Below are 144,179 nucleotides of genomic sequence, written 5' to 3'. Positions count from 1 at the left end.
CGAATACACTGAGGAGAACATCTCTGTGCCAGGACTGCACAAGTGTCTGTATCCACAAATGGTATTGCACATATCCTTTACCTTTCCTAGCTGGAAGAGGTCGATATCACATATATTCAAGCTATACTATTGTGAGGATTTTCTTCTGAAGTGCTTTGTGCTCTGAGTCAAGAGTCAAAATAACAGGAGAGTCCACACCTGCCAGCCAGTTTGCTGTGAAAAACACAGTCTATCCAAAAGTGTCAGAAATGGCAGCATTTAAAAGGTGTGAATAGAGTCATCATAAAAAGAGAGGTCAGGGCTGCAGGAAGAATACCAGAGAGGTGGGTGTTTAATTGAGATGTTATTCAGGTTGACCAGAATGAATTTACTAAGATCAAGAAGATCTTTAACTAAAGTCAGATCAGGAATTCTGTTTGTGAACAATGTGTGTGAAATTGAATCTTTGTGAAATTCTTATCTCCTATGACATGGTTCAAATAGCTCAACATTGCTGAAATTTAGTTTTTTTTGTTTTGTTGAGAGCTAGCAGTGCTCATTTAAAGAAATAAAGTTTGGAAGCAAAACATATAGAAACAGAAATACATTCTTCCTCTATATTCCCTTTTCAAAAGAAAAGTTGAAACTTTTTATAGCATATGAATAGTAAGAAAAAACAGTATACATCTCTTAGGATTTTTTAATTCTCCTTAATCTGTCTCTCATCCTATCACACTTGCTTTTTTCATTGCTCTTGTGGCAATAAAGAAAAACATTTCAGCCTCCACGCATACCAGCAATTGAAGTTCCTGTTGAATTACTCCCATTTATTCAGTTATATTTTCATATTAATTCAGAATTTCTCTGGTTCACACTTCTCTTCATATGATATCACTGTGGTTTTGTGATACACCTCTGTCTAGCCACGTCTTAATGTTCATTCTTTAAACTCACAGGCTTCATAAATTTTTTTCATTCTTTGACCTCAAATACATATAACCTTCCCAGTTCAAAAATCTGCCTGAAAGTTGGTGTTTCCACACTTACTATTTATGAGAAGTTTTTCCTATCATGATGAAACTATCTAGTGAATGAAAAGGAGCAACCACACACATAAATGCATGGATTTCAATGTGACAGCTGGACATTTTACCTGTCAGCATACAGAGCTTTCACTTATATTTGCATCTCTCCAGAAAAATATTCCTTTTCATCATTAATATTCAGAAAGAAGGAGCTTTTTGTTTATCAATTCTCTCAAGCAAATTTTAATTGGAAGGTCTTTAAAGAATTTGGGATGTCTCAGTATAGGAAACAGTATAACACTGAATAATTACCACTCTAAATCAGTGGGAAGTTATGAGCTTGAATTTATTAAATGTTATGAGATTCTAAGACATTATAATAATAGTCATATATAATATGTCTAAAAAGGTGGACCTAAGGTCAGTTTCTAAAATGTTACATTCCTTTCCAGAACTCATGAGGAGGAAAGAAGGGCAGAATGAGTGTCTCATGATAACAGCTAATATTGTAAACACCATGGGACAAGTCCTAAACAGTAAGTTACAAAATTTTATCCTTTCCATTGAAATTTTCTGGATGCAAAATACAAATTGAAATACTTTTCTGGAACTGAATTTATAGAATCATGGAATCATAGATGATGGAAAAGACCTCCAAGATCAATGAACACCACCCTGTCAACTAAATCATGGCACAAAGTGTCATCCCCCGTCATTTCTTCAACACCTCCAGAGATGGTGGCTCCATTACCTTCCTGGGAAGACAGTTTTGGTATTTAACCACCCTTCCCCAGTTAAAAAAATCTTCCTCATGTCCAACCTGAACGTCTCCTGGTTCAGTTTTTCACTACGTCCTCTCGTCCTATCACTGGTTACCTGGGAGAAAAGGCTGAACCCCATCTGGCTACATCCTCCTTTAGCTGTAAGTAGTTGTAGAGAGTGATAAGGTCTCCCCTGAGCCTCCTTTTCTCCAATCTAAAGAACCCCAGCTCCTTCAGCTGCTCCTCATATTACTTGTTCTCTAGACCCTTCACCAGCTCCATTGTCCATTATCTGAAAGATTAGTCAAAGCCAGCTCCCATCTCAATCTCCCATCTCTCTTGAAGGAGAAATATTAGCCTGAAGTTTCAATACAACTGTTCATCAAAGTAGCCCGTCTCATTTGGACTTTCTAGGATTTGTTTTTCCCCTTCTCAGGGCAATAACCTTCAGTCTTGGTGCAACTCGTGGGTGCAATAGTAAAAATTAATAAAAAAATAGGAAAAACAGTTTTTAGAAAGAGAAAAGATTGGAGAACAGCAAGAAAAGCATCACTTTCTTGAGGGATTAGCTTTATATAATTCTGCTGAGTCAATTGCACAAACCTTTCCAGTTGATAATTTTTATATCCAAGCTACAGATTTCTTTCCTCCAAGCACTCAGTCACCAGGTCCTACACAACAGGAGGTTCTTTACCATGGCAACTCTTTAGTTAATCAGCTGTATATTAGCCACACCCAGAAACCCCACTACATACCAAATGGATGACATGAAAAATACCTACTGGAGAGAGCTAGTCGAATGGCATTGTAAGGAAAAATAGTAAAATAAATAGCTAATAAGCTGCAGTCTGTGTAAGGAACAGATTTCTCTTCCTTGTGGGCCAGCTGCCCCTGTCAAGCCCCTTCTGTTGTATGCTCCTCTCTTCCACTCAGGGTGACAGCGCATAAATAAACCCTGAATCCTCTCAACAAACAAAAACATTGTTTCCTTTATTAGAGATGCCCAAGGTTATTTTCTATTGGCCTTCCATGTCTGCCAATAACAGCAGTTTGGGTTTTACAAGAATTTATGCACTAAATCATTCACTGCTTACTCTGCTGAATGAGAAACTTCATTATAATAATAAAAAAAAAAAATTAAGAAACAACAGTAGCTTCCTGAATGGGTTTCCTGATTGCACTTGAACTAATATTAACCACTTTTGCTTTCTGGTTGATGGATTAGTGCTACATGCCTAAATATTGCAACACATTACTTCTCCAAGTCTGGCCTCAAAGTGCAGCCCAGATTACTGTGTGGGGACCCAGGTGCTTTATGCTGGACACAGGGATAATTAGATATACTGCATGGTCTTGCTGTCTTCTGATCCAGAATTATACCTCAGGATCCATAATTACAGCTGTTCTGAACTGGTGGTGTATGAGTTCCCACACTGGGAAGGCATGGCTTCAACTCAACTAAAAGGAGAAGTGCTGCAAACAAGGGTGTGTCTCGGGACGAAGGTGTTTGGGAATAATCTATCCTTAGGATTCCAAACCCAAAAGCCTTGCCTGGTATTAGGCATGGATCCACAGTAACCTAGATATGATTCATAGATACAAAGTCCAGGATGGTCAAGTTTTATGTAGCAAACAAATTTGAGATTCCGTGATATTTGATAGAAATGTGTGAATTTCAACTATGCCTCCTTCTCTGTTCCCTTATAATTTCTGTGCCACATGACTAAGTAATCTACTTCCCAAGCAACTTTAGAGTCCTCAATAAACTTTCACAGGTTATACAGTTCATTGCAGAATCTGGCCCTTGGTTATATCCATGGAAGAAGTTAATTCCTTCCATTTTTAATGAATTACAGATGAGTAGCAATTTTAGAAGCCTTTCATTAAATAACGGGGAAATATAATTTCCAATAAAAGGGGATAGCCTTTAACTACAGGACTGTTGGGATGGAACATACCAAACAGGAAATTTTGATTACAGAGTCAGTAACTTCTGCTGGCCTTTGCCAAATTGCCAAACAGCCTCCACAGATATGTCACCATTGCTAATGTCCCAGAAGATCAAAGGGGTTTGGTGTCTTACACTGCAGCTTCTGCAATCACATCTGTGCTGTTTACCCATCCAAATTTTCAATTGCTGAAGAGCAGATGTAACTGGCAGTCAGTCTGGAAATGCAGAGAGAGAGGGGGAGGAAAAAGGCTTCCAGGAATGGAACAAAACCAAACTGTGGACAGCATACCCTTCTACAGAGTCCAGTGTCTTTCTTGGAGCCTTAGTTGGGTGCAACCCAAGAGAACCTGGCTACAACACATTCTGTCCTCTAACATGTGACTTTCTGTTGTGATTTAGAATATGTGCAGCACTGTAGATAAAGGTAAATGTCAGTAAACAAAGATTAATTTGGACAAGACATGGTGTGACTTTCCAGTCTGGCCTCAAGCACAAAACTGGCGAGTTTGCCAATTGTTGCCAATCAATATTGTTTGTTTTTTCTGATCTTTGTCTTAGGCATGGGGAATGCAAACCAGGAGACCATTGGTAACCAGAAAAAAAAAATTGGATAATAAAAAATAATATTTTTGCTTGTGCCATGCTGTGTTTGGTTAACCCTGATAGACAGTTAGTTAAGCACCACACAGCTGCTGACTCTTTTTGCCTGCCCTCTACTACCAGTGGAACAAGAGAACAGAAAAGAAAGGGTAAAACTCATGAGTCAAAAAAAAAATAGCTTAATGAACAAAGGAGCAGTGGAAGAGGAAAGGAGAACAGAAAACAAAACAAAAGAACTGATACAAAGGCAATTGTTCACCACCTTCAAAGCAGTAGACTGACACTCTGCCAGGTCCCAAGCAAAAGATGGCTGACCTAGGTAAATCCCCCTCACTTCACTTTTTATTGCTGAGCATGACATTGTGAGGCATGAAGCACCTTTGATTAGCTTGGGTCACTGCCCAGTTCTGTCCCCTCCTAGCCTCGTGTTGGCTCCGTTTATTCACTGGATGGTGGCAGAGTGAGAAACAGAGGACTTTGACGATTGCAGACACTGATCAGCAGTACTTAAAAATTAGAATATGTGGCCAGAAATGCAAAATGTGGCACCATATCACCTGCTATGAGGAAATTTAACTCTGTTTCAGCTGAGATCAGTGCACATGTAAAGGCTGTTTCAATATTGGGAGCAAAAAAGGTCTCCCAAGGGCACTCTGAATCCCATCATTCTGTGAAACAACATCAAATGTCCACAGAAGAACAGCATGCCTAAAAATCCTTGGAGGTTCTGTAGCTGGTGACACCAGGTACCTTAGAGGAAAGATATCTGCATTTCTGAAAGTAAGCACCTGAAGTCATCCTCTCTGTTTAGTGTCACCAACACAGGCTTCATTCAGTGGGTACTTCTATGGAAAAATCGAGTGCTTTTTCACTAACCCTGAAGTACCCAAGATATCTGTATGGAGTGACAGAATATGGCATGGTGTGTAGGAGGCCTGAGCCCATCTTGAGCTTCAGCTGGCACTCAGATGCCATGTGCAACCTCAAATACCTGCATGGGAATTGTACTCTCTCAGAGCAGATGGATTGATTTACAGAGGTCCAAATCCTGCCCAATAAGTGCACCCTGTGCTGCACCCCAAGCAATGGATATTCTTGTATTTTTCTCCTGTGAGTATCTGCCATGTTGCTTATAATCAACCCTGAAGATCCTCCTGCAGAGAGTCAATGTCAAAGGGAGGATCCTTGTAGCCCGAGGAGCTTTATGGGAGCTTCTTTATTCAGCACTGAAGCTCTTAACCATGTGTCTGCTACCAGACACTCTCTGCCTATCTATGTTAAGGCAGATTTTACTTCAGATTTACCTTCCAGGCAATCCTTTGTTCCAGGTGGAGATGTGTAATTCATCCCAGGTGAATTTTCATGCTCAAAAACTCAGATTTTTTCAGGCTTCTCTGTGGCATAAACTGTAAAACAGAGGCATTCAATAAATAAGTAAGTCACTAAGGTGGGATGTCTCTGTTTTATCCAAAGACTCCAACCAGGGAGTGGATAAGTGAGTCTTGTCTTAATGTCATTTTGTAAACTGCTTGTGGTTAGGAGAAGAAAGCACTTTAGCCCAGGACTACTTAGAAAATTACTTTTATTGATATATTTAGCATCATTACCATGTATCAAGAGATCTCTAATATCTTTTATTTCATTTAAAAGCAACTACTGGCATTTCAGCAAATATGTTTTTGCTACAGTATTTAGGCATGAAATATGCCAATTTATACTCTAAGACCTATTGCAGATGGTAATAAAAAAAGGTGAAAATGTCTAACAAAGCAGTTGCTGCATTCTGTCGACAAATATCTTTATCTGTTATATGATCTTGTCTGCTGGTCTTTGAATTGGGATTCCAAGTGTGAACAGTACACCAAGTGGGCCACATTCATTGGGAATTATACATAAAAATAGAAATCCTCTATTCCTACTCCCCAGCAATGGGTAGGGACTAATTTCTGAGGCCATTTTCAAAGTATGTCTCTTCAATTTTGGGTTGGTCTTGTTCTATGAAAGCTGCTACAGATTCTGTGAAATGAGTCTAGAAAATCCTTGTGGTGACAAAAAGGTTGTTTCTATAAATCATAGTATTTTTCCTTTAATATTGTCATAATGTTGGAACAGTGGTGACTTGAGAGGGGGAAATTCTGGTGAGCGTGGTTATATCTGGTTAATGTAAGTATTATACAAAATTTTTTTTTTATTTTGAAGGCTTTAAAAAAAATAGATTTCTTCCAGTGACTACTTCTAGCTCATCCACAAAAAAACAAAATATGTTCTGCTGTCACTGGGATCAAATCAGTGCCTGACTTATATCAAGATAGTTAACAGTCTTCTGACTCTGCTTTTCATCAGATATAACGGTGAGGTATAAATTATTTAGCTCCATAATAAACCTTTCCAGTAAGTCACAATCATTTTTCCAAATCAGGAAAATATCAGTGAAGTGCTATAACTATTACAAAAATTGTTTAAATTTCTTTAGGGTGTAAAACAATTCTTCTTCAAACTCCGCCATTTCAATCATAAGTCTTTTCCTATCATTGAGGGGATACTCTTGATACTTTTTGCATCAATCAGGACCATCAAATGTCATTTGTAATCCATCCATATGGATAGCCCATTTTCAGTTAGGTCAGTAATACTTTTGTCATGATGAGATATTTGAATAATATTATGCTTTATGCTCAGATGCAGCTGCATGAAATAGAGTTAAATAGATGGGCCAAATTCCACTAAATTCATCAGGAGCTGCTTTCAACCTGAACTGGACAGGGGTTCTATGGTCTTTCTGCGTATGGATTGGATCTGTAGCTATCAGAAGTAATCTTCACACAGTAATAATCACTCATATTGAGCTTGCAGCACAAAGAACCCTAACTCACAAGCCAATGCCAAGATTCTCTTTCTTTTCTACCCTCAGGGTTTTTTTGAAAGTGGATTTCCAGACGAAAGAGATGCAGGAGTTACCAGTTAGCAAAGCTTGAAACTGGGAGAAGCTGTTACATAGCTGTGCAATGCTAGATCTATGCTATAGCTACTCAACATCTGGTCTTCATGTTTACACTGTTGCTCTTTGACATCTTCAGGTGTTAAGGAGGCCTTCAAAAACCTGCCAAGACATTTCCATTAAATGATGACACAGAAAAATATTTTTAGCAATTTTTCATATTTTCTTGACTTCCGTATCTTCCCCCTACTATGGCAAAGCTGTGCATTGACAAGTCAAATGTTCCTGAAAATAGAACTTTTCATGATTATTGTAGCTTCTGATGTATATTCAACTATAATGTAATTGAGTACACATATACTTTTACAAACACATGTGTGTGGTGCAGCCATCCTGCAAGCTGAGTGGATACAAATGGTATTATTTCTCTCCATCTGAAATATGTGGAACATATTTTCATTTAATCCTTGGGTGAATCATCAGGCATTCCCTTTAATACCATCTCTTAATTTCTCTCTTTGAAGATCTGGCCTTTCTTCATCCTCATATTTTATTTTCTAACTTGGAGGTTTTTTCTTACTCTGTTTTCTTTATCTGACATGCCTAACTTCCTTGCATATATCCCAGCTTCAGTATTGGGTTTGTTATGGGTTTTTTGCGTGTTGTATGCAGCATTTTCTCATTTGTTCTTTTTCACATCCACATCATTTAGGACTCATAGCAGCTTTTACAATCATGGTGTCTTCTCCTAACTTGACTTCAGATAGAGACTCAGTGACTGTCCCCTTCCTGAAGAGCAGTTTGGTTTTATCTCCAATGTGAAAATATGAGCAAGAGTTAGACATGTGTTTTGATTATAACTTGCATGTTGTTCTCCCTCACAGGAGAAGAGGGACCTTTAAAATGCAATCCAAGTTTCACAATATCAAAGAAAGAATTCAGAATCCCGTGAAAGTAAATCAGAAGGAAATAATGAGAGCTTGGATTGACAAGACAAAAATGATTATTAGCTTCAAGGAGTGACTATAAGACTTGTTAGAAATTTAGATAAATTTATAGAAGTATCTAAAAATGTTTACTAGGCACAAAGAATTTTTTTATCATAAAAAAAGAAAAAATAAATAAAACAATATAAATGCTTAAAATTTTAGCTGTTACCACAGGATTTTGTGAGCTCTTCTTATTAAAATGATTGGGGCCGATCACACTAATTTTTACTCTCCTACAGAAAAGAGGTTTGGATATGATTTACATTCTATTAAAATAGACTTAGACCAAAATAATTTTTAACTTGCTTATCCTCCTTAAATATGTAGAAAACAAAAAATTTTTCTGACTTGCAATAAGATGACCCATACATTAATTATGTATTAAATTGACACCACATGTATTAAAATGACACCTCTCTCATCCAAATTCACAATGGAATTATTGTTAGATTAGAAAAAAAGTCTTGAATAAACCCAAGATATGTCTTCATAAATATTAGAAATATTTTAAAGGGAAGTTCTTTATCTTTTATCAGCATTACAGAATAACTGCAGAGTGAGTAAATTTTGTATCACAGGGACAAGGATCATAACAGTATGAATGACTTGAATTACCTTGGGTATTTTCCTAGCTATAAAGCGATTTATTCCTTATTGCTTGAAGGTAATACTTGTGCTGAAAAATGGGACACAATGCTTAATTGAATTTTTTTTTTTAATGTACATAAAGGCTGCTTACATTTCTTAGAACTGAATGGCATAAGAGTGCTGCAACACTGCAGTACACAGAGTGCTGTCACTTGCTGTTACTATGGGGGAAAGTATTGAAATAATTTTGCACATAATGAATGATCATGGGGATGTTCAAAAAGGCCGAGGGAAACAGAGATTTCACTGAACATTATAGATGCATATCTGTTGTCCCATATAGGGAAAATTACATCCTCATATTACAATTTTCAAAGTAATTTCTAAGACTTTTGATTATGAATCTGTAGATGTTGTGTTCAAAGAATGTGCATCTCGCTGTTCTTTCTCCCTAGAAACAACCCCTTTCTGGAGACAGCCAAGTTAAGCCACTTCTGTGATGGGGGGATTTTGGTAGGAAGCTCAGATTTGGACTCGATGCTCCTTGAACATCCCTTCCAACTCAGAATATTCTGTGATTTTGTGAAATACAGGAAACATACATTTCTAACTTTGGAAATACTGGATGGGATGTGCTCCACACCGTGTTTACCTACACATTTACTCAGTATTTGCCTGATTTATGGTCCTATTTTTTGCTGGGCAGATCTTCCCTCTGGAGGTCTCAGAAACTCCTATCTAGGAAGTCTATAAAGACTAAGCATTTGATATTTAAAATTTAGATTTTCCATGCAGGTATATTTCATGTCATGCTTTGTTACTGAATCCATTATGGATATGCTCTGTGTATCAAGCAGAATTAACAGATCCCCTGTTTGCAGAAGCAAGAATACTTTGGATGCCAAAGAAAACTATTCATTTAATTATCACAGCCACAAAAGAGAAACAGAAGATCTAGTATACTATGATATGCATAATGCTGCTAAAAAGAGAGCAACAGATCTTTTCTCTTTTCATAAAGAAAATGGCAAAATAACTATATATCAACATCTTTCCAAATAATATTTTCATTATGAAGGGTACAAAAGGAATTTTTTATTTATTTTAATGTTTTTTTTTTAATTACTGAACAGAATAACTAAAAACATCAAGAATAAAATCAAAAATATCTGATTGCACAGCTACATCTTCTATCACTAAACAAATTAGGTTGCAAATTAGAATAAAAACAGATAAGTATTACAAATATATTCAGGTGTCAAAAGGGATGGGAATTTATAAGCAGAGGTAAACTCCATTTAGCACTGCATTCTTAGCAAAGTATTTCTAAGCATTAGCCTTTTTCCTACTAATAGAAAAGGAAAATATTAAGTGCATAAACACAAATTTTACATCCACCCCAGAAGTTTTAAGTTTTGCTGCTGAAAAATGCTGGAAAATATGTAGATGGCTATAGCAATAAAATAGTAATAATAGTAAGGCCTAAACACTAATTCAATTCAATATATGCAATAAGATATTCTTAGCACATTGCATTAAAATGTCTAATCAGTAACATTACTGCTTATATATATTTCCAAGGATGCTTGCATACAGACTGGTGAAGCTGAGCAGTCAGTACACAGACAGAGCAAATAGGCAAGAAGAGCTTTGTGAGAATTCAGTCCAGATAAGTGCAACATATGCAGAAAGAATGGTCTTTCAAATGTCATAGTGTTCTTGGAAAATGTAAATAGGGAAAAATTCAAATTCACTCATCAGGCCATGGTTTAAAAATTTTGACCAGTCAGTTATTGGGTTGAATGTGGTGAGAATGGAAAGGATTTTCATTCAGATATACCTATTTAATGTTCAAATTGTAGAACCCAGAAACTAATTGGTAAGCAAATTGGTAAGTTGCTGCTCCTGAGTTTATCTAGACAAAGTTTTTATATTTACAGAAAATTTATTTAACTTTTTCTTCCTATTACAGATTACAATAGTAACTTGAATATTTGAGAGGTGAGCTTGTATATATTAATTTCAAAATGTCTGCAACTACTTTACTGTTAAATTTAAGAGCAATGTTCCTAAACCTAGAATTTGACCAATTTAAATCTAATTAGTACCAATATTTCTACTGGGACTCCACTTTTACTTAAAAAGTCAACAGCAGTTTAGTCATGTGTTACATCAGAGATAATTTAATCTGATCATAGCTTTAATTAAATGGTATTCACTAGTCTTTTAATGTTAATGTTATCATCACTAATTGTGTCAAATTGTGGATTGAAGCAACATTTTGACTGTTGCCAGAGACAGACTAAAAGAGACAAATTCTGTAACTCCAGTCTCAGCAAGGCTGGATTGTGCCATCGGTGTGAGCAAAGGAAATGGCTGTGCTCAGGGCGTAGTAAAAGCAAGGCTTTGGCCTGGAGAAAGTAAGAGAGGAAAAATTATCTCTATAACCATTGTGCCTTGCCTAATTTCTAAACAGATTAGGATAGGATAGGATAGGATAGGATAGGATAGGATAGGATAGGATAGGACAGGATAGGATAGGATAGGATAGGATAGGATAGGATAGGATAGGATAGGATAGGATAGGATAGGATAGGATAGGATAGGATAGGATACAGAGAGTTTTCCTGCAGATGCCCACACACTGTCAGGCACCAGAATCTTGTACTTTCAGAAGCTGTCAGTGCAGGGTGAAGCATGTAAATTGATATGACCCATCCATGTTTATCAAAACATCACCAGAGCCAGGGACCTATCCAACTCTTTTGTTTGATTTCTTCAGTGTAGATAGTATCTAACATGTCTGTCTGCCATATATGCAAGCTACTTTAGGTATTCAGATGACCAGATTTTGGTGTCTCAGTTTAGGATGAATATCTCCCTATGCCCCTTTGACTAGACTGAACAGATGTGGGATTAGCCATCTATAGCAATATTAAGTGGTCTGCAGTATCCAAGACATCCCTACAGGAGATTCATGACATTTTAAAAAGGTTGCAGAAAACAAAATTAGGGAGAAGTAACTGTTGTCTAGCTGCATATAATAACACTACGTATCTATGTTGATAAAGCTGATGCCTGTAGAGATGTCCTCTGGCTAAGAGGAAGCTTAGATACCTTTTATCATAGATCAGTGCCTACATTGTAGTCACCTAAATTTGAGTGAGTTCTAAGACTAGGCAATTGCATCCTGAGAGGTTCATTTGGTTGCCCCATCACCTTCAGAGATGCACTAGAACAACATGATTAGACTCCAGGGTGTCAATGGGTTTCCATTATCATGTCTGAAAGGGTTTGGGTAGACTAGGGAATCTCATATAACAATAGTTCTCTTTCAGCAAGGAAACAAAGAATAAGACATTTCTCTTATTTTTCCGCTCGTAATAAAAGCCTGGCTACACTTACACTGTCTGCACCATTTCCATGAATTTCAAAGATGCTTAAAAATATGAATTAATTTCATAAAAGAGGACCCATCTTCTAAAAGTGTGTATTAAGTGCTGGAAAATATAGAAAGGATTTTCAATTGAATACCCAACTTTCACTAATATCAATGGAAGTTACTAACAAGTTTGAAAATTTTAGTAGCCCTTATATGCATCTTTAGAAATAAATAAAAATTCCCAAAATCTATTAAAAAGATACTTGTGTAGAAAAAAAAATCAGTAGATTGAGCTCCTTCTCAGTTAAAACATAAAGAAAACATATTGTGTTATATATAAAAATATCAATAGCTAAGGTTGGAATCTGATTTAAATTTTTGTAAATGTTACAGTTTTTCATTTTTTTTAAAAATACAGGATATAGGGAAGAATGTTTAGAGTGCAGTAGACAAATTATTAGATGATCTGAATCCTTAAGAAATAGGGACCCTACAGAAAACACTTCTCCTCCTTTCCCCCCATCTATTCATTCTTATGAAGATGTGTTTAGTGCTTAACATTGTGTTATTGTTAAACACAACCCTGTCTGGCTGAAGCCCTGTATCCCAGCCTAAAGCTCAGGAGACATTTTTTATCTCCAAATCGTATATGAATCCATAATAGAAGCCCAAGACTCCATACAGCCCTAAATGTAACATGATGAATGTGATGTCCTTATAAGTCAGCAGTATAACTTTTACAAAAGGCAAACATCACACTCAAATACTGGAACTCAAAAACTAGAACTGTTTGTATTTTCTTGCTTGACTATAATGTTAGATGTATACATTATTTATTAATGGAGGATGGATTTTTCTTTTGATTAAATGCAACAGTTACTTTAACAAACAGATATGAGATCCCCAAGCTCTCAGTGTGCAGGGAATTTTGTCCATGCATGCCCTGCCAATGGATTGTCAGTAATGGAAAGTGACGGAGTGTGGAGGGGAAAATACCCTTCATTGAAATACCCTTACTTTCATGGTAATCTACCAGCTACAAAGGCTTATCTCAAAGGACTGCACCTTGCTGTAATTGCTACATTTTGTCTGAAGCTATAAAACATTGTTCCCCTTCCCAAAGCTGTTGAGAATAAGGCCTAATGTTTTCATGTGAGAAGAAAAAACAATAAATTTAAATTTAGAATTCAGTAATAGAGAAATTCAGCTTCAGTAATAGAGAAATTCAGCTTTGAATAAATAATCTAATAGTGTTGAGTATATTTTCAAATCTTTGATATTCTCCCAATGGATGAGCTAACTGTGGGATATCTACTGTTATAGCCAGATTGCCATAAGATGAGGTATGGGAAAGCAAATAAACAAAGAAAACCCCATGAGAATCCTGTCCACTCTCTTTTGTTTCATTCTATAATGATATTGTAGTAGTGATCTCTATTTTGATGACTGTCTTCCATCTGCAGCTTCACTGGGACATGTTGCAATATCTAAGTCCTGAGTTACCCCAGCCCAGTCTTGGCACTAGAGGGGAGATTCATCTCACTTGATTTCAAACACAAAAATATCAGTGTCTTGAGTTTTCTCTACAGTCTTTGAAGGTAGATAACTCCAGAAAATGAGTAATCTGCTAAATGTTTCTTCTCTATATTAATTAGCTTCTGGAAGTACCTGTCCTTCTGCTTTATACCAGTTAAAGGCTATACGATTAGTTGGCTAAGTTTTACAGAGATTAATTCAATCTCAAAGTCTGTGTGTGAAAGTATCAAGCTCATTTCATTAATGTACTTCAAAGCATAATTCCAAAAGAATCATTGAGACAATAATTGGGTTTTTAAAATAAATATCCTACTTTCCCAATGCTTATTGCTTAATATTTTAGGTGTATTTAATATAAAAAAACTTGATTCAGTTGCAACGTTAAGTCATGGTCTTTCATAAAACATGGAATGTTTTGCAGCCAGGTGACTGGGCAACCAACTGTTTTTCTCCAAAGCAATTAGCTGGCTCCAAAAAGTTATTGTCTTTTTTATATGAGCCCAAAGTGCAACTCTTGGGCAAAATGAAAGAATTCCTATTAAGTGACCAGACTTTAAAATTTCTGTTTATGTCTAATACATACTATGAAGATTCAAAAGTGTGAGAGGCCACAACAAAGAGGATGCATGGCAACATTGTCATTGCTAGAGCAGGAAGGTTCATTATCACCCCAAGTTGTCATCAAGAGAATATAAATAACAGAGTATCAGACATTGGCATTTGTGGTTGAAATTCTGGATATTCCAAAGTAGAATAAATTACATCTTTGGTTATGGTAGGGTCATAGCAGTCTCAAAACAAGACTATTTGCATATAAAAAGTTCCATGGAGACTAGCAGATAAAAGATTCAATGAAAGAGCACATTTGTCATAAGCTGAAAGTTAAAGTTGGACTACAGTAAAAACAGCAGTGATAATTATACAAAATTTGCTGTGGAACCAGGCAAATTAATGGGTGGACTTCTTACAGGTAATCTAGGTCTGACAGTGGAGTTGAAATCAGATAAAGTCAAGCAGAAGAGTTTGAAGTATCAGATCTCAAAGTCATATATTTTTTTAACCTAGAGATTTGCACCAAAATTCTGTAAGTAAATCTATTACATTGATGTTATCTCTTTTCACAATACTAGCAAGAGAGATGGAGGCTTAAAACAACCAGTCAGGTATCAAACATGCTCGAGTTCTTCCAGTAACAATTTAACTAATAAATGCACAACAATAAAGTCTGTGGGAAGCACAAAAAAATGCCCTGGACATCATACATAACCCTCTGTGTTCCATACTGGTTGACCTGATTTTCTGATCTGTTTTTGAAGTCTTCAGCTCTGTATCTTCTAAGGAATGCAAAGACTTGGTTCTGGAAACAGTTTCCTCCATTCCAGATGGCTCCAAAAAAAACCCACTGCAGGATGCAGCTGACCCTGTCAGCCATACTGGTGGTACCTCTGGAAAATGTATTTAAGAAAGGGCAGATTGGTGCATTGCAATTTGGAAAGCATGGAAGTGGGTAAAAATGTGAAAAATAACCATTGAAACACCAAGGTCAGAGAAGGAGGAAGGGGAAGACACATTCCAAGAGCCAGAGCAGACGTTCCCCTGCAGACCATGGTGAAGCAAGCTGCTTCTCTGCAGACTACACAGGACAATGCCAGAGCAGATATACTGCAGCCTGTGGAGGACCCCATGTGGAAACAAGTCCTGAAGGATCTGTGGACAGTAGAGATGAGTCTATACTGAAGCAATTCTGAAAGGACTGAAGCCTGTGTGAACCATACATGCTGAAGCAAAAGAAAAGTGTGAACAGGAAAAAGTGGTAAAAAGGAACAGTTATGGACTTCCTATAACCCCAATTCACCATACTCCTGTGCTGCTTGGGGCAGGGCAGGCACAGGAGGAAGAGAGGGGAGAAATGGATGGAGGAGTTGAGAGGTAGGTATTTTTTAAATGTTGATTTAATTTCTTACAATACAACTCTATTTTAGTTAGCATTTAATTAAATTCATTTTCCCAAGTTGAATCTGCTTTGTAAGTTATGGTAATTGGTGGTGTGCTTTAACCCTAGCCATCAACCAAGCCCCACACAGACATTCTCTCACTCCCCCGCCAGCAGGACTGGGGAATGAATTGGAAGGGTACAAGCTTGAAAACCCATGGGCTGAGATAAAAACAGTTTAACAGGAAAAGCAAAAGCTGTGCACAGAAGCAGAGCAAAATGAAACATTAATTCCTATGTGTCCTTTCCTATGGGCAAGCAAGGGTTCAACCATCTCAGGAGGACGGGGCCCCATCACACATAAGAGTTACTTAGGAAGACAAAGCACCATCACTCCAAACATCCTACCTTAGTCCTCCTTCCTCCCAGCTTTATACACTGAGCATGAAGCCCTGTGCTCTGGAATATCCTCTTGGTCAGTTTGCATCAGCTGTCCCAGCTGGGTCTCCTCCCAGCCTCTCATGCACCCCCTGCTCCCTTGTCAGCACAGCTGTAGGAAATGCAGAAAAGACCTTGTCTCTTTGTAAACCCTGCTCAGTAACTCTAAAAACAAAAACAATTCTAAATGTTCATCCATATGTTCAGCACAAATCTGAAACACAGCCCCATACCAACCACTATGTAAAAATTAACTATACCCCAGCTAAAATCAGCACAATTGAGAAGTGATTTCCCTGTCATGTGATGACCCATGAGCTTCTTCACCTTGTTTGCAAGGCAAAGAGGGACTGGAAGCCAGCTGAAATCAACATACACATACCACTACAGCCCTGAGAAAATAATTAAAATAATTGCTGTTTTATGACCAAGAGTCCAATGAATAAGGACACAGATAAGACACATCTAGATAAGCACACGTGTAGAAACATCATTATAATTCACTGTTTCCTATGATGCCAATATCTGATATTTCTGATCTGATCCATTGACTCTCCGGGCCAGAACCTCCAAATCATCACTTCACAGGAAAGAAGAGCATTTATGTAGCAAGGAAAGAAATAGAAATATAATGCATGTTTTTTTAGAGGAGGCTTTATATTAAAATGACCACAAAATATTAGGACAACTCCTTCTCCCTTGTTGTATATGTCTACATCTGACATAGTTTAAATGTCTGCACTGGCATGGATTGCATGGTCAGCAAAGAAAAATGAGGAATAGTAGGCACCTTTTATTTTGAACTAGTTCTTTTCCATACCTCATTCTCTCTCACAACTCTTTGTGCAGCCGTGTGGTAAACCAGATTACGTGCTTGGCACATTTCCTCCAAAGAAACTGCTGATTTATTTGTTAGTCTATGAAGAGCAAGGAAAATACTGCTCAAGCCAGTTGTGCATATCCATTACCAAGGAAGCACTTTTCTAGTCTGCATCAAAACAGTGTGAAAATTTTTTTACTTCAATGCTTGTATATAAAGTCACACCTCTATGCTAAGTATTAGCTCTCTGGAAGTGATAAGGAACCTTCCTTATATAAATGAGTCCTTATGTAAAGCACCCTTGGAAAATCATCACCAGCATTCCATATGGTTGAAAACTCCAATAAAGTAGTTCCATAGGGTAGTTTCTCTGGCAGCACTGCTACCTTAGAGGATTGCAAAAAGACTTTTGTTATCCTGGGGTGCAAGTCAAAAGTGAGCTGAATCTACTGAACAAACAACCTTGCCCCTGCTGCTTATCTGCCTCTTCTTTCCTCCTTTGCTTGCAGTTGGAAAATCTTGCCCCGAGATCTGTGCTAGCTCCAGTGTTCACTGAGGTCATCTAGAAGAAATAATTTCAATCTTTTTTATTTTCTGAGGGAATATAAGGGCAGGAAAGACAAGGCAAACGGACAATCTTCGGACTTCAAGAGATGGATCAGTTCAATGCGGTGTTCAATAAAACACCAGAACTGACACGGGGGAAATTCCTGGCCATGGGTAGTGAGGAAAGGTGTGTGAAATAGGAATTAAGTGGTCTCAGCTCTATTTTCTAACTGCACTTCAGCTTCTATTTCACTTTTCAGCTCCAGGTATAAAGGTAGCAAGCTTTATGGTTCCCCTAAGGACAACTAGTGGTCTGAGAATGATAGAGTTTGGCTCTGTTTACTTGCAATAAATCTTTAGGAGTTACAGGACTACATGATTTTTATGCCAACAGCATTTGAAGCCAGCTTTCTAAGTCATTAAATCAGTTGTTTTGTTTGAGGAAATAAATGGTTGAAGCCACCTTGAGGCTAGTTTGAGGGAATTCACATCCCTGGTAATCTGTGAAGAGTCTCTTTTATCTGTCATACTGTTTTGGGCTACATATAACTGAATTGTACCTAGTTTTTCAGCATATATGAGAGCTGTCTCACCTAACTTCAGATGTATGCGTCTACCACAGCTGACCTAATTCTACTATGCACTTTCAGTCAGAGAAAAAGTATTTTTTAAGACAGTTTCACACAACTAATCTTAACTATACCAGGAAAGACTTTTCTCTTTTCATTGCCCACAATGGAAACACACTGACAAGTTTAGATACAGCTTTTCTAGACATCTATCTGCCTTTGTTCTGCAGAGAGAGGATAGAGTCTAAAGGAAGTGATGTGGCAAAATTACACAAAAACAAATACTGTGGTGCAAGTTGTGAAGATCTCTGAAGCAAAAAACCCTTGCAACACTATACAGATTTTGTGGGGTTTGCACCACATTGGTCTCAGTCCCGCCCCCTGCACTGTGTAAGGTACTGCTCTCTGGCATGTCCGGCTCCCAGGCTGGGTAGGGTGGTACCCTACCAGCGCAGGGTAGGGTCTCACACCTTTTTGTGAAACCCTACCCTGCCCTGCCTCTTCCATAGGGAGCTCCTGCAGCTCCCAACTCCAGGGAGCCATGCCCAATACCCATGGAGAAATCATTGCCCAGAAGTGACTTCTCTGCATTGTTCAAACTATGTCTTTAGTTTATTTTTTGTGAAAGATTAATCCAGTTTGAGTGCTGAGATAATTTGTTGATGAGAACCTTAAAGTGGTAAGTTGAGCTGACCTGAAAGTCCAGTTCAAAGCAGTCTCTTGATCCAAAGTAAAAGGCCAATGTGGAAATAGTATGTGCTTTTGAATTTATTTACATAACAGAGGCAATTCATTAATGTATATTTTAAAAATATCTATATATAAAACATTAAATGTGATTTGAGGACCCCACTCTGGTTTATTTTGCTAGCATGCACCCATTGTTTTAGCTCATGGACAGGGCAGACAATGAGAGATGGAATCACAAAAAGAGATGGAATCACTGAGGTTTGCATCAGTACCTGATCACTTTTTTTGGAGGATATGTTTTCTTCTTGGGTAATATCATAGTAACTTAGGTGTCCTCTATTTGGTCCTGATGTTGTTGTCCGACATGTGTAAATGTAAAAGAACTGAAAGTGTAATTCCAAGGTCACCTCAAGTATTACTAAAACATACTGGATTGCAGCAAGGCTCCAGGGAAGTGACTCTGTGCAACTAGACTTCTGATCTCTACAACTGTCCCTCAGTATTTGGGAACATATTGACAGTACAGTTGTTTTCCAGTATTTTTAGAATCTTTTCTCCTTAAGCAATTGAAGTTTTGCTGGACTTCTCTGTGGCTGCTTATGATACATTTCCTTATATTCAATAAGGTTCTAACTATAGGCATTCTCCATGTAAATAATTTTATCAGTGACATATAGTACCAAACAACTGACAACAAGAAGAAAACCAAGCTCAAAATACAAGTTGGATGCTTGTCAGAGAAATAAATAACAGTTTGATGTGCCATAAACAGTAGGAGACAGGATTTTAATATGACACTGAGGCAATTTCTTCTATGTATATTTTTATTAATGTCTTCATTACTTACTCAAAGGCTTAACTTTGGATGTTGTTCACCCTCTTTAAAAGGCACAGAATACTGGCTTCTTTTATTATCTTGTACTGATTCTGGTTCACTTTGGAAGGATGAGCAGTGTAGTTTCCTTGAGTTCTTGGTGAGCCTTCAAGTATACATATATGCATCAATCACACAGCATTGATACAAAAATCAGAATTGAAGCATCAGGGGTTCTAGATCAGGCAGGATGGAATTTGGCAGGGAAACCAGTCATCTTCTGCCGTCTGAAAGGCCTCATGATATGATGCCTGCCTTCCAGTACCCACTCAAAGAAATGTCTCCTTCAGGTCTCTATCCTTTCTGTCAACATCATAAAAAAAATACCTTGCAGTCACTAAAATGCCTGTAGAACTGGAGAAACTGGATCTCATGAGCATTATGTTTTCAAGAACAACACCCAATGTCCAGACATGAACCATCAGAATTGGTTTCCAAAGGAGAAATTATTTCAGACAGCAGTCTTCTCTCACTTACTACAGTGTTTTCAAGAAAAGCTCTCAAGAAACAGCAACACAGAACGACCTATAAGAATAAAGCCTGTTTTCACACCAGTAGAAGAGATTGAGGCCAGCCCATCACAGTAACTTGTAGAAGTGACAACCTAACCATGTTCACAGAATATCTCAATAGAAATATTGTTATAACAGTTTGATAATTATAATCACAATAAAGACACTCTCCAATTGCTATCATAGGCACAAAATTCTTGGGGGAAAAAGAATTTAAATTATTTCCAATTTATAGTAGAGCTGAATGATGAGAAACAAAGACAAAATCTAAACCACCTTCCACAAATCCCTAAGAGCGCAAGGGAAATAGGGAATGGGGATTGTGGTCAGTCCATAAAATCTTTTCTCTGCTACCCCTTTCTTCTCACACTTAGCTGCTGCTACTGCATGGACTCTCCACATCTGCAATTTCCTTCCAGCTTCTCCAGGGTGGGGTGCTCCATGGACTGCAGTGTGGATACTTGCTCCACCATGATCACCTCCAAGGGCTGGAAGACCTCTCTGGGGATTCTCTGCTTTTCTACCTGGAACACCTCCTCTTCCTCCTCTCAGCTGTTTCTCACTTTTTTTCCCCTCACTCTTCTCTTGGTCATTTTTTTGCCCTTTTTTAAACTCTTTCTCCCCTGAGGTGCCACCCTCGTGGCTGCAGGGATCAGCCATATCCCCTGCAGTCCCCACTGCCAGTATATGAGCATCTACACCCAGTTCAATGGCAATAACCTTTTTGTCAGTTGTTTTGTCAACTAAACAGCTTAGGTTCTAAGCTGAGTGCTATCATCAAACTCATGATCTTTCTGACACTGAATATTAATTTTTCAATGAGGATTTCATTGGAAGAATTGAAGCTAAGCTCAGGGATTTTGGGGTAGTATCTATTGAAGACAGTAGTCTTGTTTTCTAGTATCACATTTTATGTTATCCATAGTGGAAAGTACATAAATAGATGAGGCATAAATTATACAGCTTCTTCATGTATTCATTCTGAAGTGTATACCCATTACAGGTCTAAATTATATATGAAAAATTGTAAAATTCACTCTGAATAGGCACTTACATGATTGAAAGGGCAAGCTAGTGCACAAACCTACACCCTCTCCAGCTGCATATGTTTGAAGCTGGCAAGGCCAAAGAAAACCTCACTCCATAGCTCAGTGTCTGTTCTCCACCATGGATACACTGCAGAAGGTCCCTCCTCACTGCGAGCACCCAGCAAGCTGCACAGACTGCCACCAGGCACTGCCAGGGAACTCCAGCAGTAGGAGCTGGCTGGATAGTTCATTCTGTTCAAATTACTGCTTTTCCCCATACAAACAGAAATGAACAGCAATGTCTCTTCCTGTCTGTCCCACATAAATGCTGCTCAAGAGATAATGAGTGCATACAGATCATCATTGCCATGTAAGCTAATACCACAAACAATTCCTTGCTATTGCAGTAATGAGAACAAAGTGATCAGCTTTTAACAGATAATGCTGCCTTGAGTGTGGAAAATGATCAGATGTTTCTTAGAAATACTTTAAGTTTTACAGGACCTGTGTTGAGACACTTGAAAACGGAGGTGGTGAGTTTAAGCACAAGATGGATTGGAAAGTAGTGGAGGTTATGCTGCCCGTGGGAAGATCATTTTTAAAGGAACACATGGTAAGGTCGGGGAACATAAAATACCTGTTAGCATGCATATAATATGTTCACTCTGCAGCTACTAGTTTCAATATCTGAACAATAACTGATGTCTCAGTTGAGAGCAGGTAACATTTGCTTGTCCAACTTACAAAAAAATACCTATTCTTCTATGAGAGAAATAGCAGCTGGAGACATCCATTGTTACAAATCTTCAGATCCTGATAGGAACTGATTTGCTAGAAGGTATTTTTTTGAAAACTAGGGAATGTGGAATCAAAATAAACAAGTTGCTTAACTGGTTTTTGCATGGCATGTTGCATAATGTAACGCTTATGAAACTTTGATTCATGAAGCAGCACCAAAAACAAACAGGTACCAGTATGGAGCTAGAAGACTGAACGTTTGAAAAGCATTGATTACAGTTTATTGCACAGCCCCCATTGCTTCCAGCACCTTTCTGGAAGGCTAAATTAATTTGGGTTATTTGTTAGTGGGGTTTCTAGAGCAGCCTTAAGGCTGGTAGTGCTTGCATGAGACAAATGAGCTGATGCCACCTGACCAGGAATCTGGAAAGCTCTGCCAGGGTCGCAGGGCAGGTTCACTTCATTATACACAAAGGCAGAATATGCTGAAACTGTGGCCCAAGCCAGATTTTCAGCTCTGAGATAAAGTGACAGCTCTGTGGAAAGTGACCCCGTTCTTCATGTGAGTCACAACAAGTCTGTTCCTAGGAGAGGCCTAAGAAGGTACTCCACTGGAGTCATTAAAACTGTGATCATTTGCCTGAAATATTTTTCCAAGAATTCATAATTGCCTCAGCTTGTTCTTGCCACCTCATTTTGTCTTTCTCTCATTCTGTTCCTTCTTCTTTTCAAGTCCACTGATGTATTATGGAGCTAATGACCAATCTAGGTGATATAAACAGAAAGTTTAGCAGAAGACAGTACAGAAAAAGAATTCCATGTGATCCAGAGGAAGGAGCAATAGCTGTATGGTAGTCTAAACCCTGCAAAGAGGAAAAATAAGATGTTTTCACTGTGTTCTGTCTCAGGAATAAATATACTTTGATACACTCAAAGATATATTATATATTTGACGTTAACTGGCTTGGTTTTTTGCTACGCAGAGTATATTCCTCTTGAAAATATCCCTTAAAGTGATTTTTAGATGATACATCAGATTGCATGGTGCTATTTGGAGGTGAGCCTCCCATCCTGTGCCCTCCCATCTCTTCTCGCGCAGTGCAGCTCACAAAAGTCTAATAGCAAAAATATGTACTTCTCTTCACAGCATAAGGGGAAGCAGGTCAAAAAGGGGGAGGGGCAAAAGGGTGTAACTCGAATTGCTCTATGGATTTAGGCACTGGTTGCTCTGTGATTGCTTCTCAGTGATTTTATACCACTGCATAAACTCCTTGGGGAGAACTGATATGACATTGTCAGATTTACTTTGCCTTTTATCAAACTCCTCTCCAATTTCAGAAAGTGGAATGGGGAGCATATACAAGATAAGCCACTAAAAGTAGAACAATCTGAATTTCTCACTGTGCCTCCATATCATGGGGATAGGGGGCTCCCTGATGCCAAACATGCATTTCAGTGCTGTAAAACACAGCTAACATTCCTGCCTTTTGAAAACAACACTTGGAAGAGCTATGTTGGATCAGAAGAAATTGCACTTACCTTGTAGCTTTATGGCCATTGGTTTAAGTCCAAGTTGACATTTTCAGCTCACTGGTGGACAGGGGCCCAACCACACAAAAATCACTGTACATAATCTTGTAAACTTGGCAGTCAGTGAATTAGAGGGGACTAAAACCCATACTGACACAGAATAAATGACCCAGAACAGTAGGGAAGGGTCTGAGAATGTGATGGGTCAGAGGAGAGAGAGGGAGAGAAACATGAAAATTCTTAATTGGTTACCAGGTGTTACTTTTGCCCTGAATTAATATTTTTTTCTATCTTTTTAGTCACCAAAGAAAACTAAGAGAGGAACAGCTACTATTTAATGGTTTTTAAGGAAGGTCAACTCATTTTTAAAAATCAGGAAATATTTAGAGAATGTAATATCATCAATGATAAATTTTTCATGCACTTGTTACATTGGAAGAAGTTTTGTTATGGAAAATTTCAATTTTTTTGTTTACACAAAAGCACAATGTGAAATAGATCTTTTGCTATTAAAAATAAAACATGAACATATCTCTTCCTCTTTATAAGTGAAAACACAAGGAATCTGTGGCAGAACTGCTATACAGACATCAATTTATAAACATCCATTTGCAGATACAGTCTCACCTATATGTGGTATTGTTTTGCTTCTGAAAACTGGACCACATTCAAATATTGAAGAAGCCCCAAACACCATAGAGGAAAGAATCCATGCTTCTCAGTTTATCTCTTACAAGTAAATGTTGAGCTATTGCCAATTGTCTGTCCATGTTAATAAGCAGAACAAATATCAGTTCATTGAGACCTAAGGATTTAAGATGTGCTGCAGTAGTTTTCCATTACATTACAAATCTAAATATTTTATTCTGAATTTTCGTGTAGAATCATAGAATATCCTGTGTTGGTAGGGACACAAAGGATAAACATAGTCCAACTGCTGGCCCTGCACAGGACACCCCAAGAGTCACACCATGTCCCTGAGAGTGTTGTCCAAACACTTTTTGAACTCTGCCAGGCTGGTGCTGTGATCACTTCCCTGGGGAGCCTCTTCCAGTGCCCAACCACCCTCTGGTAAAGCACCTTTCTACAATGCCCAAACTAACCTCTCCCCTCACACAACTTCAGGCCACTCCCTCAGGTTCTATCACTGTCACCAGAAAGGATCAATGCCTGCCCTTCTGCCTCCCCTTGTGAAAAAGTTGCAGACTGCAGTGAGCTCTCCCCTCAGTCTCCTCTTGTCCAAGCTGAACAGACCAAGTGACCTCAGCCACCCCTCGTGTGGCTTCCTCTCAAGGCCCTTCACCACCTCTGTAGATCTCCTTTTCACACTCCCTAATAGCTTTACATACTTTTCATATTGGGATGTTCAAAACTGCACACATTGGCAGCTTTTTCAGACAAGAGTTCTTACATTTAAGCGTATAATCTTATTATCATCACTTACTTTGTTGAAACTTCCTGTGTCAGTAAGAATATTTGGTCTTCAGAGAATTTTGTGGAAATGAGTCCTTAAAGTGTTTTGGACCTTGGATCTGTCCATTTATTTGAAAAGAAAAAAAAAAAAAAAAGTGAGATTCAGGAAGAAGTTGTAGAGTCATCCACAGGGAGACTACTTATGCATGGGACTAGTTATGGTGTATATCCTTCACAGGCACTACAGTAGGAAATATGGAGGAAAGATTTATAGGAAGAGGATATGTCATTTATTAAGAGATAAAGTAACCATCAGAAGTTTGAAATGCCCTAAACAAACCATTCTATCTATACCATAGTTTAGCTTAGGCACAAAAATGTGCAGTTGATACTTATGCTTAAAGGTAATAGTGAGGTAGAAGAAGTTAGCTTAGCCAGAAAACCTCCAAATTTTGAAACCAGAAAATGGTAAGTTCTAAGCAAGAAAATATTTATAGTGATCAAAAAAAACCCTTTATAGTAACTAAGAGAGGGGAAAAAGTCTGTCTCTAAATTTCTATCAGAGACAAACTGGGATATCTAGTCTATAACAACCTGAAATTGAGGCAATTTTGATTTATGAGATAATAAGAAAGTAGTGGATAAGAGAGGTAACAGTTATTCATACTTTTGAAATCCATTATTTCATAGTCTTCTTTACAGTGTGTTCAAAAAGTGTTAGACCTTCCTTGATCTCAAGAATGCCTCTTAGTCTCCTGATAACAAGGGAATCAATTAAGAAGAATAGAAAAGGAAGGGTCCCCAATGGGTTTTTTCATTCCCTTCTTAGGTCACACTCAGATTTATGCAAGGGAAGAAGTGATCTGAAAGAAAAAGGAGCAAATTATCTCATTTTTTTTCTGCTCAGAATTCTTTAGGTGGTAAATTTATAACCAATAAACTCAAATTACGTAGGATGGGTTTCTACTGACATCCTGAAAACCTCACAGTGAATTAAATGAACAGTTGCTTGCACTCACCAAAGGATTATCTCATTTACATTTTCAAAAGGGATTACAGTGCCTTTAAAGGACAAGCATCTTTTGGGCTAATTAATTTTCTCAGACTAACTTGAAATATATGGTGAGCACTTGATTAAATATTAATATGGGGTATGGGGTCACACTTTTTGCAGTTTTCTAAATCTGTTATTTTATTGTCAGTGCTTCAAAATGTAAGTACGTATGTGAATGGGTTTTTTGTGTATGTGTATATTTATGTGTTGTGGGAGAAGAGAGAAAATTAAGAGGATTAATGGACATTTGCAGTATCTGACTCCTTCCGGGGAATACGGGAAAGTGTGCCATAAGAGAACAGAACACTACACGTTTAATTTCCACTGGTAGTGTGATATGGTTTTATAAATCCAGGAATTTCTGAACATTATGCATCGATATATGCATAGATATGGGAATATTTAGTTTAAGCTTTTCATATAAGCATTCAAAAAACATCAGGCTGAAGAATGTGGAACCCAAGATCAAGGAAAAGCCCCACACTACCCCCTAGTGATCAAAGTTTGGTGACCTCCAAATAACAGAAAACACAATAAGTGGACTTTAGATCACAAGAACAAAAAAATGCCCAGGAGCGATGCAAGTCACTGCTGGTGTTCTTTACTTAGGATCCTTTTCATGATAGAAGAATAAAGCAATGGCTGTCGAAAGGCTGCAACTTCCAATTCCTTGGACTGAAGCCTCAGTCTTGGTAACCAAACAAATATAAAAATGTATATATTCAGAAGGAGGAAAAAAACAAAACCTCAGGGGAGATATTTCAAGTGTTGTTAGGATTTGTAATAATAAAATAAAATAAAAGATTTTATTGCAACCATATAGTTGCCAAAATATGTGTTTTTTCAGTTTTGTGAGCTATTTGCATTTTTCAGATATACTGTTTAGCAGATATCATATATACATTTTTTCTTAGCTTTACGTAATCTTGAAATAACACAAACGAAAAGCTATAGTTATATGTGTATGTATGGTAAACTAATTAGGCACTAGCTTATGCATCAGAGAACAGAATCTGAATCCAAGAAGAAAAAGGAATCAACAACAATTTCAGTACAACTTTGTAGAAATTTTGCCATGCTTCATAAAAGTAATTTTAAAAGTATAAGAATAGGCAGGGCATATTCAAATTAAATCAATGGACCAACTCATGTGTTGTGAAGTAACAGAATTGGGATTTTTTAATCTAATAAAGATGTCCCAGGATAAAACTAAAAATAGTTTTGTATTCATTTTGTCCTGATATTTTTTCTATGACTGATAAACCAGTCAGTTCTTTGGCATTCTCCAACAAGTGAAAAATCACAAACTCATTTGCAGAAGCTCTCTGAGAGGTACTGCTTTTGTTGACATGGGTTTTACGCCTTATCCACAGGTAGGTAATCTGCAGTGTGTTCTTTCTATTCCACATTACCTAAATAAAAAACCTCTAGAAAATGAAGGCCTTTAAATTCCATTTGTAGAAGAGTTAATTTATATCCTTACCAGACCTCAATATGCTTAATTGTTTGTGATCTTTCACCTTCTCAATTTTACATTATGCTTATTAGCACAGTATCTCAGAACCTTCCAAGTCCCAGCATGAAGTCCCAGCTTTAAAGCTCTATTACTCTCTCTTTCCGAGAGGACACCCCTTAAGGTCATCTTTTTCATTATTTGTTTTCTTTGGCAAGTTCTGCTGAGTGTGCATCCTCTTTTCTTTTGCTGCAGTTGTGGGAAAGCTCCATCCTTACAGCTGGCAAATTCATAATATGTAGGGAAGGGAGATTTCATGAGACCTGACAGCTCTTGGATTAAACTCATCAGGGCCATGGGATACTCTGAATTGATATTCCATTTTATCATAGGTCACCAGTGTAAGACAGACCATGCAGGAAACAGTTAATATTGTGATGAAAGATATACAAAGGGAAATAATTCTAATGGAAGAGGGGGAAAAGGGAAATCAACTCAAGCATTAAGGATTTCTTAAAGCAGAGGCACTTTTCATGAGGCAGACCAATGTTATATTAACAGGAGAGCAATAGCTGAAACAAGCTGTAAAATCAAGGTAAAAAGAAAGATTGGAGGCATGAAAAGGAAAATCCACAACATCAAAAAAAAAAAAAAATCAAATATCTTTGAAGAAAAAAAACATCCATTATAACCCCCACATTCTATAGGCCTTTCCAGAGGCACATACTTACAAACATTATACACTACCTTCAAAATTTGATAATTATTATGAATTCATATGAAATGAAAATGAGAACATTCATGCTGGTCCTGTACCTGTATTGCAAAGATGAATATTTCATCCCATTTCTAGTAATATTATTGGGGAAAAAATAGAGTAAGAGACTGATACTTGGCCCTAAGGCCAAGTGGCACGGTCTGAATCACATCCAAAATGCTTAGGGCATAGTCTGTAGAGAAGATGTATTGGAGAAAATTACCTAAAGCAGTCCTCAAAAGAACTGGAAAATATGCTGAAAATTAATTACATAGGTACTCAGGATTGTAGTGCTTGACTCGTCTGATTTTATTTGTCTGTGTAGACATGTCTAGAACTCTGCATTAAGCTAGAAAAGAGGCAATAATTTTGCACAAAACAAAGCAATTTAAAATGGGGAGGAAATATTTTCAAGCCACTTACTGCATATTTGTACAGACAATTTAAGAGGAGACTGTCGGACTTCACGCATTTAAGTTTTGTGATAAACACAAATAGTTGATAGCTTACTACTGCTGAGGCTGATCTCAGTTATTAAATTCTGTTTCAATCCCTCACAAAAGTCTGACACAGCATCATAAAGTCTAAGGAAGTCATACTTGTCATGCTCACAGGTACAGCTCTAAGAATAAACAAGTAGTATACACATTTTAATTATTAATCCCTTTCCTTCTCACCTCCCTCGAGATTGATTTGTATCTGTTCCCATCTCCTTATATCTATATTTATTTTGTTTCTTACACACATGTTTAAATTTAATCTGATTGTGTCCTTAGGCCTGTTGTTGATAATTAAACCCACGTATTTTATTCCCTACAGCATTCTTTGCAAACTCTGTCTCTAAAAATGAGTCTGAGGCTTCCCCTTGATCTATAAAATTATAGTTTTGGTTTCCCTTCTGATTAATTTTGTATTGGGTGTAGTTTTAGATTTTTCAGCCATGGTAAATAGACCCTCCTATTTTTAAATCTGAAGTATTTTTCTGATCAATATCAAATGAATGTTTGACCTGTAGTTCAAACCTGCTAGCAAAGATGGAAAGAGTAATGCCAATTGTGTCTGGAGCTGTAATTTCTTTTTTTCTTTTTCTTTTTTTTCTTTTTTTTTCTTCTTTGTTTTTTTTCCTTTGGCTAAACTTATTAGTCACATGCCTGCAATGTATCTTACTCAACCAACCATAGGTATAAGTCTTTCAGAAAAAAAGGAGACAGAAGGAGGGAATTGACCAACAAATTTGCGTATCTAGTCAAATACAGTATATCAGAGAAAAAATTTCCCTTCCATTATGATTTCATACACTGTCCTAAGCTTCACAAATTCCAAGCTCAGGGGTCTTCTTGACAATAACATAAAACCAGAGTGTAAACTCCATTTTCCCACTTAAATAGGCATGTTGAATACACAAGAACTGTTCGAAGGAGAATGCTTCCCAAACACCTAGGAATTGATGGTATTTAAGCTTTCATGTTTTAAACAAATTTTATTTCAGTTTTCCCTAGGTAATGCCATATTAACCCATCATGACAGAAAAGAATGAAAGTTTAAACCATAAACTTCTTTGGATCTGAACATATTTCTACGTGGCAGATGAATGTCCAAGGAAAGATCTTTCTGTATGAGCACAGAATTTATTTGAAATAAGTACACCATTGAACATGTGGGTGGGGCAGGGACTTCAGAAAATGTATATGTAGCTAGAAACATATATTCTTATTTTACCAGCTGTATAAAACCCTCTTTCTCTTTCTATAAATATTTCTTTTCTTGAACCATTAGATCTTCACAGCAAAACTGCAAAAGTAGTGTGCATAAAAGGAAATGGGTCTGTGAACAGCATTCCAGGTTTACAACATGTAAAGTTAAATAGCTTCACTCAATATCATCACTAAATAAAAATATTTCTATTCATTCATTTTTCTTTCCCTTCCCACTTTGTGTTTCTGATATGCTGTGCAAACGCATATATCATATCCATGGAATCTGGACTCTTACCTTGCCATTTTCTGATCCGGTGAATAGAACTTGAGAGATTCTTTAAGTTGCCCTCTTCTGCCTTTTCCTTCATCTCCTTATTCAAGAGAATCTGAAAAAAATGTCCATGAGAATCTTTAAGAAATATGTTCATAATAGGCCACTGCAGAACACACTGTAAATGAGGGTTCAATGGCTTCATGGAAATCCTAGCAGAGTATAGCCATGCATCTTGGCTGTAAACATCTGTATGTTTTGGCATGCATGACTGCTGTGCAACCTGAGGACACACTGTGACATTCCTATGTGCTGCCTTTGACAACACCACCTGTACATATTGCTCGTAAGAGCTTGCTGCTGCTATGGAGATGTGTCAGAATGTTAACACTCTCAGTGAGCTTTCATGTACCATCTAGAAAGCCCAGTATTGTGCAGGTAGAAGATTAAGTTTACTTTCTTGAGAAAATTGTAGAAAAGTGAGAGCAAACGTGATGCTGTTGAGCATCACCAGGGAGGTGATTTCCACGCTCTGCAGAGATCGGTGTGAAGGGCTCATCTGGAGGTGCATCGCTGGGCTCCCAGTGTCAGAAAGGATATAGGGTTGTTGCTACCACATCTGTTACTGTTATTAAATAGTCACCAAACTCTGAGCACTTGCACCTTTCTTATGGAACAGACCCAAAAAAATCCCAAAGTAATCAGCATTCCCTTGTTATAAATCAGTATTGAAGAACTAAAAGCAAGACACTCTAATGCTGCAAAAAGCACTATTCAGAAACACGTAGACCATTTGTCCCAGTAATATCCCTTGAATATGAGTACCCCTGAAGTCTCCATGTTATTGCCATTATTTGCTCCCTTTTGTGATTTTTTTTCCATGTAACTGTTTCAAATACTATTGTATACTGGACACCTGTGGCTCATTTTGAAGGCAAATCATGAATGTGTACATGGAGCTTCCCTGTTTGACCCATCTGGAGAGAAACAGCAGAGCTTTCCAATAAAAATGAATTGCTAGAAATGTTTGAGAAGGTAAGTCAGTGGTTAACTTCCTTCCCAGCACTGAGCTGCAGCACACAAACTCTAATTTACAGATTAAGAGCAATGCTAGATAATGCATCATTACAGATGATGCATTGAGGCTACTATTGCATATCCTGATCTTAAAGGAATTGCAGAGGCAGAGAACGATTCTGCAATAAGTTTCTGACTGCTGCCTTCCCCCTGCTCCCTGTGATTGCTGTATTGTAGGTAACATGGTGTGTGTCAGAGGAGCAATGGTGAATGTGGCCAGCAGTGGCTTGGGAAGGCTGCAGCCCTACTCAGGGGAGTGGTGGCAGCACAATGATTAGTGCTCAGGGCAGAGCTGCTCCTGGAAAGAAACCCTAGGGACAGCCAGGTTTGAGGAGAAGCTTTAATACTGTTGTGGCTGGTGTTGTTTCCAAGTTTCCAATGAAGACAAACTTCAGGAAAGTCAAAATTAGAGAACTGCTCAGGTCTTGACATGGAGAGGTTATGTACTAAAGCATTGTGTTACCACCTGCACAGGGACATATTATCGATATGTGGTTGTCTCAAGAGACACACTTCTGAATTTTAGTAGCCACGTGTATATCAGACCTGAGGAGGAAGAAAAAGACAGGTTTTGGTAACTCAGCAATAGATCATGTCTTTGTCTCTGCTGCTTTAACTAATTTCAGTAAACAAAACCTTGAGTTATACTTATGCCTTATTTACCCAAATACTGCTGAATTGAATTTGGCAAGTATGACCTGTATAGGAGCATAACTTTATAGAGGTTCTCAGTTGGTTGATCTGTTTGTCAACAATATTCTGAATGTTGTCTGCAGTTCTCTTTTGTTTCCCTTCTTGTGAAGTGTTTGGTATGAGTTTAGGCATTACACTAAAAAGCATTCATTGTAAACCAATATTTAAAGCTAAGTTCTGCTCTGATTTCTGCCACATAAAGCAACAATGTCATCATGGAAATAGTATGAACTAAAAAATATCTGCATCTATTCCTTTCAAAAAAGAAAAAACCACAACATAATCTGCATGTGAACAATTTATGAACATGGTGCATCCAAAGGTATCCCTTTGGTCTAGTATTTCCATATTTGCAAATTGTACGCAAGTAATATTGTCCTTGTGTTCTATTTGAAAGAGTAACATGATAGGTAATAACTATCTCTAATAATTTATTGCTTTTACTCTCAAAATTTGCAGAAAGACACAGTGTCTTGATATTTTGTTTTTTGTACAGAAATGAAAAACACTGAGAATATGGTGCTAGCTGCAAGTGTGTGACCTGTTGTAAGATTTATTAAATAAACCCAAAGCTATTTCTTGTTTCTGACACAGCTTTATATACCAGACATTGACAAAATATGCAGAAATTACAGAGAACAGTGCAAGCTAATCACCAACTTTGGCTGTCAGAATATTTTGCTCTGGAACGTAGGTGATTATGATTCAGCATAAAAGGCAGCTGCAAGCCATTCAATACTGTCTTTCATTGGAAGGGATGAGAAATTATCATCCAGCCTTCTAAATTACACACCTTCTTTCTAACTTTGCCAAGATTCATTTCTGCCTTCTCTTTCAACCTTTGTTAAAAAAGAAAAAAATAAATTTAATGATACTATTCTCATTATACAGCTATCAGTTACATAAAATATCTTTGTTTAGAGGCCTAATAAAATTGGTCATATAAAGAGGAAATGAGATTTTGAATGTAAAACGAAGTTGACAGTGCTCTTCTATTACTGTGGTCTTATTAGGAAAAATTCTCTGACATCTGTTTATCCCCTGCAGCCAACCTTGTATTCAGAACACAGTAATTGATTCACAGCATCCACTGGGGATCTAACTGGCTCACTTTTCCACACCGCACTACACAGGTATCTCTGCAGCTAATTCTGAATGTACATCTACATCGTTATCTCCTGGTGAACTGTGACCCGAAACACTTTGGAGGCCCAGATGAAAGTGCTTCCTCACCCCTCCAGTGCTGAGGGTGCAGGCGTTTCTGCAGCGCAGCAATTCACCCAGGACACCCAATCACAACCAGCCCCTTTGAAGCCCCGCTCAGCTGGGAGACCATGAATGATTCATGGCTTCTCTACACACACTAAAGGGGGAAGAGCAAAGCTAGTGTGTATTATTCAGGACTGCATCCTCAATAAGCCTCCGTGTTCAGCAAATTGCTACAACGTTTTTCTGCTTAGTCCTCACCTGTACACAACATCTCTTTCTGTGCATAACCTTCGCATTTTAACAAAGATAGCCTGATTATCTAGGAGGCCGTGGTAATTAACACCAGTAAAAATAAAGAAGTCCAGTGTCAGTGCACAAAGCCAATGCTCAATGGATTATAAGGAAATTATAGTAGACCAGACAATACTAGTTTTACAATGGTTGAACTACCATTTTTTGTTTACCCACTTCCATTTCCACAACATCATAGGTTCATTTGGAACCCAGTTTAGTTGTGGGTTTCAGACTCTGTACATACCTTATTTGTTTGAGGAAAGACTATTAACTCCCGTTCAAGATATCACAGAAGCTGATATTTGCAATTAATAGCTGCAAAAGAACCACTGAATTTCCAGGTATTCAGATAGTAAAGCCAGACGTCAGTTATCGAACTGCATCTCTTAAAAGGTTCTATTCCTATATTCCCACTTTCAGAAAGATTTCCAGAACAAAATATAATTATGGCTTAAATAATAAATTCTATCTTTGCATTCAAATATCTCATTATGCACCTGTGCTGATAGGATCACAAGACAGCCAACACCCACTAGTCCTTCCATAGCATTCACCCTGCTGAGGGTGAATAGATCCTGCTGAGGTCACAAGTTCATAACCCTGTTCCTTAAAGGTAAAATTCAAAGGGGCAAAGACAAAAGGTAAGGTAGTTCCCATTGTCATCTTCATGGCTGGCATACAGATGAGGTAGCACAGCTAAACCTCACTCATGAGAGAATAATGTAAGTGCTGAGAAAGTAGAGAATTTAATAAACTAGTTTGATAACTGCAATTGTTACATTCCAACTTCTCAAGATTCATGCCTTCAGAGATCACATAATTCTCATCATCAATTTCTCTTGTTTTCAAGGGCAATAATGATTAGATTAATGAATTAGGTGAACACCAATTTACAGGACAAAAACCTAGGGGATCTGGGTGTGCTGGTTGAGAGCAGCTGAACATGAGCCAGCACATGCTTAGATGGCCAACAAGGCCAATGGCATCCTGGCCTGTATCAGCAATGGTGTGGTCAGCAGGACCAGGGTAGGGATTGTGCCCCTGTACTCAGCACTGGTGAGGCCACATCTGAGTGCTGTGTCCAGTTCAGGGCCCCTCAGCTCAGGAAGGACTTGAGGTACTGGAGTAAGTCTAGAAAAGTTCAATGAAGCTGATGAATTTTCTGGAGCACAAGCCTTACGAGGAGCAGCTGAGGGACCTGGGGTTACTTAGCCTGGAGAAAAGGAGGCCCAAGGGGTGACTTTATTGCTCTCTACAGCTACCTGAAAGGAGGGTGTAGCCAGGTAACCAGTGACAGGACAAACTGTGCCTGGGGAGGTTTAGGTTGAGTATTATGAAGAATTTCTTCACAGAAAGGGTGATTGGGCATTGGAACAGACTGCCCAGGGAGGTGGTGGGGTCATTGTCCTTGTCATTAAACACTGGAGGTGTTTAAGGAAAGATGGAACATGGTGTTTAGTGACGTGGTGTAGTTCACATAGGGGTGTTCAGTCATAGTTTGGAAGTCAATGATCTCAGAGGTCTTTGGCAGCCTAATTGGTTATGTGATTCTGTGACTTAGGAAGGCTTTATTGTAAGGCTTATGATGCACTTGATTTGAGGTCCTAAAAACAGGATCCACCTCAAAATAAACACCCTGATAGGGCTGAACCTCCTAGCAGAGAGGTAGCCACAGTTACTTATCTTTAATCATGAGAGAAAGAGGAAGAGGAGCTGTTTCTAGCCACTCAGGAGCAGCAAATTTCAGGGAAAGACTGCCTTACCTGTGAAATCTTGTCTCACTAGGTTAGGGAGATGGGTTCCTTGTTGTTATTCCTTCTGGCTTTGTGAAGCTTCTACCTTATACTGTTGGCCAACTTCAGTAGAAGCTAAGAGCTCTTGGAAGCAGGAATTTTGGATGGAAAGTTCTCATTTACCTGAAGAATTAGCCACAGAAATGAAGCACATCACCTCTACCCCATGAAAGGAATATCCTTAATCCACCCAGATGAGCAGAAACCACAATTAAAAGAAGAATTTGCAGTGAATTAAGAAGTACTTCCTTTGCTGTCCTGTTACAATTAACAAACTCAGAAAATGGGCTGGTTGCCAGAAAGACCCTATTCCTTAGCACTTTTTTACCAAATAATTGTCTCTAGTGCAACATGAAGGCTTTGGCATGACTTTTCTGAGGTCTTTAACTCTGCTTGTCCAGGATACAGAGAGGATAGTTAGTTATTGTTTCTGTGTATTCCACAGTCAGACAATGTACTTACTCTTAACTTGCAATACTGCATGTTAATGAATTTTCCAATAATGTTGTACAGAAAAGGTAGACTCTTTGCTCACATTTAAGTATTTCCAACTAACACCATTAAGTTCATCTATTGAAAACCAGTTAAAATGGTTAGAATCACATTGAAGGATAAGGTCATTGAGCTTTTTTATAGTAATCATTAGAGATTCTTTTATTTAAAAAATAGTTTTTTATAGTAATCATGTGGAGTTTTTAAACAATTAGTGGAACAAGAAGAATTACTAAAGGACAATGACTAAACAGAGGAATATGCTATACCAAAACAAGGAGTAGCCAAGGCACACTGCAATTCAGTAGGAACTGTACATATATAATTTTATATATAATTATATATTATTTTGCACATACATGCAAACATATATATGAAGTGGTTATATGTGCAAGAGGCTCTTTGTATCCAAAGTTGAAAGTACCAAAGAAAAGGCCGTGACAGTCATCTAGGATTCATTGGCTGAATGTCCTGAGTGAAGGGAGATACAGCTTTGGTCCTTGCCAATGCCTCCCTGGCTGCCAAATGTCTCTGATCCAAAAAAGGGCAAATCTCTGTCTCCTGCTGGGCTAACCAATGATTGTTGATTAGGCATCCTAATCCCAAAATTTTCATGGGAAAATATTCCTTCAACTCCCTTTATGTTAATGGCTGTCTAGAAGAGATGTGTGATTAGGTCAGTTTTTCAGTCCCAATATTGCTATATAAGTCACCTCTGTGTTCAAACTTGGCTCTTCTGTTAGACACAGGGTTAGATTCAAGACAAGTTCTCACAGTCTGTCAATGGCCATTGCAAGGTGATGTTCCTATGCATTATTTAGAGAAAATATGCCTAATTTAGACATTTGAACAGTATCTAAGGGCTAGACAACCAAAGACTAGGCAATGCAGCGCTCAACTCTGAAGGGTCACATCCCAAATTTTGTACATAATTTTAAGACTCAAAGGCTTGTGTCTCTGTCAAATAAGATAGACATTCAAGCAGAAGCTAGGAGCTGATCTGGGATTTAAACTGATTGATCAAATGTTAGCTCCTGAGACACATGTAAATTACAACTTAATGTAAATTACAACGCATTTCTTGAACACTGGATTGTTAAAACTCTTTCTAAATTTTTCAGCTAAATACACAGGGAATTACAGTGTATTCTGTTATCTAAACATTAATATTAGGAATATCTTCAATTTAGATTTCTGTAATCTCTAGGCCCTAAATTTATAATTAATTTTACTCTATAATTTTACTTTATGGTGGTTCTATAACTTTAATGGCACAAATTGCTAAACCTGAAGTTTAAAGAAATAAATTAGGTACAGCTTTATTGATCAGTTTAATAATAGCCATAAGACAATATTTTGTTTAAAAACACAATTAAACTGATTTTCTGAATTATATAATTGCTTCATTAATCAAGCATTTCAGAATTTCCAACAGAAAAATCTTTTGACTGAGAAAAAAACGCCTTTATAGATTTGTAAAATTACACCTTCCCTAAGAAGTATTGTGTTTTATTTGCTCTTTGTGACTAGCTGTATATCCTTTCCAGTTGTCATTTGCAGTATAGAAAATTGTTAAATTTTTCTACAAAGTCAAACTTTTTTTCCTCATTCTTCAGTAACATGCAGAACACACAAAACATCTCCAGTCATTAAACCAGTGGAAATAGTAATAAGAATAATACCGAAGACAATTATATTATTGAGAATGTGACATTATTTTGCAGATTATAGCACTCAGAAAAATAGTTTCAGGATCAAATTAAGGATGTAGACACAATCCATCTCTTATTTACACCAGAATTCCTCAGGTCTTCATTTCTATACTCCTGGCTTTCAACTCAGAGAGTAAAAGAGATATAAGATCTCTCTAACATAGCACAGATAGATGAGAGAGAAAAGCTAAACTTTCCCTTTTTTATATTTTAATTTCTATTGGTTTGTATTTACATGTTTAGCAAAAAAAAAAAAAGTGTCAATATTCCCTTATATCTTAGATCCGCAGTTTAGCAAATAGCCTTATGCATATGTTCACAGGTATTTAAACAATTAAGTGCAGGACATAATTAATATGTGGATACATATGCTGAGATTGTTCTTCTGTAAATTTTCTGACTACAGTGTATGGATCTGTAGTGACCCTGGGTTCCCTTTTACACCATTTCAAAGAAATGGGCATTTCTAGCCTGCAATTCTTCTGAATTGTTTCAGATGTGTCCTTCTGTTGAGATGTTCCTATCCCTAATCACAGTGTCAGGAAAGTGATGATCTGGCTCAGATAGATATCCTTGTACAGTTCCAAATCTGTGGTATTTTCCATACATTTTCAGCTGTCATGCTGAGAAGAAAAATGTTTTGAGGAGGGCTCTAAAAGGAGGAAGGTTACCAAGAAAGACAGCAAGGGTTGCAAGTAAAAGGAGCCAGTAGGAAACAAAGCATGTACACAAGAAAAGCATTCCAAACACATGGAAAGCTGGAAGGAAGGTGCATCAAAGTGAGCAGTGGGTACTATGTTAGAAAGCAGCGTCATGAGACAGGCAGTCAGATCTGAGGGATTCAGAGCCACCAAGGTGAAAACAAAAAGCTTCAGTTCTCATCAATTTGATAGAAATGTTAGAAAGATGATCACTAGAAAAGATTTTCACTAGAAAGATGATCTAGTGAAAGAACCAGAAGAGCAAAAACCTACTGGGGCACAAGCAAGCAAGGATTGCTGCATTTACATGTCACAAATGTAGAAACTCCATGGAGGAGGAATTTACAAGCATAAGAGGAAACAGTATGGACCAGGGATTATTATAGTATATCATATACATGTGCATCCTTTCTGAGGACATCGTGGCTTGAGATTCAAGTATTCCCTCAACTACAATGAGTTTTAGGAGATGAAACATGTTCACTAGAAGCATTAAAAAAGTAGTTCAAATATTATTTGCTTCCTTCATCTTTCAACCTTACCATTCATTTTTCTTTTAAAAAGTTTCCAGGCCATTTGGCACACATGATAATCTCCTGCCTCTGAGTAACTGAATAGGTGAACCAAGCCACTGAACACTGAAATATTCCTGCCTAAGCAGGCACAGTAGGGGACTCTTGGTAACAGTAACTCAGCCTTTCAGGATGAAATATGGGGAAAGGACGAATGAGAAGAAACTTAGAAATATACAAGAAAGAATAGCCCTTATCTCACACAGAAAAAGAAATTCCTTGCCTGTAAAGAGGGCAAAGAAAAGTGAAAGATACTTTAAAAAATGCAGCTTATCATACATTCTTCCTGTTCTGCAAAATTTCTGAAAGCAGCATGCATGATTTTAAGAGTACTTAGCACACCAATCATCACACTCTTGTAAAAAGACATACGAGTGCAGACAATTGCACAAGCCATCAAAGTTTTTGCGTAGGTCTTTTACTACTCCTGCTGTCCAATGTATGCAAATAATGAAAATGAGCTTCAGCTTTACACAGTTCTAGTGTGGCTTCTTAAAACTTCAATACTACCCCAATATTGCAAAATGAGCCATTTTAAATTCACTATTCCCGTTGCATCTTTGAAGACATCTGCTTATAGCCAAAAAAATCATTAGGTGTGGAGCACCAAAAAATTATTAGGTATGTAATTTTCCAAGGAACTACACTTTTCTTTTAACTGCATTAGTATTTAGATGGTGGAGTGTCTTGCAAGCTCCGTAGCTACAGTTACAAAGTCAATTACGTACATGAAAAATATTTTTAAAATCTACAAGCAAATGGAATATTTACAAGATGCTAAATGCTAGCAGCATAAAGAATGAAAAGAAAGAAATTTTCTAGTTTTATTTTATTTCATAAAATTTTATTAATGTTTATAATTTCCAAACAAGAAAACCTATCATCTAAACAATTAAATTGATAAACATGTTAAAATACATATTTGTCTCATTTTGACAAAAAAAAAATTCTGTTAAAATGAGAGCAATAAAATTTAAATGATTAAACATTGGGATAGCAAAGAAGTAAAATTCTTCAATAAATATGTAATGGGCAAAATGGCAATGGAAAATAGATACCATTGTTCACAAAAAGTAGCAAAATCAGCAGTCAGAAGTTGTAAGAAAGTCAAGTCAGGTGCGTGCAAAACTCAACCCTCTCTTCTTTAAACAAGTCTCGGTTTTTACTTTTCTCTATGCCTCTTCTGGGTGCACTTTCACATTTCAGTGGAATAAGGAATGATTTCACACAGCACTAGGTAAAAGTTCATCTTTGGGAAAGTATGTGAAGGAAACTTCAGAACATTTTGAAGTATGGGAATTAGTGCTTCTAACTCTGAACCTAGGTACTAAAGCCAAAGAAGGAAAAAACTCCATAATATTGATTTTTCCTCAGAGAAAAAAAGAGTAGCTGTGTTTCTACTGAACCTTATCTGCTGAGTTCTCCCTTTCTGAGGCTACACCTGAGTAAAATATCTAGGCTGTGAGCTTTATCAGGTCAAGCTATTAGGAACAGTGAATTCATATAATGTTCAGGGACCTGGTCTATGTACCCCTGCTAATAGTCCATCCTCTTACAGAGGACTTTCCTTGTTATTAATTAATCTCAATACCTAGCCTTTGAAAAACATCAGAGTTAGGATGATCTCTCTTGGTCCATTCACACTCACTTTTGATTAGCTGTGCCTGTGAATTGCAATAAAATGATCCCTGTCCAGCTGCAAGTGAGTTAACTCCAAAGCTACGCACAGGGAAACCGTGTTGGTGCATTGCTGCCTCGTGGAGACACGGGTTTGGCCAAGGGGTTACACTGATTTGTATGTGTCCTGCCTTTGTGGCTTGCTGGTGCTTTGCTCTAAATGCACCATCCCACTGAGAATCAGCCAGAGTTTCCATGGACAAACACCCCTAGAAAACACTTAGGAGCACAATCTGATTATCCAGGCTCCCCTTACAGGGGCCCCTGTAATGCTAGTTACAGTGAGAGCAGTCAGATCACACGTGGCTGCAGCAGAAGTTCAGTGAGGCCACAGCCTCTAGGAGGGACATCCTTTGGAAGCAGAAATGGAAAAATTGCAATATTTATAAATATTAAATCAAAGTTTAATATGTCTATCCCCTATCAATTAAAGCCAAAGAGAATGTGAGGCATAATGTTGTACTTGCAATATTGATCACTTTAGGAATATTTTGATAATCCAAATTTGAAATCAAGGGTTCAATTAATGGCCAGTGAAACATGACCAAATAGTTCAAAAGAAAGAGTGTCCTGAAGGCTAAACTCTTCAGGAATTTCATCATTAAAAGTCTCTTAGACATATGAAAATCATTTAGATAAGGACCTTACAGATTTTTCCTACTCCTGAAAGTATCTCTTTAAGAGATCTACACTTAATTTTATTAATTTGGAGACGAAAGAAAACAGGCAGATGCATAACACTGACATCTTTATAAAATATTTAACAAAGATATCTGTCGAGGTTTTCTCTATTTTTTTTTTCACACGGTAAACTTCCATCTACTACTTGACATAAAACAACAAGCAGGATCTGATCTAAGCCAAACGGGAAAAGTATATCAGACCTCCAGAAATTACTCTAGCAGAGAGAAAAACCCTTTTTTGGCTTTCACACTTGTGAGATAAGAGTACTGGTAACTTCTCACCAGATAAACAGTCGTTTTTAAGCATTATTGACCCCTTTTTTTCACTAGGTTTAACTCTTATCTGTGCAATCAAACGGGACTCAGCTGAAAATTCATTAGTGTTAAGAACTGGCCTGATTTGTCTGAAAGAAAGCAATTTCAAAGACAAAGAACAAATTGGGATAGTTATAGGTAGTCTTGATAAAGAAAAGGTGAATAGCTCGAGCTGTTTTCTAACATGCACGAATATTTTTAAAACTGAATACTTGGAGACAATAAAGCCCTTTGAGTCCGTATTATTAAAAGGCAAAGGAGCAGAGCAAAGCAGGTGAACCAGGTTAATCTACCAGTCTTCCCTAGCAAACTGTTCACTTGATAGGAAAGAATGGATCTTTTTCATAAGAAAACCTTAGATATTTGCACTTATTCGAATTCTCTTATGGGAAGATTTATCGTATTGAAAAATTACCCCAATACATCCAGATTATATAAAAAGAAATATAAAATATATCCTTCCAAGCACATAACCATACACATATACAAATATATATGCAAATATATATTTTTTTAACCAGATATATGTTGGTGTAAGATCAGTTAGCCATTTTCTTCACTAGTTCTTGCCACTACACATTAATGTTTGTGACTTAGAGCCACATAAGAAAGTGCATTCTATACCAAAAACACCCCTGCAAAACCCAGTAGCTCAGATATACATTCAAGTCACTATGTCTCTACTTTTACGTGCATTAGCCTTAAAGGTTGCCAAGCAAAATTTCACATGTTATAAGGTAAGTTTTTAAATCTCTTGACTTCATGCATCATTGATGTTGTACTTAAATCTAGTATGTCCTACCCTCAGAAGTCGTGCTCTGATTAAACAAACATCCCCATGATCTGAAAACCAAAGGCAATCCTGCAGTAATGGTTCTTCTTCGATAAAAAAGCTACAATGCCTCCTGATCAATGGACCAAAGCCTAGAAAATGGCAAAAAGGAGTATTCATTCAAACTGAATGGAAGCAATGAACAGATACAGTGCTAGAGCCACTTCCCTAGGAGTCATGCTTTTGCCATATATAGATTCAATTCCATGCCTTGATAGAGGACATCCATTATCCACCATCCACCATTATCATGTGTTATGTTATTGTAAACATCTGCTTTTGGAGTCTGTTGCATGTGTTACTTAATTATTTTGTCATTTACTAAACTTGTACCATGCACAGAGGGTTATCATCCCAACTACCTAATATTAATTTGAAGTCATTGGTCTTAAGTATCATTGCAGAGAGGATTTTGGATAATACACCATGTTGAAGCAAGCTGTTTGAAAAGGCTATCAAACTCTCGAAAGGAATTACAGGTTCATTATAAATTTGCTTGTTTTCTGTACATTCCTGTGAGAAACTTCTCCAAAGATTTACTAGTGCCAGTGCAAGAATATATCTGAATATGCATGCTGTAATAAGATTAAATATGCCTGTTACTTTAGCACTGTATAGCAAGCAAAACTGTTACAGAACTCTTTGATCAAGTGCTAACAAATGATATCTCTCACTGCTTCACATAAAATGTGCACTGTGTTTATTCTTTGTTTGATTTGTGCAAGAAAACCTGGATGCCTTTTGCACAACTAGCAAGAAGAAATTACAGTAAAATGCATGGTATCTGCTGCAACCACCAAGGCATAATGTTCTATGCCACTCCCCTTGCAGAATTCATGCAGCCCTGCATAAACTTAGTTTCTATCAAACCTCTCTCTAACCTGAGAGGAACAAAATCTTACTCCAAATTAGTTTGTAGTGTTGGTAACACCAAGAAGTCCACATACCAGAAAATAATGTGACTGGGTCAGTGTGTGTCTGAGCCTCATTAAAACTAAGGAGCCATTTTTATGTATAATGAACAATTAACTTTATGCAAAATTCCTACTATATGTACTTGCCTTGAGGCATTGTTTGTTATAAAAGACAAAACAAAAATTGGGGTCTTGATCTGTCAAAGTGCTGAGAAACACAACTACTCTTGAATTCAAGGCATGTTCAGTACCTTCCACTCTTGTTTAATTCAATGTCAGTTTAAGGTACTCAGCTTATCCACGAGGTTCTTGGAGACCTGGGGTTTGGGCGCTGTTGTTCTCCAACTCTGCAGTGTCACTTCTTATACATCTCACACAGACAATGCCCTCCTTAAAAAAAGCAAAGTCTGCCAGTGCCAGCCATGCTGGATCAGGCACTTTTGGAGTTGTTTGCCCCCATGATGTCATGAATTTTGAAACACTAAGAACATTAGACTGTTTTCATTTGTTCATGGTCTTTATGCCAAGCCATAGGAAGTTGCTGCCTTACAGTGATTCCTATCACATTTTGTAGTGCCTTATAACAAGAATACTGAAACAAATGAATCTTTTTCTTAAACATTGTTAATAAAATATTAAATTGTATATTAAAATTTTCAGAACTACATTCTCCTGTCTTGAACTAATTTATAGAGGAAATAAAAGAATTTTTTCTGAACTTACAGTGATTTAACCCTGATTTATATTAATATAGGATATGTTGAATGGAAGGCAAACACATTTATGTTTATACAGTTCATAATTCCCTTATCTATATATCTTTACATAATTTAGAACAATGAATCACAGTAATTTTCCATGCAATAAAAATAACAATCCCAAACCTCTTTTATGTTTATTGCATCTGCTTGCAGTGTTACCTTGATTTTTCATGCTGAAGTACCTTCTGATTATTTTCTTTTATGATTTTGTTTTTCATCTTTCACTCTATTTATCCTCTCTGTTTTTGCTCAGATGTACAGCCTGAAAACACAACTCTAAAATCTGACTCTTTCAACTTTGGTCAAATTAACACACTGCCATTACATCTGACCCGTTACAAAGAGTTCCCTAATTTTCCCTTTACTAAAATTTCAAATAGCTAGCTGTCAAAGCTATGCATTTCCATTTGTTCACTACATAATAGCCAATTTAAAAAATGTGTTTAACCCTGCTGCTAGGGAAATGGATCAGCAAACATGGAAAAGAAAATATAAAGCAAGGGAGAACAGTTTTTAAAGCAATGAAATGTGTTTCCAAGTGTCTGAATTCAAATTCTAGCCTGTAACTTTACAATCAAATGGATAGATTTGTCATACTGGTCACTCGCTTTCAAACTAGTGCAAACTAGAGAATCTCAGCTTAATGTTATTAGTTTTGTTTTTCCCTCTTATGAAGTGTCTCTTCCTTTAAAAAAAAAATTAATATTAAAAAGATTGGCTTGGTGTTATAGTAAATTTTTATGAATATCTATCTATGTATACATCTTGCCCTTACTTGCCAGACAAACACAAATTAATACTAATCTCTGTCTAATTTTCCTTTGGGCTCTGGTTACTCTATAGCTTATTTTAAACATTATTCTAAAGGACTAATTCAAAGATTCTTTTTTAATACATTTCTATTGCAGTTAGTTGAAAGGAAATACATTTGCCAGCAAACTAAAAAGCAAAGATGTAATACAAATGGCATTTTGATCTGCATGAGGAAAGCAGAACCAAGCCAGATTATATCCTTTTGGGTTACATTTGTAGGTGGTTTCAAAGAACTTCCAAAATAACTGTGGCTCTTCTCATCTGCTTTTTTGTTTTCATTTTATATCGTACCTGGGTTTTTTTCTCTTTCTTGGGAGAGGGTATGTTTTGATATTGCCATCTCTCAGATTTTTTTCTTTCTTTCTCTGTTTAAATGTGAGAGAGCGTGTTGTATGTCCATTTCTTGTGGTTTATTTTTCCTTAGACAATTCCCAAGACTATGCACTGACAGATCCTGGTATCCAAGGGGGAGTCTACTCACAGGATTAAAGGCGAGAACCTCAATTAGACTATCTCTGATTTCTTCAGATGTTTTTTCTAATCTTTTAATATGGGATTAAAGTCTCCTAGAACCTAGCTTGCTTTTTTCTTAGCTAAGGTCTTTGTTGCAATGCAAGCCAGAGATATTTCTTTCACCTTATGGAAAAAAAAAGAAAAAAAAATGGAAGTAGAAAGGCAATAGGAAACAAAAAAAAAAAAGCTTGTCTCTTTTTCCTAATTTGGAGTCATTCTAGTCCAGATGAGGATAATGAACTTTTGTCAGCTCTTATGTGATACTGCGTACAAAATAGCTTGATAAGCAATGTGAAGCATACACATGCTTCCCAATGATCCGCAGGAAAACTCCCTCAGAGACTGATTAGCCCATGCTTGTCACAAATAGGGGAGATAATTATGGGGGCTTAACAGTCTATATGGTGGATCTTTTGAGAGGAGAAGGGTAGATCTAAGACTGTCTCGTGGATCAACTGTAATTTTTAATATTACAGATAACGTGTGTGGTTTTTTTAGTATATCCCAGGAGCCCGGGTAGTGACTCTTCCCATAGAGTGACATCATATTACTTTCTGAGAAGATAAAAATTGTTCAAATTAGATTATCCCTAATTAGTATAATCTTATGAACCATTCTGAAAAGTTTATTGCACCCATGCTGGCAGTCTCTGATTCCATATTGAGAGCTTCTTATTGCTAATCCTTAACCATGGAAATGAATTCACGGTACATAAAAGTAATGTTGTTGTATTTCTGCATTTAATAAACTCCACATTGTACTCTCATTCCAAAGTTAATAGCTATTTTTATCAATCTCTATATATCAGATAACAAAATATTTCAACATTTTTTTAAGTATAGACTATGTCATTCTAGCAATAATTTGCATTCATTAAATTAATATGTTTGTTAAGCAGAGATGGCAAGCGATTGGGGGAGGGGAGTTTTAGCAAATGTTCTTTACTCTCGTTTATGAACACAGACATCCTGTGAACACTCAGTCCTGTGTATGTGTATTGAGCCACTAAGCAGAGCAGTGTGAAACATAACCACACTCCTGCTGTCTCATCTGCTTTCATTGATTACAGTGGCGTTTGTGGATGCTCCATCATCCAAAAATAAAGATACAATTTTCCCATCCGACAGGTGTGAGTATTTTCTTGTTAGAAGAGCGTAGAGATTTGACACCTCTAACACCTCACAAAACCTTTTTGGCTATTGACTCTTAACTGCACAACGCAGCAATTTTACATCCCTTCCAGTACAGCTTTCATCAAGGTAATATCCCACACCCAGTATTTCCTTTTGATCTCCTGCCTAAATTTTTCTCACCTTTCCCACCACGTTTTTGTGTATGAGTTGTTGGGGTTGCCAGCCCACTCACCTGGGCTGCATTGCAGCAGCTGCTGCACTGTTATTATGTGGTCAGAGCAAAGCAGCTGCTCACACATTCCCAGAGTGCCAAATCAGAAAGAACTCATAGGATATGCAACTTTCACTGGAGGCTCGATCCTCGTGGCACAGGTTATCCCTCACTGTACAGCAGGCATGAGCTTTACTCTGCTCAACTATGTGCAGCCCTTCTATAAAAAATATACAGCAAATTAGATTAAGAGCAATTTTTTCCCTCCGCTTCAATTTCTGAAGGGTATTCAGAGCCTGTGGTTGTTGAGAACAAAGACAAAGTCTCAAAAGGTATGCAGGCTTCTACAAACAGCCCCTTAGCAACATTCTGGGGAGATCCCAATCATCAGTAAATTGAAGTAACTGTGTTAAATTTAGTGAAGGTTTCACTGACTCTGTCGGGAGGTTTGACCCTCTATACCGCATGTGCGTTTCTGTTTTGAGCTAAGAAAACACCATGTCTACAATTTCAAATTTTGTTTGACCTCTTCTTTACAAACAGAACAACTGAAATGGTACTTTGTCTTCCTCTCAGGGTGATGACCTAGAGGGTGAAGTCTCTTTCATTTGCATGGTGGTATTGCTCTCACTGTGTCTGTCTCTGAAGTTTCTTTACCACAGAAGAGCAATAGGACTGTAAAAGAGTTTTAAAAAGCAGAGAGAATCACAGTTATGATTATTTCTGGGTCTAATCTTGTAACAGAGTTACAAGGCTGGGATAATGTACTCTGTAGTGACCCGAGGATCAGTCAGACTTACTGAGACATATTTCATTGATTTCTGACTCTGAGTTGCAATTGATCTGGGTACTCTTAGCTGTCCTCACAAAGCTAACCAGTGCCACTAATTCTCTTAAGCAGCAGTCAAGAGATGCAGATAAAAGCTGGTAATTCACCATGGCTCAAATATCATGGCTCTTAAAAAGAAAATAGAGGGTATATGCCCTACTTATAAAAATGCATAATCTGCATGCTGACTGCATGTTGTGCCATAGTGGAGTGTATTTCAAGGCTATTAATTAAGGCAATAAAAGATTGAGAGCTCAGAAAAAAAACTGCTTCTAACAAAAACAATAATTCTATCTTTAGCTATGAAAATAGCTGTAAAATCAAATATAAATGATCTTTTTTATATAATTATTGTACTTAGATGAGCCTGGGAACATGGGAAGCAGCTAGTTTTGCAGACCTAACATTTTTATTTCAAGACAAAGGCAGCCAGTTTGGAGAGAGCCACACAATATCTAAGTATGATATTTTTGGCTTAGGTCACAGCATATGAAGGAAGATGCTGTGCTAGAAGGAAATACTAAAATCAGACAAATATTATCAGAATGAAAACACTACACAGTAGCATGAAGACAAGCTAAATAAATGTGGACAAAGCCAGATTCAGACTACAAATATTCTCTAATAATATTCACCACTTTTTCAATATGATTTCTATGAGAAATTTTAAGAAATATTGTGCTTTATTGAGAAATTGGAAGAAGGTGAAAGCCAGATAATATTCTCCTGTGAGCATGGTCCCAGAAAGACTTTATTGGAAGTGTTCACCAGAACATCAGCAATTCTCTTTCACCTCCTGAAAAATTTCTGGCAACTCATAAAAGGGTAAAAACCATATTGTGAAAATTTGATGCTCAAACACACATTATGAAAGACAAATAATCATGAGTTGTGAGCACAGTTAAAGCAGGGCTATTTGTCCAATCCGCACAATGAAATACATTTGTGTAGTCAAATATCAACAAATAATAACCATGCTGAGGGGGATTATTGATTATTAAATGGGGATTATTGATTATTAAATTAAATTATTATTTATTATTAAACTTATTAAATAAGTTATTTGCTTGGAAGAGTTCCCCCCACTCTAGTCAAGCCATACTATTTCATACCACTTCAAAGCTTCAATCAAAAGTGCATTCCATTTTGTTGCAGTCCCAGGATGGAATGCATCTTTCTTTTCTTCCTTTGCTCCCTTCTGTTTCTTCTGAAATGGCAGAGGACAGCTCCCCACTTTCCCACCACACAGGGCCCTTTGCCCAGGCTTGCTCCAAAGCCTTGTGTGTTTCAGGGAGGAAATCCACGTTTTGTGCATCATGTGCAGCACATTCCATGCTCCTGTATCGTGTGCCAGGATTGGTGCATGGGCCCTCATTTCTTCAAATGAACTTTGGGGAGCTTAGAGAGGCAGCGAATTTTACCAGCCTAGGCTCCTTGATGGTCACTGTGGACAAAACTAGCAGCTCCAAACGGTATCTGCAAATGGCAGTTCCCAATTCCAACTCGTCATTAACCTTCTCAATTCAGATGGTGTGATTTTTCCCAGAGCTTCTTTGTCTTAGGAAGCAAAATATCTATTTAACTAAGGGACAAAAAAGTACTTTTTTCTGCCTGTGCAGGTTTAGTCTTGTTAAAAAAAAAAAAATCCAACTTAAGCAGCTGAGCAAAAAGATACAGAGAGAAAGTGTCAAAGTCTTTTACTCAGAAATTCTGAAAACTGGCATCCTATTCTTTAGAACTGCCCACATATTCTTTTCTTCTTGATTTTATAATTCCGTACATAAACTTTCATTATCCTTGAGCATTCAGGGATCAAAATGGACCTCTAAGATACTGCTGTCTATAAAACCTGTAAACTCTCTCAACCTGAATAAGGACTTTTTAAAATTACTTTTTAATTATTGTCTCACAAAACAGATGTTTCAATTTCAACTGCTTTTCTTCAAAGTTTTTGTTGTATACAGCACAACTGGTATTGGTACACACAGAAACATGAATGAGATGGCAATATTTCATTATTATAACCTTTTTCAACCTATCTTAATTTTTTTTACTTTCAGCTGTGATTTGAATTTTTAATGCTGAATTTTTATATCTGCAATGTACTATTTGAGTAATCATACTAGCTTAAAAGTACATATTTGGACTTAAATTTGGGCAGATAAATATAATTGTTGGAGCTATTTTTTCTTCTTGAGAATCAGAGATTGTAGCAAATTTTAACAGCATAGTACAAAATCACATAAAAATGTAAGTGTAGTGAAAAATTATGTGGAGATTATGGAAGACGAGAGCCGGTTGAGATACTGCTGTCAAGTCTTTTCAACTACTTCAGAAATGTTAAGGAAAATAAATGTGCAGCTGCTCACCAGAGCCAAATGACAGGAGTTAATTTGCATCTCTCCTGGTTAGGGACAGTCCCTTTTCAAGTTGGTTTGTTTTACAGGTAGGCCTAAAGGGAGGAAGCCAACTAGCAATAGCTGAGAATGATCAGGGATCTGGGCCTCAAAATCATTTCTTGGACCTACCCCAGTACTATGTCCCAAGTATCCTGGGTTTCAGTATCTCTGCTCCCTCAGGACATGGCCCCTACCCAGAGGATCTACTGGCTTTTCTGACCATGGAAATGGTCACGGTGTGCCTGAGGTTTCACACAGAAAGTGGAAGGTTTCTGACATGCATATGGGATATTCAGATGCATTCCTGCGTAGATACAGTGCAATCAGTCTGATTTCCTCTGTGGCGATAGTTACACGTGATTATTTGTGGTTTTTGAAAAGTAAGGATTAAGCGCCTTAGTAGGATGTGATTTGCATATTGCCTCCTATTTAGTCACCAATAAAATACCTCATAAAGTTCAAACACAAAAAGATATCAGTGGGGTACAACTGAAATCTACCTTTTGACAGACAGTTCCTGCAGTGTAAAAGATCAAACTAAATGTGACTGAAAGTCATGCCAACTCCAGATTTTGGAAACACTGTGATCTTTCAACACACAGTGTTATATTGACCCATGCAAGTTAAACAAAACTAAAGCTACACAGCCTTTATAAACATCAGGCCAAAGAAACACATTGTGCAGTAAGGTTTCTTTCCCCACAAGTGGGAAAATATAGCATGAGCTTAAAAAGGATAATTAAGAGCTTTACATAGAGAAAGCCATCATGTTAATTCTCAGATGCCTCTATGGACAGCACTGGAAGTGATCAGCAAATGGGCTCAATAGGTTGTTATATAGGACTGGCTGTCAAACAAGAATTTGCCATGCTTCACCATTTGTTTTTGCTTTTCATGAAATAAAAAATAGATCTTTAGTCTGTTCTGGGATAAAACAAAACTGAGTGAGAAATATGCTGTCTATAAAATAGACAACTCTGAATGAGTAGACAACTCATTCAGAGTCAAGAGCAGAGTAGGCTTTCTTCAAGCTTCACATTTGCCTTTGAGCTTCAACATGAACTCAGCTGCATCTTTTAGCAAGAAAGGGCAGAGAAATTTCTAGAGCAGAGCTTTCCAAACTGTAAGCAAATCTTTTGGCCACTGGCAAACTGACTCACTCCTTAGGTAGAAAAGGATGAGTAAGTCCAACAGCAAACCTTGAGATATTTTTTCTGTTGGCAAAGTATAATATGAAAGTAACTCCAACAAAATAGTTCTGCTATTAAAAAATCAGTTTGAAACCATTAAGAATGCTTATTTGTTCCATCCTCCCAGATCACTGCTGGCTTTTTAGATTTGATGATGTCACTGGAAAAACCCTGTGAGCAGTTTATTTCATCATTCAGTGTCCTTTGAACCAATAGAACATTACAGGTGAAATTCAGTTAGAATTGATCTTTAACATTTACGTATTGAACTCTTAACTAGTCTGATTTTAGGTTTCTGCTGTTTGTAACCATCCACAAAGGATGCATCTGAAATTAATTTTTAAAAGTATATTTTTAGCATGGCTTTTAAATGTTAGTAACAGCTGCTACTAGAAAATATCCCTCCTTAGAACTCATGGTTCTCTGCAGTAAAATAAAATGATCTCCAGGAAAATGCATAGGTAGGATCCCATTTTATGATTGGTTTCTAATTATCTTTTACAGTATGTTAATTTTAGATACTGATGAGAAATAGCATTTTTAAACATCACTTTTTAGAGGAAAGTTCTGCAGTGACTACAATGGATTAGAAGAGATTGAGTAGAATCTGATAAAAAAGCTTCTTTAAAAATCTGCAATAATGTTTTCCATAGCATTCTAGTGAATTCCATAGCAGGCCTTTTAAACTACATTTACAAAACCTCTAGCATCAGAACAAAGAGACAAACAAAACATTTCAAAAAACTGCTATTTTATTCAGTTTTATAACATTGCTTCATAATGGACAAAGTAGCAATTCTTTCTTTATTGTCACAGAAAAGGATAAACTTTTATTACTTCTGTTGATCTTAAAAGTGTCCATTTTAGCCCGTGTTCTGGCACTTAGAGTTCAGCTATTTACAACAGCTGGTTACAGAGCTAGGACACATGGATCCATGGACATAATATCTGCACATTTTATTTGGAAAAACATCTTTTGTGTAGTTCCCCTTTTGACCAACCAAAATTAAGTGATGATGTTCCTGTACCAGAAGGTAAGATCAACAGATGAGGGAATCAGTTTTTTTCAGCATATTTCTCTAAGCACATAAAAATTCCTGTTTCGCAGAACACAAAAGAAATCAAGCAGAGGCTGTTCATTGCTTGCCACTCTTATTCTCTTTCAGCCAACCCTTTATAGCCTCCCACTTCACAATTGTCTCCCAGATTCATAGCCAAGAGCAGAGTAGGCTTTCTTCTAGCTTCACATTTGCCTTTGGGCTTCAATACAAACTCAGCTGCCTCTTTTAGAAAGCCACTTGAAATAACACAGCTTATTTAAACAGGTTTCATTTTGGAATGTTAATATTATTATTATTATTATTATTATTACTACCATTGTCATAATTCATAAAGGGGGTTAGTATTATGAGACTGCCTGTAAGCTATCACAGAATGCCTTGTATGAATATAACTTGTGCAAAAGAGCTCACATTTGAAGTGTAAAATGAGAGACAACAGGTGGAAGGAGCCATCAGCTGGAAGGGAGCACAAGGGAACAATGAAGCAATTAGGAACAGTTGATGAAGCAGCAGTCAGAGAACACCAGCTGCTTAACTATTGTGGGAGCTCTAATTACAATTCTTCTTGGGAGAGTGAATTACTCATGGAGCGCTCTGCCCAGAACCCTCCCTCAGGAAGGAGTACGTGATTTTGTGCTGAAGGAAAATGCAGCAGGGAGAAGTGCGAGTCCCCTGTCCTCCTTCTTGGGCCAGGCAAAGCAAAAACCAAGTTTGCATGTGCACTCCTCTTTACACACCCAGAGCAATATAGTACTGTCCTTGAGCTGTTAAAATATGGATCTCTAACAGAATAAAATGTGGTATTTCAGTATAGATATCCAGCCATTAAGATAAATCATGTCAAAAATCTTAGCCTTAACGGCTGCATACTATGCATTGACGTGATCCATCTTAATGGCTTTTCCTCCACAGCTGCTGCTGTGTACTATGTCAAAGCACAATATTGAGCCTTTCATTTGAAGTGCTACATCTTATCAAACTTTCTTTTGCAGTTATTCAAATATATAATGTCAGCAGATAGCATGAAGTTCATAAGTGGATCTTTGACAAGATGAATCACAACAATACATGATAATGATTGCTAGGACACCAAGCAGGGCTTAGTAAGAGTGAAAAAGTTCCTGCATGTAAGCACATTCAATGAAATTAAAAAGGTTTGGATTTTGCTTCATATTTAATATAGAGGGAATTAATTCAAACCAAATATGGACTAACCTGGAAGGATCCTTCCTGCATGTTAATGGAACGTCTTTCTCTTCTTCAGAAATGTGTAGCCCTCCTGATTAGAAGTGAATCTATTCCAGCAAGGTTAAAAGGAATGTGAACAGCTTATTTCTATGTGCACTGCATGGGAAAGATAATGAGACCTTTCAATGGGTCATTGTTAAACTAGGTTTTTTTCCTGTCAAATCTTGCCGGGTTTATTTGAAGTTAAAACCACAGTGTGCCAGGTTTGACACTACTTCCATCAAGGGAGTCTTCCAAACAGCATGAAGAGAAACTGCATGGGAAATTTGGTTCAAATCACTTTTGTCCTTTGTGCAACTGAGGAGACTTTAGAGCTACTGTCTTAATCCCATATCCACTATGAATACTGAAACCATGAGACTCCCTTTGTCTTGTGCTTTCTCAGTACATATTTGCACTGATGCCTATAGCTGAATGTATAAAAAAGTGTTCTAAGAGCAGAGGTTGAGTTCATTCTCTGGTAGGGGAATGAGGACACTCTAGAGTTTGCACTTCTAGAATTTCAGCTAATTCAACTGCAATAAGCATTCAACTAATGCAGAATTGTTCATATGAAGCAGAACAGTTTTGCCTGTAAAAAATTAACAAGGATCACTAGAACACAGGCTCTTCTCAGAAACAGAAGCAGCAATTCGTTGCACGCTTCCAAGCAGTATTCAGAAGGACCACAACTTGCACCATCCTAGAGCAAAGTGAGAAGAATCCACTCCCTGGACCTTCTTTTTCCTTAAGAGCCTAAACAAAAATGTGAGAGAAAAACTAAGAAAAGAAATGCTGTTACACTTGCACATTTAGGCAACTGGATCAAGTTCCTCAATTTGTATTTTTGCAAAGTGAATGTGCTACCTAAGCTCACATTTTGATTCATATTGACAGACTAGTCTCACATATCCAGTGACTAAGAAATCTGATAATATTTGTACTTTCTTTTTTTTAATCAGTAAGCCAGACAGCTTGTTCATTGGACTGGAGAATTAAAGGCACTGGTCTCTGAAGCAAAATTAATCCATACAACTCTAGGCATTTTAGTCTTTTTACTTGATTCATTTACCTTTTAACCTGATGTTGTATTCTACAGTATATGGAATGGCACCAGGCACCTATTTGTGTGGCATGGGCAACTGAACCAAGGCCAAGGGGTCCAAATTTTTACCATAAGGAGCTTTAAATGCCTTTTTTTACTTCCTATTGATATTAGACACAATTACTTCAACACTCTTCACCTCTTATCTCTGTATCAGGTCTCAGAAACCAGAAACAGGTAGGTCTACCAGCTGTCTTCCTACAAACATAGTGAACTCCTATGCAAGTTTTGGCCATACATAATGAATTAAGGAGAAGCTATTATACAGGAAAATTATATCTTATGTCACACATGGTAATAATACATGGTGGTAAATTTAAGTTCATAAACCATGACATAGAGCTGAAAATCCCAAAAGTCAGAATTTCCTATATGAAGAAAATTTTATGAAGCTTATGAGCAAAAATACTTGCTCATGACCAAGAATGAAAAGCTGTGAATGAAAATACATTGTATATGTGCATGAGTGATTATGCCTCTAAATCCAAAGTAATATCAGCCAATAAGATAATACACTCAATTAATCTATATCTCTAAGCTGGGAACAATTTGAGTAGAAGATCATAATTTTGATTGACTAAATATGGTGTTACACTGACTTAAATTTATGGGAAAATAACTGGAACATTTAAATTTTCCTTCAAAATGCCCAAATGTAGGTGAATCGTTTTCAGACAGTTTTGTCTTAAGGATACATTTCTTTGGTTTTTAAAAACATATCAGCTGTATATTTACAAAACTCTTGTACACAGACACATGAAATGTTCAGCACCTTTTATGTGTTTTGTATCATTGCAATAAGAAAGGCAGGACCACCCAAAAGACGCTCAAAAATTCAAGCTGTTTTTTTCTGACAAGGCAATGTCACACCCATGTAGCTGAAATTGAAATGGTGTGTCTGGAAGGAAAGTTCCCATACAAAGTACAGATGAAAGCAGAGGGAACACATCCAAGAGTCCCGCACCTGCTGCGGGCCATGGTGCCACCCTCTGTGAGATGAGTGGCACAGGGCCAACACTGTCACGCTTCAGCTGACAGAGAATAGGAGTTAATAACTGAAAAGAGTGTGGGGGAGGGTGGGGAATGGAAACATCCCATTTGAGAACAATTTCATGCATTGCCAATAAATGAATATTTGTGAAAGAGATCAGTTCCTGTCACCAATACTATTTTTAGCCTATACTGCACATTATTCATTTCAAATGTACCTAATAGATTGTATCAGGTTTTCTACCCAGGCTGTACTAAAGGTGTGAGTTAAAAGGATGCTAATTCTATGCAGAAAAGTCTGTTTGTTGCTAACAAACTCTTGCTGGACTTAGCATACTAACATACATCCTAGAACCATAGAATTGTAGAATGGTTTGGGTTGGAAAGTACTTTCAAGATCATCTAGTTCAGCCCCCATCATGGACAGGGACACATTCTGCTAGGCCAGGTTGTTCAAAACCCATGCAGCCTGGCTTTGAGCACTTTCAGGGAGGAGGCACCTGCAGCTTCTCTGGGCAACCTTTCCAGTGCCTCACCAACCTCATAGAAAAGAATTTCTTTCTTACATCTAATGTAAACCTACCATCTTTCAGTTCAAAGTGACCTATCACTACATGTCCTTCTAAAAAATCCTTCTTTGACTTTCTTGTAGACCCTACTTCATGTATAGGATGCCTGCTCTAAGGTCGCCTCAGCGCCTTCTCTTCTCCAGGCTAAACAACGCCAACTCTCTCAGCCCATCCTTATACAAGAGGTGCACCAGCCCTCTGATCATCTTTTTGGCCCTCCTCTGGACTTGCTCCAGCAGATCCATGTGCTGGACTGCCTTTGCTTTTCCCAGAGACCACTGCCCTTGGCACAGAAATGAGGAATTCCCTTTTTCCGGTTCACATATTGCTTGGTATGTGAAACAGTCGCTACACACTGCTGAGATAGATGCCTAGTGTAGTGATTTCTTATGTGTACATGTCTAAATACACTTTCTTGTGAATATCCCAAATTCCTGGGCCTTTGGGAAAGGTGTCTGATATTTCTTATTGGCTTTTGGCTTTGAGATGTTACACCGAGAAGAAATTTACTTGCGGTAAGTGGAAGAAAATCCCCAGTGTCTAACACACTTCAAAATGCCCCTTATATTCTGAATAACAGTATAGTGTTCCAGGGTTTTAATAATAAAAAAAAACTTATAAGAATGAATTTTTCAGTGTTACTTTTGAAATGTCTAAATGCCAATACAAAAAGTATGAGTACATAGACACTGAAAGTTTATTTTAAGGAGGTAGAAATATGCCAACATGACAAATGTTTTGTACCACAGCAGAACCTCTTCAGGGAATCAATTCAGTGAAAGGTGGAGTAAGTTTAGGGCAGCAGGCAACTGAAAACAGAATAGGCGAGTAAACACAATAGCTGAGCATTCTTTAATTTTCACAGATAATAGACATTTTTGTAGAAAGAGCTCCATCAGCAAATTCTGCTCATATTGTGTCTTCTGCTGCAATCCCTGTACTCCATAATGCACAATACATATTTTGTTACCCATTGCCCTGAGATAAAAAAATACCCAGATGTTCAGGAAGACACTTGGTGAAGAGCTGGTGTATATACTTCAGTGCATAGGAAGGATGGATGCTGGAGTAAATGAAGTGAATTATTTTATACCTTAAGATTAGTGTTTATGGAGTGCTAAAGCAAGCAGGATGCAATAAAATTATGAGGCAGCTAATAGAGGAGTACATTTTGCAAGATACTGAAAACAATAAAAGAATGAAATCAAAGTAATAAACAGTATATTCTTTTGTTCTGAGGAAGAAATTATTTTTTAAAAAACCCCTTTCCTACATTCTATGAAAACAATAAGTAAATGTAGGCTGTATTTTACATACAACTTTAACTACACCATTTCTTGTTGAAATATCATATTTGAATATTCCTTTTAAAGGTAGATTAAAAAGCAATCACAGAAATTCCTGTGTATTTTCCTTGTTTCATTTTGCATTTTTAAAATTTACAATCCTCTTCTTACCTATGTGGAAAACCAGCAGGGATACTGTACTGATTCCTAATCATAGCAGTTAAAAATTTTGTAAGCCTGCAGAAGCATTTCTTGAGAGTAAAATAGAGCAAGCAAATACACACAAATACCTCAGTGAGAGATTGTGACAGATCACCCATTTCTGGTTTGGATATTCATTTTCAAAATAGAAAACATTAAAACACATATGAATTATTTTTTTAATCCTTCACAGATATGCAGTCAACATTGGTCATTAAGGGTACATAGATTATTTTATATTTTGAGCTTCTACTTATGCCATTTTCAGCCAAGGCAAAGTTTGATAAGTGTGACCAGAGACCAAAGTCAAGTTACTTAATTCCCAATTGCTGCACCTTGCCCAGGAAAACAAAGTATCAAAATCCCATATTACTAAACTTTAAATATTCAGTGACCAGTTCAATTCCATACAGCTATTTAAGCAAGAAGTTGGGTACAAAACCTGGCATCTATATAGTAGTATTGCATTTTTCCTTCAGAAAAAAGTCAGAGGAAGTTTTTCAAAGAATGTGATGAAATATGGAAGTGTGGAATATGTGTTCATGGTATTTGACATTCCATGTTTAAATGATTGTCTAAATAACATTGAGTCAAAATTACTGTGAGTTGATAACGTAAAATAAAAGTGAAGCCTTGTGTGACAGTTTCTTTGAAAAATACCAGCAGTTGGGCAAACCTATCATCAGTTTACTTCAAGGATTTATTTTAAAATTCAAAAAGTTGTGTGTCAAAGTCTAGATGAGTCTTATTTAATTATCATTTCTCAGAGCATATCACCTTTCATGGGAGATCAGATGAGGTGGATATTAATTTCTAGTTTCCTTTGGATTCCCTTTTTGACATGTATATTTGATTTGCAGATCCATTAACTAAAAGTCTCTGGACTAATCCTTGCCTTATTTGGCATATTAAATGCACAGCTAATTGTCAGATAATATGCCTGAAGTCATTGCTGTTTGGAAAAGGAAAATAATAATAATATTGTTACAAAAAGTAGACTGTTGAAAAATATAGAACCATGTTTCTCAAAAAAACCCCAAACTAGGAAATTTTCACATTTTTCAGGGAAATTTCTTATATAGGAAATCACAAGGGCAATCTGAGTTATATGGACTTTTTTGCACGCATTTATATACTTCCTAAGAGACATACATGTATTCAAAGTTTTGAACAGTTGTCATATTTTCCCAAACTGCTCCTCTACTATAGCATAGAATCATTGAGTGGTTTGGGTGGAAGAACCTTAGAGATCATCTGGTTCTACTCACCATCACCACCACCACCACCACCACGAGCAGGGACACATTTTACTGGACAAGATTGCTCAGGGCCCCATCCAACCTTGCCTTGAGCACTTCCACGGATGAGATATCCACAACATCTCTGGACAACCTTTGTCATTGCCCCTCCACCATCACAGCAAAGAATTTCCTCAAAACATTTAATCTAAATATGCTCTCTTTCAGTTTAAAGCCATCCCCCGCATCACTACATGCCCTTGTAAATAGTTTCTCTCTGTCTTTCCTGCAGGCTCCCTTCAGGTACTGGAAGGCTGCAGTTAGGTCACCCTGAAGCCTTCTCTTCTGCGGGGTGAACAACCCCAATCCTCTCAGCCTTTCCTCCTAGGAAAGATGCTCCATCCCTCTCATCATCTTGGTGGCCCCCTCTGGACTCACTCCCACAGGTCCATGTCCTTCCTGTGCTGGCACCCAGAGCTGATGCAGCCCTGCAGGTGGGGTCAGAGCAGAGCAGAGGGGCAGAATCCCCTCCCTGTCCCTGCTGCCCACGCTGCTCTGGATGCAGCCCAGGACACGTTTGGCTCTCTGGGCTGTGAGTGCCCACGGCTGGGTCATGTCCAGCCCCTCACCACCAGCACCCCCAAGCCCTTCTCTGCAGGGCTGCTCTCCATCTGTTCATCCCCAGCCTGTGTTGATGCTGGGGATTGCCCTGACCCAGGTACAGCACCTTGCACTCAGCCCTCTTAAATAACCAGGTGGAAAAACACTGAGAATGAAAATATTTTGCAAAAGCTGGATCTGTTCTACTTAGTGCTGAGGCAGGTTTCTCCGTGAGCAATGCTGTGTGCACCAAGATCCTTTGGGGCACAGCACTGGGTTAATAGGTCATACCTTGGAAAATGAATGGGAGAGATGAAAAACCTTGAATGTATTCTCACCCTAGAAATTCTTTAAGAAATGCATGATGGTCAAATTCAAAAATAAAATATTTTATATTAAGAAAAAATTGATTATCCCAGGAATAAACCCCATTTGTATTTGGGAGGACTTAGCAGCATCCAACGAGGTGCAAGTGACACCTTTAAAAGGAAGGAAACCACTCCCATCCTCAGTCCAGTAAGGGGGCAGACAACAGGAGGTCACAGAAGCTGCTCAAACATATCATCAACTTTTTCCAAAGACAGCCAAGAATCCAAGGGAGATCATTTGGTAAATAACATACACATCATTCATATTCCATCTTTTTGTACATAGCTGATTCAAATTAAATCTTAAACACAATTATAAGAATATATATTACTCTAAACTGTATTTTTTTTTTAATGCAAACTTTTCAAACTTTCTTCACTTGACATCATGTCGGGTACTTAAAAGCTATGTTGTGTAACAGGAGTCCTTGACCTGCCTGTACAGAAAAGCAAGCACCTGACATGCATAATTCAACTCCCTAAAAACTGACATTGATCTAATACCACATGTTTTATCTCACTATTCAAATTCTGGTAGACTCCACAGAAGTCCTTCCATGTAATCTCTTATTATTAGATCCTATGCATGGTAGATAGACAACAAAATCTGCCACTGTTGAGTTGACTGAACCTACTATTCTTATTAGACTCATGTACAAACTTAAATATTTTTTGTGCTGTGGTTTCTCAGAGTGCCATAGATAAGAAAATACTGGGTTTAGAAGCAGAAATCAAAATTCAGTTCAAGTAATTGATATCTTTTTCTATATCTAATTCACTGGGTTAATGTGTCCTCACCTCAATATATGGACATGGAATTGAATAAATCTTTTGCAGACGTCCTATAACACTGAATGGAAATGCTCTTGGGGTCAATGAGTAAATATGAAACCAAATTAATTTGATTCAGCAATTCTAAGGTGCATCATATTTTTCATTGTCCTGCAAATACTAGTTTGTGAAAAATCAGGGCATTTTCTCCTTCATAAATCTAAAACATAGCCATGCTAACCAGAAGATTTAGAAGTAGATTTCTAATTGTGTAATACGGTGGCTTGCTCTTATTACCTCACTTTATTATAACACCTAACTTCACCAAAGTATATTTCAATCCCCTCAGTGCCTTAGGGTATAGGACATATATTCTATAAAGAGGTATTTGCATGATTCCACAAGCGTGTATCAAACTTCTGACAGTGCACTGAAAATAATTAAAATGCATTTGAAAGGTCTGGCCCTGGGCTTTAGCTCCATTTTTTATAACATGCGTCTTGCTGCAAAATGCAAAATCTCTGGTTTTCCAGACCACCCTATTGGAAGGATCGGGAGCACAAGTGTTACCAACCTCTGCCAAACAATAGTCTTACCTGGGTTTTTTGAGGTGTGGTAACTAGATTTTTTTAGCAAGCTATCATATTTTTTTACAAAATTAATTACTTGCATGATAAATATTCAATCACAATAATTACTTAAGCTCTGCTTGAGACAAGTATTTTGCCCTTCAGCTGAACTAGTATAGTCCATGAAATGTTAAAGCCTCACTTATATAAAAATATAAAATTATGCTTCTATTTGGTGTGAATGGGAGAACATTCTATAGCAATATTTTGGTACAGTAAGTATGCCCCTTTGGAGGGTGTTTTTTCCCCTTCCCAATTTGATTAATAGCAATAATTTCCATTTACAAAATTATCTTATTATAGTATTTGTAATTTTCTGACTGTTCTTCTGTAAGAACATTAAACTGTATTTTCAGCTCTAATTACCAGTACTTCTCCTTCTGATTGCTCCTTGCACATCTGTCATTGAATTTATGTGCTATTGTTGTCTTTTTCCTCTCTCAGCATCCACATTTTTCGTACACCCAAAAGAAACAATTGATATTGTATTATGGTTGTTTTTCCTGGAGAGAAATGTGCCTGCAAATGAGTCTATTGACTGCTTCATTTTCAGGCAAGTTATCTTATAAAAAATTATGTGTGAGAACTGGTGCATTCATTATGGCTGACCTGCTGGGATATCAGCAATGTGGTAATTCAGGTTTTTTGCTTATTTTAAGCTCTGCATATAGCTGGCAACATATTTTGTTTATATTATTGATAATAAGCAGTATTTGTCTGGCATCCTTCCAAGGGAAGCACACTGACATAAGTTAATTTTATATCTCAGAACATATGCTATGGGTTTTTTACACTCTTTCTTCAATATAATTTCAGGAGATCATTGCATCACACATGCAGAACTTGCAAGTTTGAAAGGATGATGATAAGATAAAATTTCCAATGCCTTCTCATTCAATTACTGCTAATTGTTGTTATATTCTGCTTGTCTGTGTGAAGCCTTGGTACCACAGAGAGATGGAGAAGGCCATTTCATACATGCAACACATTTGCGAAATGCAGAAACATTTAAAAATAAATAAGAAGAGATTTGGTACTGCATAAGGGAGAAGTATTTTGTGTGTAAGATAATTTTGTTTGGGCATTATCCAGGCAAGTCAGGACCTTGTGGGTTTATGCCTTACAGAGCATATCAGAGGCTGAAGCACCTGCCTCCCAGAAGCACTTATCTTGAAGGTGATGTATTCTCATCTTCCCCCTTCATAGCTCTGAAAATGAACCCCTCAGTTCAGTGGGATCAGATGGTAATAAATTCACATAATTACATACTTGTTAAGGAGGTTAAGGTTATTTTGTTTGGATAACGTGACTATAATTTATTTTGTCTGTAAGGTTTGAGTTTAAACAATATTAATGGTTAGTTAATGGCCTAATGAGTCAGCTACAAGCCATTTAGGCATGCAATGAACCTTTGATTTTCAGTGACTCCTCTAATGAAAGATCTATATGAGTGCCTGTCTACTGTCACAATAGAGATAGCAAGAGAGTCATCTAATCGATTGTGATGGTAAATCAATTGATCTGTAACCCCGTTTTCATACAGTGAAAAAGATATGGAGGAAACATTTTACTGTTCCCTTATTTCCAGCTGAATATCTACAAATAAAAGAGACAGTTCCCTATTTGAAAATATTCCCTTTATAACTGTGATTCAAAAGCAGGGAGAATCTGATTGATGTCCTGTTTTATAGATGTGTCTGTTACTTTTTTCATTTCAGGAGATTTAAAGTTCTTAGAAATTAAATATATGATGCAGAACATCAGAGAGGCTTGCACTTCACTGTCATGTGTAAGGTTAAGGATTAAGATAAAGCTGATGTGTGCTCTACTTGTTCCTACCTCTGAACAACATCCAAAAAATGCAGCAGGATGATTTAGAAAGAAATTTGGAAATGCCATTTATAAAGAAAAAGTCTTTGAACCTTCTTTTAAATAGAAAATGTGTTAAAGAATTCTTTAAGACAGCAGTCTATGATATTGATGCTTCTTTTATAGCCTGTTTCATGCTGTCCTGTGAGTTTCATTACATATTTTTCCTTTTGAATTTTGTCCTTAGAACACACAGATTTATTTTTATATCACTGTTATAATCACAAACTATGAAAACACCAGCTATCATGAAGGTATGTGTTGATTCTTTCTAAGCACCTAAAAGGATCTTATCCTTTGTTTTTAAATAACTTCTTATTTTGGTAATGTGATTCTTCTCCTATCTTCAGATACCTCAAAAAAAGGACAGTTTTCAGAAATATGGGTGAACCTGTTCCTTTCCCCTTCAGAAAAAAAACAGAGATCTTTATGTAAGGCACCCCAGAAGGGGTTCAAAACAGCAGGGGTTCAAAAGCAATATGCTTAAGCAATATTTTTTAATTTGAGGCTTTCATCTTCTAAACAATTCAGTTCAAGGATTTTTGATACTGTGGATGACACAAAGCAGTGTATTCTTTTGCTGCTGCATGCAACCTTGCTGCAAGGGAGCTGCTGCCAATCTTTTTGTTGCAGCGTCACAGTGCCTCATACTTGAATGGTTGACTGTGATGCCCACATTGAAAACACCTAATAGGGAGGGAGCCAAATTCAGGTTCCCTTTCCTTGCAGCTAGGAGCCCTTGCTTTGTTAAATAGATGACATTTGGCTGGAGCTGTCACATGCAGGATAGATGGGCAGGGGATAAACGTTTGCTGAGCGTACAGAGCAGCGCAAAATGACGGTGTGAGTTTGTAACCCGAGGCGATGTCTGTGCTACAGAAGGTGCCTGCAACTGCCCAGCTGACACCAAGCTGCCTCTGTGCATACACATGAACTGCTTTTGCCATGCAAAACAGTGCTCAACTTGCCTGCTAGGAATGGTCTCCTATCCACACCAGCTCAAGGCGGGAAGTCTGGTTAAAAAATAAAATGGTGTGTGGCCTAGGCCAAAGCTCTTCTGTTCAGTGAGTCAACAGCAGAGACAGTGCTCCTTGACTCTCTTCAATTGAGGGTAGGCAGAGCCTGAATACCTAAGATAGATACCAGAACACATATTTGTTTGTCTCACACCACTTTTATAAATGCATTTAATTGTCGGGTTTTCAAAGTGTTGCACCACATGATCAAAAAACAATCTTCCTTTCAGATGTCTGGGCATGCCAAACCATATTCTCCCCACCTGCAAATGAATATCCTGTCTGACAATATGACCGTTCACTGACAAACCACAGTAACAGCCTGATCCAGCAGAAGACATCAAGTATCAGCAGTTTATAGATCTGATACCTCATGCAGAAACCTCTGATGGCTCTGTCCTCTCTATTTCAAATCACAATATGGAGATATTCATCAGTTCCTCTGACAATGACCATACTGTATCACCATTCAAATTAATAGAAGAGAGATTTAATATCCAAAACCAAATTCAATTTGGTAGCTGTTGCAGAGAAAAGTAATTATGGATTATTTTGATTATTTGTTTGCCTGCCAGTTGAAGTGACTGCAGCCTGAAAAGGATGACAACGTGAGCATCAGCTGGGTAACAGAAAGTCAAGTACTTCAACCCACAGACCTATCACCCAAGGTTATTGCTTTAGCACTTCTGCTGATAGCAGTCACTGCTATAGATCACACCAACAGATGTACAGTCCCACTTGCCATATTTGTTCCCCAGTACTGTGTGATACAGAAACTGATAGGAAAGAATGAGCCCAAAATTACTCTTAGATGAAAGCACTGGAAGGCAACCAAAATTATTCCCCTATTTTTTTTCCCCTAAAACCTCTCTACTGTTCTGCTGAGGCTAAAAAAATTTATGTCAGACTATTTGGTATAAAATCCAGCGCAGCATACTTCAAGATTTACAGTTCCCTTTCCCTGGCTTGTAAGATGTGCCTTAGCTGTTTTCCATATGGTCTTATCTCCCACATAGGATAAATCTGAATAGTATGATAAATTATATCCACTGGTGCATTGTGGAAAATGTTTCTTCAAGCAAGAAAAGGTCACTTTTTAATCAGGGAAACACAGGCGCAAGTAATCCTTTTTTTCAAATGCACAATCTACTTCCTACTGATAATGTAGAACTTGGAGAGGACTAGTGCCTGTATTTTAGGTTCAAGTTCAGGCAATAAGGCTAGAGATTTAATCTCCATTATTAGCCCTAGGTCAGACCCTGATCTCAAGGCTCAGCTGCCTAAGCATAGACATTCTACTGCATTTAATTTCCAAGACATAGGATTTGTAGATTAAGCCACTGAATAAAGCTATACAGACCTGGGATTTCTCCAGTTACATACAGTGCACACCTAAAATTAGATAAATGTGTTCATGTGTGCAACAGCCATGGGCCAATAAAGATCAGAAGTGCATGTCAGGAGCCTGACACTCCTTCTGCACCTCTAGAGGACATAGATGCCTTACCATAGATGTCATAACTTCCAGTCCCATCTGAAAATCTTGGACTGCACATGGCAGGGCAGCTGCATGAAGTGTAATGGTGAAAACAAGTAACAGGGGCAGAACTCAGATATGACACAAACATCTGCTGGCATGTTAGATGCCATATGATTATGAGATTTTAGACATCCTAGTTAGTGTCGAACTGCTGTCCCAGAAGGACACAGGTCTCCCATGCATCCTACATCATATCCCTAAACTGATTCATAGGTAATGACCTGTTCAGATGCAGGAATGTAAGGCTTTTACCTACACACGTATTTTCTGGGATAATTGTTCTAGGGCAGATGCATAGGATTTAGTGATCTGACATAAAACCATGATGTCTGAAGAAATTTGGCATATAAACATTACTGTTTGCAGGGCATTCAATTGCTTCAGTAGGAAGCTGGGGTTAAAGAACCTTTAGTGGATCTTACAGTGGTACTCTCTGTAGCAGTCCATGTTTGAACCAATACATTAAATGATGTGGGTCTCACAATGGCCTTTATCTTACATGGGGGCCTGCAGCTACAGGCACAGTCCACATTAAACAGTATAATACTTACTTTCTTTTCCACAATGTACATAATTCTGGGACAGTGACTACTTTGCTGCTTAACCCAATAGGCCATCATTTCCAAATAGAAATATTACTATCTTCTAAATGCCATATTAAAAAAAATTACACTGATCTTCATTGCTCTTCACATATTTCAGTTCATCAGGCAACATTAAAAAGCTGTGGATTTGGCCATCGGAAATAACAGTCAATATATTTATCTTTTCTGAAATAATCAGGTCAAGCACCTTATGAATATTCCATCCACTGTCACAAAAAATGTGTACTGAATGTGCAGAAAACCAGTCTTTGGAACTGGCAGAGCAAAGTGAAAAGCACCAGTGAAAAGTGAATCACCTAAACACCTGACTAGATATTCCTTTTTGTGTACTTTCAGCTCTTACAAGGATGGCTGGCCTAAAAAATATACATCCTGTTTCTTGGTACACTCCAAGTTCAGTTATATTCAGGTGTGTCTATAGGAATAGAGAAAATCTTCTTTGATGTTAATACAGCATCAATTTATCCCTCAAAAGATAAAAATAGTTTTAATCCATAAATGTTAACAGGTTTTCCTTATATTTTATAGTTCCATGAATTTAGTCTTTTGAATTTAAAGTTTTCCAGCCAATTAACTTAGCCAATGAGGTTTCTAGCAGTATCAGGAAAGACTATGCTTAGCTAATTCGTGAGCCTTTTTTGTAAAAGTGTAGCTCAAAGAAACTGATCCAATTATTCCCCCTCATGGACCTCTCTCTCACCTTTTTCTCCCCTCAGTTCTCCACTTCATCCTTTTGTTTTTGAGGAAAGGGCAATGACATGTAAGAAGAAATAGTAGCTCATCTGTTATTGATGAAGAAGCAGCACGTAAAGATAACCTGCGATCTCCCGGAAGACCACAGCAAAGTCAGATGGCACTCTCTGATTTGTATTCTCATTTCATACTTATCCTCAAGGAGTCAGGACTTCATCTTACACAGAAAAGTTTTTCATATTTATTAAGTTTTGTTCAGGTTGTTCTACATCTTTTTGTTCAGAATTTCGCTGCCTGCCTGCAAAGACCTTTTATAGGACAAAACTGTTGTTACCTCTTTGAAAAGAGGTGTTAATTGGAAATACCACTAAGACATTAGAGAAGCAAAACCCAGCCACTGAGTCTCACTAGTTAAATCATTGCAGCTTTTATCAGGGCAGTGAAATGACCTTGGCTATGTTCCAGGTGCCCACTAAACTGCTCTACCAGTCCCCTTCCTCAAAAGGACAGGGGAGGCAGAAGAAATTATAAGAAGCCTGTGGGTTGAAATAAGGAAGGAGATCACTCAGCAATTATCATAACAAGCAGAACAGACTGAGCTTGGGGAAATTAATTTATTTTGTTGCCAATCAAATCAGAGTAACATAATGAGAAATAAGGAAAAAAATGTAAAATATTTTCACCCCACCCTCCATCATTCCCAGGTTCAGCTTCACTCCTGACTCTTATGCTTCCTTCCCCTGAGCAGCTCAGAGTGATGGGGTGTGGAAGCTGCAATCAGTTCATTATGTGCTCTCTCTGTCACTCCTTCCTCACACTCTTCCTCTGCTCCAGCATGAAGTCCCATGCGTAGGAGTCTTCTGCTAACCTGTCCAATGTGAATCCTTCCCACAAGCTGCAGTTCTTCCAGAGCTGCTCCATCATGAGTCCATTCAATGGGGATCAATCCCTCAGGAACACATTGTTCCAGTTTGGTTCCCCTCCCCAGGGTCACAGGTTTTGCTATCCATCCTGCTCCAGTGTGGGCTCATCTCCACAGGCTGCAGTTCCTGCAGGAACCTGCTCTGGCTTGGGCCCTCCCACAGGCTCTTTCAGGGCACATCCACATGCCCCCATTGAAGTCCTACATGGGCTGCAGGTGGACACCTGCTTCACCAGGGACTTAGATGGGCTGCAGGGGAATAGCCAACCTCACCATGGTCCTCACCATGGGCTGCAGGGAATCTCTAATCCAGTCCTTGGAGTAGTCCTCCTTCACATTGGTGTGTGAAAGGCTGTTTCTCTCATATATTCTCTCTCTTCCAGCTGCTGTTGTGCAGCAGTTTTTCTCCCTCTCAAATGTGGCATCACAGATGAGCTGGTGTACACACATTAACCACGATAATAGAGCCCATCCCTAGGATCCTGTGTTAATTAAAGTCCAAGTGAAAGTTTCCAATTCCTCTTTAATTCTCAGATTATAGCTTGAACAGGCTGCCTCTGTAAAGGGATCCCTTCCCCAATGGCATCCATACCACCCATCAAGTGAGTATTCTATCTCTTAATTCTGGTTGGTGGTCTCTTGATTTCTACTGGTTTGCTCTGTCACTGGGCTGAAGTTACCTCATTCTCTTGAATATGTTCCCTTGATCCTTTTTGTCTTCTTTCCACTTGCATCTGCCAGGTGCAGCTGGTTGTGTGACTTTAGCTCCTCGTGTTAAGCTAGTAATGGTAAATGAGAATATTCAGACACAAGAATATAGATAATCACAGTTCCCTGTGAGAGTACTCACTTTTATGGTTTTTAAGGACTCCTGTTCATATACAGAAGGGATTTTTTATCTCTTCAATACCTTCAATGCTTCCTCAATTTCCATTGAATTATGACAGTTTTGTAAAATATTACAGTTTTAAGAAGAGCTCTCAGAGGACATGTTTGTCAATGTGTGGTTGAGCCTGTTTTGGCAATGGTTTTGTCCACTGTTTTTAATGAAATAAGAGAAAGAGTACCAAAACACCTATACAAATAAGGATTAATTCCAGAATCAGGGTAACCCATTCTATTTGAAGAAGCTCATCTTATCTTTATAGAAGATCATTTTAACCCAATAATAAAACATTGAAAAGGTCTCGTGCTAACACTTCTGCACCGGGAAGTGAACACTTCTGCCACCTGCATGCCCAACTCCAGTCTGTGTATCTGGCTGTGCCTTTTCTTGTTATACTTTCCCAGCCCCAGTACCAATGATGCTTTTCTCAGCGACATTTTATTGCAGGATTACAAGTTTTTTTCTCCAAGGTAGGATTGACAGAGTACTGCAGGGTAAACAGTGGTGGATCTAAATGATTTTTCTTGGGTAGACATTTAACATGGAAGAGGTAGATCCAGTCATACATTTCTGCAACCTTTATAGCAATACCAAAAGATAATAATACAGGATACAGACCCTCCCATTTAATGTCCAGCTTTGTTTTGTGAGAGTGGACTTCTATCAGTGTTGCACATCCAAACTGGGTTGCATTCTGGCTGGTATTGGTTGAAGCAATCTGGCTTGTGCTGTATCTTCTTGTAGGTCTTTTTGCATCACAAATACAACTTTTTTAATTCATCCATCTCTATCTAAGATGCTGGTCCTAATGAGGACAATGGTCATGGGAACAGCTAAAGTGCCTGCCTGCCAAACACTCTTTCTGCTGGTGACAAACCTGGAGTTTAGTGAGGAGTATTTCTAATAATTCATAGCACTGTTTCTAAAACTTCCGATCATTTCAAGCCTACCTGACTACAAGTTTAAGCATTTTAGTTTTGAGAGTCCTACTCATTCTTTCTATGAATCCAGAGGACTGTGGATGATATGAAATGTTTAGGTATCACTATATTCCTAAAATTTTATACATATTGTTCAGCATTCCTGTTGAAAAATGAGAACCTCTATCTGATTCTGTGGTTTCAGATATTCCTTATCTGGGAATGATTTCCCGTACGTGGGTTTTGGCAATCGTACCCAGTAATGAACAAGATCCTTCAGAGAGATTCTTAAAAACAAGATTTGATTAACCTATGTACCAAGGCACAATATTCGAAACCCTGTATATACATATGCTGTCAGTGTATCTTTTAGGTTGCTTAGGTATCAGAATTTTCACTGTTACTGCTTGCTGGCACCCAGCATTCCCCAAGGAACAATTACTACACTCTTGGCATTAATACACACTAGTGTTGGAAATATGAAGTGTAAGACAGGATGTTTGCTGTCTTTTATAATATCCTATTTCATCACCCTTTCTAATAATGCTTTAGATAATGCACTCATTGTGCAGAAGAATGGACTTTGGCCACACTGTTTAGGGGGAAACTTCTCTGTGTTTCCTGAATGGAGAGGTAAATATCTGCAAGTGCCACAGAACTCTGCCAGACAAAAGAAGCTATATATAACAATCTTTACATTCTCTGACTGACTTGAACTTAGTTTCTTGCTTTGTAAATGTGAGATTTTGGGAACCTGTAATGGTGAGCCAAGTTTAAAAGTACAAACAAGGTCTGGATGCATTTAGAGGTACAAAAGTCCTGAACAAACTCCAGTAAAAGCAATGAAGTTTATTAAAATTTGTACCTTGAGCAGAGAAATGCTCTGCAGGCTTGAGGAAAAAAAATAATAATTACAAAGAAATAAAAACCCAGAAATCTTTCATGGAGTGTCACTAGGTTGGTGAGTGTCACTAGCAGACTTTCCATAAGACTCAAAGGTATCTTAAGCAGCCGAAAACAAGCTAAAGGGCTTTTTCTTCCAGTGTTCATCTAGATGCACTTCTTGTTGAAGGTTAATAGATTCTCTCACTGTCTCTATTTCTTCAATGTTATAAATTGTTTTGAGTAATTACATACTAACAATAAAAATATTCAAAAGTGTCTTAAAACCTAGATTAATATGAAATACCTTTGAGTATTAAGATAAAAAAAGGATAGATATACCATTCACAGGAAAGTGAATTTTTAAAAAGCTATTTGTTTTTTACACAGCCTTACATTTAGCAAATTTGAAATTTAGTTTTAATATCAATAATTCCCCTTAAAAAGACACTTGTCAGGGAGTATTGCAGAGAGCATCTAAGATGTATTTTTAATTTGAAACTATGACCATTTTAAAGTATGACACTATAGTGTACCAGCGCTAATTCTAAAAGTTAGTGTTCAGTTCATCAGCTCAAAGAAAGATATATCCATGTGGGTCCAATCAACATGACTTACTTTTTTAATTTCACATATCACCTACCTGAAGCAATGAACTAAACTGAGTGGTCCTCTGCTTTCCTCAGGCTGCAAAATATTGAGAACAGAAAGCATTACACTAATTACTTCAACAAAAAACAAATTACTGACCCTAGTAATCTTCCATGGAGCTGAATAGAAGCAGAAGTTAATAAAAGTACTGAGACTACAAAAGTCTAAGCTTACTGTAACAAAAAAATTTGGATGAAGCCCTCCAGATCACCTGCTCTGGGAGACATAAAAGCACTGAAGTTGCTGTTTACTCATTTTAAGTTTGTCTATATGAATATCCCATACCAATAAGGAAATTAATATGGGAGGTTGAGTTTTAGCTGTTGATACAAACATCTACTGGAGGTGTTTTCTCACTCACTTTCTCCCTCACTGGACATCCACTGTTCCTTTTGAAGCAGCCAATTGTCACACATACAGAGTGCCAGTCAGAAATACTTCTGATGTTCCTTTGAGACTGTTTGGAAGACATTTATACATCACAGCTTGTCTGTTACACACTAGTGGATATAAGATCAGTAAGGCATCTCACAGTGGTTCACATTGCTGGCAGCTGTTGCTTGACTAGAAAACTTACAAAAGCCATAATTAAGTGAAGAACTAGGATTCCACATACAGAGGAAGTCTTGGAAATTTAGAGTATGCCTTCAGAAATCCATCATGTGCTGACTCATTGTGTATAGCAAGTAATAGCAGAAGGAATATTGGAAAAGTGAGTTTTAAAAATCAATTTGTATCTTCTTTATAGCAAATTGATTCTTTGCGGTTTTTAAAACCAGAAACACACACATAAAGAAAAAAAAAAGAAATCACAGAAAAATTCTAAATATATCATCTTTGGGTTGTCCAAAATTATTGGGAGTAAGAGGTGTGAAGAAAGTGTTTTAAGTGGTAACAGAATTTGCTAGTAGTAGCTAATTACTGGCTATTTCAGTACCACACTGTTTAAATTTATACTGTTACTGTCATTCAGATGAAAGTATATATGAAGAGGAAGAGTGGTCCCTCAAATATGCTAAACCTAGTTAAATAAGTAGATTTCTGGTTGTTTATCTTATTGATTTTCAGCCTAAAAAATGGGCCTGGCAGAGTTGGTCAAACTGTTTATTCAGTGAAGGGAAAATGAGATCACTGTATAGTCAAATAAAGAATTGTATAAAACTCAAGTACCCAAATGGTAAAACCATTCATATCATGTTTCTCTGTTACAACTTAGTTTTAATACTTCTGTTACATTTCATTACTGAAACTTTTCCAGGTAATTGTTGCGATTTTCCCATCACGCTTTCTTAAGGTAAATACACATTAACACCCTGATCCTCTGCAAGTGTAATTTTGTCAGCTTTGAACGATGTGCTGTTGTTGGATTGTGCCCCTCATCATTTACTTCACTGTAGCAAAACAGGTGCAGGTTGCATGCAGCTCTTATAAAGAGGCAGTGAAACATTGCAATCTTGTTTTCAGGACCTTAGACTCTGCATGGGATTCACCAGACCAAATGTTCAGACTGGGAATTTTTATCTCCTCTTGGTCCCCCCAGGCTCCTTTTACAGCCTCTGGAGAGAAATCATAACTTCTTGAGCAGACACTTCTTAAAGCAGACTTCTAAAATAGATGGAATGAATTGCCTTAGAAATGGCTGTTGCTTTCCACTCATTGTAAAGGATCCCAGGTGACAAGTTCAGAAGTAGGTGGTTAATATTAGGAGGTATCAATGCCAATGTAATTGCAGAGAATTGTCATGTGTGAAATGCAGACCAGTTTATTATGAGATTTTTTATGCACTCATAGGTGAAGGAAATAAATAAAAGAAATAAACCCCAAACATCAGGTGTGAAATTTTTAATAAGTGGGGTTAGTATGCCACTTTGAATTTGGAATAAAGAGCCGAAATATTTTAAGTTTGTTTTGGTGCTTATGTATGGGTGTAGTATATTTAAATACCTTTATGAACAATCATCAGTTGGAGACACATCTGCCAATGTCATTTCTGCACATAAAATGGATCATTTTAGGTGTAGATTTCTGAATTCTGTTTAAGTTCCTTTCTCTAGTTTTTCTTAGGGTCAAACAATAGGAAATACTACCTTTAGGCACTAATGAAGAATATAAAACATCTCAATCTGGTGGTTGAGATGTGTGTATTTTGGGAACTGCAATTAGACTACAGGAAATCTTAATGGGAAGAGGAAGACCAGAAAAGCTAATGCTGAAATAATTTATTGGAGTCAGCAAGTTGATTAAAAATAATACTTTTTTATTTTCATGAAAGGGAAAGCAGTAATGAAATCATATGGGTTCAAGGGCTGTCAGAACTGGTAGAGCTGTTCTTTTTCTGAAGGTATTGCAGTTACAAGGGAGAAAAATAGGTAAAATTTGAGAGATCAGCTCCCACAGAATTTGACTGCTGGCAACAAGCTGAGCTTGGCAAGTAATTTAATGAAGTTGCCTGGTGCCCAAAGAAACTAACTGCAGTAAAAAGTGGCTGAACAGATTCACGTCAGAAAGAAACCTCTCAAAGCAATGATATTTAGGGAAACACAAGTGGATTGGATCTGTGCTATTGCCAAAAATGTATAGCCAGACAGCATCATGATGGTCAATATTTACACAGGTACAGGTCTTCAAAGACACATGCCTAGAAATGATCTTACAGTCCTGATTGATTGATGCTCTGATCCCCAGTCCCTGAAGTGCTGCTTCTGGAAATGATATACAAATACCGTGGTCTGTGCTAGCTCAAAGTGCCGGCAGGTAAGCCAGGTACAGCATTTTGGGAATATATACAAGCACCAGCTGCTGCTTGCTATCTATTCTTTAAACCATCTGGTTTGGAGCACACACTACAGAGCAAAAAAGTCAGGTTATTGCTTGATCAATTCTGCCATCTAATGACTGCATTCAGACAGTGCTTTCCATTACTGCTACATGCTAGTTTTTACTGAATCAGACTTTCTGCTGTCTGGCATATATTTCTGCTCCATCTCAGGTTCTGTAGCAGGCATTGTTGTGCTCCCATAAGAGATATAACCATCCCGCAAAATGTAATTTTTCCTGTGGCTTCTTTACTCCAGAAAGTGAAGAAGGTAGGTTCCCTGCAGTGCTGTGTGACTGCAGCTCAGAGGAGATGCTGCTATGAGTCAAGACCACCTGGTAAGTAAAATCCAAAAAACTTCAAAGACCCTCCAATACCAAAATCCCAGGAGGAGACTCCCTCTGGACCTACTGTGGCTTTGAAGGCAGACCCCCCCCTTTTAATCCTCGCCCCTTCCTTATTGGAAAGCTGAAGAAATACCTCCCACTGTGCCTCAGGCTGATTAAAAAAATACACAGGGAAAAAATGAAGTGATTATTTGTACTCACAAAGAAACTATATGAAATGCACATGGTTATTCCAAAATTTTTATACATATATTTATAAACATACATTTGTCTCACATGAAAATATACATTTTAATCGCACCAAGATTTTTTTTTTTAATGGGCTGCTTGCAGACAGAATGTGATGTGCAGTAATAAAATACAGTCACTCAGCTGCAAATACCATCCTTCACTTCCTATACTCCCTCTTTCCATAACTGCACACTTCTGGGGAAAGATATGCTTTAATATTTTGGAAATAGCAGAAATTAATTAATGTATGAGTTTTTCTAAGAATGGGACAAGTAAATTTCTCCTTTCTTTTCTTTTCTTTTCTTTTCTTTTCTTTTCTTTTCTTTTCTTTTCTTTTCTTTTCTTTTCTTTTCTTTTCTTTTCTTTTCTTTTCTTTTCTTTTCTTTTCTTTTCTTTTCTTTTCTTTTCTTTTCTTTTCTTTTCTTCTCTTTTCTTTTCTTCTCTTTTCTTTTCTTCTCTTTTCTTTTCTTATTTGTTTTATTTTTTATAGAACACTATGCTCAATGAAATTTTATTTCTGCTTGAAGGATTCACTGCAAAAAAGAGAATTTTATATATTTGTGTAGTTGGTTATAGCTGGCTTCATAGGATCTTTAAGATGAAAAAAAACCAAAACCAATGTGAGAGTTCTTCCATTAAAATAAATATTTAGAAATCATAAATATTTGCTGAATTGTTTTTTAAAATTATGTTTTCCAACAAGCATTGCTCCTTGCATTAAAGCTAAGCATTGTGAAAACACTGTGAGAGGGCAAAATAGTAGGCACTGTGAGAAGGCAAAATAGTAGGCAATGGAGTAATATTTTTTCACATTTTCTGATCTTTATTGTAAAAATACACCACCTATTAGAGAAGCAGCAGCCTCTGACCGAGGTAGTACAGGGTTTCATGTGTCCTAACCTACCAGGCCACTATGGCTTCTCAAATCAGAAGCCCCTTAAAAGACTTGAAAGATCTGAAAATCCCCTACAAGTGCAATAGAAAGCATGTAAAAGGAGATAATCTCTAGCACAGCTGCTGGAATTTTGGTTTGGTGGGTGTCCAAATACCTGAGCTACCAGACTTGCTGTGCACACCTGGAGGTGCAGTTGATCAAATAGAACAAGCAGAAAGTGAGACACTGTTTTTAAAATGGTACCAGAATTGGTGGAAGCAGAAATCCAAAGCTGGTAGCACCTCACTCTTTCTTGTGTAACTCCTGAAATGCGTATGCTACCAGCAAAGCAAGGCCTTCTACTAAAACACTACCTCCCTCTGTCTGAAAAATGGAGTCCTAAGATATACTGATTCCTGAGTTAGAAGAGAAAATCTACATGCCAAGAGGTAAGACAAAGAAATACTGAGAAAAAATGATAGGTCTTTAGTGAACAGAAAAAACAGTAAAAGAAATCTTGATTTACTTCTCATCTCAGATAATTTGCCAGATATAACATTAGTTCGTTGAGAGTTAGTCCTTCAGGATTTTCATGAATTCTACCATGAAGCATATTCAACATGTTCAGTGGCTATATCTGACCAATACACTTTTTATGTATGTACTAAGCTGACATCAAGTGTGATTATCATGCATGGTCAGGCCAAATTTAAATAAGTAAACTAAATTTCAGTAGTTCAGGCAATGAACCCTCCTGGTGTGGAAATTTCTGTTATATTCCTTTATCCTAGGTAAAAAAATTATAAAGGAGAAAAAAAGAAGAAGTAAATAAATTTATGCTTTACCAAAAACATAGAGATCTCTGAGCTGCCCCTGTTAGATTACCTAGGAAATGCACACCATGGATCTTTTCCAGAGCCAAGTCACAACCCAGAAGCTGGCTCTGTGACCCAAAGTTCAGGTGTCCATAACCTAAAACTGTATTTACTACGTGTTTACCCATTGATTGCTGGAATAAAGCACCTCCCTTGTTCCTGAGCCTTGTAGATAAAAAAGCAGAGGAGACTGGGTATCAATGGCTTCTCCTAATCACAGATGATTCATCAGTGCTTATGAAACAAACCAAACAATATCCAAGCAAAGGCCAGGAAAAATTAGAGCAATAAAGGACTTGACCAGGCCAATAAGTTGGCTGTCAGTGGCTGATGCTTTTCCACCCCTTCAGCTTTGCTGATCCAGATGATTTGTATTTTAATAGCAACTCTAGCTGTAATTCAGCTTAAAGGCAACACCTCTCCATGAAGGGTTTCTTAACTGTAGAGTAGGTGGAATCACAATCTGCATGCACTCCAGCAATTTACGATATGGTATTACACCTCATTTCAGTAGTGACTCAGTCTAGTAGACTAATAGTGATTTGCATCAACCTTTCCACCTTCATCAGTTCATTGCCTGATTTTACAGTCCTACCCACAGATGATATTTTACTTTCTTATCTAGGCTGGTAATTGTTTCATATTATACAACAGACATTCATGGAAGGTTTAAATTCAATGTAGACTCAGGGAATAAATGAAAACAATAAAATTAGTTATATATATAGCTTAATCCATGAAAATGTAATTTTTTTCAAATAGTCTCTAGGTAGAAATAAAGTTTGTCCCTTTTTTTATGCTGAAATTCCAAGGTTGTTTTTGTTGGAGTTTTTTCCCAAATAAAAGTACAATGTTTTCCTTTAGAAACCTTGAGATTTTTTTATCAGTTCTGGTTTTGACAAGGTTGGAAAAGATATCAGCTGAAATACTAAATCGATCACATGAAAATAGAAAATATAATACTACACTGCATGACAGAATATAAAAACTAGATTAAATTGAATTATGAAACTGAAAGAATTTTTCATTCTTTAAATGAAATATCTAACAAAGAACAAGGAAAATATTTGCACACTGGTGAGACAAAATGAGAGGGGAAACAATCCATTTATTCTTAACCCTTTGAGAAATGTTATCAAAAGACATTTTATTCTGCAGTATTTCCCAGAAAAACGTTGTATGGGGTGGGTGGAGGGAGTGTTTAGAATTCCTCTCTGAAGAACAGATGCTTTGACCAACTTTGCTTATGGTCAGTATCCATTATTGAAAGAGGCATTCATATGTAAGGATTCTACAAGTAAGATAAGGATCCAGCAGCATGAAGAACAGACACTGAAACAGCCCCTGAGAATTCATAACCTTTATATTTTCAGGAACAAGTCATAAGCAAGGATTCAAAAGTGTGTACCAGCAACAATGAACATCAACGTGGAATCAGAAGAGTCACTATATGTGACTTTTCTTCCAGGTATCACTCTCAGCTTGAGGCAAACTGACCCTCTTACCCAGGAGACTTTTTTGAATCTCCAGAGAAAAGTGCTGGTGTTTTCATTCTTGCATGCTCCAGTAGGACAGATAAGCTTTTCTTTTTCATACTGGTCTCATTGATTTTGTAAGCGCTGTAGAAGTAGATTTTGATGTTTGGACAGTCTAGGGCTCTCCACAGGATTTAAAATGTCTTAAATACTTTTCTTGTTAGGCTCCTGCATTTCTGTTTCTTCCTTTCACTTTATTGCCCTCTTTGATGTTCCCTAATCTCTGTTGACCTTTTGAATGCTCCCCTGAGGACTGGTGATTCATCTTAGGACCTAATCACTATTTTCTGATGGCTCTCCAGCCTTCTTAAAGGTCCCCTAACTGCTGCCAGCTCAAGCATGCACACTTTGCAGCTCTCCTGCTCATCCACTTTCCTTCTTCATAGAATGGTTTCCCTGCCTGTTTCTCAGCTTCCCTCTGCCTGTATATATACACATGGGAGAAGATGTCTACAAAGAGGTGGAGAGCCTGAGGGGATTCTTGGTAAGTTGGCTGGTGTTCAGGAGCCAAGGTTTTGGTAGGCAGAAGCCCATGAGAAAGGGCAGAGAAGAGACACAGATGGAGAATGGAATTTATATGAAACTGACAAACAAACAAGAAAAAAGTGGAGACATATATTTCTTCAAAAACTAGATCAAGATGGGTGAACAGCAACAAAACATGAAGAATGACACCTCCTCACTATTAAGCCTTGTAAAGCTGCAACATTTCAAACTAAAAAAAAAAACCACAAAACCTCACCAAAACCAAAACCAAAACAAACAAAAAAAAGAACAACAACAACAAAAAAGAAAACCATCTAAAATAGCAGATAAATAACATTGTTGAACTACTTTCTACAGTACAGCACAGACAGACCATTGTCAAAGGCTATTTGTGTCTTATTCCACAATTCCATAAATACTTTTCAAAGATCAACAACCATCAGGCCACGCTGGGCCACTGACTTTTCTCTGCAGGATTGTATTCATGTATAAAATAGAAACAGATATCAACGCCAGAATAAACAAAAATGCACTAAGTTGAATACAAGAGCTACCACTTATTAAGAGGTTAAAAACAGTTACACACAAAACATAACTGACAAGCAAGAAAGAGAAGACAAAACACAGAAGGATAATTTGCACCTAATAAAAACATGATCACAAGGAATCCCACTTCCACAAGGAAGAGTGAATAACTTATGCTTAAGCGCCATCCTATGACATGACAGATCTCCAGCAGTACATGCTGCATAGAAATAAAGCAATATTCCTCTTGAAACATATTTCCCATTGTCTTGATACAGATGTGCCTTTAGGGTAGGGCTTGTGTTACTGAAAACTGTGGTTAACATAATATTGCCATCTAGTGGCACAACGGTCAACTCGAAAGCATTCCTCTTTGGAAGGAAGGTACTATTACAAGATTTATACACTATTGGAAAAAAGAGTTAACAAAAATAGAGTGCTTACAACAGCACACCAGGAAATGGAGTCTAGTTGTCAGGACAACAGATGCCCCAGATATTCAGTTAATTGTTAGTACATGAACACACTTCCAATGGAACACCCGAAGTATTGGGAAAAGTCACAGACAGGACACATGCCAGCAATATGCAATACACAAACAGCTTCTAGCTGATAAATAATAATAATAGCTAGAGAATAATAAACATCCTACCAATTACAATATGGTAATTGACATATATAATAGTAACACGGATCACCGCCTCCAATAAGCTGAACACAAAGTCCACACTGCTCTTGGTGGTTAGGAAGCTCCACCAGAAACATCTGTCCCCTAGCCTGAAAACCTGATAGATGGCTTAAGCAGGGAAAGCTTAAAAGCAACATAAATGTTCCTCAGATCCAACCTAGGTGTCTCCCAGTTAGTCTGACTTTATCATCCTCCATTCCCTTGTCAGTCATCAAAGAAAAATAATTACTGCCACAGGCAATTTATCCTACCCTAAATCTGCAGCCAAGGTATGCCTGAAGTTGTCTATTCATCTTCAGTGACTATGAAAGGAGCCTAAGGAGATCAGCTTATATTAACACCAACCTCAGCTGGTCTCACTGCAGGCAGCCATGAGACAACTCAGGAAAAGCTCCAGGGCAAAATTTACTAACATAGAATTCTACAGTTGCCCAAATGCATAGCCTGAATTCACAATCATTGAACTTAATACCCACTTCTCAATAGTTAAAGCTTCTCCCCATGTTTTCTCATTTTCAAAAAATGAAATACACTTTGTAACCTGAGTGTGATGCAATAACTAGCAGAAAGTCAAAAAACAATAAATTATTTACCTGTTTGGTAGTCGCAGGGCATATAGGACATGTTATTTGGCTTCTTATGCAAACGTCATTTGGTAGGTATAAAAATAAACTCTTATTTTTGTGTGTCTGATGTACCCACAAATTTGGTGATCAGCAAGGAGGGCAAAACTTTGCTCACCTTGAATGTGTACACTTCAGCTAAAATGAACTGAACTTGATAGCAGGTCCTGAGTTCTCTTCACTGACTAGAGAGAGAATGCTTGGTGAGTGCACCAGGTGCAGACATCTGGGCATGTTTGACTCAGTGCCACCTGCACATGGCTAAGTGTCCTCATCTGCCTCCAACTTCCACTTCAGTTATACAGAAGCATTGAAAGATGCAACCTTTAGCCACTAGAAAATCTCAGTGAGAAGACAAAACACAGAGGGGAATTTTACCACAAAGAAAACATGATCAGTGATCATACAGGAAGATATGAAGATTGAAGGATCTCAGGTTAAGCCAGTAAGGAAGGGCAAAATAATTTGGTTTTGTTTAAATAATGGGAATATGGAGAGGATGTAATTTTTAGACACTTATGCTACATTTTAGATTATGAGTCCATATATATTATTCAACTTGACATGTCAGCTAATAAGGCATGTACAAATAGATTATTAGCCAGTATTTTGTATTTCAAGCCTGTTTTCTGTTAAAAGCTATCAGACTAATTTTCAGACCATAATATGATCCTTAAAGACTTTTATCAGCACTGAAAGGAAGTGTGTGGGTAGAAAAGGTGTTTGACACAGCACAAACTGCTTGAATCTGACAGAACAAGAACTGTAAAGCCCCTTATACACCCCACTTTAAAAGGTCACCAGAGAAGATAAATGTTTGCAATAGTTCATGCCAAGAGTCCTTCTAGACCAGTATCTTCTTTCCAACAATGGGAAAAATAATGGATTTATGACAGAGTTGAGGAGGGAGCAGCAATATATCTCCCAGAGTACTCAGCCACCTTCCAGAGCTCCACAGCTTAGGGCCTTCTTGAATCATGGTTATTTGACAGATCCTTCTGTATTTCTCTTCTACAAAGCACAGGATGAAGCGACATCAGCCTCCTGTAACAATAGAACTTGTGATACAGAACTCCAATCACAAACACAAATCTACCAACTTGTAAAGTGACAGCCTAGCGAAAAGAATGAGTGCTCTGTAATCACAGAACTTAATCCAACTGGAAAAGCACAACTTTTCACCATGTGGATGTATATATACCTCTATATATCTTCCTAACTTATAACAGTATGGTGGATTCACACAGAATAAGTGCTTCGATTTTCCTGACCTCTATTATATTCTGGGAAATTTTTTCCTCAAAAAAACAAAAAACGAAAACCAAACAAACAAAAAAAACCAAAAAAAGCCCCCAAAACAAAAAAAAAACAAAAAAAAACCCCAATAAAAATACCTTGTAAAAACTTTTACTAACTTTATTATATGGCTTTCAACAGCTTTCTGCATCTTGAGAAAGACTTTGTGTGAAATAGATTTTCTTGACTTAGAATCATATGAAAGCCGCAGGTGGCATCACTTGAATCATGTCACTTCTGTCTCTGCACTCAAGAGAAATTTTTTTTCCTGAAAAAACCTTTCAAAAATGTCTAGAAAAAAAACGTTTAGTGTTAATGGTTGCACATGATAGCAAAAGCACAACGTAGAGTGAGTAGAGATAGGTATTGAGTCTCAGGATTTGGGTATATGCTTTGAGGTTAAGGATGAAAAGAAAGTCACAGGGCTAAGAATTAGAGGTAAGGCTGAGGGCTTTATTAGCACTGTGGGACTGTGCTTGGACCTATGCTGAGGGCTGAGCAAAGGACATGGCTCCACGTTCCATACACATCCCATCTCTCCTCACTGCTCGGCTGGCTGAGCTCCCTCCTGCCCAGCCTTCACCCTATGGACAGCCAGCTCCTTTCACAGGGGGCCCCAGACGCATGAAGTTGATTAATCCCTGTAGTAATTCTATTAACATCCTTAATGGAGTTATAACATGGATGGAGCAACCAAGGGCTTTCCCTCTGGTGTGCATCTCCTCTCCTGTCCCACGGCCTCCCTGCTCCCCTGACTCCAGAAGGGGCTTTGGTCGGCCAGAGGGTCAGTGGTTGGATTTTGTGCTCATGATGGCCTGTAGGGTTGGCCTGTGTGGGAGCAGTCATGGACCGTGCTGTGCCAGACTCAGCCCATGCACGGGGAATGCACTTCATGACACAACCACAAGAGTTTCTGGAGCCCCTGCAAAGAGAGGTTAGGTAGGAAGTGCTGAGGTAAAGGGACAAGAAAAGAGACAATTATGCTAGAGCAGAAGATACTAGAGAAAATGGGAGTGAAGAAGGGTGAAAAAGAAGTAAAAATGCCAAAAATTGGCAACCTGAGTGCTGGAGAAGAAAGAGCAACCTGAGCAAGGGCTGTAGACAAATATCAGACTGGACAGGGAGAGAGGGAAGAATCAGGAGGAGGTGCGACTCTCAAGGACTGTGGTTGGTGGAGGAAACTATGTTGGACCAGTTAAGAAACAAGGAGCATAAAGATAAAAGGACCTGCTACACACCAACCCCAGTCTCCTGCATCACCCATTGCCTCACCAAAGGATCTGAGCATAAAACACAGCAAATGGATTAGAGGCAAGAAAGGCATGAAAACAGAAATGCTGTTGGAGGGGGTTTTTTTTCTTTGTTTGTTTGCTTTTGGACTTTTTGGATTTGAGTTGTTGTTGTTGTTTTTTGTTTCTTTTTTTTTTTTTTTTTGCTTATTGTTACTTTGGGTTTTTTGTGGTTTTTGTTTTTGTTTGGGTGGGGTTTGGGGGGGGGGGGGGCATGGGAACATTTTATCAGTAATAAAATGTTTTGACAATTTACACTAATTCAAATTTCCTGACATGACACTGGGGTTTTTGCCCATTACAATCATCTCCCCAGGCATCTGCTCCATAACCTCACAAACCCTGCTGTCTTGGTAGGCCTAAGATTAGGAAAAGTCTCTTGGACTTCAGGTTTCGAGTGAGGGTCTGAAGACCATGGGTTAGGGTGACGAGGGCTTCAGGCATCTCATTAGGATTTCTGCACAGGGACTTGCATTCAGGCCAGGGCTGGGCATTGAACTCCCCTTTGAGGTTTAGAGACTTAGCCTTTGGGATTCAGGAAAGGCTTCAGGTGAATATTCTGTGTCCAGTTAAGGTTCCTAGTAAGGGGGTAAGCTGTGGGCTAGTTTTTTTGTTGTTTAGTATACGTTAGAGAAACTACTTTTCTCAGTCAGTCTTATTTTTGCTGTGTTATACAGAGTAATTGCCTGATTTTCTATTGTGATTGTGGTTGAATCTTAATTTCATTTAGTATGTTTATACTAATTTAATTTGTTTTCTTGATTCTTTTGATCACCTATTTATAGTTTTCCATGAAGTTTGTGAATAGTTGAAAAGTTCTCTGTCTCATAACTCATAACTCTCATAAGGCAGGAGTCAGGACATATTGCCTGTGATGCTAATTAAATCCTGTTACGGCAAACGGAACCAGGGACAGTGCACACAAAAACTGCATTTCTTGCTTGTTGCCAGCAAAGGGAGCTGTTAAGCCCTTCAAACTGCTACATCCCAATGACTAGTGGGAAACAGGAACCTGAACTTGTGTGTTATCACTAAAATGAATGTGTCCAATTAGCTTGTTTATTGCCTGGGCTTTTCCTGTTGTTTATACATAAATATTTTTCCCCATAATAGTTTATTCCACAATTCTTCACATGCATCGCTGATAAAGGCTGAGACTCCTTTCACAAGAAGACAAAACAGCTTTGTGGAAATTTCCTAACTTTCAATCACAGAGTAGCAATAACTGAATAAAAGGAAGATTAAAGACCTTTAGGTGATATCACATTCTGATTAGGTGTCTGTCTTAATCCTTTTGTGTCACATTTGCATTGTGACTAATAAACTTTTGCTCTTCAGTAATAACTGCATTTTATCTCCTTGAGGCAGTGGTGAAATCCTTCTGCTTTCAAAAGACAGCTACAATGCCCTCACTGCAACACACTAGTTGCATGAAGGTTAGGGTTAATAAATCATTAATTTTCTTTTTTTGATCTTTCATCAACTCACTGTACACTTAATAAAGAACAAAAAGTTCCTTTTTAACCCCTCAAAGAAAATCCAAAAGACAGGAATATGGAAGTGGATGTCTATAAAAAGTAAAGGTGTTACTTCCCCATGTTCACTCATCTCTTAAACTTGAGCTGTCTGTCCTAACATTGCCAAGACTAAGGAAAAATAAATTTGCTATGTAATGGTGTCTTTTGGCACATATTAACAGCATTATAGATGATCTGTTATTTATTCAGCATATGCTCTAAGTGTAATGGAGCACTACAAAAATACACTGAAAATCCTTGTTCATTCTGTAGCTACGACCAAGAGACTACATTTGTGTGACTGAAACAAAAATGTGCAAAGCAATTTGGAATGAGAAACCAAAAAATTATATATTATCAAATGGCAATGGAGCAGCAACAGAAGAACCACTCAGACTGAAACACAGGCAAATTGCTTGTTGTTTGAGTTCTTTTGCAAGCTGGATGCAAGGGTCTGAATGGCAAAACTGTGATTACTGCCCCAGAGTTTGTGAAAACCTGTTAAAAAGACATGAGGACACAAAAAACTAGAATAATTCATTTTTGAGGGATACCCTTTTTCCAGCTGAAGCTATTAATTACAATTTGAGCTGATTTAACATTCCATTATAAATGAGATGAAAGAATAACCTACTCTTTCCATTAACAGCTCAGCTCCTGACTTTGCCCTCAGTCCTAGTTTTGGACTCAGTCCAATGCCCACTGGACTCACAGAGAGAATCCCCTCTGTTAAACATTCATAAAAATTCACTTTCCCTTCTCATCCCTCCCTCTCACACCCACAAAAAAAGAAAACCAAAAAAACCCCAAAAAAACCCACAAAAAAAACCCCCAACAAAAACAAACCAGACCAACAAACAAAAAACCATAAAAACCAAAACAACCCACAAAAAACCTGAACTGTTTTGTGGCAGGAAGTTATTTTTGAATCTACTTAAGCCAGTCCCAGAGATGCCTCAAGAGACAGGACCATTCACCTCAAATGAGAGTGAGGAAAGATTAAAAGATTGGTGGTGTGGCATCACTCTCAGCTCCTGTCATAACTGTGAAAGAGATAATTGATAAGGAACTTGCTTCCACAGAAGTCAAAATAGGACTCTTTTTCTTACAGGTGGGATCTTCTTTTACAAGAAAAAAATAGAGGCCATACTAGGTACATTTGCAGTTGTCATGACTGAAAGAGTACATGCAGCTACTAGACTGAATCTTGTTAGCTAATTCAGAATCGTCACATTCTCCTTCAGTTCATTATTATACTGTCTTCTCTTCTTTTGGCTGCATCAACCCAGGCTCCTGAGTTTTATATTTGGCTGAGTTTATATCTTTTAGGGTCGGACTCAATGTTATCTCCAGAGTCTTTTTCAATATGTGATATTATGGTTCTATGAGCATTGCTTTTAAAAATGTCTTGATTATTTCCTTTTTATTACAAGTGTATAGAAATGCACATGTGTGCTCCTGTATAATCTACCTGTGTATCTCAATATGCCTGTAACAATGTAAATGTGGAAACAGCATACAAGAATTTAGAAAGCCCTTGACTAAACAGTTGTGTCTTGTTTCAGTCAACTGCAGTGAAAAGACACTGCATGACAATACCTCTGTGAATCCAGGCCAGCTTCTTGAAAAAACATCTCCTTTCTCATGCCACAAATGCCTCAAGAACACTTTTTTTTCACGTTTCCCAGGTTGCTAGATATATATATGCACCATTTCTATTTCTCACAATATTTCATCAAGAGAAAAAGCACAGAGTGACTCTGGGGCACCATAATCTGGAAAAAAACAGGAACCTGGACATCATGAAACCAGAAAATCACTGGTTGGCGGAAAAGTTTTCCAAAAACAAACATCCTCTCAATCATAAAAAGATCTAGGGGTTATTGGCCTTTGCTGATATGAAAATCTTTAGGAGGAAGAAAAAGCCCTTTTGAAGAGATAGAAGTGTTTGAGAAAAGTCCTCCACCCTAAGTGAGCAGATATGGATTTTATCATGTTTCCAGAAAACCTCTGCTTTTATAAATTAGCCAAGTAAAATTATATTTGCAAATATGTGGCTTCTGAGCTCCAGTGCAGAAGTAATAATGAGGCACAAAGAAGTAAACAAAACACCTTAGATTATAAATTCTGAACTACATATGTATAATTGAAAAAAGTTAATATATTTCATCTTCAGTGGAGGTGCACTTCAAAAACATCTGCTAAAACTTTGGCTTCATTTAAATCAATTGAAGAAAAAATTGATTTTATTAGAAACTGAAATATATGCATAGAGTTGAAGGGAAATTTTTGGATTATGTCTTTCCTTTCCTCACATGAAGGAAAAATTAAAGGTAAACGTAATATACAACAAGGAAAAACCATAGGTTGTCACTTAACTGTGACCAAGAATGTGGTACCTGTATTCTCACTATGCAAATTAAGTAAACAGACATATTCTAGGGAATAGAGATCATCAATAATCATGTAAAAATCACTTCTGTGCCTTGCTAGGCTATGGAAAATTCCATCCAGTCAGTTCATGGGAAAATTTGAAACATTAAAATGGATGATAAAAAATAGAGATTGGAACATCAAAGTGAAAGACATTCCTAGATAATCAAGCCTTTTCCTCTCCTACCATGGGAAGCAAGATTTTTATTTATTTTCTCTAAATGCAGCACCTTCCATCTTTAATCCATTCAGTGTCTCTAATTTTTTTTAATGATTTTTTTCTTTCAGGTTAGTAAAAATCTTCTAATTTCTAATCCTAAATTACTCATAGCCAGTCTATATTTATTTATTGAACTTACATGCCAGGCATGTAAATATTTCTTCTCCTCACCTCACATTTTACTATTAGAAGTATTATCTCCCCTCAGGTCTCATTTCATTAAGCAGAAAGAACCATGTCTTGTTAGTCCTACTCTACCAAAGAACCTACACACTCTACTTGCACTTCTTTTGGCTTGATTTAATTTTTCTTGAATATGGATGATCCAAATGAGGGGCAATATTTCAACCACTGATAAAATTTTAAAGCTGTGTTATCTCCTCTACATCCTCCACTTAGGCACTGGAGTGCTTAACAGAGCTGTCAGAGTAATCCAGATTCCCCGAGACTGGCAGAGTGGTTCAGAAGATTTACACAGGCATGTGGGCTCTGTAAACAACTCAGAAAGAAGAATTCTTTTGAATGCTGAATGCCTGTGTCTCTCACTGTCAACAGCATGGCAGCTTGGTCCACCAGGGACGAGAGCAGGGACCTCCCATGCACTAAAACCCCACAGACACTCTGAATCCTCGTCTGCTTTTTATAAACTTGCATAAAACTTGCACCTTTGCTAATTTCTGTTTCTGTGAGAGGAACAAGCATAGATTTTCCTGGAGACTGTGGTGCTGTGTCCAGGTCTGGACTCCCCAGGAAGAGAGACACAAGCATGCCGAGGACCATCAAGGTGCTGAAGGGCCTGGGGCAGCTCTTCTGTGAGGACAGGCTGAGAGCTGGGACTGCTCAGCCTGAGGAAGAGTCATCCATGAATATACAAATACCTGAGGGGAAGGCTTTGTTTAGAAATGCATTATCTTTTGCATGAACTCTAGAATATCAGAATCTTCATGTTTTGAAATGAGCACTTTTTCAGTGCTACAAGACCTCACATACTAGAACTGGACCAATATTGATCCCCACAGGAATACAGCTGAGTCTGCCAGACTCAGGCATCTTAAGGCTTCGTTTTCATCCTAAATATAGCAAGCATAGGTATTTTAATTAAATCAAACGAACAATTTGAGACACCAACAAGCCATAGAACTGATTTTTGTCTCCTCCTTTTGTCCTAGATGTATAAAAATAAACACACACCAGAAAATGCAAACAAGACAAGAATTATTCTACAGAAGAATTAGCATCCTCATATATTTTCATCTCAGTCAGCCTAGACTTGGTAGCAGGAATATGGGAAAAATTTATGCCTCTTGGGCATTATGAATTAAAGTAAAACCATTTGTTATTACATTTTTCCTCCACCTGGGTCCATTTATTCACCACTGGTATGGAGAGAAGGAGGTGAGCAATGAAGCTAGGTTTCTAAACCTATTGTCATAAAATTTGGTGGAGGAAATGATCATTTAACAAACAACAACCATGACAAAAGGAACAAATGAACATGAAACATCCAGGTTGTTCTGAAACTTAGCCAGGACTGGTCTATCTTTTCACCTCCCACATCTACAGAAACTAGAAAGGTTATTCCTGAATTTAACATTGAGATAAATATGGCTGTCACCACACATTGCATATCTGCAGGTTGTTTATAATGGCTTTTACAACTGGAAATGATTTTCAGTGCACTACTGAAGAAAGACAGAGAAAATGCTTATCCTTTAGAAAAATTGTTATAGTTAAGTTTCCAGGACTGAAGTAAGCTGAATTTTAAGCTTTTAAAGAGTTTAGACTCTAAACCTTCCTCTAATTAAATATTAGCATAGACAGAGAGCATTCTCATTTCAGTCAATCCAGTAGATTCATCATGTATGGGAAGTAATGTATACAGATATTTTGCTGTGAAAATGCTGCATTTATAGCAAGTGCAAGTTTATTTCACTATTTTAGTGATTACAGAAAATCTGGTTACAGTAACTCCCTGCTTGCTACCATGCTGGACCATATTGGCTTCCCAACAGGGCACATTCCCAACCCAGCAGAAATGAAGGAGTAAGAGCAGCATGGTCAAATGAATCACTCTCTAATCTCTCATTTGATGCATTAGATCTCCTCCATTAGATCTACTGTAAACCTAAACTATTGTTTTACCTCTACACCCTGCTCTCTCCCCACTTTAAGTGGACAAGATTATTACCACCTGCAGATCTCCAATGGATTACTTAAACTCTGGCTTTATGCTACAAAGAGCTGCCTTAAAAGAGAGCCTAAACAGCAAGTAGAAAATGAGATGTCAGAATTTTAACATTATGGCTACCCCAACTACTATTTCAAAAGGGAGAATCATGACAAGGATACTTTAGATAGCAGTTGGAATGCTACACAGCTCATTTACATCCTAAATGAAGCTACTGACTGAACTTGTGTCTCAAAGTACTTGAAAAGGGGATTTTTTATGAGTTTTTGTATATTGTTCTAAGGAGGAAAAGTCAACTACCAACAATAAAAAATACAGTAATTCCAGTTAGGAAAAGAAAGTGTTTTATAAATAACTTCCTGAAGTTTTTAACAAATGCTCTAAGTTTTTGCAGTTAATGCTTAGAGTATTTTTCTTTAATCAGAAAACAGTGAGAATGTACCTCGCTCAGAAAATCTATATACAAAGTATCCAACCACATTAAAAATCTGCAGATCAGGTTTAGAGTGGTATTGGGAATAGGATATTTTTAAAAACACACTAGGGTAGAGCCACTCAAAAACTACACAATTTTGGTGATTTACTTTTACCCATTTCTGATTAAGAAATCCAATTAAGTATAATTGCTTCTTCCTTATACTATGTCAGTTTATATTTGATTTCCCAGGCTGAGAAAGTTTTGGCTGTGATTTGCAGTTCAGGAAACTCCAACAAAAGATTATAGAAAATGGGCCAATGCCATCATGTAGAATATAAAATATGGAACACTCAATAAAATCCACTTGAGATACAATAGATGACTCAGGTTTAGGATAAGTGGTAGCAGAGATAAGAATAGTAACGGATGGTAGCACATTGTTCAGAATAATCACTCAAGCAGTTACGGGAAGAGTCTTCCCAAAATACATAGCACATGGGCCAGGCTGCTTCATGCTCTTATCAGCTCAAAGTCAGACCTAACTCCCAGGTTGTACATTTGTGTCAACTCTCCAGATCACCATCACTATTGATATAACCCCTAAATTACAACAAGTTCAGTACAAAGTATCCTGGCTCTGACGCAGACTTTGTGCAAGACCCTGGGCATGCTGCCCAAAAGCCTGCTCTCAGGTTCCTGACTAACAGAATGGGGACTGTCATCTCTGGGACAAGAAACTGTGCCAAGGATAAACATGTGGTTCTCTGAAGAACAGATATGCTTTCTGGTGTTCAAGGTATGATCAAGAAAATTCAGCCAGTCATTTCCAATTTTAGCTTCATCCAGTATAAAAGCAAGGGAGCTGGGCTCTGGAGTACTAGTCAGAGAAGAGGGCCAGGAGCATCCTGCACAGCTGATGGGGAGAGCAAACAATATCTACGCACCTACTCATGCGTTTGACTTGTTGGTAAGAAAATCTGAGTAAGAGTCTAATCTCCTGGGTTGAGCTGCATGAAACACTGTGGGGTCCCCCAGCTCCTTCTGTCAGCCAAAAATGATTTTCAGAGCATAGGCCCCTGAGAGAACAAGATGTGTGTTTTGAAAGTACACATGCTCGTTGCAGTAGCACCCATATTTGTACAAAAGCACTCGTCCAGGAAACAGCTTTAGGAAGACTGTGGTCTGAAATAGCTTAGACTAAAAATCCATCTATCCCAACTGACAATGGCCCATAGAAATTCTTCCCTGGATACATTGACACAGCAACAGTTTTTGACTCATAATATTTAAGCCAGAGGTGTTGTCCCTAAAGTGTTTTTCCTTTAGCCACCCAGACAACCCCTTTTACAACCTTTCCAGACTTTCAGCATCTACAGCAGCCTTGTGAAAGGATCGTGAAGAGCACCATCTGAAGAAACATCTCCTGTTTTCCTGGCTTGAATCACTGCCTTGCTGGTTTCAATAAATGCTATCTATATTGTAGGCATAGTATAATGGACATAAACAGTGCTAGAACCAGGGAAGAAAGTGCTCATGTTGGAAGAAAAAGGAGAGAGAGGGCCAATTTTGATCTGCATTAATGTCAAAAGCTTTGAGGGCATTAACAAAATAGTTGAGATTAGAACAGCCTTGATGTGGCATAGGCAAGTAATTATGACTGCCATAAAAAATGAGCATAGAATAATAAATTAACACTCTATCATTAAAAAAAATATCAATTTTTTTCTCATTTTAAGATCCTTCAGTTGTAAAGAATATAAAAACTATGCCAGGAGTTAATCACTGTTTCGTATTCCCAATATTTAAAAACACTGAAGCAGCAGCATCTGGGAGTTTGCACAGTACAAGATGCAGCTCCTAGCAAAGTAATCTCTTTGTGGTACCTCAAAATAAAATATAAACAATCTCCAAGCAAGTTACAGCTGGCAGTACACACAATATTGAACACATCTTTTCTACATGTATTAATTTTAACATTTGCTTTATTTTCCTTAAACACCCTCTAATACAGAGAGCTGATAGCAGAGCCAGTTACTGCTGAGCTGAAATATTTCTTTGATTATTTGAGATACATGGAATAATAGAAGCTGCACAGTTTTACTCAGTTGCTTATTACATACATGATTGTCCAGAATTCAAATATAACTATTTTACTATCACAGCTAAAAAAAACAGTGAATGAATACATTTGTTCTAAAAAAAAAAAAAAAGGTATCTCTATTACTTAGAAAGTTTTAATTCTCACCATTACAAGAAAGGTGATAGAAAAAGAGGATCCAGTACTCCAATACTGACTAATTTCAAATTAACAACATAATCTCTGTGCTCATTTTTCACAAACTTTTTAGGAATTCCTAAATTCCCAACAATATATGGTATATGGAATGTATGCTTTTTCCACACAAAGCAAACAATAATAAGTTTCTAGTTTGGGCAACTCAGTAATTAGATGATGGCTACAGGCAACTGCAGCTAAATTTAACCTGGGAAAAGACACATAGATAAAATATCTCTTTGGGGCTCTTTCAGTGTGACTGCATATAAAAATGAAAAGAGCTTTGTTTTTAAAGAAATAAAAGATTGCCCAGAAAGTAGATAATATTATGCTATGGCCATTTTTGCTCTGTTGGTACAGATTGCAGTAGCTACAGAAGTTTTCCTCTGTAGGACAAGTAAAGCAAAATGCAGGAAAACAATGAAGTTTCTTGGCTTTTTCTCTTTTTTTTAGCTTCATAAGAGAATGCAAGACTAATCCAAATTGTCAAACATGTTATGTCCTTTAAGCTTCAAAAGAAACGATTTTTTAAGGATACAGAACAGCATGTATATACATATTGTGCATTTCTTTTTGTGCTGCTTGTAAATACTGTTTTAAGGCTGTATGAATATATTATATCGGAAGGGAAAGCTGCATGCACAAGTTTCCTATCAACACAGTATTTCTGCATATGTTATTTCTGAGCATTGACATGCTTCCACCAGACTGGGCATAGGACAGAATTGCACATATTTTCATTCTGATTTATCTGAGATCCCACATGGTCCTCAGCTGCCACTGCAGAAAAGCATGAGCTCCCATAAGTTTCACATCAGATCTGCCTACCCTGTAGTGAAACTCCTAGCACCTTTGGAGATTTCAAATGACAACTGATGACTGTTTTGGCAAGCAAACCAAGCTCAAAGTGTTAACAGTCTGTGTCTTAGGCTAAGCTTCCCTCAGCTGTAGCCCATGGAAACAATCCAGTGGGCAGTAACACTTTATAGCTCAGGAAAAAGCTCGAGAATTTATTTTACTGCTCATAAGGCTCCAAGACCAGCTCAGATTTAAGATATAACTTCCTTGAACCAAAGTTAGGACAGGCACTCAAATCTCCGTTACCTTAATACCACAGTCTTGCTCTTCCCATGTAGTATATAAACATAAACAATGACCTGCTTAATGCTCTGATAAACAAGTGCTTCCTTTGCAACTTACAACCTCACACGGAAAGCAAGAGAAAACTTTAAAAAGCTACAAAAAGTCCCGTTTCTCATTCTTCCCTTCTAATTGATCATGGCACACACAGGAACTCAAAGGGTCATTGAAATTAGAACCATTTTTGGAGCTCCAGAAGAGCAATTAACAAAATAAAACAGTCACCAAAGGATAGTTGCAACAATTTGACTGCCAGAAGGTGTAGCCAGAGTACCTTTGGTTGAAATGGACAGCAAAGAACAATTCTCTATAACCAATTTCATTGATAAATGGGAACATGATAGGGATTGTTAACCCTTTCAGAGTAAAATATCAGTACACATTCATCTTCTTGTGATATTCTGATAGCTGTAAAATTGGATTAGGTTTTGTTAAGCCACAGACTAAACAGCACCCAAACAGCACCATAGCACCAAATTTATTTCTTCACTTGGTAAAACAGCATAAAACTAAGCAATGCAAGGATATCTCACAACAATAATTCTCCCATTTAACAAAGAATAAAACAGACAAATTCTATTAGAAAAGAAAGTAAAAAGGAATTGAAATAAGTACTTTGAAGTGAAAAAGAACTCTTGCTGTGGGCTGTGCAATTAATTTTGGTCAGTAAACTGTGCAAAACCCTGCTCTGCTATCCAATTTACCATTGTTCAGTTGTCAGACTAGATCAATTCTAATTAGAATTTGCTACCTTTCCTGAAGTTGTTTGTGATCTGTCATGCTAAAAATATTCTAGGAAGTAAAAGTTTTGTACAGGCAGAAATCTGCAGAGAAAAGTTGCTCTGCTGTATTTCTAGACTTGAAGATGCTTTCTTACAAAACAAAGCAATGTCAACTATTTGTTATTCTTCTTCCACTGAACACCCCTTGGCCTGAAAGGTTAGGGTGACTTGATTAGTGTTTTGTCTTTGAGAATGATCAAAAAAACTTATAGAAAGACTAAACTTCTCTTTTTATAATCAAAACAATTTAACTTGCGTATTCTTTTCAAACTGACATGGTCATAAGTGGTCATAAGTACCACAATTAATTTAGTCTATTTTTCATGCTGCTTAAATACTATTTTGTTTACATTTACATTTGTATGATTGACAATATCATTAGTGTCCTTGCCAGTATCCTATCAAAATGATTAGCCTCAGAGCAACCCAGCATCCCAAAGATCCCATTAGAACATCTCCTTCACCCAGAAGAAAAAAGATTTTGTATAAAGAAAAGTCTTATGAGTTAAACACCTTTCACTTTGCCATAGTTAATTTGTTTCTAATTTCCCATTTCTATTATAGCAATTAGGAAACCTTCAAATCATTCAAAATTCTAAAATATAATTGTTTTCTAATTAGGCCACTTAGAATTACTTTTGAGCAGTCAGGGCACAACAGTCCACAAAGCACATTTGCCCAATACCTACACTAAAACTCATTCCCTGCCCATGCACAAATAATACTTACAAGTTGCACATTCCCTAGAAATGCTCTAATGTAATTGTCACCACCTCTGAAGTTGTGGTTCTGCACAGCTTGAAAGTTTTCTACGTCTGTTCATCCTCAGTGCTTAGAGTAAATGAGTAATGAGGCTGCTCACATTCAATCACTTGGTGGGTTGGAATATCAGAAATCTGATAGAGCAAATTCCAACAAATTTCTTCTGTTTGTTTTTCAGCCCTGAATATAAACACTGATAAAAGAATGTTAGATTCCCAAAGCCAGCTGAGTATCTCTTATCCTCTGCTAATTCCTCAGAAGGGCCTTATAAATCAAGCTAAAGCAGTAATAAACTTGTTTCATGGAAGATGTCCTGATCATATCTTCATGATTTTACTGAATTTCAAACAAGTCACACCCCACCCCACAAAACAAATTAAAAACTACAAAAGACCCAAACTCCCACAAAATAAGCATGCAAGGCAGAATGGAACCTCTCTATTGGAATACTTTGTGGGTTTTTTCATAAGGAAAGACTTTTTCTTTGGATGACAGATTTTATCTCACTTCTTATCTTGTCCAGTGATTGCAAAATAGGAAATGCTGCTAACAAGCATTACTTATGACCTTAATTGATTCACTTTCTTAAAATATGCAGGTACCAGCAACTAGAATTATGTATGTGAGGTGACTCCATTGATAGATCTGAGGTGTGCAGATGAATAAAATCCTGAGTAATGCTGATGAGGATGACAGGAATCTCATGAGAATTGTTTGATTGTTTTTCTCATATCTGTCCAGATATGTTTTTATCTCCATAAGAAAATATTTCTGAATATTTGTCATATTTTGCATTCCTTTGCAATACTGATAAATTCAGAGGCAAAGAAATTCAGTTGAAGGATTACTTCATGATCCTCTCCTACAAAATGCAGGTCTTTCACCTTCACAAACAAATAACTGCATCCAAAATATACGTGTAGCCATCTGGTTGATTTATTTAGAAATTTGCAATTATGCTCATAATTCATAACATCAGTATGCAACAGAAGTACTATTTCAAAGAAAAGCCCATTAAGTGCTTTCTCATTTTGTTTTTAACGTGGCTAGGTCAAGTTTAGCTTTACTGTCAAATGTGGATAGGTTTGAATCAGGTAATTGTAGAAGGAGTTCAGAACAAAAATTTAAATTGTACTGACATGCTTTCCTAAATTCTAGGGATTACAGCTTCCTTCTTAGGCTTACAGATACAGGTTCCTAAGATCTAGGAAACAAAGAGACTTAGCAGAGGTTAACAGATGAGCACAAACAGCAAATGCTATATACCACCACAGAGGCAGTAAACAAGCATACTACAGTTTAAATTAGTGCTTGATAAACTCTGATATATCAAACATATTCCCTCATCAAGCATATGATGAACACTTACTTAGATCTGAGGTCCTAAAATAACCACAAATTTAAAAACAAATTAAACCCAACCAAATTACCCTAGAGAAACAGAAGGATGACAAAAAAAAAAAAATATCAACTCTGTTAGGCAAGAGCTAAATTTCAACGCTGGAGGGTCCTTTAAGATACAGACACATCTTTTACCACATCTGAGAATCTATGATTTAGTTAGAGAAATAGATAATACACACAGCCAAATTCCCTAAATAACTTACAGTTTATAGTAAATACACCCTCTTAGGTGTCCACTACATAGGCTTCTAAAAGCTGTTTTACACGTGCTGGCCTGCTAGGTGAGCCTTAAGTGCTGTATGATTAGGAATCATTACTGAACTTTGCAGTGACCTCAGCTTCAAGCAAGCAGAAGGTATTTCACCATGTCATCCTCTTATTGGCAAAATTAGCTGCACAAATTCAATCAGCCACCAAAAAGGGAAAATTACATGAAAGGCTTTCCATTCCTCTTCAGTCAAAGAAAATGATAAAAAGGGAAATGAAAGGAAAACTGCCGGGAAACACACACACCGCCCCCCTGCCTTAAAAATGGGGGCAGTTAGTTGATATTCATTTGGCTTTTCTTCGGGAAGAAACCCATGAAAATTGCAGCTTTAAGAGTTCTTACAGGAAAAAATACAAAATCTAGCTTTGCATATCCACTCAAAATTACTGCCATTAATCAAATTTTAAAAAATCCTAATACACATTTTAGTTGTGTATCTCCTTTTTTAGATAATGGATATGTACAACTTGTGTCACTTTCAGTCTTATTGTGGAAGGCCTGACTATAAAAGATGATTTTGCAAAGCAGAGACCAAGATCTTTCTTTCATTATCCAAATTAAGTCATTCTCAGTGCTCCAAATTCTAACCAGTGGTTAAGTGTGTTATTCTGAAAGCAGTAGAGCAACACAGGCTGCTTCTTCACTGCTCCCGTGTCCTGCACAGTCTCTCTGTGGATGGGCTTTGAGAAATGAAGTGTGCTGCCCCAGGCCTGCATTAGGAAAGACATGATGCACAAATCATTATTTAAGCAACCTGCAATTTTATTAACCCTCTTGGAAACACGGGGCAGCACATCAGACAAAATTTATCACTACTCTTACTCACCCTTGCTCCTCCAATAAATCCCTCTCCCACGCTGATCCCAGGCTGTTCCTGGCACCCAGTCATCCTCTTCCCCATGATGGTCAGGTGAGGTCCTGGGAGAGATTTCTCTCATCACAGCACTGGAATAATAGGTCTGTAATAGGGATTCATAGCTGATGTCTCCTGCCTGCTTTTGTTTAACCCCTTCCCAATTCCAAATTGATGTACAATGAAACTCTATGAATTTGACTACACTATTTTTGACTTCTAAATTGTCAGAACATTAATCTAGACTCCCTCTCGGCAAAATAGACATCCGTCTGGGAAGAGAAAATATCCTTTCTACCTCAGCTAATCTGTCACAAATGCAAATTTTCATCTTGGTCTCAGAGAAAAGAAAGCGACAGACAAAACCTGAGCAAATTCAGGCTCTTTCTACAAGATTCCAGGCAGGGTGAAAATTGCTGATCAGGACCCACAGATATGGACCCTAAATACAACCTCTCTCCAATGGTCTTTCCTGCCTTTACCTTCTCCTATCAATTCAGTTTGTCTCCTGCCTACATTATCCACTTTCCCCCATCCATCCTCACCACTTAGAAGACAGACTTAAAGAAATTATCCTTGTTTTCTTTGTCAGACCAGGAATAGATGTAGACTAACACAACTGAAATATTCTCATTTTCTGCTGCGCTGCTCCTTGTGACTCTTGCATCTCATCGTGATTCTCCATTCTCATGCTCAGAATTCTGCCCAAGATTTCCTATAGTTCTTGATTATTAAATATTATGTATATAAGGTCCCATGAAAGCATCTGCAAATAAAGCAAGATACAACGTGTTCAGTTTTTTCAAGGAAGAAAATGTCCTAGAAAAAAAGAAATGCAACCTTCATTACATTTTATGTTAAAGCCCTTTAAAAAACAATTGGCATTTTAATTGAACTGCTTATGTTCTGCATTGTGTCATGTAATGCAGAAATTGAATTTCATTTTTCCTGAAGATAGTATATCTTCCAGAATTTCAACATTAGTTTCGGCTGAAAGATAACATAGCAATAAGAATCCACTACTAAAATTAAGCATGTCCCTGTGGTTGTTGAACTGTATTTTCCAGCATTTACAAAAGCATATTGCTTTTCAAACCAGGGGTCTGACATATCTAACATTCCAATGCTGTTTATGAACTGATGATTTCTATTAACACATATTGCCAAACATTTATTTTCCAGAAGCATGGACTGCTGAAAATAGAATCAAATTCCAATTTTAATCAGACTTGCCTGTCTGATAAAAATTAACCCCGTAAAATGAAATACTTGAACAGGGGGATGAGTGTCCACAAGCCAGATGGTGAGGGAGCAGGATAAAATCTCAACTTGATTTCAGAAATAGGAGGTTGCTGTGTTCAACATGTACATGCTCAAAACCTTATGTTTTAGCTGACCACCACACATTTTATGTTTGCTATATAATAATGTTAGAATGACAATTCTGTTAGGTTTCTTAACTAGTTTTGTGTTGAAATTTTGGTTTAAAAGTAGTGATATGTGCTTTATTTTTCCCTTGTTAGATTCTGATTTTCATATCTCAAATTCTCCATTTAGGCAATGGGTAAAAATGCAAATCAAAATTTAACCAAGATTAATAGAAGTCAGAACCAAGTTTTTATAGCCTTCACCTAAGACATAAGGAACATCTGAAGTCTGGCCTGCCTTATTCCAAAAAATGAAAGACCAGCCACTAAAGCTGATCCATGAGTCATTATAACAGATGCCCTTCAGACTCAATAGTTAATAAAAAGTCTGTCACAACACCAATCCTTGATAAAGTATCATTCTTCCTGTGCAGATGTTTGCAAGGAGGACATTCATTCAGTAGTATGTTATTAATTCTGGTGGAATACACCTGCTGTTGTGCATTTTGTAGTGGAAGGGGACATGGATGCTTTAAAATGCACACATAATTAAGAAGTGTGAAATGTTCTGTTTTGAAATAAAGCTAGATGAGATGCTTCCTTTTGAATATAAATAGGAACTCAGTGCACTAATGGTTATTTAAATCACTTTGACTCTCTTTGAGGAGTCTTATACTAATAAAATGTCTTCTCTTTGCACAATCAGCATAACAAAGAGAGATCCTCATAAATTTGCACATCTCTTCCATAGTCACAAATTCAAATTCATTTCCACGTCCTCCAGCCTTGTTTCGCTAAACCCTACAGGTGACACCACCTAATCTTCCTGTCATTGCCTTGTCTGTCTCTTTTGCAGGTAATTGAATAATCTATTCCTCACCTATTAAAGGTATTCCCTGTTTGGAGGGATTGTTTTCCCTTGCTTTTCACACCGAGGGACTCCGTGGCTCCAAGCTTCTTATGCCATTAACTAGTATTTACTCCTCTCTTTTCTGTTGCCACTTTAAGTCCACAGAAATTATTCCCTTAATTAAAGACCCTCATCTTCTTCTTATCAGTTAACCCAAACAATTCAAAGTGGTCCTCTGAGGTTGTTTTGCATAACAGTACACATGCATCTTTGTTAATTTAGGAAGCTAAGCAGGTAGCATTTAGAGCTTTTATTGTCCAAATCCATCAGAGAAACAATGATCCTAGGACCACACTCCAAGAGAACTCTGGTTTGCTTAGCATCTTCTGAGAAACAGGTGCTTTACTAGACCAGAAGAAATGGTATATTAAAAGATTACTTCACTGAGATCTAGAAACCATCGAAGAACATTCTTGTCAGAAAGGAATTTTTTATATTATACTGATTTTCCTTACAATTTGAAAAGGAAATACCTTTAAAATTGCTAAAATGTTCCACTTTAAGGAAGTAAAAATGTTTTAATGGTATGATTTCAAATTATTCAATTAACTATAACATTCCACTCAGAATACAACATCAATGACTTTGGAATCTGATTCAGAGCAGAGTGGGAACCAACCTTCCTTCCTTCCTTCCTTCCTTCCTTCCGCCACTTCCGCCACTTCCGCCACTTCCGCCACTTCCGCCACTTCCGCCACTTCCTTCCGCCACTTCCTTCCGCCACTTCCTTCCTTCCGCCACTTCCTTCCTTCCTTCCGCCACTTCCTTCCGCCACTTCCTTCCTTCCTTCCGCCACTTCCTTCCTTCCGCCACTTCCTTCCTTCCGCCACTTCCTTCCTTCCGCCACTTCCTTCCTTCCTTCCGCCACTTCCTTCCGCCACTTCCTTCCGCCACTTCCGCCACTTCCTTCCTTCCGCCACTTCCTTCCGCCACTTCCTTCCGCCACTTCCTTCCTTCCGCCACTTCCTTCCTTCCTTCCGCCACTTCCTTCCGCCACTTCCTTCCTTCCTTCCGCCACTTCCTTCCGCCACTTCCTTCCTTCCGCCACTTCCTTCCTTCCGCCACTTCCTTCCTTCCTTCCGCCACTTCCTTCCGCCACTTCCTTCCTTCCTTCCTTCCTTCCTTCCTTCCTTCCTTCCTTCCTTCCTTCCTTCCTTCCTTCCTTCCTTCCTTCCTTCCGCCACTTCCTTCCTTCCGCCACTTCCTTCCTTCCGCCACTTCCTTCCTTCCTTCCTTCCGCCACTTCCTTCCGCCACTTCCTTCCGCCACTTCCTTCCGCCACTTCCTTCCGCCACTTCCTTCCTTCCTTCCGCCACTTCCTTCCTTCCTTCCGCCACTTCCTTCCGCCACTTCCTTCCTTCCTTCCTTCCGCCACTTCCTTCCTTCCGCCACTTCCTTCCTTCCGCCACTTCCTTCCTTCCGCCACTTCCTTCCGCCACTTCCTTCCTTCCGCCACTTCCTTCCGCCACTTCCTTTCTTCCGCCACTTCCTTCCTTCCGCCACTTCCTTCCGCCACTTCCTTCCGCCACTTCCTTCCTTCCGCCACTTCCTTCCTTCCGCCACTTCCTTCCTTCCACCACTTCCTTCCTTCCGCCACTTCCTTTCTTCCGCCACTTCCTTCCTTCTGCCACTTCCTTCCGCCACTTCCTTCCTTCCGCCACTTCCTTCCGCCACTTCCTTCCTTCCGCCACTTCCTTCCTTCCGCCACTTCCTTCCTTCCGCCACTTCCTTCCTTCCTCTTCATTTTCTCAAAAACTGAAGTTATTTCTTTACCATCAACTCCACCGCTGGCTCCTTTTAAATCCACCTCCTAAGCACACCCAAAATTGCCTCACTCCAAAGTAACATTACACTAAACCTGCACTAACTGGTCCATTACAAAGGGAAATTCCTGGAAGAGGAGACACCAGAGGGTGCTGACATTCCCCACTGCTTTCTCAGTACCTCCCTTCATTTCCTCAGGACACTGAGGTGCCTCCCAGCTCCCAGGGACAGGGCTGCATCATCCTTGGCTGCAGGTGCCATGGGTGTAGTGGGAAAAAAGGCAACCTGGAGGATCTACCAATATATTTGGGTGGTTACATTACTAGCATAATCAAAGCACCTAAAATATTACCTTCCTCTCAGGCCACTCACTGCCAGGGTAAAGACATTCACACATGTTTTGCAGCTGAGGATTTTCCTACACAGCTACCAAAGGAAGAAAGAGCAGAGAAATAGAAAAAGCGACAGATTAACAGCAGCCAATGGAGGAAGGAAGCTGATGGACCTATGAGAGCTAGGAAGGAATGAGAATGCATTAAACACTGATGCACTCCTGTGCCACCCCCCAATAGATGCATTACTTATGACAGTAGCATTAAACATCTGCTTATTGCTTTATTCACAACTGGGGCCGCTAAAACAGAATGCTCCCAGACCACAAGATCCGTACATCTGCCTGGTTGCTTTTTTGGGACACATTACTTCAAAGAAAGAGTTCCAAGGCTGAAGTCAAAGACAATCTCAGGAAATTATTTTATTTAAACACCAGGTTGCCATTAATTCACATGAAATGAGGACTATTAATCTAGATTCAGACCCATATGGATAGAACCAACACTTAATATTTTGTCAAAGCAGCAAAGCACAAACCTAAAATAGATTCTATTATTTACCATTTAAAAATGTGACAAATGTTGAATCTTATATTTTAAAATTATTTTCCATTGGCAAAAATTATTTGTATTTTGAACATACACATAAAGGAAGCTTCCTGCTTTTTTAAAATTGTAAAGTCACAACACAAAACAGAATTCCCCCCAAATTATGCAAATTTGCAACTCAGGAGAACTTCTAACTGCAATAACAATTACTAGTAAACTTTGAACTAGAACAGTTGGTTAAGCAAGGGCAGAGCAGTCAGGTCTTATAAATGGAAATTAAGAGGTGCTTTAAAATAGTATGAGGGTGTTGCTTTGATGAGACTTGAGCACATGTGCTGGAAAGGTTCTTTTAATTCTGTTAAGGCTTGCATGACTTACTCTGCTAAGCAAAATGTTTTTCACAGGTTCACCCCAAACTGTCAATCTCAAGGCTTCTATACTCTAGACTTCCAGAAATAAATTTACTAGCCTTAAATCTGCAATCTTTCATGAAAGGGAAAAAAAAAAAACACAACAAAAAAAATTCCCCCCAAAACTCCACAGCAACCTCGGAAAAAAATAAAATCTGCTACTGCTAGAGGGGAAAAAAAATTAGAGGATAGATATGGAGTGAAAATCTTCATATTCACATGCTAGAGGAAATGTTAAACATGAAATTGAATGACTAAATACAGAGCTTCTGGTAAAATTTAGCTGGCAAGAAATTTTAAACAGTATGTACTACAAAATCATCCTTACGTAGTGTTTCCCAAGAACACTGAAAACCTCAAAGGTTTTGGCTTTAATTTTTTCTTATTAGTTATATTTTTATGAGGAGAGAAAGTCTATTTTAAAACACATGAAATATATCTATAGTTGGGAACAGTTCTACAAGGGGCATTAGGATCACCCTGCAGCATGACAAAGACTTTCTCAATCCACAGACCCATAAGCAATGCCAGATTCAGAAGTTTTGACTTGAGACCATTTTCCTCACGTGATCGTATGGTGACCTAGACTAAAAAACTGAGGATGCAGGGGGAAGAAAAACAAAAAAAATATTTTAAAAGCCCAAACAAATGGTTTTATGCAGGTATGCAAGATTGTTTTTGCAGCCTTTCCTTTGTCCAGCTGAACATCTGCGTCCCAGGACAGGGGCTGCCGGTGCTAGTGCAGTGGCACTGCTGCTGAATGCCGAAGTGTTGACTCAGAGAGAAGAGCACAAACCTTTCTGAAAGCTGTGTACCACTCTCTTTTGGATGCAGATGTGTCACAGTAAGAGGTTAAAGGAGGGTCATCGCCTTTTGCTTCTCTTAGTGAATGCTATCACCTCTTCCAATCTGCCATTTAAACAGTGTGTGTGAGCTCTCACTGGTCCCTTTAATGAAAATGCACTAGATTACTTTCTTTACAGTGGGACTCGGTTAGAAAAAAACTTCCGGCATTTCTAACAAATTCAAATTAGATGGCACATCCAAAGGGGTAGAAACCTCTGGAGAAATGACAGTGGATTGTTGGCACTCTGCTGCAAATCTCTTTACAGGACCAAGAGTCCTCCTCTGTACACATTTATATTTATATTTATATTTATATTTATATTTATATATATATTTATATTTATATTTATATTTATATTTATATTTATATTTATATATTTATATGTACACATCTCTAATTATATGTATACATTTCTAATGATACTGTTAAGGAGGGTAGAGTTAGACAAGACATATAAAATTGACATCAAAGAAGTCTGTCTTTTACTTTCCATCTCTCCCTCTCTATTACTGGAATTATACTCTATTACTGGAATTATACTCTTGTTCCCTGTCCCATCTCTGTGGTCTGATACCTAAAGTGTTGATGGCAAAAAGCTTTTTATTCCATTTTGGTTGAGCTGGATTCCTACTAAGCCACTAAGAGGAACATTGTCCCTGAGTTACAGCAATGATCATTTATTAAACAGTGAACAGTACCACTCCAAGGCACTGGAACTGGATTGTTTATGCTGTCTACAGTAAATTATTTTAATGACTCCAGTATGGTTTTGGCCCAGGTTAACTACCTCTCTTCCAACAACTCCTAGGAACAGCTGCAAAACCATCATGGACCAGAAAACATTCCTCATAGGCAGCTTATGTACGGCCACCAACTGCTGGAAGTTCCAAGAATGTGATGGATGGGGACGGTGCTGCTTCTTTCCAGCTGTGCCAGAGTACAGTCCTGGGCAAATATAATTTGCTAGAAGACATGAAGCCCAAGGGACAGAGAGTTCTTAAAAGAGGAGGGAAGGAGTCAACAGATGAGAACAAGAAATAAGTGAAAAAGCTGTTGAAGAGGAAACAGGACAGCTCCTCTCAGCAGCAGTAAGCTGTTACACAGGCTCAGCCTGCCTCATATAACTGCATCCCCATAGATTTGCAGTCTTGCTTCTCAGTGAAATATTGGTACCAGTTCCTGCTGACTGCAACAAAGACACCAGTGAACTGCAGAGAGAGTATGGAGGCAGTTACTGCATGAAGGTGAAGTGGTGGAGACGCTCCTTTTCTCTCCTTCCTTCCAAGGTTGTGGCATTGTGTTATCACAAAATGACCCCTGATTTGACACATTAGATTTGTAAACTTTTGGTAAATGGCCATACCATAAAAGGAGTTAATGTTTAAAATATTTTGGATCCACCTAACTTCCCTGAACCAGAGAATAAGCAATCTGGATGTACTAGACAGTTAAACCCCTTGATGTATTAGTGGAACTGAGTGGCTTATAGTTATAACTTGAGGAATTTGATGGTGAATCCTCTAAGAATCCCAAGGCCTTTTTTTTTGCATCCATTTGTTTTTAGAAGTAAAGGCAAAAAATAAGGAAATTGCTATCTGTTAATTGGATCAGGGCCAAAAAATCAACAATAATTTCTGGAAAAGTGCCTTTTTTCCTACTTGTTGATTTTAGCTTCAATTACCTCACTGTTACAGTACATTATTTCTTTCAGTGTCCTTCTATCTCTCTTTCTCTCTCCAAAAAGATTCCAGCCCAGATGGAGGGGAAAGGACTTAAAGTGTAGGAGTCTGAAACAAGTGCTGTCAGATGTGTCATTTTATGCTTATCTTTGGACAGTAGATTATACACAAAAAGGTCATGTTCTGTCTTTCTGTTATGATATATTTATCTCCACCATACTTCTCTTGCTGCTTCTTGTTCCCCCAAGTTATAGCTGTACAGCTAAATAAATAACATACAGAGACCAGGCCTGTGTTCTGATCCAAGTGGCACCAATTGACGCACATCCCCTGCTCAGGAGCAGACCCTGGTAGAGCAGATTCTTCTTGGAAAGTTGGCAAGATCTGCCTTGCTTTGTGCAGAGCAGAGTGCAGCCTAGCAGATGCACAGTGGGGTAAAGTGCTTGAACTCATTTCCTGGCCCTCTTGTACTTAGCAGTGCAGATGCAGTCAGAGCAAACATGACAGAACATCTGGAATGAGAAGATGGGGTCAAGGAAACTTAACAGAGATGAGAACTTTCCATGGCAGTTTCTCAGCTAATTGCTCAAGGAAACCTTTTCCAAAGTTGCATTCTCTTCTCTGGGCTGTCAGTACTGCAGTTTTGTTTGATATTAGGATTAGCTCAGGACTTCCTGACAGGGAAATTACCTCACAAGGACCTTGGCTTGAGAATCTGATTCTAAATTGGAAGTTCAAAATAAATCCAGTTAAATAAATAGCTAGCATTTAAACTAGAATATTTGCAACAGTAATTCAATAAAACAACAGAAACAAATCTTTCTAAAGGCCAGTTACTTGAATTGCTTCTTTCTAAGTGCTCCACACTCCAAGCACTGTTGATAATTCTTAGATAAAATTCCACCAAAAGCTCACCTCTATTTTATTGTCTTATAAAATAATACATTCCTAATTTTTCTTAAATTGTGCATATCTCCCTCCTTCTCCACCTTTTTCACTTAAGATCTGTGGTCATTCAGTGAAGAGCGAATAAAAATGAAACACAAAAGAAGAGTAAAACATGCATTAACCAGTTGCAATATTATGAAGTTACTTTTGGTTATTTTTGGATAGTAACATCAAAGCTTGGATGGTTTATGTCATCCCCAACAGAGAAAGGAGAAGCCAAGAGCTGATTTGCACCCCTGACACAAAGGTGCTCTAAGCTGCTGCTCCAGATAAAGGTCCATCTGCTTTGCATCAGTGATATGGCGAGAAGCAGCTGGAGGATCTTGGTGGATCTGTCTCTCATTATCCATAATGGGCCTGCTTGCTCTTCACACTGTTTTATTATGTGAAGTTCACTGGCAGAATTCCCACCTGTCCTGGGCACCTTAGCAGTGCTGTCAATGTTTTTCATTCTTCCCTGCAATCATTGCTGTCTTTATTTTCCCTGTACTTTCACCAGTGTTGTTCTTCATCTCTCTTCTTCCACCCCCACCTTTCTCTTTTCTGGAGTCAGTGTCAATTCTTTCCTCTTCTCTCCATCTGATTGCAGGAGAGCTCCAATATGGTAGCAACCAATCATCCATTTGCTTCTATCCAATGGAGAAACCTGTGTTTTCTACTGCTTCTACAGTGACTGCCTGTGGCCTTTTAAAGGGTATGAAGTAATCTAAATCTGCATTTGACCTAGCTACACCAAATCTATGAAAGCTTCAGTAGAAATCGGATTAGATCTGAAAGTGCTTTTCCACAGTTTTCTATAAACTTCAGTAAATAGAATATGTCATACTGTTGTGTTATAAGGGACTCATCCAAATAGAAGGTGATGGATGAGAAGCTTTGGCAAAAACATTTAACAGGGAGTTAATAAAGGCCAACAAGAAAGAAATAAGAAAAGAAAAACAGACAGGTCTTTTGGCCATACATGAAGAGTCTAATCATAGACTTGACTACATCTCATCCATGAAGCCAAAGATACCTCCTGTGAGCTCTGAGTGGTTATCTCAGGTAGCCACAGGACTAACTGGACTTTTTGGTGTTCTGTCTGGGTAGTCAGGTGTGCATCTGGTTTACTCTTCTACAGCCTTAAAACTCACTCAGTGAGACATCCTGGGAAAATCGATTCAATATGCATAGCAGAATCAAGGAGAATGTAGTAGTTCATAACCGATTTGCATTTTGCTCTTTGATTTTGTCTTTTATGGAATGAGAATCCTACATACCAGTTCCACCAGCAGATGAGTGGCATCAGCAGCAAAGTTAGCTAGGATAATTTAAAACCACTGTGCAGCTGCCGTGTACCTGTGTGTTGTCAGATTTTGTGTCTTATTGCACTCAATTATGCTGTTAATATTGCTTCCATGGATTAATTGGACACTCCTGTTCATAGTACTTTATTAAAGAATAATCCTTTGTTTGAATAGTACTTCTGGCAAGTCCCCAAATATTGATTTTCCTTACTCACATTTAAAGCCACCAGATAATTTTATATAATCATGACTAAATAAAATTGATAAGGTTTGTCTATAAAGAATGTTCAAACTATGACAGAGATTTCAGATTTTATTAGGAGAAAAAAGTGCACACTGACTGAACCAATCTCCATTTATGAAGAAGTCCTTTATCACGGTAGAATTCTTTTGCTCTCTTCTCAGCCCCTGGCAAAATATAATCTTGGGCTTCAATGAAAACAGAGAGAGAAAAAAAATGAAGTATCAGTGTTATTGTTTCCTGAGGTCAGCTTTTAAAATCCTGGCTTTCTTGTCCCTTCATATCATACTGCCAGATCATTAGATTGACTTGAGACTACAAGACTTTCCTCAGGGTTAATAGAGGATCATATTTTGTCTACAAACTTTGTGCCAATGAGCAGGCAGTAAACTGAGAATACTCTCTCTCTGTGGATCTTTAAGACACATTCAAGATTGATTAAGATTGGACTCACATCCAGCCTCTCACCCACCAGCATCGACAAGGCCTTCTTGGCAGGGCTGCTCTCCATCTGCTCATCCTCCAGCCTGTGTGGATACCAGGGGTTGCAGCACCCTGCAGTTGTTCTTGTTAAGCCTCCTGAGATTCTCTTGTATGGGAATTTTCTTGGTTTTCCCTTTTGTCTTTGTTTAAGAAGTTTAATCAATTCAAGATAGGGATTATACAGTGCAAGAGTGCACGGCAAGAGAATAATGGAGTTTTCTGATATTGCTCCTCCATGAAATGGTGAACTCTATTATTGTGATTCTATAACTTAAAGGGATTTTAAGTAGGATTTAAGAATGGAGAATGTTGATTCCTAGTTCCCTCTTCTGATAAGACTGATTTGATTGAGGTTCCTCTAAACCAGCTGAAAATATCTCATAGTTAGACTGAACTCTTAAAATTCATTAGAAAGAAATCTCATGAGAGCAATTAATCATATTCTAAAATAAACATCTAAGGTTAGACAAATCACTTTAAAAGCACCTATTTCCAATATCTACTGAAAAAAAATGTTCATGGTAACTGGTTCATGGGTGAACATCCCATGCAAGTGAAACAAACTCCACACTTTCAGATAGTTTTCATTAGTTTTCATTAAGACCTAAATGAGGGTTTTTCTGGATGCCTTGCATGGGGATTTCACATAAATCATAGCTTTATTCTTGAGCATAGAATGCCAAAAGTTATGACTGATGTAAATGGTTTAGTGATATATCAAACAGCAAGCCATTGACAAGGATCTGGATTGAACTTGTAGCTGAATAAGCCTGCAAAATTGCAGGTGCTTGTAATCCGGACAATTTACATTACTTTCAATGTTTATAGAGAATTTTCAAACCTCATGTACCCCCAAGTTAAGTATTATAAATGTATTATTAGGATTTTTGTAACCTTTAAGGCTTCTAAGAATAGCAGCTGGTTACCAAACAAGAAGCAGGACCATTCTCTTCTGGTACATTTATTTCTGGCAGTTGTTATTCCTTCAATCACGTGTACATTTCAAATGACTGATCAGATATTAAATGCAGGAAATAACTTTCCTTGTCTGACTGTATCCTCTCTCCATGACACGAACAGCAGCAGATTCCAGGACCTGGCCACATTCACGGGCTGCGTGTCTCTCCTAATTACCCTGCTCATCCAACTGGCAACTCAGGCAAAAAAATACGTAAGAGATGGGAAAGACAGGAAAAGTGCCTGACAGCCCTCAAAGCAAATAGTGTTTAGTTCCTTTCTTGTTTCAGACTTCCAGATGTGTTTTTCCTGCAGTCTTTAAACAAGCAGGCAGTGCCTTGGTCTCCAGTTCTTAGCAGAAGTCATTAATTGACCTTACTTGCTTAATTTGTTGACAGTGTTAGCACACAGACCAAAGAACAGGTCCCACACAGGAACCCAGGCTCTCTTCCCCCTGAAGCAACTCAGATTCCTCTGAAAGTCAAATGCTCCAGAAGCAGAGAATGTGAGCAAGCTTTGTAAGTATTGAAAATCCTGTACAATAAAATCAATGTTCTTAAAACATCTTTTAAAAGTGCCTTTTCATCACTTAATTTTTCTGCTGCACCATGTCAACTTATTTGGGTGGGTTTCTACACTACACTGTGTACAATGCAAGCTCGGGGTCATATCTGCTTTCCCTGAGGGACCAAACCATTCATGTGCCAGTTAGAACCACTATGGCAAAGAAAATTTGTGTCAAGGGATTCACCTGGTACTGCAAGAATATTCTTATTTGCTAGACTGTTTTTTTTATGACCTAGGATATCAGTAAAAACAGAATAAACTGGATGACCCTAGAGAAACTGGAAGGCTAGATAATACCCGTTCATAAGATGTACCTAAAACATCTAATGAATAGTTGACCCTTTGTTTTGAAGGGCAAATGAATAAGTTTATGCAAGAATTCTCCCCAATCTTTTCTCTCTCTTTCTCTTTTGTCTCCCTTTTTCTTACACGCATAAACACAGGAACGTAGATAAACAGTTTTTCAACATGACTCAAGATATAAATAGATAGATAGATAGATAGATAGATAGATAGATAGATAGATAGATAGATAGATATAATAGGTATATGTCATAGCTTATACATATCACTGTTTTCAGCAGGAACTCAGAAGGCCTGTAGCTACTAGGTGGTTAGAAATTCTTCCACAATTTTTGGGAAGTTATCCTTCCTTTTTCTTTTCCTTTTCCCTCTTCATGGTTATTGATCTTTAAAGTTGGGCGGGAATTAACATCAATATTTTGACACTCTCCACATTTTTTGAAAACATGTAAATCAATTTATTTTCCACCTACATTTCTTACCTAGAATTTTGTCTCTACTATATTTATATCATTTAAATACTTGTATAATGGTGGAAACATGATTTTGATTGACTTATTCTCTTCCTAGCTATACAGTTCTCTCTCTGTAGTGTGAGGAGGCTTGCACACTCTTAGAGAATTCTGAATAATGATTTTGCTTTGGTACTGCTACTACAGAGTCAGCTTTACCTGGGGACAGACAAGAAGTAGCCTGTGACAAAGACATGACTTCTGCCTTTGCTATTAATATATTAATGTGAAGACTGGAGTTTAGAGTGCACTATAGAAATACTTAGTCATAGAACTGACATCCCCTGAAGAATCAGTAGTCCAAATACCTGATTTTTCAATAATCAGTTAATTTAGTTTCTGATAAACTGTCAAATAGATTCCACTCCCCATCCTGAATCATTCATAACCAAAGCAAGATTGAACCACTCAGGGGACAAATAAGGTTAGTGTGAATAGCATATAGGAAATATGTCAATGTAGTGAAAACAAGGCACTCAAAGAATAGAGAATTTATTTTCCAAAGAAGTGGTTATCATTACATTATTTTTGAAACAATTTCCAAGCTAATCTGGTTGCAGCACTGCAGAGGTACATCAGCAGTACAGCTCACCTTTCAGAACTGCCCAGGCTTACCACCACTCTGCCACTCAAAACTCTCTGTGCCAAAGAATGTCACTCATTTTGCTTACAACACAATCCTCACAGATTTGTTGTGTCTTTCATCCTGTGATCTTAAAATGCATCAATTTCAAGAGAGGAGTGTACTGTAGCCAGAGGAGGAAAGATGGGCAAAGAATCAGTAATTTCTTGAACTAACCTTATCTTAGCAGCTTCATACTGAATGGTTGTCAAATCCAACCTTAATAAATATTTGGATAACTAGGAAGTTACCATAAAATTCAGACAAGGTGTTTGGTTACAAGTAGCAATAATATTTTAGTACTTACACTACCAAACATTTCTAATGCTGCTGAGCTGTTCAAAATTATATGCAGCAAAGGTTGCTCCAAACGGCTTTATAAATCTAATCTGCTCTTAACCTCACAGGCAAAGTCTGCATTGCACTTGCATTTCAAATTGTTTATATTTGATTGTATTTCATTATCTCTAAATGAGGTGAGTTACTCTAGGGTCATGATCTGTTTCTTGCTATTAGCTGGCATGTTCCACTGTGTATACAAGATAAAGTGTGTTTGATATTCTGTCTTTTTGTTTGAATTTACTGAGGTGGAAAGATAACTAAATGTGATTTTTCTTCTATTCCAAGGGCTATAATATCAAATGCTTTGAGAAATTTGAGGTTAAGATTCCTTGATGTTTTCTTTATGTAGTATTCTCATCTCAAGAAGTACAGATTTTGGATGCTACATATGAGATTTCTGCTGAGTCAGTGTTTGACATTGAGAGTGCCTGCAGATATAGGTTTTAAGGACAGATAAGCAAAACAAGAATTTTTTTCTACTGCAGAGAATCATCATCTCTGCTGCATCATCATTTTATCTTTATTATAGAAGCAAAAGCTTTTACATAAGGGAACATGTGTGGTGGGAAAGCAGCCTTTGCATACCTTATCACTTCAGACGTGCATCCCATCCCCTTCCACTGTACTGCCCAAATGATTAAACAAGCTTTTGACAGCTGGATAGGGAAGTTTGTCTGATTGAAAGCTAACTCAGAGTCAAATCAGGAAACTATCAAACTGTCCATGAAGTCATGCAGTTGATGGCATAGAAGAGTGACAATACGTGGCTGGCATTAAGGGAAAGGCAGTACTAGTCATCATAGCTGCAATGGGGACATGCATTAACTTAGGCTAATTGTAAAATTGCACCCTACAGTCAGCTGTTTGGAGGCAGCTGGAGACATTATCCATTTCCCATTAAAACACTCCAGCTGCAATACAATAGGGGATTTAAGGCCTTAAGCATGTAATTATTATGATGTTGTTAGTAGTTGCTCTAATATTGTTTTTTTTTTGTTGACTAACAACTACTGTCTGCAAGATTGCAGCAGTACCTACAACTGACCAAGCAGGACAGCTCTTTGAGATCATAGCATGGTGCGATAAAATTTATGCTTGAAACCTCTCTGAAGGTAGCCCTGAGAAATGGCACTACAGCATTTCCCAGCTTTCAATCATGCAGGAGCCTTGCCCCAAAAGGACTGAAGCCCCCATATTTCCAGGCATCTTGCTGCTTGGCATGACTCACAGCTCTAATGATTGCCTGGCTTGCAACACAAGATGGTTTCCCAGAGAAGACAGCAATCTAAGCCATCATATTGGCTGATATTGAATACTGGAATGAAAGGCAAAACGAATTCTACAAAACAGATTCTTATTAAGTTAAACAAATTCTTCTGTTTGGGATTTTGTGCTGTGAAGTCCTTCTAAGACATATGCCTGATATGGCCCTCACTAATAAATCTCTTCATCATTGGAGAAAGAAATTATGACACCTTCTCCAATTCTCCCAAAAGCCTAAGGTTCACTAGATAAGTATGAAGAATGTGATACATGAAGAAATAAAAATGAAACTTTCTTTTATGCTTCCTGCCAGCTCTGATATCTCACACAGAAGATCTGACCCCAGTGTTGTCAGAGACCCAGAGCTCAGGTTCATCTCTGTTGAACATATTTCACTTTGTGAATGTGGAATTAGTTATGTTCCACTTGGTAAAAGTGGAATTCACTGGATTAGGCACTCTTAAACAGGCCCTCCCACTGCCAGCTGTTTCCTGTCATTAGGTTCCAAAGCAGTTCTCAGTGTTTCTTTGGCCCAACGCACATTTAATCCTGCCATGTGAAGAAAAACAGATCCAGCAGAAGAGCTAAAGAGACCCTGTTCCTTCCCCACCCCGCAGCACTCACAAGCCATTTTTATTCCAAATTTTAGAGATGCTGTGTCTAGACTGACCCATGCAGAAGCTGTAAGGAATAACACCTCAAACAGCTCCAGTAAACACTACAATGAGTTGGTTATTGAGTAAAGAAGAGAATGAAACTGGAGGCTTTTACACAAACCAGTTTGTGTACTAAGTATGATGTATAATATGAGCAGCTAATAGGAGAGACCTACCCATCAAAGGTAGCTGTAGGACATTCTCTGGGTATGGCCTGGGATGCATTCCCAAGACAACACTTCAGGAAGTTCAGAATGGCTTGTATGTAACAGGAGAGTGAGTTAACTGAGGTGTGGAAATTGAGAACCTTGAACATGAAATAGTTGTAAGGGCTGAATCCTCTCGTGCATCTGGTCTTTTGCATTTTAGTGCATTAGCCTACCACATACTAGGATTTGGGGCTTTTTTCATTCTAGTTGAAGTGGTTTTCATTTTAGAGATACAGCTCATACCCTTCACTTCAGCATTTCACTGGAATATTTCTTTCTACCTCAATCTCACATTTGTTCACAAGTATCTATTAGAGGCACTCAAGAGAAACAGATGGACCTGTTGAATTTTTAACCTTAGTTCCTTTTTGGCAAATTTTTTCCTAACTTCCTTGGGAAACACAATATCCTCACAAATGACCTCCCTGTTCACAAAATGCAGTTTAATAAATTATGGATCCTGATGACTTAATGGCTTATTTGGGAGACAGAGTAGACTTTACAAGACCTATAAATTAAGAACTTAAAAAAGCAACTGGGTCAGGGTGTATGTAAAATCTATTGCATAGAGCTGGACACTCTTATCAGTTAAGAATGGAGTGCTATCTTCTGATATACCGATATGTCTCTTTTCCTATGACCAAAAGTGTCATTTGTCATGAGTGGAGGAGAGGTGTATGTCAAATCAGAAAAGCACAGAGCTAATCTCAATCCCAGTTCTGTTTATATCTATTTTACATAGTTTAATTTATCTTTTATGTTAGTGGTAGGATAAATGAGGGTAGAATAAATTCCAAAAAAGAACTCTCTGAATCTGCAAATAATAGAACTTAGAAATAAAAAAATAGACAATTCCACCTTACTTAGGTATATGAAAATTAATCATTCCTACCACAGAAAGCCTTATAGATGTTTTCTTTATTATTATTTTCTTCAAAAGAAAGTAGGTGAGTGTTGTAAAGACCTGTTTTTTTTGCCCACTGCATGTCTTCACATCTGAGTGGTAATGATTCCTTGCAGGATTTGCTACCCCTAGAATGAATTTGTGTAACTTTTTTACACACAATTTCACATACAAAAATGCACCTATACACTAATTATCCATATTTTACAACTTCACTAAAATATAAAGAGATTAAACATGGGAAGATGATGCTTCAGGTTTAGGAACATACATGACAGGAACATGTATCATCAACATCCAAAGTAGTCAGTCCATGCTGCTCAAGTCAGTGAGCAGAAACAGACAGAGTTCAACTCTTAACCTATTTTGACGTAAGTTCGAAGAAATAAACCCAAAGCTAAGAGCTAAGGACATAGTTAAAATTAGTTCAGGACCAGAGGTCTTCATTCTCCATCTGGAAAATTAAATTGCCTCTCATGTTGTTTCATGTTGTATTCAGGATACAGGTCAAGATCAATGCAGATCCTCTAAAAGGACACCTAGCCAGAGAAAATTCACATTATGGGAAAGGGAATCTTTCCTTCATTTAGTTACCTTGCTTTTCTACTTACATTTGTAGGTGTAATTAAAGGTATAAACATTTTTCCTACTTCTTTTCCATCCATTTCACCCTTTTAATTAATGAAAGTCCCCACACCATTTTTCTGCCCTTTCAGTACTGAGGCTCCTGGTTAAAATTGTCCATGCTTCCAAGAAGAACAAACAATCATTTCAAAGCAAGCTGCCAACATATAAATAACAGCTAGTACAAATGGATTTCATGAATCTTCTGACGCAGTGACACGTGTTCCAGTGTTCTACATATTTATGAGACAAAATATAACTAAAGGCTAGAGAAATGACACAAAGAATTGTTGAAGGAGTTTTCACAAAAGTGTTTTGCCTTGAAAGGCAACACAAGTTTTGATAAAGAAATAAAAATTGGAATTTCTTTTCAATTTATCCAACTAGTTTTGGCAGATGAATTATGAGAACAGCACTTCAGACAGATGTTCAGCAGAGGTTTCCAGCTGCTAGCAGAAATTATGTCAGAGCATTGCATAATCCCCTATGTTTGTAAATGGTTGGAATAAACAGTCACATCAATAGCTCAGTTATTAGTACCCAAATTCCTTGCAAAGCTTCTGTGTTATGAACGGAACATCACTGTGTATCTTACAGCTCATCTCAGTGGCCTTAAAAGCCTGTGGGTTTTGGACTTCTGCTTTATTTAGAATTGCTTGTCTTAGCAGTGTGTACAGTGTGAGACTGTACAGGTAGCAAATTAACCCTTTACTTTTATCAATCTATGATAAACCAAAATTGTCTTTTCAAGGCCTAAAATTCTCACATCAGCCAAAGGCTAAGATGCTGCATCAGACTTATGAATTTGCTTTTGCACAATGTTTCATGTTTCAGAAGCTGCTTCATAACAGTTTCCTAAGAACAGGAATGGGTGAGCCATGTAACCATGGCATGTTCCTCCATACCATCTGTCCTTAAAATTTAAAGCCAGAAAGAGAAATTTTAGTCTGTGGACAGCATCCCCCACACTTTATGTCTCTTTCACAACCCTTCAAATTTTTCTCTATCTCTCCACAGTTCTACAGTTCTTCTGCCATTGAATATGTTAAAAAGCATCTGCTTTGTTTTATAAATTATAAAGGAAATATGCATTAATAAGGAAATGTGTTTCCTGGAATGAGGAGAGATAGTACATGCACTTGATGATTGGTTTTAAAGAAGCAAAAGTGGCAAAAACACCCACTAGCCAGGTGGCCCAGTCACATTGCTGTGAGTCTGAGATTGTAAGGAATCAGAAGACAATACACATTGCCCCAGCCAGAATTTTCATGCTGTGAAAGGAACTCATCTCTTTCAGATTATTTGAAACTCAATGGGAAGTTGCTGACTCTACAGGCAGAGCACTTAGAACTCTTAAGACATGCAAAGACATTTTTGTTTACTGACCCTCCCTAATCTTCCCACATGGAAGCTTATGGAACAAAAGGGCATTGTAAAGGCAAAGATCAGGAGGCTGCATTAAGTCATGTACTTTTTTCACTTGTAGCTCAGTTACCAGACTTCATGTAGATGTTAAACCACATTTGAGAAAGCACTATTTCATCAAGGGTTTAAAACACCTCTGCACTGAACCGCTAATCAGTTCCGAACAAATTACTGTGGGGCAAACAGAAGGAAATATAGGTTTTCCAGTCTGGTAACAAATAGGAGAAACAAAATAAACAGAAAAAGGGACAAGAGAAAGTCAGGGAAAAGTGGGAAAAGTCTGTCTGATCAGATATTCAGAAATTGCAATTTCATCATAACAATGTTAATACATTTTTGTGTATTTTTGTAGATATTGTGGTAATCACTAAGCTTGACAGATTTTTTTCAGTGAAGAAGGCAACACTTTCTGAGAACTGAAAGAAAAGAGGTAAAGAAACTGTGGTTCATATTTATTCAACCCTCCTAAATAGAATATATTTTCCTGGCAATTAATGCTCACTAGTCAAAGTCTAGATCAAAACTAAAATGTCCATCTATTCTGCAACACCCTGATTAAACGACATTTCAACATATTCTTCAAATATTACCTCAGACTTTCTCTTGTATGGTTCACAATAATCTCCAGGACTTCTCAGCCTGCCAGGTCTGAGATCAATTCTAAAAGGGATTGGTTCCTGTTAGATGTTTATCCGTAGCATATCCATGAAATGAATTCATTGCAACAAAAGGGAAATGATAACCTATCATCATTCTTCCAGGCCATGATACTGGGGCAGAGACCTCTCCCGTGACTTCTTGTCCTTAGTTCAGCTCACCAAATCAATCATTCTTTGAAGACAATGAGGGAGCTTTCTCTGAGGAAGAAACCACAAACCTCAAACAAGTTGCTCGTGGGTGGATCATGGGAAACAGGTTATATTTATCTCTACCTACATTAGAACTGTATTTTCTCTGTTGACAAGCTTTAAAAGTTTACAATACATATTGATAAGTATGGGTCAAATGTTAGATGATAAAGGAAACCTGGAGAAGAGAGAGGAAAGACTTGCTAAAATTGAAGGCTGCTAATATCCTTTCTTGATAAGGATTTCAAGCTATTTTGAGAATAGAGTATCTACTCCTTCAAAAAAAGCACATGTCTTCAAAAGCAAAATTAATTTTAAATTGATGCTTTACCTTGTACATAAAATTTTCTCTGAACTTCTCCTATGTGTACACAAATTAACATGAAATTGACTTTAAACTGACACTTCACCCTGCACATCTTCTCTGAACTAATAAAATCACCCATTTTTTGCTAGATGTTTTCAAATGTGTGAATCTGAATTATAGCTCCTTTTGAATTTAATTACAGCATATGTAAAGGGACCAACTTCAAAATATTTTTCATCTACATCACAAAGACAGAAGAGTTTCATTATCACACAGAGTATTGTAAAAGGGCAGGCAATTTTCTTCTCACTTGAAGTAAATTTCTAATGTACAGAATACCAATTTCCTTCCCCTTTTATGCATAAAAGAACCTGTAGCACTTTTATTTGTGCCAGTATCTAATTAAATCAGTTCCACTGACTTCATTGTTGCAGATATTCATTGGTGATGACCAAAGAAGTGGATACTGAAGTCAGAACTTTTCTGAGAATTAGGCAATAGCTGTTCTGTTGTAAAGGTCTCTGTAACCACCCATAAAGGGCACAGCAGCGAACGGGGCAGCTCACCTGGCACAGGGCAGTGGTTACTGCAAAACCAGGTGGGGCAGCCTTTGGCGGCAGAGCCCAAAGATCAAGCTTTCTGCAAGTCTATAGGTTGCACTGCTGCTTAAGTTATACTGGTGAGAAGATGGAAAAAGAAATTCCCTTAAGGAAATGAGGGCCTCTTATGAAAATCCTTTTTTCCTGCTTCTAACTTTGCCCGTTAAAGCCTATTAAATCCTGTTTTTTATTATTGTTTTCAGTGTGCTAAAAATAGGGTTATAAATGACACCATAATTTCTGACATAAATATTTGGTCTGAAATTTCCTTATTTACCTGAATGACATTAAGTAGCACACTATCATAATACAGCTCTGCTACCAGTTGTAAGTATTTATATTAGAGATGAGCTAACAACCTTTTCCATCCCTGTGCAAAGAAATTCACTGACTGCCAAATATTTCAAACTTCCTTTGAATACATATCCCTGAGCTGTGTTACAGTTATATTATTTACTGTACATGACATATTGGCACGAGGACATGCTAATTCCTACTCTGCCTAAGAAATTATAGGTATGTTTCCACCACCCTAATACTGTGGCAACAATCTTGTTGGGGGAAGAAAAAACTTGAAAAATAAAGTACCTAAAGGGGGCCTATAAGAAGGCTGAAGAAGGACTTCAGACAAAGACACACAGTGCTAGGACATGAGGCAATGACTTTAAACAGGAAGGGAGTAGATTTAGGTGAGATATTTGGGAAGAAATTCTTTGCTGTGGGAGTGGTGAGGCACTGGAACAGGTTGCCCAGAGAAGCTGTGAATGCCCCATGCCTGGCAGTGTTCAAGGCCAGGTTGGATGGGGCTTTGAGCAACCTGCTCTAGTGGAAGCGAGGGTTGGAACTGGGTGATCTCAAAGGTCTCTTCCAACCCAAACCGTTCTACGTTTTTAATAGATTTCAGATCATAACCTAGGACTTTGCAGTTCATCAGTTAGGCTTTCTGCTTCTTCAGAAACATCCAATGTGACGTTAGATTTTCATTTAGACACATGCTCTTGCTGGTTTTTGGGCACCTTTCCTGTGGCTGGAACCAAGAAGACATATCCAACAAAAACATAAGGCACAAGATCTCACAGCCAAATGCATCCTCCTAAATGCTTCTCCCAAGTAGAGAAAGGTTACCTTTTGGGGTGGATATCACAATAAACTTTGTTCCAAAATAACCAGTTGAAAACATCCAAGTTGATGTGCATCAGAAATCTCTTCCAGAGACATCACGTCTCTGTTAGTATAAGAAATACCATGAAACTGGCTTCCACAGCCTTGAAATCCTTCCTTGTATATTCCTCCTTCTAAGGATGAGGAATTAGATGAGGGGTTTGAATATTGAACATCTTGTAGGACAAAATATTTACAAAAATTTCTGTTCATAGTTTTCCTCTGATAAACAGGCCTTTATTAAAAATGACACAGCTATGTCAATCTTTCAATTTATGAGTTAACACTGAAAGTTGCAGGTCAAGCAGAATAACGGCAAGTAGCATAAATCAGGCTTTTATATATTTAAGACAGAAGAAAATAATTTAAATTGAAAACATGATAGATATAGATATATGTATAGATAGACAGATAGATAGCTATAGATATATAGATTTATGTAAGCCCATAATCTCACATACTGATAAGTTCATTTGAATTTCTCACCTTTCTCTGAGTAAAGAAACTTCAAGAAATACTCATAATAAAAATGCTTTAAAGAACTTTTAACCTAAGCCAGAGTAGACAACCATAGAAAGTAACAGAAGTAGTGTGATTTAAAAAGTACATAAAACCTCTGCGCTATATATAGCATAATTCTGAACCAGAGGTCAACTAACTATTACATAGAATATTTTGCCCATATTTTTTACTGTGGAAAATGTTTTGACTAAAACCTAAAGTTGCTTCAGAATTTGATTAGCCGACTGATTAGCTTATTATGGTGAAACGTTGCAAAAAACCAGAATTCTTTTGCTTAAGGGTAAACCTGTAATATAGGAATCTGCACAAAGTCCTTTCATTCTTCAATATTCAAGAAAGTTTTTCACATCAATGCCCCAGAAAAGGGAAACAGAAAGAACAAACCTGCCTGAGCAGGTTGTGTGGTTGTGACAGGATCACCAGGAAACTTTTAAGGGACTTTGCTTTTCTTATTGATTTTGTGTTTCAGGTATTCATATAACTGGGCAGCAGCATGAAACTCTAAGGCAGATATTTACTTTGGATCAGTTGTTTGGTTTTTTTGGTTTTTTTCCTCTCTGACATTATATCAACATTTGTTCTCTACTAATTCCATGTAATTTTTGACACCTCTTTACCTAATGTAGACTACTGCGTGCAAAGACAAGCTTCTTTTATATGTAGGAAAAATAATAGCTTCCCTTTGTAAAGTGCTTGTGGAAACACATATAATAGAGTTATTGTCTTATCTACAGTAATAACTTTCCAGAGAAATTTTGACCAGCTGAGGATTATTTACTCTGCATCATTTAACTGTAAAAATATCTCAGGTCATTCTGGTTTGCATGCCTATAAATATTGCATTTAAAATTAAATATATCTGCTTACAGCTCTTTCTTCATCCTATTGAAGTGGCTTTTTCACATATGCTGTCATTTTCCTCTCAGGTGATGCTAGGTGTTGGTGGGCCTGCCCATCCATGTCTTAATTACTTTAAACAAGGAGTTGTGTTCTGGTTCCAAGCAAAGTCTTGACCTTGGAGTGCAGCTGGGCGTTCTGCAAGCTGGAAGTGTGGGAAATGTTGGAACAATGTTGCAGAGCTGAAGAAGCGTGAGTGCTCAAGACAAAGGCAGGTGTTTCCTTTTTGCCGTCCAATTTTTCACAAAACTGAAGACTAACAAAAAAAAAAAAAGCCCGAAAAACAAACCTCATACCCGCTTCTGACTTCATGGTTCCACACAAAATCTGATGTTCAAAAATAACAGCATGAAATGAAGGTGTTATCACATGTCAGGAGAGGCCAGATAATTACAAAAAAAATTTAAAAGTTGTGTATCTCATTAGACTCCTTTCTCATATCCAGTCTTTGAAAGAGGTAGATCACAGAATTTTTTCTATAACAGTTCAAGAAAGAAAACACATCAGTTATACGTTCAGCTTCAGGTATAAAATTATAATAGAACAATCAAAACCTGCTACAGGCAGCATTTTTAATAATGTTAAGGGATAAATAGTCTGAAGGAGTGGACAATGTGAAACCATGACTTATTTTGTTGCACCTGCTTTCTTCCAATGTCAATCTGCTTGCATTTCACCATAATTTACAGAAAAGCATCAAGATAAGAATCCAGTAGATAGATATCTTCTAAATGCTAAACAGTAAAGGAAGAGGGGGCATGATTTCATCCTCTATGAATTTAATACTGAAAAATAGAAATAAACATGAGGTCTTTATTAAATTCTCAGTGTAGTTCTAGACAAGTGAAAGAACAGGTTAAATAGTAACAAAAATAATAGGAGACTTTGCAGGCAATAATTATTATTTTCTTATAAGGATTATTTTAAGAAATATTATCCAGTAATAATATTGATGATTCAATACCACAATCATTTTTGCACATCATATTGAGAAAAGCAGGAATACAATTTAGAACCAATACAATTGACCAATACAATGAATACTTGAGACTGTTCTCTAATCTACAGTATTTAAACAATGATCACTTTTTCTAAGAACATTTTTTAAATTAAAAAAATAAATTTTCAATTTTCAATCTACAAAATTAATTTGGTTCTTTTATTGGAAAAAATTATTTTAAATCCCATTTTTTAAAAATTTTGATACCTGTATTATCTACCTGTGGATTTACCTTATTTACATAATAAGAAAAATCTGTTCCATGTTTTCTGCTCTGCCAAAACCAGTATTTCATATTAAGTTTATTATCACTTTTGTAAGTCTTCATAAAACTGCTTCTTAAAAATAGAGTTGAAGAATATATTTAGCTGCACGCTTACAGAGTTCTTTAATCCACAGAACAATTGTGAAAGAGCAATTAACCTCTGGTGAAGAATTGAATATGTCCCCATCTCCAAATGCATATGTTCAAATACTGTGTCATAGTGGGGCCATTATCTTCCATACATAGCAATATTACAACACTATATAGGGTATTATTTCTGTATATGTTCTCCATGTTAATCACTAAAAACAGCCCACAATTGTTTTCAGAATGCTCTTCACAGTCTTGTGTCTACTTTGAGTGCAGGGACATGACTGACCTCACATTGTTTCAGGCATTAGACACTCACTGTGTTGCCTGCAACCTGGTTGCACAGAAATACCCACAATCTGAGCAAAATTATTAGAGCACTGCTTGGGGGAAAATTCCCCTGCCCGTGATGAATAGCCCCAACAAAGAGGTTTCTTCTCCTCTGTCTCTGTTTGTGCAGGGCTTGACTGTGAATAGCAGCTTTATGAATCTCATAACTACTTTTCAGTAGAGGAAATAAAGCTTTATCTCTGTGTGCAGCATTGAATCTTAATGGCACAGGGAGTTGATTTGCATACCTGAAAACAAAAAATATGTCATAAAATATGTTTCTATATGACTAAAGCATTTAATTGGAATGAGGCACAATAATTTTCACCCTGATGTTGTTCGAAACTTAACACTGCATAAAAGCAGCACAGCCTTTGAGGGTGATGGAATTCATGACAGATAATCAACATAAAGGGGTAGAGAGCAAGGACATAGGTTATTTGACCAAATCACATGAGAATGGAAAATCTTATTCAAACCACTGGGTGAAAACCCTGCTCCAGGAAAGGTGTCCTGAAACTTTTATAGGTTGAAATTGAAGAACACATTATATGTCTTCTTTGAAATCCAATAATGGCAATACTAAAAAAAAAAAAAAAAGTATAAATGAGACATTACAACAACAAAAAAAAAAGGTATAAATGAGACATTACAACAAACAAAACTATGCAAGATGCAGAATATATTTTTAAGACCTTATTCTAAGCAGTCACGCAGTTACACATTAAAAACTCCAGAAAGCTCAGATTTTCTATATTAAAGGACAAAAGATTCAAGCATTCTATTTCAAATTTAAGTTAAAATCAGGAAGCTAGTTTTTCTGGAAATTTTAGCTTTGAAGCTCCAGTTGGCTCTTTATTGAATTTCTCTTATATACCAGATGCAAAAGACAGGCAGAAAGGTTTTTTTTTCTCCTGGTATGTAGTACCTATTTTTATGAAAATGCCCACAGTCTGTTTCTTTTTTTTCCCCTTTGTAGTACATACTACTTGCTCCAGCATATGTAAAAGGACAATTAAGTTTAGCCAGAAAATGAAAACCTACTTCTTCCTATTCTTTCTTCCTTAGTTGTATTTATTTGGCACTGCACTGTCTAGTATAAATTACATCAGGCCAAAAGGAAGGAAGGAAAGACTTAGTTTGCAATGCTCTGCTGCTGCTGGCACTAATATTTTAACAGTCAAGAGTAAAAAGGAAAACATGAACTAATGTGCATTAAAATGTGTGCACAAAAAAAATTGTTAAAGCTAAAGACTGAAACTTAAGTCTCATAAGAAAATTATGTTCTCCAAGTCGTATAACTTGACCATATAATCTTGACCTATAACAAAATTTTACTTTTCTTCAAATCAATGGTGAAACCAATAAAAAACTGCAATGTGAACTGCTATGAATAGTTAAATGCAGAAATTATCAATCTGGTTACTTCTGTTTTGATGGTCCGTTGTTGTTTTGACTGGAAACCAAACAAAAATATGAACAATAAATATGTGTTTATTGGAAGATTTGACTGACCCAAAACCAAATTCTCAGCCTTTGTTTTTGAGTAGTTTTGGGTAGCACAGACTTTGAGTAACCATTCTGGTTTCTCTAGTTTAGTATTTCTTTTGGTGTAGATGCAGTTACTCAGAGTTGTATCACGAGGTTCCTCAGACATAACACACAAACAGGCAATGCTTGAGAAGGCATGGCCTGAACTTCAGTCATCCACAGAAAATTACTCAAATATAACCAGGAAAGCTTGACATATTTGTATCAGTGGATAATTTTCAGTGCTCAGTAACTTAGGAAGGCAATGAAAGTAAACATTCAGATTGTTAGTGGGAAGTTACTAGCCCTTAGTTAGAGTGAATATTTTATATTCTGGGACCATGTCTTGAGAAGAATGGCTAAAGTTTAATGACTAACATAGTAGAATGTGTTAGGGCAAAGTTCTGGAAAAGCTGCACCAAAAGGCAACTTCAGCATGTGCCACTGATGACTTAATATAGTTTTTCCATCTGTGATGGATTCTATAGCTCCTTTATTTATGGAGAATTCTAGGCTCAAGTCATTTTGCTAGGAATGACTAGACAATTCACAGTTATTGACTGCACATTATACTATAGACATTCTTTGCACAGAGATGCTCTATTTCTTGCTCTCTCTTAGTGCCATAAAGAAGTGCCATAGAATTTTTACATGTAAATGGTCTTTCAGACCCTATTTAACTTATATGAAATTGAGAGAAAGCAGTGTCTACCAATGTAAGGTTTAGCAGAAGTGATGTTTCTTTGATTTCCTTGACTGCACATAAAAGCTTTTCAACATCCTTACATGATATTTTATACCAGCCTAAATCCTAAAACAAACAAAAAAAATTAAATAAATGAACCACTTGTTTTGTCATGTAGGGCTAAGAACTCCAGGAATAGCTACAGTATAACAGCAGCATTTTTGTCTTTTCTCCACAGCAGTTATGACAGGGAAGGGGAAGCCCACCAACAGCTGCAAAGTCTGCCATGTTCTCAGAGGAGCTCTCAGCAGAATAAATTATGAAGCTGCAGTAAGCTCTGTACGGGGTAAAGGTTGATCTTTGACCGTGCTGACAGCCAGAGCTCTTATCATCTTGCTCAGCAGCAAGTCAAATTGGGCTTTAATTGCTGTTCAGAGAACAGTGCTCGATTAAATGTACACAGCACAGAAACTGGTACAGGGCAGAAGGGAACAGGAGATGTCAAGGAGTCATGAGACAAACCCTTTTTTTGACACTCTATTCTAAAGACAATGTGAGCTTTATATGCAAAATGAAACACACAGAATGGTCCCCTAACTACCAGGCACTGTCCTTAAACTTAGTGCTTAATAACTGCTTTCTTATCAGCAGGAGCTTGAAATGTATTTGGGTCAAATCTGTAAAAAAGAGGGCTTCACCAAACCACCCTGTCAGGGCCCATTTCTTTAATTTACATGTCATTAATTCATGTCTTTAGTTGGTCACAGGAAGACCTGCAGATAAGTTCAAATTAAAAAGTTTAAAGGCACAATATACTGCACTCAAGGGAATTCAAGGGTTTTTTTATTTTGCAGATATTCTTATTTAGATGTAAAATGGCCTAGATTACTTGCAATTTATTGGTCACTTTAATAAGGGTTCATATCTGAGTAAGCCTACCATCTCCTGTACAGCATCACCATAAAACAAGTTACCCATTTGCTTCACTTCAGTCCTTTCATGCTTGCCAAGAAATTACAACTAATACTTAAGTTATTTTTTATGATGCATTGGTAACAGCTGTCCACTAATATGTGTTTTCTTAACCAGTTCTAAGAGCAGTGGCAGAGTTTGAAACATGCCTACACTTATAATACTTGCCAGATACAAATGGTAGGCACAGGTACCTAAAAGACATCTGCCTATTCAAAAGCAGGGACAAGTCACAGAATCACAGAATCACAGAAATTCTAGGTTGGAAGAGACCTTTAAGATCATCGAGTCCAACCCATGTTCTAACACCACAACTAGATCATGGCACCAAGTGCCACATCCAGTCTTTTTTTAAACTCTTCGAGGGATGGTGACTCTACCACCTCCCTGGGTAGATGATTCCAGTATTTGACCACTCTTTCTGTAAAATACTTCCTCCTTAATTCTAGCCTGGATCTCCCTTGGCGCAGCTTGAGACTGTGTCTTCTTGTTCTGTCTGTTGTTGCCCAGAGAAAGAGACCGACCCCCAGCTCACCACAGCCACCCTTCAGGAAGCTGAAGAGAGTGATAAGGTCACCCCTGAGTCTCCTTTTCTCCAGGCTGAACAACCCCAGCTCCCTCAGTCGTTCTTCATATGGCTTGTGTTCCAAGCCCCTTATTAGTCTCGTTGCCCTCCTCTGGACACGCTCAAGCATCTCAACGTCCCTCCTAAAGTGAGGGGCCCAGAACTGGACGCAATACTCCAGGTGAGGCCTCACCAGTGCTGAGTACAGGGGCAGAATGACCTCCCTGCTCCTGCTGGCCACACCGTTCCTGATACTGGCCAGGATGCCATTGGCCCTCTTGGCTACCTGGACACACTGCTGGCTCATATTCAATTGACTGTCAACCAGCACCCCCAGGTCCCTTTCCACCTGAGCACTCTCCAGCCACTCCATCCCCAGCTTATATCGGTGCAGGGGGTTATTGTGGCCAAAGTGCAATACTCGGCACTTGGACTTATTGAACTTCATCCCATTTGATTCTGCCCATCCATCCAACCGTTCCAAATCTCTCTGCAGAGCCCTACATCCCTCTAGCAGATCAACACACATTCCCAGCTTGGTGTCATCTGCAAATTTGCTAATAAAGGACTCTAAACCCTCATCCATGTCATCAATAAAAATATTAAACAGAACTGGCCCCAGCACAGATCCCTGAGGGACACCACTGGTGACTGGTCGCCAGCTGGATGCAGCACCATTCACCACCACTCTCTGGGCCTGGCCATGCAGCCAGTTCTGAACCCAGCAAAGAGTGCTCCTGTCCAAGTCACGGGCTGCCAGCTTGTCTAGGAGTATGCTGTGGGAGACAGTGTCAAAGGCCTTGCTGAAATCCAAGTAAACAACATCTACAGCCTTCCCTGCATCCACTAGGTGGGTTACCTGGTCATAAAAGGTGACCAGGTTGGTCAGACATGACCTACCCCTCCTAAATCCATGCTGGCTGGGTCTGATACCCTGGCCATATTGTAAATTTTGCGCGATGGTGCTTAATATAAACTGTTCCATTATTTTGCCAGGTACTGAGGTCAGGCTGACTGGTCTATAATTACCAGGATCTTCCTTTACACCTTTTTTGTGAATGGGTATCACATTGGCCAGCTTCCAGTCATCCGGAACCTCACCAGTAATTCATGACTGTTGGTAAATGATGGAGAGTGGCTTTGCAAGCTCGTTTGCCAGCTCTCTCATTACCCTGGGGTGGATCCCGTCTGGTCCCATAGATTTATGAATATCCAAACATTTCAGTAGTTCTATGACTGCCTCCTCTTGGATAATGGGGGGACCATTCTGCTCCCTGTCACGATAAACCAGCCCAGGCGGGCAGGTGTCTTGAGGGCAAGTAATCTTCCCATTAAAAACTGAGGCAAAATAGGCATTAAACACTTCTGCCTTCTCCTCATCTGCAGATACTAAGTTCCCACCTTTGTCCAATAAAGAACAAAGGCTGGTCTTACTTTTCCTTCTACCATTAATGTATTTGTAAAAACATTTTTTATTATCCTTTACAGAAGTTGCCATTCTAAGTTCAAACTGAGCTTTGGCCTCCCTAATTTTTTTTCTGCATGCTCTAGCAGCCTTCTTGAATACTTCCTTAGAGACCTGACCCTTCTTCCAATGCTGATACATCCTCTTTTTATTCTTAAGTTCCTCCAAAATCTCCTTGCCCAGCCAGGCTGGACGTTTACCCCGTTGACTGATCTTTTGGGACACAGGGATGGTCCGTTCCTGTGCCCTCAAGATCTCTGTTTTGAGGCATGCCCACCCTTCCTGAACTCCTTTGTTTTTTAGGACTGCTTCCCAAGGGACACTCTGAATAAGTCTTCTAAACAGGCCAAAGTCTGCCCTCCGGAAGTCCAATGTAAGAGTCTTACTGGTGCTCTTCCTGACTTCACCAAATATTGAGAACTCTATTATTTCGTGATCACTCTGCCCCAAGCGACCTCCAACCACCACATCTCCCACCAGCCCATCTCTGTTTGCAAACAGCAGATCTAACATAGTCCCTCCCCTCGTGGGTACCAGCTGCAACAAAAAGTTGTCCTCCATACATTCTAAGAATTTCCTGGACTGCCTCTTTATTGCTGTATTAAGTTCCCAGCAGATGTCTGGTAGGTTGAAGTCACCCACAAGAACAAGGGCTGATGATCTTGAAACATTACCTAGCTGCTTATAGAATAAGTGATCTACCTCTTCTTCCTGGTCGGGTGGATGATAACAGACTCCCAGTATGGTGTCGGCCTTGTTGGCCTTCCCCTTTATTCTTACCCATAGACATTCAACTCCATCTTCCTTAGTTTCAATTTCGATGGCATCAAAAGTTTGCTTAATATAAAGGGCCACCCCTCCACCTCTTCTTCCTTTCCTGTCTCTCCTGAAGAGCTTGTATCCATCCAGTGCAGTACTCCAGTTATGTGAGTCGTCCCACCATGTTTCCGTGATGGCAACTACATCACAGCTCTGCAGTTGCCCCATGGCCTCCAGCTCTTCTTGTTTGTTGCCCAAGCTGCGTGCATTGGTATACATGCACCTCATCTGGGCTACTGACTTCACCCCTAACTCAGCCTTGCGATTCTTGGGCCTGTTTCCAGATAGCTCAGCTAGTCCCAGCACATTTGATATCTTAAACTTCTGTAAGGCAACTTATGAAGGCCAGAGAATTGTAAAACCATAGAAACCCCCTCAGCTGCAGACACAGGCCAACATAAGCACGGGAAGCTGGAATTTAATTACAAGAGCAGAGACCAAATCATTCTGCCATAACTCTTTCTAAGTATAAAAGAAGGGGTTTTCTCCCAGGAAAAAGCAAAACCTTGTGTGAGAGTCCAAGTTCACCTTTGTAGGTGCTAAAAATTTGATTGAGATTGACAGCAAAAGGAACAGGAGCACAGAGCCAGCCACCTCCAGCCAGCTTCATGAAACTGTGACTCTTGTCAGTGACATTCTACAGGTCTTCTTGTAATCAAGAAAGGACATATATTTAATGCTACCCAAGATCTACCCAGATATTGAGGCTTTAAACCTGGTATTTTTAGGCCAATTCTTTCAATTCCAAGAAACAAACGTGTTGCTCATATTTGGGTTTGGGGGTTTTTTAGTATTCTGTTTTTTACATAATAGCATTTTTCAAATATCAAATTACCTTTAATTATATTTAATTTTAGTACAATGTTAAATGTTCTTTTGAAAAATAAAAGGTTTTGTCATTCAAAAAGCTTTGATCTTGGAACATCTTTTTGCTCTCCCCTCCTGCACAGCAGTAGAGAGGTTTAGAAAAATGTGTTTTTAAGTCTAAGAAAGATGCACAAAAGATGTTCCCATTCAAATAGAAACCATGGATGAGGATGTCACCAGTGTAGGTATAAGGCTCTATTTTCACTGACTTGTTAGTGTGGCTTCAGTTTAGATACCTTACCTCTGAAATATATTCCTTAAGATAAAAACATTTGATTTCTTTTGTTGGTTTTTGCTCCCCCTGTTCACACAAGTTTAAAAAGTCCCTTGTGTCACATAAAACAAAAATATCAATTTACAGTTTTGTGGTTAGAAAACTTCTGTTGGAAATCTTGCATGAAGTCCTAGTCAAGTACCTTCAATAGAACATCTTCAACACCTGGCTACAAGACAGCTAATCCCCAAAATTCCATTACAGGTAGACATTTTCATTAGTTTCATAAAACAGTAAGGCTTCTGGTTTTTTTATTTATTTTGAGAGATTATAATTTTAAATGGAAAATATTCCTCATCTGGTTCTGTTGCTTCTTCCTGTTTGAATAAAATTTTCTTTGTCTGTACTTTCAGATGTAAAATAAATTGCATGAAGTTTATTCTGTTAACTAATTGTTTTTAATTTTCACAACTGATTTCTTTTAAAGGAAATATTCTCATTAATCCATGTTTATGATCGTTCATGATAGAGATTCTTTTTAAGCCATGTTTAACTGAATATAAGTCAAAGGTACTAAATGCAGAACTGGATGCCATGACTCAGAAATCTTCTGAAGAAAGCAACATGCATATTTGAAAACATCTGAATAAAACTTCTTATTTACATGTAGGTCAATGATTTATTACAAAAAATAATTACTTGAAATATTTGGTATTATACAGAAAATGGAGAACATAAGCTGTATCTTAGATGTTATTTTCTAATACAACAGATTTGAAGATAAAAACTACAATCCAGACAATAATAAAAATGCCAAGTATTAAAGTTATCTTTGTGTTTTGATTAGGAATGTGTGAAAAGGTATTTTGTAAAAATCAGTTGGTCAAATTTTTGTATAACTAAGGATTGTGACTATCGTGTGACTGAGAATAGGTAATGTTTTACTATTTCCTCCTTGTTTTTAATGCCAAATGATAAATATGCTAATGCATTTTACTTCTTTGACTTTGCCTCAGGCTTTGAGGTTAATTGTATGCAACAGTGATGATAGATACCATCATTCTATTCAATTAAGTACCCCCTATCAAAGGGAGAAATGGTAAATAGAGGAATGAATACAATTACTTTGACAAGCTCTAATCTACTGTAATGAACTAAATAAATTTATTTTTAAAAGCTGAATGAGAAAGATTTGGGTCTGCAAATTAAATTGTAACACAGTGGTTTTATGCAGACCTGGTCCCAGGCCAGCCAAGATCCAGAGAAGGGTTAAACTAAGCAGTGGGGGGTTTTAACCAAATGCACTGCTCACCAAGCAAACATAATGGCTGATGATTGTTAAACTCTTACCAAGCAAATCCCCAGTGTCACATACCAGGCTGGCAGTTTGGATGCAAAGAGGAGCCTGAAGCAGACATTTCATAAGCTTGATCTCTGCTTAGATCTACTTTGGTTGAAAACTTATTTAACAACAAGTTTCAAATAGGTGAAGCAATGACCAAAATCTGTCCCTTTTTTAACTTGGAAAAAAGCCCCATTATTTTACAATTCATTGAAATTCAAAGATATAAAAATTGAAATATTGAAATGTGTGCATAATAAATCTCTGAAATAAGTTGCTTTCCTCAGGATTTTCTATGCCAACACTTCAATCAAAAATAAATGTCTAAATAAATGCATTCATCATCTCCAGTGTAAATTGCAATAACTGTGACATAAAAGTCATGCATTACCCAGATCCTAGTTTAAGCTCTTCCATTTTATATTCTTTTTATATTGTTTCAGTCTTGCCAGACTTATCATAAGAGAACAAGTTTTGCCCAACAAGCACAGAGGCACAAAATCTCACACAGGAAAAAATAATATTAATGCTGTGCTATAAAATCTTCCTCCAAATCTAACTCACGTTTTGAAAAGTGTTTTTGCTGTAACAGTCTGTTAGGATAATCTCAAATATTATGGGAATAGAGTGAAGTATTTGACTCCCCTGATTCAGTGAAAGGATTAATCAGCTTTATCTCTCCATGAAAGCATTATACATTTAATCCAATTTAACATGCATGTAGTATCTTGGTATTGTTCTAGCATGCTGAGAGCTTCAAATTTCCAGGTTGGCAAAAGTATTAGGTGTTAATTCACTGCCTGCCAGTTCCCAGGTATGCTCTTTGAATCATTGTCTTTGGATACTTTCTGCAAAATGGACTGATGGGAGAGTGTAATCTCTTGAGCAGGAATTTAGCATGCTCTTCATATTTAGTTGCTAAATTTGCCATTGCACACCTGAAGATCTTTCAAACAGAAGAACTGGGAGGGAATCTTCTAGCAGTGCAGAGAACTCAGAGCCAGAAACCTCATAAATAGCAATTGCAATACCACATTGTAGCTTCTGCCCTGACTCTGACCTTTATTACACAGATGTTGGTCAAGTAAGTTAAAGTTCAGATGGCACTATTAATAAAAGTCTGGTGTTCCTACTTGTGATTAAATACATCTATAGCAATGAATTCTGGGTAACTGCATGTCATGTAATCTCTTTCAGAAAACATTTCTTATCAGCAATAATATATTAAATGGTGTAAACTACGTGTAGCACAGCTAAGGAACAAACTGATCAGTGGATTTGTGGTGAACCTGGCAAGCACTGAGCAGGAAAATTCAGTATTATTTAAGAGACTGGAAAATAAAGAAAGAGAGGAGAAAAAATGGCTAATGAAATTCTGCATAGATGGAAGGTCTCATCTTCCACACTTTTGACTGTCACTTTCTTCCCATATATTTTTCTTGCAAATCATGTTCTTTCTGCACTCACTGGAATGAAATATGAATCCAAGGTTGTCTGCAGTTTATCACAGGCATCTATTTTTTGACCAGATTATAAACTGGTTAAGTCCTGTCTCATACTCAAGGTATTTGTTATTTATTTCAGTACAGTTAATAATCTGAATGTCTAACTTATATGTTTACATCATTATTAAAACAGACACAAATTTTTTATGATGTTTAAATGTTCTTGCTTTATATTGAATTTGCTACAATGTTTAGGGTCTCCTTGTCACCCAAAAGAACAGTCTTTCAGTACGAAGTAGAACAGGTTCATATTTCCTGGAAATAGAGTCCAGTTTCTATTTGAAAATTTTGTTTCATTCTGCTGTATTTAGAAATGAGAAAACAAATTTGCCAGAAAGTGTTCTCTTCTGATAGATAACAAGTTTATTGATCCTTGTTATTGCATTGTTTTTTACCTTACAAATGTGGTAATACAGGAAGACTCACAAATTCTGCACCACTTTATGAAATGCTGCTGGAAACACATGGCTGAACATTGCAAAAAAGATACAAAATTAGAGCACTGATAGCAGAATGCTTTATATTAAATCCAATCCACAAGACATATTTCTCACTCAAATGTACTTTTGAAAAAGAAATTAGTTATGAAACTCAACCTAAACATAGAAGTAGTAAGACTGAGAGGTGTATCTTTATTAGGCTAGCACAGAAATTCGTTATACAAACAAATAGAACTGTAATTAGTAAGAAAAGAAAGTCAGACTTGCTGGGCTTCCATCTAGTAACTGCTCCTCCAGGAGTGGATTCTGTTGAGATGGATTTGGAGGGTTTTCTAGCATTCCCTAAAGAGATCAAAATTCATGAATTAGTTAAACAACCAAGTCCAAACCTGATCATATAACTGTCAAAGCCTTTGTCTGAGGAGATAGTAAAATTCTGATAGCAGTTCATATTTGGAAGAAGCTTAGACTCCCCCAGCCCTTTAATTGGAAAGTGATAACATGTTAAAACTCACATTGCCCCACTTGCACAGCCTATCTAGGTAGTATGGAACAAGGTCAGATTTCCTCATATAGGTGGACCATATAGTTTGACATTCCAACTATGAAAAGCCTGGCAGCCTTAACGACTAAATCAAGACACACAAATAATAGGATTTTCTGTGGAAGCTGTAATCAAAGGCTGAAAATCCAGAGCTGAGACCAAAGCAAAGAAATATATGTTCAGATTGGTGTTCTGAAGAGGATTTTGATGAAACATTATGATGACAGTGGGTATAAGGAGTATCAGAATTACTGTGCTGCAGTCCATACCAATTCTTTTAAATGTCTTAGACATTTGCCTACTCCTCAGTCTGCTGCAAGTTTAATTGCATGTGGAAGCCATCCCAGTTTATAATAGTTAACAGAAATTGCAGGTGCATAGCTTCAGAGAATGATCCAGGTCACCTAACACACCTACCCAAATTTCCGACAATAGTTGTTGGAAGATCAGCATAAAGCAAAGCTGCTTTCCCAATAGAGGTATTTCTTTTGCCTGAACACAGGCACTTCTACATGGTGATATTGCCTCCAATTAAGCCCCTGCTTCTGTCGGAGAGGTGAAATATTCAATGTAGATGCCTCTTTCTCATCCTCATAACAGTGGCGTGCCAGAGGACTGTAATTCCTATTTTTTTCAATGTGATGAATATGTCTGGAACTCCACCTAGGGAGAGAGAAATTCCCCATGTTATAAGCCTCTGCCCAAAATACCAAGGAATAAAGAAACAGCAATAAGAACATTCTCTCCTCTTAACACTAGGCTATCAAATTACAATGTATATTTACTGTAATCCCACTTCAAGAAGGGGTCACCTGCTATAGCTAATGGCCTGCTAATCAGGACACTCTCCAGCATTTTGGAGATGAGGATTCAATATCCTTCTCAGACTAAATTAAGTCAAAAGTTATCTAAATCCTTTCTTACTGTTCAGACTTCTTAATTATTGCACACCCTTTCTATAAAACAGTACTAGCATTTTAGAACTCTGTCAGAGTTCAGTTACCTGTATACCTATGCCTGGATCACAATTCATTTGTTAGCAGTGTTTAAAGGCCATGCCTCAAGAACTTTTAAGCAGTCAACTCTGACTTCCTTTAAGCATCTCAGAGATATTCCATCTTTGTAGGGAGGCACCTAGTGAAAGTTGTCACATAAAGAAATAATCAGTCTTTAAAGACTGTTGACTATAGCTGAAATGGAAATCAGGTGACTCCATCTCTACCTAAACCAATTGGATTCTATTTACAGCTGTTTTGCATTCCAGTGGTTTTCACAATTTGAGGGATTTGGGGATTTTTTCCCTGTGAAACATCTGGCCTTTGAATACATATTATTATTCCTGTTTGGAAATGAACTATTAAAATGCAAGATTTATTTATCCACAGGAAAAATACATCCAAACTAGTAACAAACAGTACACATCTGTCAAGTCTGTATGCTGCTGTCCCACACTCTCTTGCTAGATAGCTAAATCTGGTTGTGTGTCTTCTGTGATTCCTGGACCTTCCTGAGTAGAAGTCTATGAAATTTAAATTTAATACTTTCTTGAACATTTAAATTTTAAGTAAACATTTAAATATTGGTGGCTCATTGGAACTTGTCCTTTCATTTCAGGCTTCTGTCATGTCTTGATAATTGACTACACACTTGTTTATACAGGTTCTTCTTCCTGTGTTTTGACATTTTCTAAGCCACTACTAAACCTGCAAGTAATTCAGGAAAACATATCAATTCTCCTGTCACTTTTTTTCTGTGCTGACGTTATTTTGGCATTTCCTTTTCCATACTCTCTTGCCAGAGTGTTCACTCAGTCTATGGCCTTTACTTGTACCCCTGACCACTGCATCTCGATTAAGTGCTGGCAAATCAAGGACAAACAAGAAGAAGTATTTCAATTCATTTTTTTTAATTAGTTTTGGCTTTGTAACTGCAAAGAGTTTGAGGCACATATATCTATAGTTCACATTTTTATCAATTCCTTCAGCCACTAAATAAGTTCTTATCAGGTAACTGGCAAAAGTACTATCTTGAAACACTTCAAGAATGAAAGACTAAGTAAAAGATTGTACAAGCTTAATTCATCACATAAAAGAACAAAAAATATAATCAGTCATATTTCTGGACCACATTTCATCAGTTTCCTCAATTCTGAGGGAATGAAAGCTTTAGTGAAGTAAAACATTCCAGTAATGCTAAACAAAGATCTAAAAAAAAAAAAGGAAAAAAAAGGGAAAAAAGTATTTTTAAGTTTTCTTAAATAATTCACATGCATTATTTTTGGCCTGTAAAGTGCTTCATACTTTGTACAATATCTGGCAAAAAATTCAGAGCACCAGATTCGCTTACTAATTAGAATAGAAATGATAATAAAATTCCTGAAGGAGAGTTTTATATTGTGCAAACTCTGACCAAGAAGTTTTCAGTCAGGACTGAAAACACCATGGGCTATGCCAGCCAGATGATCTGCAGAGATAATTAGCTGCAGAGTCCACAGCTTTGGCTGGCCTGGGGACAATGTCATGCATTCTGCATCCAGGACTTAAAGCTACCCAGCTTCCTTTTGAACTGGGCACTCTGGGAGAGCTACCAACACATTCAGAACCAAAGCAGAAATCCCTGTGTGATCATTACATGGTCTAGACATGCCTTAAATTGTCAGCAGTACTGAAGTTTCCACTTAGATTGTTTTTTGTTTTGTTTTGTTTTGTTTTTTGGGCTTCAGGCAGGTATCATTTTAATTTTTTCATATATTTCATAACAAAGCCTCTGCAATAGGAGCAGAGATAATGGTTGTAAATGGAAGGAGGGTCAATTTAGATTACATTTAAGAAAGAAATTATTTAACAATTAAAAACAGAGCAGTGAAACATTTTGGAACAGGTTGCCCAGAGAGGGGGTAGATTCCCCATCCCTGGAAACATTCAAGGTCAAGGTTGACCAGGGCAGGATGTGATTTCAAATTAGACACATATTTCATAGTTTGACATAAAAACACTCACATATCTTTTAAAAGACTAAGTCCCAGATTCCTATGACAGCGTGTTTTTCTCTTTTGCTGAGATAACTATTGGTTTTAAATTTCATCTTTCCTACTAAGTGATTCATAGTTTTTCCAGTGATATTCCCATCATTGTTCTGCTGAACTGCACCTAAATACTGACTGGCTTCAAACAGAAGTATCTAAGTCTACAGGTATTAGTAGTAATGCACTATGGCAATTGCAATTTTCACACAGAAATCTTAAACTGAGTTTAGGAACATAGAGATATCTAGGATGAATAAAGAAGCAGCATTTGCTGAAGACCTACTCTCCCTTCCTGAGTGTTTCAAAGAGCCTCCTAGCTCCCTTCAGGAGCCTGCAAGAATCTCCTCCACTAGATTATAGGTAAAATCTAGATTTTTATGCTTGATTTGCTAAAATCAGTCTCTGAAATAGTATAGAATTCAGCATTTCATATCATATAACATTGATTACAGAGCATTGTAATATAATTAAAATGAAATCATATGACTTAATATAGCTTTTTCTTGAAAATTCCTTTATAAGTCTGAAGGTATATGGGTAATATCAATATCCTCTAATTTCTAGGTAAAAAGTATTCTAGCTGACAGTTGTCAGTGCAGAATGTAAACTATCGCTTCACAGAATCAGCAAGTAGTTGAGGTTAGAAAGGAACTCTAGAGATCATCTGTTTGATTTCATACTTGCATTAATAGAGCAACAAATCACAATCCGTTTATTTCTTCCTATTTCTGCCAGAACTATTATGTCGTTATTTTAAATTTCCAGTTGTATCCATCTGGATGGCAATGACCAAGAGTCATCCTTGCACAAGAGTGTTGGCATGGAGCTGGTTCACCTTCCCTCCCCACGACGGGGCTGAGATTTTTTGAGAAGTGAATCCATCCCAGTCAAAAAATCTCAGAGAATCACCTGCTCTGTGATAACTTCCTTCAAGCCAAAGCCTGGTGTGCACAGACACTAAATAACTAAATAAATAAAAAAACTAAATAACTTCAGTCATGTATACATCAGTGAGATGGCTGCAAATATGTATACAAATATATAAACATACAATCACACACAAATGAAAGTATTTGAAGGCTGTACGTGTGTTTTTAGATGACTGATGTGTATGCAGCACTAATGATTGTTTCTTTCATGTTAGCCATCAATGGTTTCCCTGAAAATGAGCCTCACAAGATGATGAAATAAGAGGATGGTGGAAAAGGTCCTCTGATCATCTGTGTATTATATCACCTTCCTAACATTATCAGTTTTCTCTCTTTCTATTTACAGTCTTAAAATATTGATTTTTTTTTTTCACATTTAAAAACCCAGCAAAGGATACTGGAAAAATCCCAAGATATCTATAACCTCTGCTCTAACAACTCATATGTCTATAATGTTCCTCTTGGAATCCAGAAAATATAACCATTGGCTAGCAAAATCTTTTACACTGGACCTGACACATCACAAATCAAAATGAGAAACTCTTTGCAAGTTCAAATGTTTGTGAGGACCATAAAACCCCAAAAAACTCTGCATATGATGTGCACCAGAAAGATTATCTTTTCACAAACAATTTAGGCAATGAAGCCATTAGTTGGAGGCTCAAGCCTTACTTGATGAAAGGAAATGTAAAGATAGATAAAAATATCAAAAGAAGTCAACAGCTCTTTTAAGTTTATGCATTCATGAAGTATAAGAGATTATCCCTCTACTTTGAAGGGCTGACTAGAATACAGAAAAATTAAAATAACTACATAATAGTTCTGGCAGAAATGGGAACAAATAAATAGACTATGATCTGTTGCTCTATTAATGCAAGTGTGAAATCAAACCAGACTAAATCTTTTTAAACTTTTTCTGCTGCTACTTTATGAATAGTCAGTTTCAGTATTCAGCCAGTCTGCTCAGACAAATGTTTTAAAGTACCCACAATGTAAAAGAGTGAGGATCTCACGAGATACTCAATATTGCATACCCCAAACACATATTATTCCTCCTTTGAAACAATTGCTAATCAGACATTAATTAATTCCCTGTACTTCATGGAAAGCTGGGGACTAAGAAGAGAAAAATAACATGTTGCAGCTCTTAAATTAATGATTTTTGATATCAAGTAAAAACATTATTTTAATAGTTTACTCCTTCAGCAGTGTCTGTGCTGAATACTAATAGAACTCTTTAACACACTTGAACTAGGAGATTTCATAACACAGGTGGAGTTGTTTTGTCTTTGCTTTTAGTCTGGGAAGGTGACGAAACTACCTGGCTTCTCCTTTACATGAATTTGCTTATATTATTCCACAAGCATAGAAGAGTCTAGAAAGACCTATGCCAACTCTGATTTCCAAGAGACATTTATAATGAAAAGGTCAAATTACCTATGTCAGTAATGAAAAGGTCAAATTACCTATGTCAATCTCTTTAAGAGAACAGACAGTGCATTGAAGATAATTTTTATCCTTAACTCTCGAACTGGTGCACATCTGGCCTATGACTGAACTAGAGAATGAAAAAGAAAATTCTTACTGTAGCCAATACTAACTCCACTACTCCAACAGAGAGAAATTCTGGCAGCGTCTGTTGTTCCCACCAGTGCATCTGCTAATCCTTCATTTTATGAAGAAATAAGAGGCACAGTCAAGCTGAACACCAAACAACCACAGTAATCCGTATAAGACCAAAATAATCTTTGTAAAGAAGAATATTATTGCATAGAAGTTGGATGTTTACCATTTTTAAAAATTAAAATAATAGAATGGTCACTTTTTAAAATTTATTAAGTATATTTGAAGAAGATTGTTGTGGTGTGTTGGTATGTTCTGTTTCTTCCCCCCCTTTGTTACGATGGTTCTGTCCTCCCAGTTTTCCCCACCCTAGTTTCTGTCTATTACTTAGTTGCTATGGTTGCCCCCATGTCATGTAATTTCCCCACCCTGTATCTCCTAATATGTATTATTTTCCCTTCTCCCTGGGCCCAGTCAATCACTCCCCACCACTCCCAGTCTTCCAGAATGTTCCTCTCAGTGGGAGTAGTGATTGGCTGAGGTCCCGGGGCCCCTCCTTTATAATGTATCGATTAGTTCTCCCTTACAGTCTATTATGTTAAGCACGTCCCCTGACTTCCCCTGATTGGTTTTTTGTAAATCCCACCTCCAGTTACCACCTCCCTTTATAATCCCATGCCCAACTTTTTTTTTCGCGTGCGGTCGCTCCCTGCTGGTCGCCCCGTGGGACATTAAACTCGTTTGACCCCAGAGAGTGTCCGGCTCTTTTCTGCTCCGCCCTATTCAGCAGCTCTACCCCGAGACCTCGTCCTGCAGGCACAGCCCAAGGCTATTACTGCCGAGGGGTGCTTGAAGCTGCCAGTCCTGGGGCCTTGCCACCGGGGCTGACACCCCCTGCTGCAGTGGGACTGTTGGCCACCTTCTCAGCTAGCCAGGTCACAGGGTCTCCGGCCAGTCATCGCTGCAGAAGATCCTTCTCAGTTTACTCTATCTAGGTACATGTCAGGTGTTAGACACAACAAAAGCTCCCTCTGTTATCAGTAAAAAATATCAATAGGGCAACTTTTGCAAGTAATCTTGGACTAATCTTCTACGAATAAGTTTTCCACAAACTATAAAGAAGCCTAAATTCTCACTTTAGATTAGATGTTTAATTTCAGTGCAGTTCAAAGCAGGCAAGGTAGGTCAAATCACCTATATAAGACGTTTATTAGTTCTATACATAACATACATAATACATGCAATATATACTCATGCGTATATTTAGTCTTTGTACAAGTCCATATGTGTGAACACATATGAATTCGAATTACAGAGTATGTACATCTTAATTGCTTTACAGATTTAATATAGGTACACTGGAGGACACAAAAATATATTTGTGAGTGCTTCAATAGAAACATGCTCTTTAAAAAACAAAATAAATCATTTTATATAATGAATAATCCAAAGCTTTTCGACAGGAGTTTGCCAGTGTACCAAAGAATATTTCTTTTCTGATCTCTCAGCTGTGTAGTTACACATTAGGAGTACTTAATAATTCAGGCACTTAATGTTGACACCAGTCAGAGCATGAAATAGAAATAATGCCCCACAAGAGTAAGAAAAAATATAAGTTTTCAACCAAGCAGCAATGATATAAAGTCTTATTTATGCCTAGTGCCCCGTGAAATAATTTGTATTCATAGAACAATTTTCTTTTTGCCTCCATATGCTCCCTAATTGTTGTAATCTGTGTTCTCCAAACTCTTCTTGCTAAAGTCAAATCCATTGACTCAATTTTCTTAGGAATCACTGACCAGTTTTCATAATCTTTCCCATAGCAATATAAATAGGAAATACTCCATAAAGAGGATGCAAGAGGAAAGTAAAATGACGAGCCTCTGCCATGATGGGATCAAATTTCTAGACATGCTATTAAAATGAGAAACTAATTACCAAATTCTGGAGTCAGATTTTACACTTGGATACATGTGCATTACTCCCACAGGTTTCATTAGGACGTATTCTTATGTACCAGAGAAAATGCTTTGGCTTAAAATTTGTAGTCGTATCACATTGAAAAAACTTGTTCTTCAGGTGCAGCCAGAAGTTCAACAAGTCATGCAAATCCCATTATGTAAATATTTGGATTCACTACTTTTTTTTTTATAAACCATTTCAGAGTAAGCAGTGAGTCCTATTGCGGTACTTGTTTTACTGGGAACAGTGTTTCTTGCAAATTGCCAAGTCAAAACAGAACACACAGCGGAACAGCAGAAGAGCCATGAGGCAAAATGCAGGAAATAATGTGTATTGAGATGAATCATGGAAAACCAGGCTGGCAAGACACTAAGGATTCTAATAATTAATTTCCTGTTCTGCTCCACCAGCTAATAATAATATAAAGAAGCTAGGAAGTACTTAGCAATACTGTTACAAACATGATATACAACACAACATTAAGTATTCTTTACCAGAACACCTTGACTCTCAGTAAAGATATACACAGAAGATATCATTGATGCTGAATGTTGTGAGATTTACAGCTGCTTGTGCATCCCATAGCATCATACATTGATATCAACATGTCTTTGGGTAGGATTGTGTTGCATATTCAAACATGCAAAATAGGGTGAATATCACACTGCACCTGTGAACTATGAATCTAATCTCACATTATAGACAAGGTGTTCGACTAAATTGATTGAACATCAAGGGTGGTATCTTCTCTAACATCCAAAGATAGCTAAGATCCCAGCTATGACAGGGCTGAGAGGTATGTGACAGGATGTACATGGCCTAAACCCTTCTAAGTAACAGGAAAAGGACAAGTGGAATATTCTGGACAACTCTGCCAAGGCCTTGGCCAATACACAGACATAATATGCTTCCATGAACAGGAGCATCAAGTCCAATTTAACATTCCCAGGATGCTAAAATATCTGTACACATCTGTTGGATGTAGCTTGAGACTGATGGGAGATCTGTGATTTTCCATAAAATCAGCTGGAGACCACATGGGAGACCACTGATCCCAGGCAGTCTGAAATGGCACCAAATATAGGTATTTAAGCAACTGCATTGTGTCAGCTGTGGTCTGGAGAGCTGCTGGATTCTTCCTAGAGTAGGCATCCTGAGGGAGATTCATTTGGCTAAACACAAGTACGACATTTGAGACCCCTTCAGGTGTTCTAGAAACTTTCACTAGTCAGGCAAAGTATGTGAGGACATCTTGAGAGGCTTATGCTCCCCTGGGGCAGCAATTTTATACCTCTATGAGTCTAAAATTACATTAATCCCCTATCAGCAAGCAATGTTAGATGTGCTGAAAACTTTTATACTGCCATTATAGACTTCACTGATTATAGTGGGAGGTCACATTTCATGTGGATTTTTATAATGTAGGCACCTACATTTGGGCAATTGAACATGGAGTTGAAATTAAACCAAGTCATTACTAATATCAGAGTTTCCAGTGCATCTGAATTGTTGATAGAAGGCTGGACAGGAGTATCACCACTGCAATGCTGTGAAACTTGGAAATCAGGGAAGTCAGTCCACTCTGCTTTATAATCATAGGATATGGTACTGAGAAACACAGCTTTAAAGACGTTCAAAAAACACAGAAAAACTCTTAAGCTCTTGTTGCATTGTGTATAACTTGCAAAATGCAAATGTAAAAATTATTTGCATTTTTTTCCTATCATGAATAGTCTTTATCTGTCATTTGTTCTATCCAATGTGCCCTGAAAACCAGACAAATGCTTACATGACAGACAAATAAATATTTGGTCTGTTGCAAATAACTACTTTACACAATGTTTTACACTGTTGCATACTCATGTAACACAGCCAAAACCTTGAAAGACTGAGCTGTCTTACCTCTGTCCTTATGCCAAATAAAAATAAATGTCTTAATTAACATTTAGGCCTTTAAACAACATGACTCTAATTTGGAGTCATTTTTTACCAGGAACACATCTAGCATTATAACCCTCTATAATTTTTTATTCTTCTCTTTTCCACTTTTGCAAGCCTGAGATTGAATACCATAGAATAAATCACCACAAGGTCAGATTTTGCACTCACTTGTCCCAGAATGCTTCCAAAAAAGGACTAGGGAAGACAATGCATTTACATTAATGATATATTTATATATCTGAGAAGTGAACCAAGCTCAATGTATTTAAAATAAGCAGGACACAGATCTAAGAAACATACACTTCCAAAAAAATCACCTTCCAAGTGAGATTGTTGACACTAAATAAGAACTTGTGTGAGAGTTTGAATAAAGGGATCATGATGAAAATTATTCCAAGGTGATTTTGAATCCTATGTACATTTAAATCAGTGGAGCTCTCTTAAAGGCTCCAGCCAAATTCAGTGTTCAGCCATGCAGAGGATCAGATGTTTATGTGTCAACCATGCAGAGAACCAGATGTTTTCATGTCAACCTGGAAAAGGACTTATGTTAATAAGAACATGATGAATGAGGCTACTTAGGATCTAATAATTTTGCTGGCACAGGACATGAGTATGCACCCAGCAGCAATCAGTGTGAAATTAGTGGTATTGTAATATGTGAATTAGTGGTGTTGTAAGAGAATAAATAAAAATATTTCACTGTATTTTACTGAGCTCACCATCAGAAGATCCTGAGAATTGCTAACTTTTGCCTTTCTTTCCTCCCAATGCAATTCCCAAGTCACCACCTGCCACAATGGCCATTAGGTAACAGCGAACTGAGGGTGCATTTTACATGTCCTGGAGTGCACAAGTGCCTGCAAACGACCTCTGAGCTGGGGGCATTCCTGGGGAACATGTGAGGGCCTGTGGCATTTAGGGAGTCAAGCATGGCACCCCCACGCAGGGAACAATACCTGGAGACAAATCCCTCCTAAACTGTGCCTCGGACTTACGTGGCGATGCTTGCTTAGTTCCCACTAAGCAGAAGCACATACTCAACCCTGTGGCCAAGATCCAGGGGTTCTTGGGAAGTTATGTTCTTGGCAGTGGAAACTTCACTTGCGTCATGTTTAAGACTGCGGTAGCTGTTTCGTGGAAATAGAGACTGCAAAACACAAAAGTGTGTTCTGAAACAGAAATCCAAATGGAGAAGTTACAAATGCAAAATAAAACACAACATGGTATGGAAAGGAAAAAAACCAAATGCAAAACATAAAGTTTTTTTTTTTTAATTGTTTAAAGATTCTTGTATCTAGCAGGTGAAGGGCCCACTAGAAAAAAAAGGAGTCTGACTCATCAGGTGCCCTTTGAGAAACAGCCAGAACAAATAGAGATTGCTGATAACGTACAGTAAATGTCATCCACAGATAACATTCGGCCTAAACACACTCTGGAAAGGAAGAAAACTGAAACATGAATGCGATTTCTTAGTCAGCTTGACAATTATCCATGCCCTCAGAAAACCCACAAAAGATAGTAACTTCCTATGGAAGACTTTATGAAGAAAAAACTTTTAAAAATTTTCTGAGGCACATTTTTCAGAGGATAATATGAAATAAAAATGTTCTGAACCAATACATCTCACAGATATCATGAAAATCCTCCAATCAGGATTAATGATTCAGCATTAAAGTGATTTTGAGGTAGGCAGAAACTCTAACTATTTTGCATTTTGTCAATCTGCCCTGGAAGATTTTTTTATCATTTATGTCTTCCTTTATGTAGTTACACACATGAAAAGAGCCAATCTGAGTGATGATGAGGGAGGGCAAAGGCAGTTCCTCTAGAC

General features: G+C 37.7%; 1 long non-coding RNA gene across 1 annotated transcript; it reads right to left on the bottom strand.

Moving 5' to 3' along the window:
• Window positions 1-24,871: 24,871 nt before the first annotated feature.
• Window positions 24,872-94,255, bottom strand: LOC132086216 (uncharacterized). Its single transcript, XR_009420385.1, has 3 exons — window positions 94,201-94,255; window positions 30,097-30,187; window positions 24,872-24,959 (listed from the first exon to the last, which is right to left on the bottom strand). It is a non-coding gene; the product is annotated as an uncharacterized LOC132086216 (long non-coding RNA).
• Window positions 94,256-144,179: the final 49,924 nt, after the last annotated feature.

Source organism: Ammospiza nelsoni, chromosome 2, assembly GCF_027579445.1.
Source record: "Ammospiza nelsoni isolate bAmmNel1 chromosome 2, bAmmNel1.pri, whole genome shotgun sequence".
In the NCBI taxonomy this organism is placed as follows: Eukaryota; Metazoa; Chordata; class Aves; order Passeriformes; family Passerellidae; genus Ammospiza; species Ammospiza nelsoni.
Note: the sequence above shows the minus strand (reverse complement) of the source record. Positions and strands in the feature narration are given on the sequence as shown.